This window comes from Artibeus jamaicensis, unplaced genomic scaffold (assembly GCF_021234435.1).
Source record: "Artibeus jamaicensis isolate MK-2021 breed Jamaican fruit bat unplaced genomic scaffold, CSHL_Jam_final scaffold_1964, whole genome shotgun sequence".
Lineage (NCBI taxonomy): Eukaryota > Metazoa > Chordata > Mammalia > Chiroptera > Phyllostomidae > Artibeus > Artibeus jamaicensis.
This window is the reverse complement of record NW_026522030.1, coordinates 71572400-71716578: the sequence shown is the minus strand read 5'-3', so window position 1 is coordinate 71716578 and position 144179 is coordinate 71572400. Positions and strand designations below refer to the sequence as shown.

At 40.1% G+C, this 144179-nt stretch overlaps 1 protein-coding gene and 1 pseudogene across 8 annotated transcripts; one reads left to right on the top strand and one right to left on the bottom strand.

Moving 5' to 3' along the window:
- Positions 1-41922: 41922 nt before the first annotated feature.
- On the top strand, positions 41923-42976 carry LOC119050221 (eukaryotic translation initiation factor 6-like; annotated as a pseudogene).
- Positions 42977-43944: 968 nt separating this feature from the next.
- On the bottom strand, positions 43945-142467 carry PTPDC1 (protein tyrosine phosphatase domain containing 1). 8 transcript variants are annotated; one of them, XR_008389939.1, is made up of 11 exons: positions 71700-71913; positions 71056-71227; positions 68937-69017; positions 68584-68702; positions 67414-67551; positions 61896-63124; positions 51271-51456; positions 49194-49304; positions 46955-47139; positions 45522-45596; positions 43945-45429 (listed from the first exon to the last, which is right to left on the bottom strand). XR_008389939.1 is itself a non-coding variant. In XM_037146387.2 (10 exons), the coding sequence occupies exons 2-10, from the start codon at positions 93283-93285 to the stop codon at positions 47023-47025; spliced, it is 2232 nt and encodes a 743-aa protein (XP_037002282.2). In that variant the 5' UTR covers positions 93286-93291; positions 142200-142467; the 3' UTR covers positions 43945-47022. The 8 variants fall into 8 exon arrangements, 5 of the variants coding, with proteins under 5 accessions (XP_037002282.2, XP_053512436.1, XP_053512435.1 ...); XR_008389938.1 differs by having other exon boundaries at positions 45522-47139; XR_008389937.1 differs by having other exon boundaries at positions 43945-45596.
- Positions 142468-144179: the final 1712 nt, after the last annotated feature.

Genomic DNA, 144179 nt, shown 5'->3' with positions numbered 1-144179 from the left:
CCAGCCCTTGGCTCCTAGAGACTGAGGCATACCAACCTAGGCCCTGGTGCAGCCTGGGCCCTGGCACGGCCCAGCAGAGGGCCTGTGGCCTCTGTGCCATTCCCTGGGACCTTATTGACCTGCCCCAAGTCTCTCCTCACCTTCTGGTCATTCAGAGTCTGCTCCAATTTCTGGAGTCTTGCCTTCCTATATGCTGGGTCCCTGTTGGCTGTCTGCTGCGCTCCTCCACAGATCAGCCCAGTTTTTCTCCGGTGCTTGGGGGGAAGCAAAATCCTTTGTCCTACTCCACTGCCATCTTCCTCTCTCCTTTAGTAATTAATATTTTTCATTGTCTGAACTCCACTGTCTTGCAAACCATTGTTTCCTATATTTTTCTGTTTATTTTGTTGTTACTGGTTCAGGCAGAAGAGTAAATTCAGACCCTGTTATTCCATCTTTTCAGGTTTGCATTTAGTTCTTTTAAAAATTTTAATATATTTTATTGATTATGCTATTACAGTTGCCCCATTTTTTCCCTTTATTCACCGTTCAGTCTGTTCCTACAAACAAATTGGGCCCTTCTGGTGCTAATTCCTGAGCGGGTGGGTTTGTGTACATTCTGGGACCCTTTGGGTCTTTCCAATGAACTCTCCTGTGAGTCTGGGAGTTTCTTCTGCTGCCACACCCCCACAGGTTTTTCTTAGTCAAAAGTTTGGAGGCTTTATTTCCCCACACTGGAACCCTCAGTTGCGTGGTCTCTCACTCCCTAGTTGTTCCTCCCGGTTAATCTGAACACAAATCTGGGACTGCCCACTCCACTAGCCACCACCTTTCCCTGTCCACCAGCTGTCACCTTGTGCACCCTGGTCCTCCAGCTGCCTAGCTGTGAGTCCTCTCCGCCCAGCTGCCCGTCTGGATGAATGTTTCTTCTTTAACTCCTTGGTTGTTGGACTTCCATACAGTTTGATTTTCTGTCAGTTATGGTCATACTTTGTGTTTAAATTTGTTGTTTTCCTTCTTTTGGATATGTGAGGAGGCAAAGTGTATCTACCTCTGCCTCCATGTTGGTCAGAAGTCCCTGTTATTCCATCTCGGCCAGATGAAGAATTAATAAACCCAATTTTAACAAATATTTTTAGGTTTCAAGAATATCTGTAAAAGTCAGCTGTAGTGGACACAGATATTTTTCCAAGGTCCATCTTTCCAGGGAGGACTTGTTTCCTCCATGGTATGACCATGCCCCAGTTGTCAGATCCTTCCATTTGCCTTCCCAGAGCAGTGGCTGAACAAGAAGACTTGCACTAGCCTGGCCATTTTGGCACAACATGGCATGCTGATGGGTGATGCTGCTTCCAGAGTCTCTGCCTGAACAGGTGCTGCTGGTACAGCCTGCCTTCCCCTCTGCTTCATCTCTTTCTCCTCCCTTCTTTTACAAGGATTGATCTTGGATATCTTGTACCCCAAACTCTGTCTTGTACCCCAAACTCTGTACCCCAGATTCTGTTTTCAGAGAACCCAACCAGTTGCACCAACTCTTAGGTGGCTAGTATGGCCAAAATTAGATCCCAGGGGCCTCTTCCCTGGCCATCTATAGATGTCTCTTTTCTATAAGAACTGAAAGCTCACCACTAGAATTTGTTTTTTAAAGATTATCTAGTCCCTGGAGTATCACACATGGGTATGTGTATATGACTTAGAAAATTTTGTTCTCTTGACAAAGTGTATCCAGAGATTAATTCCTAAAACCTTTATTGTGGGGAGGAAGTATGAAATAAAGAAAGCAGGCCATCAAAGCTAGGGCACACTTCATTCATTCATCTTTTAAGAGGGTAAATGATATGGCCATTAACCTACTATTTTTGGAAGCCCTTGAAGCAGTCAGAATTCACTCATTTCTCAAGGTGCACATTTTGAAGCTTGACCTGTTTCAGGACACACCTAAAGAGAGTCAGTCACTAGAGAATGCCACATGTAATTTCTCCTCTGCATGTAAGCACTACCTCAGTCCGCTTAGTGACTTGAGTAGAAAAACATTTGAACTGAAATCCAGCATCACCCAGCTGGGTACGTGTGGAGATGCCACAAGTTGTGAGAGCTATACTTGCATTGCCTGTGCTGTACTCCTAGATTTCTGCAGGAATAGCTGAATATCTTTGGCAAAGCTCACTTTTCCCTCTGCATAAGCATCAGAAGTCTTTTTTTAAATATGTATTTTATTGATTATCCAATTACAGTTGTCCCATCCCCCCTTCATTCCCCTCCACCCTGCACACCCCTCCCCCATCATTCCCCCCTTTAGTTTATGTCCACGTGTTTCAAGTTCTTTAGATTCTATATCTCCCCTACTATTCTTGCCCTCCCTCTATTTTCTCCCCACTATCTATGCTACTTATTCTCTGTACCTTTTCCCACCTTCTCCTCCTCCTACTCCCCTGTTGCTAACCTTCCATGTGATCTCCATTTCTGTGGCTCCACTTCTGTTTTAGGTGTCCTCTTAGTTTGCTTTTGTTTTAGGTGTGGTGCTTAATAACTGTGAGTTTGCTGTCCATTCACTGTTCACATTTTTTATCTTCTTTTTCTTAGATAAGTCCCTTTAACATTTCATATAATAAGGGCTTGGTGATGATGAACTCCTTGAACTTGACCTTATCTGAGAAGCACTTTATCTGCCCTTCTATTTTAAATGAAAGCTTTGCTGGATAAAGCAATCTTGCATGTAGGTCCTTGCCTTTCATGACTTGGAATACTTCTTTCCAGCCCCTTCTTGCCTGTAAGGTCTCCTTTGAGAAATCAGCTGACAGTCTTATGGGAACTCCTTTGTAGGTAACTGTCCCCTTATCTCTTGCTGCTTCTAAAATTCTCTCCTTCATTTTAATCTTGGCTAATATAATTATGATGTGCCTTGATGTGTTCCTCTTTGAGTCCACCTTCTTTGGGACTCTCTGAGCTTCCTGAACTTCCTGGAAGTCTATTTCCTTTGCCAGATTGGGGAAGTTCTCCTTTATTATTTGTTCAAATAAGTTTTCCACTTGCTCTTTCTCTTTCCTTTCTAGTACCCCTATAATTCATATGTTGGAATGTTTAAAGATGGCCTGGAGGTTCCTAAGCCTCCCCTCATTTTTTTGAATTCTTGTTTCTTCAATCTTTTCTGTTTGGTTGTTTCTTTCTTCCTTCTGGTCCACTCCATTGATTTGAGTCCCAGTTTTCTTTCCATCACTATTGGTTCCCTGTGCATTTTCCTTCATTTCACGTAGGGTAGCCTTCATTTTTTTTATCTAATTGGCGACCAAAATCAACCAGTTCTGTGAGCATGATCACAGTGTTTGATCACCAGTGTTTCAAACTCTGCATCTGACAGGTTGGCTATCTCTTGGTCGCTTAAAAGTATTGGCTCTGGGGCTTTGATTTGTTCTTCTGATTGAGCCATTTTTGTCAGGTCGTGCCTGTTACATAGGAGTAGTGGAGCCCTTACGTAACCTCCTTTATGGACAGCCCTTAGGTGTTCACCAGGGTGGGGCAATCCACATTGATAGGTTGTGATGCTGTATGTGGGGACGGGGTCAGAGAGGAAGCAATGCACTTGTTCCTGGCTCTCTCAGATTTCAGGCCCCTCTGCTGCTTCCCACAAACTGGCACCTTTTCAATTGGTGCTTTTAGGCTTTATTTCCCATCACTGGGTCCCTGGGTTGTGCGGTCTATCTTGCTGCCCATTTTTGCCTAGTTCATCTGCGCATGAATGTGTGACCACGGTCTACCCCGTGCTGCCTGCACTCCTGGGTATGGCTGCCACTGCCTTTTCCTGCTGTGATCCCTGTCAGCAGGCTGCCAACTCCGCCCCTCTTACCAGTCTGGTTAAATGGCTGTCAGACTTCCATACAGTTCAATTTTCTGTGTGTCCTGGTTGTGTTTTTGTTTCTAAATATTTGTTGTCCTTAATTTTGGTTGTGCAAGGAGGCACAGTATTTCCATCTATGCCTCCATCTTGGCCAGAAGTTACTCGGCATCAGAAATCTTGGCCACCTGGTGATACTTGTGGTTCCCAAAGAGCTTGCACATTTTACATATTGGTTCTTCATCACTTAGGCACATCTGATTGACAAAAGAAAAGTCAGTGACACTTGTCCCCTTCCTGTTCCAGTCCTGTGCACTCAGGACAGCCATGACAGTCCAAATGTATTCTTAAGCAGGTTTCAAAAGTCACTTGCACAGGAAGCCCTGGCATGTGGAGGACAAAGGTGATGGTAACACTAGGATGCTCAAATGGTGATCTAGCAAGCACATCTCACATTTGGTCTTTCATAGAATTCTCACAACCATTTTTATTTAGATAGTTTTGTTCAAGAAAGCTGAGATGGCTCCAAGATGTATTTGCCCAAGAACACATTGCCAGATATGGACAGCACTGGGATTAAAAGATGGGGGCTTTCTGACTCCAAGATCAGAGCCTATTCCACTTTACCAAGCCACCACCTGTCAGGACTGAACACTGCAATGGGTATAACATGCCTAGTGACTACCTGATCCTAATAGATTTTGTGACATAGTAGCTATTGATAATATCATAAAGACCTTGAGTCCATTACAGTTTGAAGATGCCCTGGGCACATTTTAGGTAGAAGGGATTGTGGAGGAGTCTCACTGCCCTGATCATCTCTCATACCTTCCCCACTCAGCTAACAGGGAGTCTCGCAATGAACTCTCAAGTCATGGAAAGGGAAGTAACTGCCAAGGATCAGACAGAACCATTATGAATTTGTGGCAAATGAAACCAAAACTTAGAGGCAGGGTCCAAATAGGAATACCAAATCATATCCCATTCTTTTAAATCCTCTTAGTAGTTTAAGATGTGGTGCCCCCAGCAGGGCACTGTGTTCTGGCAGGAAGAGGCAGGCAGAAGGAAGAGAGCAGAGGCTGGTGAAGCTCAGAACAATCTGAGACTGCCTGAGGGGGAGAATTGCAGAGAAGCCCTGCCCCACAAGCACAGATCTCTGATTCTCTTCCCTGACTCTCTTCAGAAGAAACATCTGTGCATCAGGAGTCAGCTGCAGTGTTTCAAGTCAGTGCCAAATTATGAGGATTCAGGAACACTTCTGACTCCCTGCAAAGAAATCTCCACCTCAGTGTTTCCCTGTCAGAAAACAGCAACCTGAACCTGGTGATTGGTGCTACCTAATTTGTGAAACATGGAAACTCTGCCTCCCCAGCCTCCTCCAGGATTGCTGGAGGATCAAATTGGCTCAAGACTGAGAATGTGCTTTATCAATAGTAAAGGATTAGAGCTGCAGTGGCAGAACTCCTGATGCTATATCTAATTCATATCTGATTTATATTTGACTCAGGGAGTGTCCTAAAGTCAGTACCAAAGGGAAGGCCACATATGTCATATTACCCTTCATGGTCCCTTACCTGGGGAATGTGATATGCAGAGAGCACATGGCTTTGTATAAATCAAACTGCAGGCATACACATATAGGTGTCCAGTACATAGAGCATAATATAGCATAAATAAAGAGCTGATAGGATATACTGTATAAAAAACTCTTGCTGAAGATTAAACATCACAATCATACTCAGCTCTCCAAATTCTTCACTCCTAATAGGCACACAGGAATAACAATTCACTATTCTGTCTCACCCTTCCCTCCCTCTCTGGGATGATCAAGGATAGCTAACTTCTCATAAATTTAAATATGATGCTACTTCACTATAACAATATGAGTCCCTCTGTTTGGGGTCCCTTGAATACTGCTGTGGGCTGGAAACCAGATGTGCACACAAATGCACACACATCCATCCCTAGGCTCCCTCTCTAAGAATGAAGTCAGCATAGTGTATGCATTTATTTGGAAAGCAATACTCTACTTATCCCTAAGCGAATACCTGGTTTCAACTCTAAGGTCTTGGTAATTTGGCAGACTGGACAACTAAACAAATAAAATAAAAGATAATTAAATAGCAGATTCATGATTTCTCCATGCATTTTATACATTTGAGCAAGGTGGTTTTCCTCCTTGGTCTGAAGTGTCTCAAATTCTTCTTTAAGCTTTTCAAGTATGTTTTCAGGCAGGATGTTCCTCTAAAGCTGCTTTTCTCTCTTTCAATGAAATAAGTGACCTAAAACATAGAGACAGCGTGAGTGGGTGGCAAATTCCCATTGCCAACTATCAAGGTGAAAGGATGAGACTCTTCCCTTCTTGCACACATGAATACCATTGAGGGATCATGGAGAGAACACACCACCCACTGAGGGAGTGCTGACAGGACTTTCAAAAGAAGTGACTGTGAAATTCTCCTCACCCGTACAAGATAACTCCTACTCCGCAGCCCTCCTGCCTGGGGTAGTGTGTACATGTTTTCCCCATTTGGAGAGACAGCTGCAGTGCACTCCATCAGAAGAAACAGGAACCTGTCATCTTCCCCAGTGATTCTGGGTTAGTTCTCTGTCTTCCATAGAAACCCAGCCCAGTGGGAAAGCAGATGCTCACAGATGGCTATGATGTTGGATAAGCAGAGGAGTGCAGAGAAGGAAGAACTCTGTCTCCGTGGAGTGACAGAGGAGATCAGGGCTGGTGTCACTAGAAAAATACCTGATTTAAACATTGAAGAGCAAGGTTATTTGGTCTTCAGTGTTATTCACTATGTTGTGATGCTGTGATATCTGAGGCCTTGCAAACCTAGAGGAATGGCCTCTTTCAGGCTAGCCAACTCCTAGAGAGAGTGAGGGTCTTATCTGAGAGGAAGTGTCTCTCATATGCAAACCAATACTTTCAGAGCCCACAACCTCACCACCTCCTTTATATTTTCTATTCCTTTATCCACCCACCCTGGTCATCCCAGGGCCAGGTACCACATAGCTAGGCGGATCCCCTATGCCCCTGAGGCAGCTGATATTATTTCAACTGGCTAATGCTGAACTTGCTTACTGTGCCTCACCTATTTCTTCATGCAGAAACCACAGTAAAGGTTCTGGCCCATATTTCCCCTTCCTCTCTGCCTCCTAGCCTACCCCAGTACTCCTCCACATCTCTTCTCCACCCCCACTTTGATGTGGTATGTCCCCTCCTCTTGGAAACTGTGAGCTACAAACTATCTTTCAATGGCAGCTGTCTTTTGGCCTTGCCATATCTGAATAATAATAAGACCTACAAGTGAAAAGACAAGACCCGATGCCACCCTGAGTGACCATCATGGTCTACCTATTTGGTAACAACTTTCCAATCTATTCGTTTAACAAACTTTTATGAAACACCTACTATGTTGGAAATGAGATAGTGAACAGGACAGACACACCTGGCCCCTCCCTCAGGGGCTGACATGCTACTGAGGGAAATAGATGTGCCAAATAAACAATATGCTAGCTGCATCTGAGATCTCCAGCCAGACAATGAATTTAAACCCTCTTGAACCTGCTTGTCTTTTCCTCCAGTGCCACCTTGGGGCCAGGGTGAGTAAGCAACTGTTTATATTCACCGCTACTACATGGATAAAACATATGGTAATTGAGCCCGGGAGTCTGAATGGAAAGATCTAAGTTCCAAGTTCCAATTTCCAGCTTTGTGAACAAGAAATTATACAAAATATCATTTAAGAGAGGAAGAGAAACTTGAAGGCAAGATGGAAGCATAGGTAGATACACTTTACCTTCTTGAACAACCAAAAGAAAGACAACAAAGTTAAAAACAAAAAAATAACCAGAACTGCCAGAAAATTCAACTGTACAGAAGTCTGACAAACAAGGAGGTAAAGAAGAAACATTCATCCAGACTGGTAGGAGGGGCAAAGATGGGCACCTGGAGCAGAGGAATTGCAGCAAAGTGGTAGCTGATAGACCAAGTGAGGCAGTGGCTGTCAGACCAGGCGGTCCCACGTCTGTGTGTGGATAAACCAGGAGAACAAACTGGGGAGCAAAACAGACCCTGCGCCCAGGGTTCCACTGTGGGGAAATAAAAGCCTCAAAACTTCTCACTATAAAAACCTGTAGTGGTCGCCGCAATGAGAGAATCTCCCAGCCTCACAGGAGAGCTTGTGGGGGAGACCCACAAAGTCATAGAACATACACAAACCCACCAACCCAGGAATCAGCACCAGAGGGCCCAATTTGATTGTGGGTAGTGGGGGAAGTGACTAAAATCCAGCTGAGAGCTGAGCAAGGGGCACTGTTCCCTTTCAGACCCCTTCTCCACAGACAGCACCACAATGCAGGGATGTGGGTTGCCCCACGCTGGTGAATAGCTTGTGCTCCAATCCTTACTACATAACATATGCGCCAAGACAAAAGAAATGGCCCAAATGAAAGAACAGATCAAAGCTCTAGAAAAAATACAACTAAGCAATAAAGAGATTGCCAACCTATTAGATGCACAGTTTAAAACACTGGTAATCAGGATGTTCAGAGAAATGGTTGGGTATAGTCATGTAATAGAGGAAGAAATGAAGGCTACACAAAGTGAAATAAAGGAAAATGTACAGGGAACCAAGAATGACAGGAAGAAAACTGAGACTCAAATCAATGGTTTGGAGCAGAGGGAATAAATAAACATTCAACCAGAACAGAATGAAGAAATAAAAAGGCAAAACAATGAGGAGAGTCTTAGGAACTTCCAGGACAACTTTAAATATTCCAACACGCAAATAACAGGAGTGCCAGAAGATGAAGAGGAAGAGCAAGAAATTGAAAACTTATTTGAAAAAAATAATGAAAAAGAACTTCCCTAATCTGGTGAAGGAAATAGACTTCCAAGAAGTCCAGGAAGCTCAGAGAGTCCCAAAGAAGTTGGACCCAAGGAAGCACACACCAAGACACATCATCATTACATTACCCAAGATTCAAGATAAGGAGAGAATCTTATAAGCAGCAAGAGAAAAGGAGAGTTGCCTATAGAGGAGTTCGCATCAGACTGTCAGCTGATTTCTCAAAAGAAACCTTGTAGGCAAGAAGGGGCTAGAAAGAAGTATTCAGAGTCATGAAGAGCAAAGACCTATGTCCAGCAAGATTACCCTATTCAGCAAAGCTATCATTTGGAATGGCAGATAAAGTGCTTCCCAGATAAGGTCAAGTTAAAGGAGTTCATCATCACTAAGCCCTTATTATATGAAATGTTGTAGGGTAAATGGAGGCAGTCTGGCTTCCTCACCCAGGTGTCTGAGTAGCTAGTGGAAGCAGTGTTCCCATAGCCTTGGAGGGGCCTGATAACTAGTGTTCTCATAGCCTTGAGCTTGGGTCTGATGGGTCCGATAAACTGTTCCTCTAACATGAGGTTGGCTCACATGTGCAGAATTATGTTATGTTATGTAATGTTCTGGCATCTTGCTGGTTTTGTTTCCCTCTAGTACTTGAACAGGTAGGGACTCCCTGCTGAGGGTGATGATGATGAGAGACACATAAGGGGACAGGTGCCACAATAGGTGCCACACAGGGGAACAGGGGCCACGACATGAGAAATGCAGATAGACAACTTGCAGCGTGAGTGGCTTGCCTACTCATGAATAAAGGCATGCCAGACATCCCAACAGCTCTGTGAATATATTTCTGTGCACACGAATACCATTATCCTGCCTGGCCTTGAAGGGTGGCAACACATTGGCATAGTTGGCAGGATTCATGGAAGAATGCTATGGAGCCGGCACCCCTGGAGGGGTGCTTGGTTGGCCAAATACCAACAGGTCTTACTTGGTGGCTGGGCTCCTGGAAGCTTAGCCTTGATCCCATGACTCTCCCTATGTCGATAGCACATTGGATCTCCAGTGGCACATCCAATGGCACATTGGATGTAGAGATCCACATTATGGGATCCACATTATTAGAGATCCATAATGTGGATCTCTACATAGCATACAGTGGAGAAAGCCCTGTGGGTGATGGGAAAGACCCTAGAAAATCCCAGCGCCCTGTGGCCATGGGGGTCATGGGCTGGGTGTTTCTTTCAGCTTCGCGAAATGAGATGGAGACTGTGCTTTGAGACAAAGTGCAGTTCCAAGAGCCCCAAGAGCAAGCAGAAGCCCTGAAGGCTGAAGAAGAGGAGACTGCACTTCCCTACATGGCAAAGTTAGTCAAACACGGAGGCAGAAAAAATAAAAAGCCTTCAAGGTTTGAGTCTGCGTCCTGGTAAATAGCCTCAGAGCAGCTGAGCTGCTGCAGTCCCCCTCCCTCCTCATAGTGTGTGATTCAGAGGAAAAGGGTAGGGGGAAAAGGAACCAAGTTCCTTTAGGGCAGCAGCCTATGGTTCCTGGGAAAGTTTGGGTCTGGGAATTCCCTTCCCTCCCCTGCCCAACACAGGTGTGGGACAAAGTTGCTGAGAGTGACCAGCCAGAGAGCTGCCCTGGGCTGGGTGCTCTGGCAGCAGTGGTGCCAGCACCAGGAAAGCTCTGCTCCCAGCACTCTGATCAGAAGAGGCAGGGACCCTTGGGGGTGAATAGTATGGGCTGCTGTGCCTGTAGGTCAAGGACTAGTGCTAGGAGCTGGGCTTTGGAGCAGTGTTCCAGGAGTAGGGGTGAGCTTGGGAGTTGTTAGAGTTGGTGATGTGACCCAGGAGGCTGGGAGAGAGCAGGCTGGAGCTGGCACAAGACAGGGAGGCAGGCAGCTGCACCCAGAAAGCTCACTGACAAGGAGCAGCCAGAGTGCCGAAGTGGTTGCAGCTGCAGGTAAAGGCAGTGCCTGTCAGAGAGGCCCCAGAGAATGACAGGGGCACCTGAAGCCAAAAAGACAGGAGTCACTGGAGTCTCAGAATTAGTGGCCCAGTGACCTGAGGGGATGCAGTGGTGGTGCCAGCAACTGGCACCCACCCAGACGGTGTGCACTGGTGCTGCACAAGTGCAGCTCCTGGTGCCTGCACATCGGCATCTGTCCAGTGTAGGCCTAAATTATTTGTCCAACGCGTTGGGGTATGACCCAAAAAGCCTCGTCCAGTGCATCTAAAGGGTCATTTGGCTGTGTCAACCTCCCAAGAAGAGAGAGGAAATACCCTGCTAGACCCCATGAGCTAGATGTGCATGTGACACAGCAAGGCTTTGGATGGGGTTTGTGGCAGTGACTGGAATGGCTTCGTCAACCCTTGGGTCTCTGGTCCCAACTATGGAAGGGAGCAAAGGTTCAGTACTCCATGACTGAAAATCAGTCAGCTGCTGTATATGCTGCCCTGTTGGCCACAGAGGCTATAGCAGGAACTGCCCCTGTGACAGTGAGGACCACGTATCCCATTACAGTGTGGGTCCGGGACTGGATGGCCAAATCTCGTAGTGGGACATCTCAGAAGCTCACATTAGCTAAGTGGGCGGCCTATCTGCAACAAAGGAGTATTCTGTCCACTAACCCTTTGCAGGCTGAGCTATAGGAAGTGTTAGGTCCAGTGATTCATGTAGATGAGAAATCTAATGTTTCTGTCTCTATAGAAGAGACAGAAGCTAGCCCCTTCCAGGAGGGGCAGGTACCTATTCCCTCAGATGCCTGGTACACTGATGGGTCCAGCAGGGGCCATCCTGCCAGGTGGATGGCTGTGTCAGTCCAACCAGAGACCGACACAATCCGGTTTGACACTGGCATGGAACAGAGCAGTTAATGGGCAGAGCTCTGAGCTATGTGGCTTGTGGTAGTCAATGAAGCCCCACCCCTATCTATTTGCACAGATAGTTGGGCAGTGTACCAGAGGCTAACATCATGGATCTCTGCATAGCATACAAGTAAATAGATAGTTATGCATAGACCATTGTGGGGACAGGCTTTGGGGCAAGACTTAATGGGAGTTAGGCCACCAGGAACAAATCTCTGTATATCATGTTACTGAACATACACCTCTTGCTTCCCCTGGGAATGATGAGGCTGATATTCTAGCCAAGATGTGGTAGGTAGAAATTGTACTTGCCAGACCCTCAGGAAGGGAAGTAGCTCAGTGGCTACACTGTCACCTCTTACATGCTAGGCAGAAGACAATGTGGCTCACTCTCAAATCTTGGGGGTCACCTGTTACATTGGTAGAAGCACAAGAAGCTTGTGAGACCTGTGTTTTCTGCTCATGAGAGCATTCCCAAAGGTCTGTGGGAACTTTTGGACAGGTAGTGCAGGGATGGGTACCACTGACCCTGTGCCAGGTGGATGTAATTGGGTTCCTACCTAGTTTAGAGGGATATAAGTATGCTATTACAGGTGTGGACATGGCCACAGGACTTCTAGTTGCTTATTCTGCATGGCACCCAGATCAGAAAGCAGTAATTGCTGTGCTGGAGTGGTTATGTGCTGCTTATAGATTATTCTTAATCATTGAAAGTGATCAGGGGATGCATTTCACTGACGCCTTGGTACAACAGTGGGCTTGGGACTTGCAGATTGACTGGAAACTTCATGTAGCCTATCATCCCCAAGCTGCTGGAATGATTGAATGGTACAATGGTCTCTTAAAGCAGGGCCTGTGAGCTGCCCCTGCCACCCCTATGCTGAGGGGTTGGATGAAACACTTATGGGCTGTTGTCCAGACTCTAAATGAAAGGAGTCAGAATCAGGGCCCAGCCTCAGTGGAAGCATTACTCCACCACACTGCAGCGCTAATTTAGCTGCAGGTACAGACTAAGAATGCCTTGCTGGAACCAGGCACAGGAAAACGGGAATATTCTCTTGCCTGCTCTGGAGTAAACAGCCATTTGGATGTGGCCTTCGGAAATCGAAGCCCACCACATGAGTTGGGTGGCTCTTGTTGCCCCTTGGGGTCAAGGGGTAGAAAGAAACTTACAAATACTGCCCTGGGTGGGTGATTGGGACATGGACCCCAGTTTTAAAGGTGATATATCCACAAAGACCACAAGAAGACCCAAGATCCAAGAAGATCCAAGAAGACCACAAAATGCTTCTTTGTGGCACCTTCATAATTTCCCTATGGCCCATTTTGAGTTCTCTCCTGTTATTGGAAATAGATGCTGAGCCCCCAGTTGAGGCATGAAAGGTCTGGTATTCACACCCAGGAAGACCCCCTCTGCCAGCCATTGTCTTATCAGCTGACCAGAAGCTTGCTTGTATATTGCCAGAGGGTCCTAACTTGCCTTTACTGGTGCCTTTAACTGCTCTGTCTTTTCGCCCTTAGAGTGCAAGATAACACCTTAGTGGACTGGGCTCATACCTATGCCTTAGTGGCTGACCAATTAGCATGCTGGGTCTGCACTGAACTCCCCCAGAGCATGTTGGCCGGCCTCCCATGGTGCATTTCTCCTGCTCTTGTCTCAAATTGGACTTGGCTTCAGAACCAGTGGAACAGTGAGCATCCCTTGTGGAATGCTGCCTGGACTGACATCTATGCTTAGGCAAAGCTGCAGTATGAATGGACCCTGCCGTTAAGCAGCTACTCTGTACGGAATGGCTCAGGGTGGCTCACAGCTGAGGCTGTGGAGCTGGCTGGACTAATGCCCTTTTGCATTGAGAACTCCAAAGCACAAGCCCAGGTGGGCTGGACTCTGATAGGTCAGTGTCACACCCATATCCTTGGACATGCTGGGAGGCACAGAGCAGTGTGTGGGCTGCTATTCCCACTGGGACCTTCTGGGTGGGTGGTCCACATGAGTGGCCTTACTTGTATGGGAATTGGACTGGCCATCGTACCTAGGGGTGGCCAGATTGCCTGTGTTTGGCTGTGTGCTGTTGAAGCTTGTATGGCGGCTGTGGCAGTGCTTGTGTTTTGCTTGCTTGTTGCTGTAACCTGTATGTACTGCTGTTGTGGGTTATGGGTGTGGGGCTCTGGCCTCCTCATTGAGGGAACTTCATGGAAGACATCCTCGCATAGATTGTAAGGTGAGGAACCCAGAAGGGGTGGGTTGTAGGGTAAGTGGAGGCAGTCTAGCTTTCTCACCCAAGTGTCAGGGTAGCTAAGGGAAGCAGCATTCCCATAGCCTTGGAGGGGCCTGATAAGTAGTGTTCTCATAGCCTTGAGACTGGGTTTGATAAAGTCTTCCCATAACATGAGATGGGCTTCCATGTGCAGAATTATGTTATGTTGTATAGTTTCTGGCATCTTGCCGGCTCTGTTCCCCTCTAGGTTTAAACAGGTAGGGATTCTCTGCCAAAGGCAATAATGGTAAGAGACACACAAAGGAACAGGTACCATGTTAGGTGCCATATTCAGGAGCTGGGGGGGGGCATGATATGAGACATGCAGTTAGACAAGCAGCTTGCAGTGTACGTGCCTTATGCCCACCCATAAATAAAGGCATGCCAGACTTCCTAATGGCTCTGAATATTTTTCTGTCTACACGAATAACATGAACCTGCCTGGCCTTGAAAGGTGGCAATGCAAATATCAAAGGGACTTGTCTAAGAAAAAGAAGAGGATTAAGGATATGGAATAAGAAGTATAAATGGTTGGTACAAAATATGCAGGGGAAGGTTAAGAGTAGTATAGGAAATGGAGAAGCCAAAGAACTTATATGTACAACCCATGGACATGAACTAATTGGGGGGAGTGCTATTGGGAGGGGGAGTGCAGAGCAGAGGGGAATAAAGGGGAGAATAAATGGGACAAATGTAATAGCATAAACATAAAATATAGTTAAAATGTTTTTCCATAACATTAATTTCCTAGTGAGGAACCTCAACACTTAAAAAAGAAGTAAGTAGGTATGTATGTGTGCATGCATATGTATGTGTGCATGTTTATTTGTGTATTCTCATATGTGTGTATGTCTGTGTGTGCAGCAAAATACCACAACAATAATAAAAATAAACTATTGGTACACACAACAGCATAAATGAATCACAAAGAAATTATAATAGTAGAAGAAACTAGTCATAAATAATATATACAACATGATTTATATAATTTAGGCAAAACTAAACCATGGTGAAAGAAGTCAAAATTGTCTCTTGTGTTTGTGGGAGGAGTCACTGACTGGGAAGTGCAGAGGGTGTAGGAAATGTCCCAGATCTCGGTCTTGGTGAGTTTTTGTGGAGATATGCACATGTAATTTGTTGAGATTAAGTGTACCTCACAGTATGTATTCTATGCTCTGAGGAAAAAAACACTGTTGAACCTGAACATGGCGGCTTTAGTTTGAACTCTTTGTTTCCTGGAGGATGGAGACCCCAGAGCCTTGTCTGTAACTCCTTAGACTGCTGTGTGGGAATCTCCTCAACAACAACAACAACAACAACAACAACAAATGCTTTACAGATTTAAAAGGGTTACTGTCATTATTATTCTTAAAGTGAATTTGCTTTACTTTTTTTAAAAATAGTACCTACTTAAACTATCCGGAAGGTCCCCTAATGCGAGCAGGTTGAGATTTAAAGATTATCTTGCTTATGATCCCCATAGCAAATGTTAGCATATCTTTCTAGATTGTCCCTCTCTCTGGACTGAGGAGCTGGGCAGCATGCCATTTCAGTAGAGGCTGCCTCCACACAGAATTTCCCAGGTTCCTCCCAGATGAGAACAAACACTCCTGGGAGGGAGTGGACCTAGATTTGAACAGCAGCCTAGCATTCACTACAAAATGCCATATTCCTCCCTTCAGAATTCAGAAGCATGACTGTTCCATGGAAAATGAATTGGCCAGAACCCCAGTACCAGTGCCTGGGTTCTGGCCTTCTTTTTTTTCATTTCAAACAAGATTGGAAGCCCCTGTGATGGTCCTGGGAGACAGAGGAGTCAGGAACCGGAGCGGGGACACCCTTGTGCCGATGCCATAGCTACTGGCCTGGGCAACGGAAGGGTCAGTTGCAGGAGCTGGGACACCAAAGGCCCCTGTGACGCCGCCATAGAGACAGGCCTGGACCCTGAGGAGCCAGCTACGGGAGCTGGGAAGCTCTCAAATCCTGTGTCGCTGCCATAGCGACGAGACTAGACGCCGGGGAGCCAGGTACGGAAGCCGGGACACTCCAAACCCCTGTGACGCAGCAGAGGAGCCAGGTACGGGAGCCGGGAAGCTCTCAAATCCTGTGCCGCTGCCATAGCGACAGGACTGGACGCCGGGGAGTCAGGTACGGAAGCCGGGACTCTCCAAACCCCTGTGACACAGCTGAGGAGCCAGCTACGGGAGCCGGGAAGCTCTCAAACCCTGTGCCGCTGCCATAGCCACAGGACTGGATGCTAGGGAGTCAGGTATGGAAGCCTGGACTCTCCAAACCCCTGTGACGCAGCAGAGGAGCCAGCTACGGAAGCCGGGAAGCTCTCAAAGCCTGTGCCTCTGCTATAGCGACGGGACTGGACGCAGGGGAGTCAGGTACGGAAGCCGGGACACTCCAAATCCCTGAGACAGCCCGGGGTGGCAGAGGATCCCTCTACGGGAACTGGGAGGGTCACAGCCCCTGTGCTGCTGCCATAGTGAGGGGATTGGACACTGGGGAATCAGGTACGGGAGTTGGGACTTTCTAAGCCTCTGTGCCACTGCCATAGAGACAGGACTAGACGCCGGGGGAGTCAGGTACGGAAACCGGGACACTCCAAGCCCCTGTGACGGCCCTGGATGGCAGAGAGAGCCAGATACGGGAGCCAGGACATTCCCAGCCTCTGTGCCACTGCCCTAGTAATGGGCCTGGGTGCTTGAGGAGGCGGCTACTAGAGCCGGGACATTCAGCAGTGGTAGGCGACCAACGCAGAGACCAGTGCGAGGACCAGCGTGAGTGTAGGTGGAGACGAAGAACATCAAGAAACTTCAAGGAGTCTGTACCACTGAACTTCACAAGGAACATACCACAGAAGTTTACACCATAACACCAGTGTTTCAGAACAGATCAATTTTGGAAGCAGAGACTAAAAAGAAGAGTCTCAAACAATGGGAAGACAAAGAAACAATCCCCAAATGAAAGAAAAAGCAGAAACTTCAGAAAGAATGTTAGATGAAATAGACGCTGATCAACTATCAGACAGTGAATTCAAAGCACTGGTTATTACGAAGTTCAAAGAGCTCACATTGAGCTACCAGAAACTACAGGGGAATTATAATGATCTCTCTGAAAACTACAGCAACATCAAAAAGGAAATGGAAACCATCAGCAAGAGACAAGTGGAAATGAAGAATACAATTTCCGAATTGAAGTACACAGTAGAAAGTTTCCAAAGTAGGATAGATGAAGCGGAGGATAGGATTAGTGAGTTGGAGGACAGGGTAGAAAGCATCTCACAGAAAGAGCAAGAAAATGAAAAGAGGCTCAGAAAGAATGAAGAGGGATTAAGAGAAATGCAAGACAATATGAAACGTAATAATATACGAATAATAGGAATACCAGAAGGAGAAGAAGAAGAACAAGGGATAGAAAACGTATTTGAACGAGTAATGAGAGAAAATTTCCCTAATTTGATAAGAGAAAAAGTCTCACAAATCCAGGAATCACAGAGAGTACCAACCAAGAGGAACCCAAGGAGGCCCACCTCAAGACATATCATCATCAAAATGGCAAAATTCCAAGACAAAGAGAGAATCTTAAAGGCAGCAAGGGAGAAAAAAGAAATAACATACAAGGGAGCCCCAATAAGGTTAGCTACCGACTTCTCAATGGAAACACTTCAAGCAAGAAGAGAATGGCAAGAAATATTTCAAGTAATGAGAACCAGAGGCCTACAACCAAGGCTACTTTACCCAGCAAGGCTCTCAATCAAGATAGAAGGCCAAATAAAGAGCTTCCAAGACAAAAGAAGTCTAAAAGAATATGCCTCCACCAAACCAGCTCTACAAGAAATACTAAAAGGACTGCTTTGAGGGAAGGAAGGATAAGAGGGAGACAGAGAGGAACACAGGTACAAAAATGGCAATGAATAAGTACCTATCAATAATAACCTTAAAAGTAAATGGATTAAATTCTCCAATCAAAAGACACAGAATAGCTCAATGGATAAGAAAGCATGACCCACACATATGCTGCCTACAAGAGACTCACCTCAGGACAAAAGACCATCACAGACTAAAAGTGAAAGGCTGGAAACAAGTTTTCCAAGCAAACGGACAAGAAAAAAAGCTGGGGTAGCAATTCTCATATCAGACAAAATAGACTTCAAAAAAAAGGCTGTAAAGAGAGACCCAGAAGGTCATTTCATTATACTCAAGGGAAGAATCCACCAAGAAGACATTAACATTGTAAACATATATGCACCAAACATAGGGGCACCCAAATATATCAAGAAAATCTTAGAGGACTTCAAGAAAGATATTGACAGCAACACAATCATAGTAGGGGATTTGAACACCCCACTATCAAAAATGGACAGATCTTCCAAACAAATTATCAACAAAGATATTGTGGCATTAAACAACACCCTAGATGAAATGGACTTAACTGATATATATAGAGCCCTTCATCCCAAAGAAGCTAAATACACATTCTTTTCAAATGTACATGGAACATTTTCAAAGATAGACCACATGATAGGACACAAAAGGAGCCTCAACAAATTCAAGAAAATTGAAATCATACCAAGCATCTTCTCTGACCACAAGGCACTGAAATTAGAAACCAAGCCCAAAGAAAAAAACCCAAAGCACCCAAAAACATGGAGACTGAATGGTATGCTATTAAACAACGAATGGGTCAAGAATGAAATTAGGGAAGAAATCAAAACATTTCTGGAAACAAATGAAAATGATCGCACAACAACCCAAAACTTATGGGACACAGCGAAGGCAGTCCTGAGAGGGAAGTTTATAGCAATACAGGCCTACCTAAAGAATATAGAAACATTTCAAACAAACAACCAAACCCTACGCCTGCAAGAACTTGAGGAACAACAACAAAGACAGCCCAGAGCAAGCAGAAGGAAGGAAATAACCAAGATTAGAGCAGAATTAAATGACATAGAAACTAAAAGCACAATTTTAAGGATCAATGAATCCAGGAGTTGGTTCTTTGAGAAGATAAACAAAATAGACAAGCCTTTAAGTAGGCTCATCAAGAAAAGAAGAGAGAGGACACAAATAAACACAATCAGAAATGAAAAAGGAGAGATTACAACTGATACCACAGAAATAGAAGAGATTGTAAGAAATTACTATGAAGAACTGTATGCCAAGAAATTTGAAAACCTAGGGGAAATGGACACATTTCTAGAAAAATACAATCTTCCAAAACTCAGTGAAAAAGAAGCAGAAAATCTAAATACACCAATAACAGCAAAAGAAATTGAAGCAGTAATCAAAAAACTCCCATCACACAAAAGCCCCGGACCAGATGGTTTCACAGGAGAATTCTACAAAGCATTTAAGGAAGAGCTAACCCCTATTCTCCACAGACTATTTCAAAAAATTCAGAAGGATGGAAAACTCCCAAATTCTTTTTATGAAGCCAGCATCATCCTAATTCCAAAACCAGATAGAGACACAACAAAGAAAGAAAACTTCAGGCCAATATCGCTGATGAACATAGATGCTAAAATCCTCAACAAAATATTGGCAAATCGCATCCAACAATATATCAAAAAGATCATACACCATGATCAAGTAGGATTCATCCCAGGAATGCAAGGATGGTTCAATATTCGCAAATCAGTAAATGTAATACATCACATAAACAAAAGCAAAGACAAAAATCACATGATCATATCAATAGATGCAGAAAAAGCTTTCGATAAGGTACAACACCCATTTATGATAAAAACACTCAGCAAAGTGGGAATACAAGGAGCATTTCTCAAAATAATAAAGGAATTGATGAGTTTGGCAAAACAGCTGGTTATAAAGTCAATATCCAGAAATCAAAGGCATTTTTGTATACCAACAGTGAATCAGCAGAAGCAGAAATAAAGAGAAAAATCCCATTTGATATAGCAAAAAGAAAAATAAAATATCTGGGAATAAACCTAACCAAGGAGGTAAAAAACCTGTATGCAGAAAACTACACAGCCCTGAAGAACGAAATCAAGGAAGACACAAACAAATTGAAACATATACCTTGTTCATGGATTGGAAGAATTAACATCATCAAAATGTCCATACTACCCAAAGCAATATACAGATTCAATGCAATACCTATTAAAGTACCAATGGCATATTTCACAGACATAGAACAAACACTTCGAAAATTTATATGGAACCATAAACGAGCTCGAATAGCAGCTTCTATTTTGAGAAAGAAGAACAAAGTAGGGGGGATCACAATACCTGATATCAAACTGTATTACAAGGCCACTGTAATCAAAACAGCCTGGTACTGGCATAAAAACAGGCACATAGACCAATGGAACAGAACAGAGAGCCCAGAAATCAACCCAACTCTCTACAGTCAATTAATATTCGACAAAGGGGGCAGTAACATAAAATGGAGTAAAGATAGCCTCTTCAACAAATGGTGTTGGGAGAACTGGACAGCTACATGCAAAAAAATGAAACTTGAGCACCAGACTTACACCATACACCAAAATAAATTCAAGGTGGATAAAAGACTTAAATGTAAGTCATAACACCATTAAAGTCCTAGAGGAGAACATTGGCAAGAAAATCTCAGATATTTCACGCAGCAACTTCTTTACTGATATGTCCCCTAGAGCAAGGAATGTAAAGGAAAGAATAAACAAATGGGATCTCATCAAAATAAAAAGCTTCTGCATGGCTAAAGAAAACAGTATTAAATTAGCAAGACAACCAACTGTATGGGAAAACATATTTGCCAATGATACCTCAGACAAAGGTTTAATCTCTAAAATATACAAAGAACTTACACAACTCCACTCTAAGAAGACACCCAACCCAATTAGAAAATGGGAAAAGGACTTGAACAAACAATTCTCCAAGGAGGACATACAGAACATTCAGAGACACATGAAGAGATGCTCAATATCATTAGCTATCAGAGAGATGCAAATTAAAACCACAATGAGATACCACTTTACACCAGTCAGGATGGCTATCATAAACAAAGCAACAAACAACAAATGTTGGAGAGGTTGTGGGGCAAAGGGAACCTTAGTTCACTGTTGGTGGGAGTGCAGACTGGTACAACCATTATGGAAAACAGTATGGATTTTTCTCAGAAAAATAAAAATTGACCTGCCTTTTGACCCAGCAATTCCACTGCTGGGATTATATCCTAAGAATCCTAAAACATCAATATCAAAGAACCTATGTACCACAATGTTCAGAGCAGCACAATTTACAATAGCCAAGAGTTGGAAGCAACCTAGGTGCCCATCAGTAAATGAATGGATCCAAAAATTGTGGTACATATACACAATGGAATTCTATGCAGCAGAGAGAAAGAAGGAGCTACTACCCTTTGCAACAACATGGATGGAACTGGAAAGCATTATGCTGAGTGAAATAGGCCAGGTGCTGAAAGACAAATACCATAGGATCTCACCTTTAACAGGAAGCTAAACAACAAAACAAACAAGCAAGCAGAAAAAAAAAAACCCAAAAAACAAAGACATTGAAATAGAGAACAAGGGGACAGTGACCAGAGGGGAGAAGGAAGGGAAGTTAAGGGGAAAAAGGGGGAGGGATTTGGAGGAACAAATAGGAAGGACACAGGGACGAGAACTAAGGGGGGGGTGGAAATGGGAGGGAGGTGGGGAGCAAGGGGCGGGGGAGGCTGGGATGGGAAAAATAGACAAAAAACTGTACTTGAAAAATAACTAAATAAAATTTTAAAAAAAGAATAATTGTGTACCAGTATAGAAAATATACTAAATAAAACAAATTCTGAACCTAAAAAAAAAAAACAAAAACAAGATTGAAGAGTATTGAAATGTTGTGGGTGTTCAATCCTCTTCCACCTGCTTTCCCAGCTCCCTGCCTCTGCTCCATCATTCTGAAGCTCTTTCCCTTCCTTCTCCCACTACACAGGGCTGATGGGAATACTTTCCCCTCTGGCTGTGTGTCCTTCTCAATGCCAGCCTTCTCTGGGGACTGCACCTGCACAACCCACCCCACACAAATCCAAGTTCAATAAAGTTTCTAGTGCACTCCCTGTACCCTGAGCATTTTTCCATGGGCCCTCAGAGTCTACAGGGCTCTGTGTCTGCCTTTGGGAGGAGGAAAGCCAGAGAAGGGAAGGCGAGAGGCAGCTCATTCCACAGACTGGGTAGTCAGAGGGTTCTGTTGTCTCTAGCTGCTGGAACAAGAAGCAGAAGCTTAAGTGTATTACATAAAATCAGCCTAACAAGACTAAAGGTAGTGAAGAGTCCACCTATGGGTAGGGGGTGGGGAAAAAGGCCTTTGAGAGCAATGCTCACGTATCAGAGGAGTGAAGTATCAGTGGTCAGTATCAGTGGTCAGTAATGCCCACAAAAGAAATGTGGAATGAGAACATTATTTTGAACTGTGGAGGTAAATGCAGGAAGAACTATCTAGAGAAAATTAAAGAGGATGCCTCTGAGAAGTGGGACTGGGAGGAGATGGAGTAAAGTGCAGAGCTTCTCTCTATAAACTCTTTTCTAGGGTTTACCATTTAACCTGTGTGTGTTACTTTGATATATATTTTTCGAAATGCACAAGTAAGTGAAAGTTTCAAGTTGAAAAATGATAAGCATAAATAATTCCAAGCACCTGGTGGTTTTGAATTCCTGACCTTCCACTCCCATATTCAACTGACACAGATCCTGAGATGGTATCCTTCTTCTGCAATCCATTCATTCTCTATTTACTTCCATCTGTCCTTCACAGGTACCCAAGTGACCTGGAGAAACACTGGTCATGGTTTGTACATCCAGCTGTTGGGAGAGATGCTACACAAGTAACTAAACAAAAAGGTTCCATGAGAATACGTAATGTACATAATGGTGCACTTTCAAAGCCAATGCTATCATGACCTTTCCAGGTTAATATTTCTCTGGCTCCCCGTTGCTTATAGGACAAAATGAAAAACCTTTACATGATATGTAATGTTGGGAACCACTCTACCTGGTTTCAGAAGCTGTAACCCCACACATGCATGGCTAAAGCTGAGTAAAAAGGCCTTAGGGACATAAGCTGATAAAGAGACAAAAACTTACCTCCTCTTTCATATCCCCCTGCTTGGCCCAAGGGGAATAACTGGTTAGCCAATGATGGGTAAGATTCCTCAGGGGAGGAGGGACAACCTTAGACAGGAACAGTCATGAAGGGACCATCAGGGAAGGACTTAGGGGACTATAGAAAAGGGGTGATGGAACCTCACCCCTTGGCTTTGTCGTAGCCTGAGTACTCATTCTGTCTGTAAGAAGTCTCCTAATCTCTTGGCTATCTGCACCCTACACCTGATTCAGGCCTGAAACAATGCTGAAGGGGGAGGCAGCCCTGTGCTAGAAAGGGTGTTTCCCCAGGGCAATCAGGCCTAAGAAAGAATGCACAAAATACTGTGAAAAATGCTTTACTAAGAATGCCCTCAATATAAATGGTAAGGGTCCAAACACAAAAGTTATTTTCCCAAAGTTTTATGGCCCTTTAGCATCACTCTATCTATCGGTCTCTGACTCAGAATAAGCGCTTATGGTTCTTTTAATGTTATCTATTCCTTGATCATTATTGCCTGACAATGATTGATGAGCTTTACATATATGCCCTGTATTCCTATGCAAACTAAACTCAATAAAAGCTGATTCAGAAAGAGGCTCAAGATCTTTCTCCTCTGAGAGACTGGTCAGCCTTTCCTCCCCAAGCAGATCATGCCTTGGTAGACTTATTCTCATCTGTGGTGGCTGGGGGAGGTATGCTGGACAAAGCTCCCACAATGTAACACTTCCTTCCATATGTCTTAACCTGACTCCTGGTGGCTCACTTGGAGCCCTGGCATCTCACATAGCCCTGCACTGAAGCCTCCTTATCCACTGATCAGTCCTAAGTGTCTCCAGTTGCAGGCCCCTTTCCTGAGCATTGGCATTACTGTTCACTCTTCCCAGAATGCCCTCTCCACCCACAGCTTCCCTGCTCTGCACCCTGTCACCTCCTCGGTAGTTTTCCAGCTGGTGCCGTCTCTGTATTCTTCTGTATGTGCACTGTGGGACCTCTCACTGTATTCAGGGCCACCCTCTCCTATGAGGACAAGTTCTTACTCTTCTCTGCATCTCTGGGGTCCTGACACAGGAACAAGGCTAATAAATTAACAACTAACCCTTAGCAAGGGATAGTAAATGCTCCCCTGCCCCAGCACAGAACCTTCTTTCTCACATTAAGCCACAAGCATGTCCTTTGTAGCTCCTACCCTTGGTCCCACCGTGCCTTCAAAGCCTACTTCCCACCTGCCCAACAGCCCTTCAGAGATGGTCAGCCTGCCTTCCTTTTTCAGGCCAACCATCTCCACTTCTTTCATGGAACAGAGTCCCAGAAGTGCTGACCAGAAAGAAGTCTGCAGCCTCAGGAGTACAAGGGTCCAAAACTCCTCTTACTTTCCTACACACTGGACAGCAGAACTGCCCATCAATGTGGGTGTAGTACTGGCACAGCAAGATTAGTTCCAGGCTCTGTTTGCAGAAGTTGTGGGAGCAGGAGAGGAGCAGAACAGAGGGTGCAAACAACTCCACGCACAGAGGGCAGAACAGTGAAGCGTTCAGTGTCTCCATGGTGGCTGTAGGCCCCCCTGTCCCCATCTACCACCCAAGGCACAGAACACAGCTGTGAGATACAGGTCACAGTAGACACAGAAAGTCTTTAATTAGAGGACAGCAGAAACAAGGGAGCTCCACTGATGCCCAAGACACTAGGACATATCAGGAGAGGTGACTGATATGCCGGCTGGACATATCAAGCCTACAGCTGCTTTTGAACAGCTTACAAGCTACAAATGTGGGTTTTTTTTCACATTTTAAGGGGTTGTAAAAAACAAAACCAAACAAACATCAAAAAAAAGGGAAGATAGACCATACTTGGCCTGCAAATCCTAAAATATTTACTTTCCAGGTCTTAAAGAGTTTGCTGTCTTAACGGAGAAATGTAACTGAAATCCAGCCCACCTCTCATATGCACATTCCACTCATTTCAACTACAGGAGTTGGTGGAGAGTGAGTGAGGAGCAGAGGCCTTGGCCCCAGCCTCCAACCCACAGTCCTGTGCAATTGTAGGGCAGTGACTGCCAGCTTCTCTCCTCCTGTTTCTCCATCCACAATCTGTTGAAATGGGCTATTCTGAATACCTGTAGTCTCTGGCATGTCACTTAGCATTCCCTAACCTCCACCTCTTTCATAAAGAGGATGAATGCAGAGATTGGCTTAGCCCTTGGGTTCCTTGGCAGATCAAGTAGTCTCAACAAGGAGCACTGATATGCATCTAGGCCAAGCAGTTGTCACATTATCTCTCATTTAACCTCCACAGCCCTAAGAGGCTCAAGTGATTAGTTTTTACCTGAGTCAGGGAAACAGAGGTATGGAGAGGTGAAATGACTTGCCCATGACCACAGTTCATGAAAACATGTCACATCCCATTTGATTCTTCCTTTGCTTCTAACAGGCTATGTTGCCTCACAGATGAGGTCCTCTGTTGATGTGAAAATGTGTGGTTTCATTATGCTCCTAGATGTGCTCACAAGACTGTGATAGCAGGGAGAAATGATTAAAAAACCACCCACACTCAGTCTCCATTCTACAAACATGGATTGAGCAGTCAGCTGAGACACATGATGGGCTGCGATATGTCAGGGCTGAAGTGTTCTTATTATTCATGACAGTGACAGTCACTCTGTGGCTCAGCACATACCATTGCATTTACTCACCACATCTCTCCTGTGTGATACATATTAATTCATGGATACAGAAAAGGCCAGTGCCTGCTCACAAAAAGCTGTTGGTCCAAAGGAGAAGCAAGTCAGAGGGAAAGGTACAGATGTCCAGCCAGTGCACCAGCCATTCCTCTTCTGGCTATCTTCCAGGATGGAACCACAAATGCCAACTTTCCTTGTCAGACTATCTGACACTGGGGGCAGTCCTGTTGTGTGATCTTGGCCAATGAGAGTTACATTAAAGTGTGCTGAGAGGTTTGGGGAAATTTTCTTGCTCTCATGATGAGAGACAAATGTGCATTTCACCACACTTCTATTCATCTTTTGCCTTATATGAAGATTTAAAACTGGTGTTGTGGCAACCACTTTGCAACCATGAAGATCACAGACATGGAGCCCAATGTCCATGAACTGCTGTACTGACACCAGCACTTACCCCGCTCAGCTCACTGTGAGAAACCAAGTCATCAGGACTGCGTCTATAATTCTAACTGATAAAACAAGTCCAGAAGTATTATAAACCATGAGAGACAAGAAGCTGGAAACATTTAGATATTACAAGATTACTCACAAATGGGAACAGAAAGAATTGTGGAAGGTATGGCAGCTGCTCTTGCTGCTCACTCCGTGTAGAGCTTGGTAGTAACATTCCAGAGACACTCAGGATTCCTAAGTGTCTCATGTTGAGATGAGCCCTGCCTGCAACAACATCATAACAACAATGTCATCCTCCCAACCATATAGTAACTATCCCAGTCACCTGGATATTTAGGACTAGCTTGGCTACCTGGCCCAATTCTTTCCAATGAGACATCAGGGAAACTTTGCTGGAAAGTTACCAAGAAAATTTCCCTCCATAATAAAAGGGAAATAAATCTCCCTCTCCCTTTCTTGCTGCCTTGAGTTCAGTTGTGCGAAGACATAACCTTGGGGCTACAGTAGCAGCTTTATGATCAAGAAGTAAAGTTCTGAATATCAGTGGCAATGCCAACCCAGACCATTCATCAGTGAGCTGCTAAAGAACCCTGGAACTACCTCGCTCGAAACTTCTTGTAAGTAGAATAGACATCTTCACTGTTTGTGCCATCAGTTGGACATGCTGTATCTCATTCTTGGCTGGAGTGCAGAACTCCTGGAGGACAGGGCATTTAGGTCATGTTTGGATGTGTAGACATAAAAAGGAGAGGAGGCTGTTATGCAAAAGGACCCACTGGGAGTCAATGTGTGGAGCTGGGAATATGATGGAGACAGTGACTAGCTTGGCTTAAGTAGGGCTGTTTTTTTATTATTATTACACATGCCCATGAATCTATAGACAAATTGAATGGTGAGCATGGTGGGGGAGGAGGAAGGCAGAAGTGATGAGAGGGGAGCAGGGCCTAAGCTGTTCTGCGGAGGTTGCCTATGGCCTCACCCAGCCAGTCCTCTCCTAGGCTTATAACCAAAAGAATCAACACTGAGTTCACAGCAAAACCTGCCAAGCTTGCAAATCATGTCTTTCCTCACAATTGACTGAAACTAGAGCAGCCCAAGTATCCTTGGGTGAACGCTGTGATCTGTCTACACATGGAAATGTCCTCAGCCACAGAAATGAGCAAATGGCTGATACACATGACAGCATGGATGAATTGCAAAGTGAGAGAAGCCAGACTTCAAGGGCTGCATAGAGAGTCACAATCTGGAAAATTTTAAACCAGAGGGACAGAAAACAGATGGGTGGGTGTAGGGCCACGGTAGGGGCTGCCAAGGGATACTGGGGGCCATCTGTGTGGATGGAGGGATTCTGAATATTTACTGTGGTGGTGGTCACAATGTTTGTCAATACCAAGCACAAACAGCAGAGGATTTGGCTATGGATTAAGTATATTTCAATATGCCTAACTTTAAAAATAAGTGGCCACTGGGGTGACAGCCTTCCTGAGGGCGGTGGCTGAGCCCTGGTGACTAATGCTGCTGTGGTTCCTGAGAAGGGGCTGAAATGTGGGACCAGGCATTGAGGGGAGGATGTGGGAAGAAGCCACTCTAGGTAAGTCTGATCCCTGGAGCTGGGGGAGGGAGAGATCCTGGAGGTCCCCATTTCTTTCTGGTCTCCTTGAGAAAGCCTCAGTCAAGAAGCCCCCTCTGTCACACAGCCAGTGCACTGTGGGCATGCTGGAGCTGAGCTCGTTCCTTCATCACCTTCTCTAAGAGCTTTAAGAGCTCCTGCAAGAGTGATTTCCTTAGCCAACCCAGGACTAAGGGACAGGAAAGAGTGATTTCTCCAGGGTCAAGAGAAGACCCCAAATTAGAAGATGGGTCTCTGAGTTCCTGTAGCCCTGTTTATCAGCACTTCTATGGGGATGAACAGTACACACAGCACACTCTTTGTCATGGAATGGGACCCCTCCTGGCTCTCTGGAGAGGCTAGTTTCCAGGAGACAATTCTAAATTTTCAGGGGAAAATGTGTACATGTTCTAGCCTTGCTGAAGGTCTTTGGGCCTCAGGCCCAGTGTAGCAGCTGGGAAGAGGAGCAGAAGACCCAGGCCCAAGGGGCTTATCCACATTTCAGGGCCACAAGAGGTCCCTGAACCTCAGCACAACAATGGGGGCTCACAATCACTGAGATCAGATATTTCACCAACAAGGGAAGAGAGGGTGATGAAGCGAATGGGAACTAGGAGTGAACACTGAGTTGATTTGAAGAAAGAAATGTGGTATTTCTTGCCCACCTGTGTTTGTGGATTCAAAAACTTAGGGGGAGGGCTCTTCGAAATTTGGCACTAGAATGCCTCTTGACTTTCTCCCCCAACTTTCTTCTCTCCAGTAGTCCAAGGACAAAACATGACTTGGTCTGCCCAGAACGAAGGACTAGAAATCCCTCCAGACATTGCTTTTTTTCTCCAGAATTCCCATCCCTATATTTCCTAACATGAAACTGTAGGCCAAGTCCAAGTGAGTGCCCCTCTCCTACTGTGGAGGCTCCTCCACCTTCCCACAGGAATGTGGCTTCAAGGACCTGCTCCATGGGAGAGACTGCCCTGCCTGGGGATGCTACGTGTTCCCAAGGCCACCTGTCTCTTTAGTGGTGAGCCAGCCATATGTCTTGTGTCCCAAGACCAGGGACTCTGGAGATACCTGAGTGAGGACTGAGTAAATGACACCAGAGGAAAAGGTTTTAGATGGTCCCGTATTTAATTTAGTTTTCTATTCTGTGATTTGGAAGCAGTACTTTCTGAAGTACTATTTCTCATTTGCCTGAGGTTTATTTTACACACAGGGTTTCTTGATGACTCAGAGTCCTGAGTGGTGGCCAGGAAGTGCTCTGTCAGAATTCCCTAGGTGATGACTTCAGGGCATACCAATAGCGCCACATGGGGAGGTGACAGGCAGAAACCTTTCTGAGGCTCTTTAATTAAATTGAGATTTCTGTGCCTTCTAATTCGTTTGTGAACACTGGTTGTCAAAATTTTTAATTATTGAAAAAAAATTAAAATGTGGCTGTAATGGCTGCATCGCCTCTGAAATCTTTAACTACAGGAAGCAGGGAGACTAACATCTGGTAACAGAGGTGTGCTCTGAATGGGCAGTGGCCCCCAAATTCATGCATTGGTCAGAATCTAGAAAAAAAGTATTTTACTTTTACATGTTTATAGACAGAACTGGGGAGGAACATAAAATACATGTTAAAAAGCAGATTTAAAAAAATCTTAGTCCTCCAGAAATTCTCAAGGAAAGCTTTTTAAATAAGAAATAAATTGCAGAAAGTCCATACTGTTTTCCACAGTGGCTGCACCAATCTGCATTCCCACCAATGGTGCACTAGGGTTCCCTTTTCTCCACATCTTCTCCAAAATTAGTCTGTCAATTTGTTTATGATGGCCATAACAGTATGGACTTTGCTCAGAAAACTGAAAATGGAACTACCTTTTGACCTGGCAATCCTATTGCTGGGATTATATCCTAAGAACCCTGAAACACCACTCCATAAGAACCTATGCACCCCAATGTTCATAGCAACACAATTCACAATAGCCAAGTGCTGGAAGCAACTTAAGTGCCCATCAGTAAATAAATGGATCAAAAACCTCTGGTACATTTACTCACTGGAATACTATGCAGCAGAAAGAAAGAAGGAGTCTCTACCCTTTGTGACAGCATGGATGGAACTGAAGAGCATTATGCTAAGTGAAATAAGCCAGTCGGTGAAAGACAAATGCCATATAATCTCACATTTAAGTGGAACCTAATCAACAAAACAAACAAGCAAGTAAAATATAACTAGAGACACTGAAATTAAGAACAATCTGACACTAACCAGAGGGGAGCTGGGAGGAGATAATGGGGGGAAAAGGGGGAAGAGTTTTCAGGAACAACTAAAATGGACACACAGACAAAATCAAGCGCGGGTGGAATCAGGGGAGGGATGTGGGAATGGCTGGGGTCGGGGGATGTGGTAGGTGGTAAATATAGAAAACTGTTCTTGGACAACAATAAAATAACAACAAAAAAGAAAGAAATTGCATTTCATTGAAAGATATTTTAGATTATAAAAACAAAGCTCCTACTGTAAAAATATTGCCACTCAGAGGTTCTCTGAAGAATCAGAGTCAACAAACACCAGATCCCTTTTGGAAGCTAGCCATTTATTTTTAACTTAAAAATAACACAATTGATTTGTGGGTACATTTGTGTTATAAAAATCTAAGTAGTAAGTCAGAGTTCCAGTCCTCTTTGAATATAATGGCCCATTTCAATCCCCTCCACAGAGAAAATGATAACCAGTTTAACAATCCTTCCAAAACACTTTTTCTTCATTTGCAAATATAGTTTATTTTCTTTCTTTCTTTATTTTTAGAGAGAGGGGAAGGGAGGGAAACATTGACATGTGCAAGGCATACATTAGTCAGTTCCCTCTTGCACTCCCCCAACTGGGGACCTGGCCTGCAACCCAGACATGTGCCTTGACTAGGGATAGGACTGGCAACATTTCAGTTCGCAGGCTGACACTCAATCCACTGACCAGCCAGGGCTAGTTTATTCTCTTTAACAGTTTTATTGAGGTAAAATTAACATACAATCAAATTGATAAGTTCTGATGTGTATACACCCATGAAACCAAAACCACGATCAATACAGTGAGTGTATCCATCTCCCTAAGTATCCTTGAGGCCCTTTGTGATTCCTCCGCTGCCAGGCTACAAGTCTGCTTTCTGTCACTACAGGTTACTTTTCTTTTTCTAGAGTTTTATGTAAATGGAATCATATAGTCTGTGTGTGCTTAATTTTTGGACTGGCTTGTTCCACTCAGCATAATTAAGCTGCAATTCATTCCTGTTGCTGTTGTCTGTATCAACAGTTCATCGCTTTATTCCTTCACAGCTTTCTGCATCTGCATATGCCATGATTTAGATATCTGTTTTCCTGTTTCCGGACACTCGTGTTTCCAGTTTTTGGCTATTCCAAATAGAGCTGCTTTGAAACTTGTGTGTAAGCCTTTGTAGGGCCATATATCTTTTTTCTCTTGGGTAAATGCCTAGGAGTGGAATGGCTGCATCATGTGGTAGGTGTATATTTAACTTTCTAAGTTATGGCCAACTCTTTTCCATTGGTACCATTTTACATCCCCACCAGCAGAGTATGAGAGCTCCTATTTCTTTGCATCCTCAATAACTCTTGGTACAGTCGTTTTATTTTACCATTTTAAAAGGTGCACAGTGGTATCTCATGTTTTTCATTGCATTTCTCTAATGACTAATAATGCTTAGCATATTTTCATGTGCTTATTGGCCAACTTTGTATCTTTGGTGGTGTGTCAAATATTTTGCATTTTTTAAATGTAGGCTACTTTTTCTTTTTCTTATTGTTACACATTGAGAGTTTTTTTAAAAGATTTTATTTATTTACTCTTAGAGAGATGGGAATGGAGGGAGAAAGAAAGGGAGAGAAACATCAATGAAAGATACAGTGATTCGTTGCTTCTCATAATGCACCCAACTGGGGACCAGGCATGTGCCTTCACTGAGAATCAAACCAGTGGCCTTTCGGCTCACAGGCCACACTGCTCAATCCACTGAGCCACATGAGCCAGGGCTGAGAGGTTTTTTATAGTCTGTATTTTATTTTTTATAAGGATTTTATTCATTTATTTTTAGAGGGGAAGGGAAGGAGAGAGGGAGAGAAATATCAATGTATGGTTTCCTCTCCTGTGTCCCCTGCTGGGAACTGGCCTGCAACCCAGGCATATGCCCTGACTGGGAATCGAACCACGGTTGTTTGGTTAGCAGGCCCATGCTCAATCCACTGAGCTGCACCAGCCAGGGCCTATAATCCACTTTAGTTTGTAGATAATGCAAGATATGAATCCAAGGTTTTTTTCTTTGTACGTAAACATTCAATTGTTCTAACACTGTTTGTTGAAAGACTATCCTCTCTCCACTGCATTACTTTTACTCCTTTGCCAAAAATCAGATGCCAAGTATGTGCGGGTCTATTTCTAGACTCCTTATTTTGTTGATCTAATTGTCTATCTTTCCATCAATTTTGATTATTATGGCTTTATAATAATTCTTAAAACCAGGCAGCATTAGCCCCATAACTTTTTTTTATCAAAGTTGTGTTGGTTGTTTTTGCTCCTTTGCCTTTCCATATGAATTTTAGAATTAGTTTATCTATTTATGTGAGAAAACCCTAATGGATTTTGATTAGGATTGTATGGAATCTATAGGTCAATTTGGAGGGAATTGACATCTTAACAATCTTGAGTCCTTTGACTCATGGACATTTATTTAGGCCTGTTTAATATTTTGTAGTTTTCATTGCACAGGTGTAATGAGTTAAACCATGCCCCTCCCAAAGATGTCTATAACATTTCCCCAGAGTCTGAGAACATGGCTTAATTAGAAAAAAGTTGTTGCAGATGTAATTAGGGGTCTTGAGATGAGAAGCTCATCTTGGATTATCCAGATAGCCCCTAAATCCAATTATAAGTATACTTATAAGAGACACACAGAAGACAAACAGGAGGAGAAGAGGAGAAGGTGATGTGAAAAGGCAGTCAGAGATTGAAGTGATGTGGCTACAAGCTAAGACAGACATTAAGGAACTTCTGGGACCACTAGTCTTGGAAGAGACAGGAAGGAGCCTTCCCAACAGCCTTTGGAGGGAGTGGAGCCTGCTGACACAATTTCAGAGATCTGGCCTCCAGAACCGGGAGAAAATAAATTTCCGTTTTTATAAGCTACCAAGTGCGTGGTAATTTGTCTTGGTGGCCCTGGGAAACTAATACAATAGGTAATTTACATTTTCTGTCAGATTTATTCTTTAGTATTTCATCTCTTTGATGCTATGATAAACGATATTGTTTTTCAATGTCAATTTCAGGTTGTTCATTGCTAGTATTTAGACACACAACTAATTTTTGTATATTGATATTTTATCCCTCTACTTTGCTAAAGTCACGTATTAGTTCTCATACCTTCTTCTGTAGATTACACCGGATTTTCTATAGCAATAGATGATCATATCTAAGAATAAAAATGGTTTTCCTTTCTACCCTTGATGTTTTTTTTTCTTGCATGATTGCAGTAGCTAGAACCTCCAGTACAATGTTGAATTGGTGTGGCTGGTGCAACCTCCCCTGATTTTTCTCCTGACAGTGCTCATTACATATGATGTCAGCTGCAGGCTTTTTGAAGATGCCCTTTACCAGGTTGAGAAAGTTCCTTCCTATTATTTGTTTGCTGAGAGTTTTAAAATCAGGAATGGATGTTGAATTTTGTCAAGTGCTTTTAATGTGTCTTTGAAGATGATTGTATGTTTTTTTCTTTTCTAAGTGTTATATGGTAATTTCCTCATCCATGTAATGAGCCCCACTCAGCTAGGCACATGAGGGGTCCTTACAGAGCTCTGCACTGCTGTGCCTGCAGCTCCCTCCTCAGTGGCCCCCTGGAAGCTCTAGCTGCGTGATTTCCAGACTCTGGTCTCCTTCTCCTCAATCAGGAAACTGCCAGTCTGGAAACTATTTCGAGGCAGTAAGCTATGGCAATTTTGCAGCTCACAGCCTTTGTTTCCCACCTGTCAAAAATCAGTCTTTCATCGCCCGAGGTTCAGTTTTTTAAATACTGGTGGTGGTTGTGGTGGTATCTGTCTGGTTGTTTCAGGAGGAAGGCAAATATGGACCCTATTACTCCATCTTGGCTGCAAGAGGAGGTCATATATAAAGTGTTATGTACATTTAAAAAATAGGCTGTACATATTGCTTTTCTTTTTTAAACTTTTTATTATGGAAAATTTCAAAAGTATACAAACTTAGAGAAAGTAGAATAATAAATTTCCATGTAGCCAACTAAGCCAGCTTTAACAAAATTAATTTATGGGCCAATTTTGTTTCACCTATTACTTCCTGATCTTATGAGGATTCCTTTCCTCTATAAGGTAATTTTGAAACTAATTGCACACATTACATCATTTTATTTGTTAATAGTTCAGTTTGTGTCTCTATATATGTGAATTTTTTATTTTTATTTTAAAGTATTTTTTATTGATTATGCTATTACAGTTTTCTCAATTTTCCCCCATTTATCCTCCCTCCACCCTGCCCTTAACCCTCCAGCATTCCCCCAGCCCCCCTTAGTTCATGCCCATGGGTTGTACATATGTTTTTTGAGTCCTCTGTTTCCTATAACATTTTTTTCTTTTTTAAAAAAACATATTTTATTGATTATGCCATTACAGTTCTATTTCCCCCCTTCATTCCCCTCCACCCTGCACACCTCTCCTCCACCATTCCTCCCCTTTAGTTTATGACGTGTCTCAAGTTCTTTAGATTCTATGTCTCCCCTACTATTCTTGCCCTCCCCCCTATCTATTTTCTACCTACCATCTATGCTACTTATTCTCTGTACCTTTTCCCCACTTCTCCTCCCACTCCCTGTTGCTAACCCTCCATGTGATCTTCATTTCTATGGTTCACTCCTGATCTAGCTGTCCTCTTAGTTTGTTTTTGTTTTAGTTGTGGTTCTTAGTAACTGTGAGTTTGCTGTCCTTTCACTGTTCATCTTTTTAATCTTCTTTTTCTTAGGTAAGTCCCTTTAACATTTCATATAATAAGGGCTTGATGATGATGAACTCCTTGAATTTAGTCTTATCTGAGAAGCACTTTATCCGTCCTTCCATTCTAAATGAAAACTTTGCTGGATAGATCAATCTTGGATGTAGGTCTTTGGATTTCATGACTTGGAATATTTCTTTCCAGCCCCTTCTTGCCTGTAAGGTCTCTTTTGAGAAATCTGCTGACAGTCTGATGGGAACTCCTTTGTAGACTGTCCCCTTAGCTCTTGCTGCTTCTAGAATTCTCTCTTTCATTTTAATCTTGGCTAATGTAATGACGATGTGCCTTGGTGTGTTCCTTCTTGGGTCCAACTTCTTTGGGACTCTCTGAGCTTCCTGGATTTTCTGGAAGTCTATTTCCTTTGCCAGATTGGGGAAATTCTCCTTTATTATTTGTTCAAATAAGTGTTCCACTGGTGGCTGTTCCTCTTCCCCTTCTGGCACCCCTATAATTCTGATGTTGGAATATTTAAAGATGTCCGGAGGTTCCTAAGCCTGTCCTCATTTTTTTGAATTCTTGTTTCTTCATCCTTTTCTGTTTGGTCATTTTTTTCCTCTTTCTGGTCCACTCCTTTGATTTGAGTCCCAGTTTCCTCTCCATTACTATTGGTTTCCTGTGCATTTCCATTCATTTCAATTAGTTTAGCCTTCATATGTTCCTATAATTTGTGATTAAAATCAACCAGTTCTGTGAGCATCCTGATCACCAGTGTTTTGAACTGTGCATCTGAAAGTTTGGCTATTTCTTCATTGCTTAGATTTATCGGCTCTGGGGCTCTGAGTTCTTCTTGAGCCATGTTTTTATCTGTTTGTGCCTGTTACATATGAGGAGCAGAGCCTTAGTTGTTCACCAGGGCGAGGCCACCCAGGTTGCTGGTTTGTGAAGCTGTAGGTGGGGGCGGGTCAGAGAGAGGCCACCCAGGTCGCTGGTTTGTGACGCTCAATGTGGGGGCGGGGTCAGAGAGGGACAATGGCAGTCCCCTCTACCTCTTTCTGCCACTGGGGCCTGCATGGTCTGTCTCACTGCTTCGCTCCTTCACCGGTTTATCTGCGCACAAATGTGTGACAGGGATCAGCCCTCAGTGGGTCCACTGCCTTGAGCCCTCAGTGGGTCCTCCCGCTTCTGCACACCTGGGATCCACCCATGGCTGCCGGTGCGCCTGGGTTGCGTGCCCGGGTTGGTCCGGTGGATCTTTCCTGCCCAACCCTGCTCTGCTGCTGGCTCTGCTCCTCTTACCGGTTTGGCTGAAGGGTTCGTTGTTGTCAGACTTCCATGTAGTTCAATTTTCTGTGGTTTGGCTGTGTTTTTGCTGCTAAAACTTTGTGGTTTTTAAACTTGGTTGTGTGAGAAGGTGCAGTGCTTCAACCTACGCCTCCATCTTGGCGGAAGTCTTCCTATAACATTTTAATCTCTCCTCATCTATTTCATGCCTACTAGTTACGCTTCTTCTTCCCGGCACCTTTTCCTCCCTATTCCTCCCTATTCCTCCCTTTCCCCTCCCCACTGAACTCCCTCTGTGTGATTTCCATTTCTCTGATTCTGTTCCTGTTTGGGTTGTTTGGTTAGTTTTTTTGTTTTTCTTTTAGGTTCATTTGTTGATGGTTGTGAGTTTGTTGTCATTTTTCCTGTTTCTAAATTCTAATATATTTTAAAATTTATTTTATTTTTGTTCAATTACAGTTGTATTTTCTCCCCACCTCCTCCAAACACACCTCCTTCCCTTACTTCTACCCTCCCCCTTGGTTTTGTCCATGTGTCCTTTATAGTTGTTTCTGAAAACCCTTCTCCCCTCTCTCCCCTCCCCACTCCCCTTTGGCTATTGTTAGATTGTTCTTAATTTCAATGTCTCTGGTGATTTTTTTTTTTTTTTGCTTTTTTTCTTTTGTTGATTATGTTCCAGTTAAAGGTGAGATCATATGGTATTTGTCCTTCACCACCTGGCTTATTTCACTTAAATGCTCTCCAGTTCCATCCGTGCTGTTGCAAAGGGTTTATACCCTTATGCTCCTTTTGCTTATGCTCCTTTTTTGATCCACTCTTTTGCTGATGGGCACTTAGGTTGCTTTCAGCACTTGGCTATTGTAAATTATGCTGCTATGAACACTGAGGTGCATAGGTTCTTGTAGATTGGTGTTTCAGGGCTCTTAGGGTATAAGCCCAGCAGTGAAATAGCCAGGTCAAAAGGCAAATTCCATTTTTAGTTTTCTGAGAAAATTTCATACTGCAAAGCACTTTATATATTCATTTTTCATATCTGGGAAGCACTTTATCTTCCCTTCCATTCTAAATGAAAGCTTTGCTGGATGGAGTAATCCTGGATGTAAGTCCTTGCCTTTTGTGACTTGGAATACTTCAGACCCTTCTTGTCTGTAAGGTTTCTTTAGAGAAATCATGTGATAATCTAATGGGAACTTCTTTGTAGGTAACTGCCTCTTATCTCCTGCTGCTTTTAGGATTTGCTCTTTGTCTTTAATCTTGGGTAACTTAATGATGGTGTGGCTTGGTGTGTTCCTCTTTGGGTCCAACTTCTTTGGGACTCTGGATTTCCTGGACTTCATGGAAGTCTATTTCCTTCACCAAATTATTTTATTTTTATTAGAGAAGGGGGAGTTCTCTAATAAAAATAGACTTTTTTCTAATAGAAAAAAAACAGAAATTTATTTTCTCACAGATCTAGAGGCTGGAAATCTGAGACCAAGGCCTGGCAGTGTTGGTTCATTGGTGAAAGTTATTTGTTCAAATAAGTTTTCAATTTCTAGCTGCTGTTCTTCTCCTTCTGGCACCCCTATAATTTGGATATTGGAATGTTTCAGGTTGTCCCAGAGAATTCTCAGCCTTCCTTCATTTTTTTTTTGATTCTTGTTTCTTTGTTCTGATTCAGTTGGATATTTATTTTTCCTTTTGTTCCAAATCATTGCTTTGAATTCTTGGTTTCCTTCTTGTCACTGTTGGTTCCCTGAATATTTTGCTTTATTTCATTTTGGGTGTCTTTCATCTGTTCTTTCATTTTTCAACCAAGTTCAATCAGTTCTGTGAGCATTTTGATTACCAGGGGTTTAAATTCTCCATCAGATAGGTTGGCAATCTCCTTATCACTTACTTCTCTTTCTGAGGTTTTGCTGTGTTCTTTAATTTGGGCCATTAAGGGCCTATGAGCTGTCTTGGCACAGCTCATAGGTTGTAAAGGGGTGGGGCCTTAGGTATTTACCCAGGCTGGGCAACCCTCTTTGCTGCACTGCCTGTGTGGGAGGGGCCAGAAAAGGAACAATGCAGCTTGCCTGCTTGTCTCTAGCGCACTTTCCAACACTGGTATCAGACTGGAAGTATCTCTTGCTGCAGCAACCCCAGCCACAGTCAGCCGTGAGACTCAGTTTTCCCCTTAAGTCAGTCCTTCCTGCGCAGCTCTGCCAAGCTTGGCAGTCAACCCCATCCTCCAGCCAGCTTGCCGCGTTTTTTCCGAGTCAGCCAGCGCCGTCTGCCTTACCGGTCTGGTTGTTCTGGTTGATTTTTTCTTTACTTCCTTGGTTGTCAGAGTTCCATGCAGTTAGATTTTCTGGTGATTTTGGTTGTTTATTGATTTTAGATTGGTTGTTATCCTCCTTTTGGTTGTGCAAGGAAGTGAAGGGTTTATGCCTACACCTCCATCTTGGCTGGAACTCTAGATATGTGACTTTTAAAAAACAAATGACAGAAACTCCTTAATATCCCCAACTGTCTAATTGTCATCACTGTTTTCTAAATAGTTTGTTCATATCAGAATCCTAACCAGGTCCACACTTGGCAGATAGGCTTTTTTTTAATCTACGGAATTTGTGCCTAAGTTTCCTTTCTGACCTACTTCTTATGAAGAAACCAGGTCATTTGTCCTGTACGGTTTCCCAAAGACAATATTCTGGCTGCAGTCCTATGTTGTGTTCAGCATGATTCTCTGTCTCTTAATAAGCTTATAGTTAGGTGTGATTCAATTTCTCTTTTTTTTGGTAAATATTTCACAAGTTGTGCTGTAGAGTAGTATGGGGCATTCATAGTCTGAATTCCTCTTTTGTAGTGTTCTAGTAGCATCCTGTGTACACCCCTACCATAGTACAATCATACATCTTAGATTAGTCTGCTGAGGCTGCCTTAACAGTTGAAGTATCATACACTGAGTGACTTAAACAACAGAAATTTATTTTCTCACCATTCTAGAGGCTGGAAATCTGAGACCAAGATCTGGCACTGTTGGTTCATTGGTGAAAGTCCTCTTCCTAGCTTGTAGACAGCTGCCTTCTTGTTGCGTCCTTACATAGAGGAAAGAATGAATCTGGTGTCTCTTCCTCTTCATATAAGGGGACCAGCCCCCTCGGATTTGGGATCCACCACTGTGATCTTATTTAACCTTTATGACCTCACCAGCCCCATCTCCATATAGTCACATTGGAGTTTGGGCTTCAACATATGAATTTTGGGGGGACACAAACATTTAGTCTATAACACATCTTAAAATTATATTTTTAAAACAGTATTTTTAAAAAGATAAGTTTCAGGTTAACAGGAAAGTTTCAAAGATAGTAGAGAAAATTCTTGCATACTCCTGACTCAATTCCTTATTGATAACATTCTATATCACCATGGTATATTTGCTGCAATTAAGAAACCAACACTAGGCCCTGACTGGGTGGCTCAGTGGGTTTGGGCATCATACTGCAAAGCAAAAGGTTGCCTGAGTTGCAGGTTCAGTCTCTGGTCAGGGCATGTATAAGAGGCAACCAACTGATGGTTCTCACATCACATTTCTCTCTTTCTCCTTCCCCTCCCCTCTCTCTAAAATAAATAAGAAAGAAACAAATAAACATTGGTACAGTGCTATTCACTAAACCCACTTTGTCTTCATTAATTTTCTAATGTCCTTTTTTGTTTTCTCACAGGATTCAAACCACAAAATAAAAAAAAAATTCCATCCAGAGTTATCCTGGTTTTTGAGTATGTCACTTTCATTTTTTTTAAAGATTTTATTTATTCATTTTTAGAGGGGGGAAGAGAAGGAGACAGAGGGAGAGAAATATCAATGTATGGTTGCCTCTCATGTGTCCCCCTCTGGGAACTGGCCTGCAACCCAGGCATGTGCCCTGACTGGTAATTGAACTGTGGTTGTTTGGTTCGAAGGTCCACGCTCAATCCACTGAATTACACCAGCAAGGGCTCATGTTTTTTTTTTTTTTTTAATTGCTTCCTTAGGTATTACGTGTGTGACTTGGCACAATTTGTTGGCAATATTTTATTATTTTGAAGTGCAGAACCATCACTGCCATTATGTCACTATTCACTGCACTCCCTCATTTTATTTATTTTTTTAAAAGATTTCATTTGGCCCTGGCTGGTTTAGCTCAGTGGATTGAGCATGGGCCTGTGAACCAGACAATCGCGCTTCGATTCCCAGTCAGGGCACATGCCTGGGTTGCAGGCCGGTTCCCTGCAGGCCACTTCCCAGCAGGGGATGCACAAAAGGCAACCATACACTGATGTTTCTCTCGCACTCTCCTTCCCTTCCCCTCTACAGATAAATAAAATCTTTTAAAAAAATAAAAAAAATGAGAGATTTCATTTGTTTATTTTTAGAGAGAGGGGAAAGAAGGGAGAAAGAGCAGGAGAGAAACATGGATAGAAAAGGATACATGAGAGAAACATCAATTGGCTGCCTCTCGCACACACCCCAACAGGAGACAAGGCTGCAACCCAGGAATGTACCCTGACCAGGAACTGAACCTTTCACTTTGTGTGACAATGACCAACTGAGCCATGCTGGTCAGAGAACACTCCCTCATTTTAAATGTAATTGCCCCAGGTACTTCCCCTATGTATGCTGAACACTACACCAAATGGTATTATCATTTTTGTTGCACCCATGAAGTAGGAATTAATAAACTTATGAGATAGTCCATTATGTTGACTCATTCCAATGTTGTCTTTTCCTTCCTGAAATTTCAAGCCCCTTCTTTCCATAGCAGTTGCTTTCTTCAGAGGATATCCTTTGGCCATCTTTGATCAGGCAGTCACTTGGGGTGTAGATTTAGGCTGGGTGGGTGTGTCAGTAGGCCTGCTCCCACCCCAGCAGTGCTGATTCACACTGCCTCCTTGATAATGGGTGGGGGTAGTGCAGCTCTCCCCCCCTCCCCGGCCTGTAACACCTCCTATACCCCTTTTCTTTCAGGTGGTATAAGCTCATTGTCCTAGAGGAGAGGAGGGTAAGAAGGCAGCAAGTCAGCTACTAAATGAGCCTCATCACCATGCTCTGCTCCTTTGGTGCTGGTGGGAATGCTAATCAGCCCTTCATGCCACTTTTAGTTTCATTGGTGCTGGGTGGAAAGTAGTTCTGTAGGAGTGTGATCAGTCACCTCCCCTGCTCAACTCATTGAGGAGCCCCTCTGACCCCCCCATTAGAGTGGGGGAATTGTGTCCTAATCTCCTTTTCTTATAAGGACACCAATCATGTTGGATTAGGGTTGACTATAATGACCTAATTTTAACTTAATTTTCTTTTAAAGGCTATATTTCCGAATTTAGTCACATTCTAAGATATCAGGGGTTAGGACTTCAACACAGAAATTTTAGGAGGGCATAATTCAGGTCACAGTACCTCCCCACCTTCCTGGGCTATGAGGTAATTAGGTAGTTGAATGTAATTACATTTAACAAGGAGTTAATTAGTACATATTCTATTCCAAAGAATCAGGGCCAAGTTTTGAGGGACATTCTGGATTAATGGAATGATTAAGTGATGAGAATGAACCTTCCAGCACTGTATAGGAAGACTGGAAGTGGGGACTGAAGGACATAGCTATGTGGCAGACATTGCAGAATTCAATTAGAGTGCTGACAGAGGGAGAAGACAGCATGAACAAGTGGTGTGGTAGATGTGGACACGTACTAGATGTGGCTCTGGATGGAGGTATGACTGAATAAATGACCCTGTGTGTTCCCAGCATCAGCAGAGGGCCAAGCACAGTAGGTACAAACCTGTTGCTGAAAGAATATGAGTCTCATTGGTCTCTTCTATTTGTATTGGGACTCTACTGTCAGCATACAGGATATTCTTAGAAAATAATCATCTATTCTAATTAACTTTGCTATAATCATCCAGGAAATGTCACCTAGTGGTCCCAGAAATACTGCATTTAATATTTGGTTGAATCAAACAGAAACCTACTTGGGATGGAGAAGGGCCTGTTGTGTCTTGTGGAGTTTGAGGTTACCTGGAGAGTCCATGTAGAGGGCAATCACAAAGCCCTCATGGTGGTCTGAGTGTCGTTCGAGAACAACTGTGAGATCGGCTGCTTCGACAGACTTACCAGTACTTAGTGCTTGGTGGCCATCAGAGGGTCAGGGAACTTTTACCCTGTGTTCCAGGGCAAGCCTGCCAAGACCATCCCAGTGTCCATCACTAGCTGCTGCATCATTGGGTGCACGTGTGTGGGGAACAGACATGATCTGCTTGTACCCAGCAACACTACCAACCAGGAGCTGCAGTATATTCAAAACTCTCTCCCAGACTCAGTGCAGATCTGGCAGGTAGATGAGAGGCTCTCAGCTCTGGGCAATGCCACTACCTGCAATGACTATGTGGCCTTTGTCCAGAAAGACCTGGACAGGGAGACAGAAGAAATCCTGGCTGATATACTCAAGGTGGAAGTCTTCAGGCAGACAGTGGCTGAGCAGTTGTTAGTAGGAAGCTACTGTGTCTTCAGCAATCAGGGAGGGCTGGTACATCCCAAGACTTCAATTGAAGACCAACCAGGATAAGCTGTTTTCTCTCCTTCAGGCCCACCTTGTGATGGGCACTGTGAATCAAAGCAGTGAAATAATTGCTGCTGGGATGGTGGTGAAAGACTGGTGCGCCTTCTGTGGCCAGGAGACAACCAGAACAGAGCTTTCAGTGGTGGAGAGGGTCCTCAAGCTGAATGAATCTCAGCCTAGCATGACTGCTACCCACATGTGGGATTCCCTCATTGACAGCCTAACAGGACAGCCTTCCTTGCTGTTTTGCAGGCTCCTGGATCTGAACTTTGGCTCTCTCTCACCATCCCACCCAATCCTGGATGCTGCCAGAAGCGTGCCAGAGAGCTCACTGGTATCGAGTAGCTGGATGCCCAACCCTATTTCATCTGTGCCCATCTCCCGAATCTATAGTTACTGTAAAAGTCTGCCACGTGCTGGCCGTCAGGCCCTATGGCTCTTGGCAGAGAGCTGTGCTGTCCTGTCCCACCCAATTAAAGGCAACTTCTTCTGCCCATTAAAAAAATATTTGGTTGAATCATATGAAATGGCTAATATTTGGTCATTTTGACCTAAAGAAATGGCCATTCCATGTGGTTCAACCTAATTCAATGTTTGAGTCATTTGTTTACATTTTTTACTTTTAAAAGGAAGAAGAAAATGATCAAGCAATCCACTAAATCAAAACCAAGGAGTATTTGAAGTCTGTGATCAAATGGTCACATAAGTAGGAATCTTTTCCAAAAACACATCTACTTCTCCAAATAGACAATCTTAAGAGATTATCATATTTTTTTATTATAATCAAGAAAGCTGGGCAGCAAGGGCCTAATAAACTTCTGTTGTGATATTAGTTGCAGTGGATACATGAAACTTGTATTTTCTGTGCAAAAGGGAGTATGATATGAAAGTCTTGTTGTGACATTATTTTCAGTGACTACAGGTTTTATTGGCTGGCTTGGAATGAAGGTTTACCACAGCTCCAGTAATGAATGTCCGCATTGTGACTGCTTATAAATCAGTTTTATTGTCAGTGTTGGGCTAATCAACATCAGCTCCTGCCTAAAAGCATGACTAAAAAAATAATACACTACTGCATAAGAGGATTTATGGCACTTTTCTCCTGCCATTTTATTTGTACACAATGTTCAACCATCTAAAATTGAGAACTCCTTGACATAAGGTCCTAATCCTGGGCCACATTTACTAAAAAGCATCAAAGGGAATGTTGTTCTTGATTTACTTGTGTTGAAAACACATGCAGAAGGAAAGAAGGAGCTCCTACCCTTTTCAACAGCATGGACAGAATTATGCTAAGTGAAATAAGCCAGGCAGTGAAAGACAAATACCATATGATCTCAACTTTAACAGGAATCTAAACAACAAAACAAACAAACAAAATATAACCAAACACACCGAAATTGAGAACAGGCTGACAGTGACCAGATGGGAGAGGGGAGGCAATTTCAGGGGAAAAGGGTAAGGGTCTACAGGAACAAACAGAAAGGACACATTCACAAAAACTGGGGGGGGGTGGAAAGGGGAGGGAGGTGGGGAAGGCTCGGGAGGTAGGCTAGGATGGGAATAAAGAAAGAAAACTGTGGTTGAACAACAATTAAAATAATAATAATAATAATGACAATTATTAATTGTTAGTTTGGGACAACAATGAAGATCTTATAAGTAAACTGTCACTTTTAATAAAGGCCCAAAATAATTTGGAGGACTTAAAAAATCAAGAACTCAAGGCATACATTTTGTCTATAATATACTACACTATACATGAAAAAATTTTTTCAGACATCTAAAGAATAGCCTGAAACAGCACCCAAGTGTATGAGTAAGCATTCTCCATTTAAGAGCAAATAGAAAAACTTTATTATGACATATGGCTATTTAATGGAACCAAAGTATGAAAGCACATACTCTTTCTCAGATAATAGTGGGAAGCTGGTTGAAGATATGACTAAATCCATCAGCACAGTACTTCTGAGTTATGCAAATACTCAAAGCAATCTGTGAACCAGCAGTACCTTATCTCAAAGAACATCAGAAAATGTTAAGACAGAAAAAAAAAACAGGGCAAGAAATCATGCACTTCCTCTGTGTGATATGCTAGAAATCTTATGAGTAACACAGCCAGTTCAGCCTTTTCCAGAGGAACCCAAAACATGGTCTATTTTCATAGCACTTATAGACAAAATGATGCTCTGTAACACTATCATGGAGTCTAATGTAAGAGAGCCTCAAGGTTCCTGGTGGGGCGCTCCATGCTGGGCAGCTCTACCTGGTTAGGAGCTCCATAGGCAGGTGATTTCAGGTGAGAGGAGAGCATGGTTCAGAATTAGTCAGACTAGGATTCCACCCTCAGTCAATTATGAATAATACTTCTCTCTCAGTCTGGTAAGACAAGCCTCTCTGAGGTGGTTTATGTGTGTGCTCTTAGCCCTTCCTACTTTTGTTGAACTGAGTTTTGCAAACCTGTAACTTCTTCCTATAGGTAGATTTCTATTCTTTGAGCAGGAAAGACCTACTAATCCACTCAAACATAGGAAGTTTGGAATCCTGTCAGCCTTGAGTTTTCCTTCACCCATTCCTCTTAGAATTCTTCAATGCTAGTTCTCCAGTTCACTTGGTCATTCTGAACCAAAGGTCTTGGGACTGACCAGAGCTTGGCCACTTGACTATTCAGCCTACAACTCAGCCTGCCCATCAGGATAATCTAACTACAAACAGCATCTTTATCATCAGGATGTGCACGACGACCCTCCAGCTAAAGAAGTACAAGATGAGGGTTTAGGTTGTCCTTTTCACTTTTATTCAAATAAATACAACAATTATAGACAGCTTGATTAATTCTCCCACCAACTCTCCTTTCAGGTTGGTGCACTTAAAATTTTAGGTGTGCACTGCCATGGTCACATTGTGGCTGGTAGGATCTGTCCTTTACTTTGAAATGATTCCTCCAGAATCAGGCCAATAGCTCTCATCAAATGAGTTATGGTGCTACTTGCCCACATGAGACTGAATGAGAAGAGAACAGACATCTTTTTGGGTAAAACACATTTTTATAAGGTACCTTTGAATACAATGTAATTGATTTCTCCCCTACTTACCCAGATCAGGCACTTGAAAATGAGAAATATCAGCAATGGGCAACCCAGTTCATTAAAAACATTGGATTTGATATCCTAAGAAAATTCAAACAGTGTGAAAGAAAATGGCATTTAGTGTTTTCCACCAGAGTTAGTAAGACTAATAATAAAATATTTTTAATGTGCTAGAGCTTGATTCACAAATGCAGAGATTAGAGAAACTTCATTTGTTATAAATTAGTTTTCCCTGATATGCTGTCTTTATGATTAAGTAGTAACTTCTTCAGTTTGAAATTGGTTTAACATCACCTTTATAGGGAAAAACTTCAGTCCTCTCTCGCTTGGTCTATGGTACCCCAGGTGTTTATCTGAATAATAGTTATGGCTTCAATAGCTGACTGACAGTTTGGTTCTACAAGGAACTAGTTTAGGAAGTTACTTTTTCTTATCTAAAGCCAGTAGGGTGAATGTAACCTAAGTGGGTTAAATTCATTTAAAAAATCTTACTTGTCCTAGTCAAAGGCAGTCAAAGGCAACTGGGTCTATGGAATGGCAGACTGGGAGGCATGGGCCATATCTCACACTATCACACTATCAGCATGAACAGACATGGCTCTGGGGAACAGAAAGGGCACCTGGAGAGAGCAGGGCTGAGGTGCCCACGCCATGTGACAGGCCTTCCCAAGGAGTTTTGAGAGTGTCCCACAGTGACCACAGCGCCCACAGCTGATCCCAATTCTTCTGTAAAGATACGATTTGGCCCAGCAGCCAACCAGGGGAGTGAGAATAAGGCCTAATGTGTGAGTACCACTCTTGCCTCCTGTGACATTAGAGATTGGCAAAGTCATCTAAAAGCCTGAGCAAATCCACTTTCTAGAAGTAAAAAATCCTGACCATCTCACAGTCATTTCTTTAATGTAAAACTAAACCACCCCGGAAAATAATATACTTTGAAACCCTCTGCCACATTTATAAAAAACATTCAAACAATTTAAAAAAATCCTTTAAAAATGTTGTATCAACAGCCTTCTTATTAATAAATATAAAACACTTGGTTTAAGACACTTGGTGACTTCCTTAGGTCATGCATCGGGGATGGATAAACAGTGAGGTTTTATCACTGACATCTATTTGGTAAAAACTCGAGAAAGAGTTCTGTCAATAAGATAATTGTTTTGGAAAGAAGAGTTATGACTTTTTTCCAAAATGTCAAAAAGAATAAGGATGTAAACACTACATACTTAAAATATTAATACAACAATATGAATTCAGTTAAGTAAATAAAAGAAAGTGGCACCAACTTTATGGGGATTTTTTAAACACAAAAACGTAGCTCATTGACATTTTAAAAGAAATAATTGCTCCAAAGAGAAATGGTTATTCTTAGCACAAACCAAGAGCATCTGAAATAAAGTGCTAGGAGTCAACATAGCACCACACTTTAACTTGTTCACCTATGAACAGAAATGCCATCTGGATCTTCTGGTACGAAACATGCGCCATGAGGGGAAGGTCACCTTCACTAAACACAAGGTTTAGGGCTGTCTTTTGTCCTTTTTCTTTTTTCTTCCAGTGTGTGCTTAAATATTTTCTTTAGGGTATTGTAAACAATTGGTCCATTTTCAGAATCAAAATTAACCTGGTGACAAAGAATATTTATTTTCAGGACACTGTAACAAGAATTTTAACCAATCTATTTTGTGAGAAAAGACATATGGTGGAAAAACAAAACTAATAATTATATACAAAATTATATATGAATTTAAAAGTATACACATTTCACACATTAATTTTAATTGAAAGACACTATTAGAATTGCCAATTATATAAATGCCAATCATGTCAATGAAAAAACAAAGAATTAAATTGAGTGCCTGGATATGTAGTATACTCACACCCTACCAGGAAACAAGTCAATAGTGAGTATGAAGTGAGTTTCAAATCCAGAGACTGATCACTGATGATACAAGGAAAAGGTCTCTTCACGAAAACAATGTGCACTAGCTGTCAGTGTTGTACTGGGGCAACCTGAACAGGAGCCTGCCTCTCCACCTGCTATCCATGCAACCTCGGGGCATACCTGACCTCTCTGTAAAAAGGACAGCACAATTCCCATCTCCTTAGGGCTCTGTGAGTACTAAATAGGAGAGCCTGACATGTGTGTGACACATATAAAAACCTACATAGTTTCCCATCCCCTCTGTGGGAAGGCACCATGCACACACATGTGGGCTGTCTGCTCAAGTTCATCACACCACAAGGTTAGGAGTGATGCAGGAAAGAGAACCAGAGCATGACTTCACTCCAACCCTAAAGAAACGTGACTCCTCAGGACAGGGTCAGATCTTGGCCAGTGACTCCCTCCTCCTGCAAGTGGAGGCCAGGGCTATCCCCTTGTGAAGGGGTGGGAAGGACATGGGATTTCACTCTGTTCACAAGCCAACAAGCTCACTTGCCAGCTTGAGGTCACTGGCAGGAGACACTAGACTGCTAGGTCAGAGACAACCCACCTTCTAACTTGAACAACATAATCACGGGTGCAGGCTGCACAAGCAGGGTGCTTGCATCATGGCTGATGATCTCAAGGTAGGGGCAGCAGCAAGCCTGCTAAGCTCTGGCCTGAAGGGAGACATTCTCTTTACTAAACAGGAAGCAGATGCCACACAGGATTCCTTGAAGAGCCCAGGATTTTTAGACACCACTATTAAGGATTTTTTTTTCAGTTAATTCAGACATTTTTATCTTAACCATTATATTTTCTATCTTATTTGCAGAAACTTCTTACTAACATTAACAAGTTTTGTCTATTTACTTTGTTAAACACCAAACCACAACCCTCTCCACAAAGCAAGTAGCCTATTTTCATAAACCTTGAAAGAGGTTTATGAAATAAAGACTGAAAGGACCACATGATTGGGTTTTGCACTGCTGACTCTGGAAACTTAGTGCCATAAAGCTCCAGATGAGGAAAAAGAAAGCCTGTCAGAATAATATCACTTTGGAAGGAATGGAGAGGGAGAAGACTGATGAATGAGTACAGACAACTGCTATCATCATTAATGTTTACTACAGACATCATCATTGAAAAGCTGGGTTTTTTGTTAAATGACATTTTCATAAGTGAGAGAGGTACCAACAAATTAGCCGAGTGGGTGAGAGGAACCGCTTCACCTGGCAGGGACCTGGTTCTTTTCTTCAGCCAGGCAAACTTGCTGTAAGCCAAAAGGATGTGCAGAGAGAGGAGATTTTTTTTTTGCAGTCTTTGTTAGGGATTTGCTAACCAGGACATACTACCAAATTATCAATGCTGGGTGCTGAATTCTCACTAGATGATTTCTTGTGTAGACCCAAGGTAGAAATGGCTCAACAACAAAATTCTCTGACTCCTACTAGCACATCATTTAAAAATACTTTCTCAATGCCCAATTGTTTCTCTTCATAAATGTTCTTTGTTCAAATGTTTTCCTTCCAATAGAATCCCATAGGTCAGCTTTTTTCTAATACCACTGTTAGAAAACTGGTATTTTTTTTTGCCAAAGCCTGCAACTACTTTTAAGAAATGTTAAACACATTTCCATTAAGAGAAAACATAGCTAAATATTTTATTTTAGAGGCAGCTGGTGACCTCTGGATTCTGTTTTGCAAAGATCATGCTGCTTGTGGTCTGAAGGGGGAAGGGACAGTGCTACTCACCTTAGTGAAAGCTTTAATGGCCCGAGCAAGAACAGCTTCTTCCACATCCACAGGAATTGTCTGCAGGCTCACTATGCAATGCAACACGCAAAGAATAGTCTGGTGCTGGCCCTGTTTTTGCAGAAATCAAAACAAAACAAGTTTTTTTTCCTTGAAATATGCCTCAAGAAATAAACTCAAAGCAAATGCAAAGCCTGGGACTGGTTTATAACCAAATACTCAAAACTTCTAATACCACAGTATCTACCAAGGCTCTACCAGTGTTTACTGTTATGTGTTTGAATGCTTTCAAGGAGAAAATCAAAGTTGACTAGTTATTACATGAAGCACAATTTCAAATGAAATATCTTCCTTGAGGTGAACTGAAGGGATGATCCATTCTTGTTTCTGGACACAATCGTTTCAACTGGGCTGGTGTATGCTGACGAGTCACAACAACTATGGATTTGTGTGCCCTGCACACTGCAGATGCTATGGAGGGAGATGCTATGGAGGGAGAAGAGGCTGCTCACATTGGAGAAATAAAGAAGGAACCCCACCATTCGGACCACATTGCCCCTTAAGCGTCACTGACTTCACCCTGGACATCTACTCAAAGGGCATAATCTGAAACACAGAAACACCTGATCATATCAGTGATGCTCACAAAAGTAAAAACCTGGAAATAACATCAGTGCACTACACATGGGGTTGGAGCGAGTGATGATGGAACCACATGATGTGACAAAAGGTGCAGAGCTTTGTGCCAGAGCTTTTGGAGTTTGAATTCCTCTCCAACACAGGCTATGCACCTTGGGTGGGTTACTTCACCTTCCCTTTTCAGTAAAACAGGTCCTCTATCTTTCTAGGCTATGGGGATGGAAGAAAGTGGAAATGGAAATTACATCCTAGCAAGGGCCCAGCCCACCATCATCCAAGAAGGGCAACTGCCTCTCATCCCCTCTCTAGATACATCTCTGTAATTTAATTGCTGAGAAACAGCCTCAGAGAACAAGTCCCAATACAGAAAAAAATCTTGTCTTTAAAGATGTGCATCACGCTGGTATCTGTCTGCTTATCTGTGTGTGCAAAGGAGGAGGCACTGCAACACAGTATGTAATTCAAGGCTCCTTAGAAGATAACACTGCTTCCTAAAACAAAGTGTATTTTTAAATGAAAATTTAATACCTCAATATAGATAAAATATTAAATTGTATAAAAGGAGCTATTAGTATCTGCCCCTCTTTTGCTAGAACCATTGTCTCCTAGTGTGTTCCTTAAGGCAACCACCATTACTATCAGTTTCTTGTTTTTCCTTCTATAGTCTTCTATATTTTATACAGGTACTACATAACTATGTATGTGACACACTGCTCTTTCAAAGAAAATACAAATGAGTGCATATTCCAACCTACTGCACAGCTCTTCAAATTATATGCTGCTCATGGTAAATAAGTACAAATATATACTTGAAAGTGAAAGTGGTTAATTATGACATATCCCCTCATGTTAGAGTATTTACCTGTCCATCAAAGTTAATATTTATGAAAAACTTACATTAAACATGGTAATCACCTATAATTTTGATAAAAAATGAAGAATATCATTGTATGTGAAATGATTTTACCAAGAACTATATGCAATGTTAAGACTGAAAGACTTGAAAATGTTTCAAAGTGGCTCTCCTGGGATTATGGGCATTTATTTCCCTTTTCATTTACTATTTATTTTTTTAAAATACATTTATTTATTTTTAGAGAGAGGGGAAGGGAGGGAGAAAGAGGGAAACATCAATGTGTGGTTGTCTTTCATAGGCCCCCAACAGGGGACCTAGGCCTGCAACCCAGGCATGTGCCCTGACTAGGAATTGAACCAGTCACCTTTTGGTTTACATCCTGGCACTCAATCTGTTGAGCCACACCAATCAGGGCTCCCTTTTTCTTTTCTAAATGTTTATACTGAGAATTCCTTTTTTTATCATGAAAAACTTAAATTAGACCCAGATATGGGATTCCATATGAATTCCCTTTTTTGTAACTTTTTTAGTTTGTGAAACATATACAGTAAATGTCATAATGTGGTCTAACAGCTAATTTACCTTCTCTAATAAAAACAGAGCTTCTTCAGTATCTGCATGCCTGTTAACCAACATGTTCATGTCCTCTTGGGTTATGACAGGCTCCTTCAGCTGCTCCACCCACGACCACATCAAACTGCACAGGATGAAAGGATCCTTTTCAGCACATATTCTTTCCCAAGCTCCGTTTCGGGAATTCAGTTCTTTCTAAAAAGAAAGGAACAAAGAGAAAGAGGGAAGAAAAGAGAAAGATGAAGGGAGCAGAGAGGAAGAGGGAGAGGGAGCAAGGCACCATTTGGTATCTGAAGATCCTCAGGCTGTCCAGGAGAAAAGTCTTAGGTTCTGGGTGTGGACTGGGACCTTTCCCAGGAACCCCACTTCCAGGAGGCACAGTTGGTTGAGATACTGAACTTTTCTAAGCCTGATTCCTCCGACTAAATGTACCCATACCCCACAGGTGCTGATGACTGAGGTCTGCTAAAGCCCCTAGTGCAAAGAAGGGCTTAGTTAACCTAGTTATCCACTTCACAGTTCGGGAAGGGAGTCTGCTTTTTCAGGGTCCTGGTAAGCAAAACAGAAATATTTGCTGCAATGAAGTAGAATAATAGATTGAAAATCATAAGTAAGAGAACATTTGCAAATTAACCTGAAATAAGGGAAAACTTCTGACTGAAACTTCAAAGTGCACACCCCAAAACTGCCTAAAATTGGCAAATGAAGTATATGTGCTACTTTCAATTTCCTTTTTAGAATACTATGTAGAATTTAACAAATAACAAAACCTGTACCTGGAAATTTGATAAGATTGAAAACAACTAGGAACTCTTGTCACTACTCCAAGTGCCTGGAGATAATTTAGACAGGTGATTTTAAAAACTTTACCTCACAGATTAGGAGAAAGTGAGGTAAGAATTTTAATTTCTGACAGGGCATTTAATTTTAGATTTATATTTTAGTAAGTAAAATGTTTGCAATAATAATAAGCACAGTAATTACTACCATTCATTCCTTTGCCCATTCCAATATCCGTAGAAGTTACCATAGGACAGAAATTATGATACATAACTTACCTCTGATTCTACAACAACCCATCAACAAGGCCCTTCCACAGGCAAATGTATTGGGTAGCTGAGGAAAGATGAAATAACTTGCCCAGTAACCCAAACAGAGAAACAGGCATTCGCACCCAGGTCTACTCCACCTCAGTCTGTGATATTCCTGCCATGACACTCTGGTGCTAGGGTTCTCTTTATCATCTCATAAATAAGCCAATACTTTGAGACAAGTTGGATAGGAATGACAAACTCAAAGACCCTCTTAGTAAATGACTGTTATATGCATGTTTTCCAAACTCTTCAGTAGAGTTAGGAAAAGACATTAAAATGATTAAAAATATTAAACACATGAGCTGTGTCCTGGCTCTGCTGCATTTGGACCACACGACTGTAAGCATGTCACTTGACACCTGTGGCCCTTAGTTTCCCCATCTGTGATACTTCACTTGTAAGGACTGTACAGATTAACAAAGGACCTGTAAATACTATCATCTGCCTCAAAGGTTTACAGTGAAAATCACATGAGATAAAAGACAAGAAAGGGCCTAGTACAGGCACAGGTGGCGATATGCTATGTAAATCATGTTCATTTTACTTTTTTAAAAATAATTGTTCAGTTTTTCAATTCTAGTTCCACAGTATTATATTAGTTTCAGGTGTACAATCCATTGGTTAGACATTTGTATAACTTACAAAGTGATCACCCTCATAAGTCTAGTACCCATTTGACACTGTACACAGTTATTACAATATTATGTTCCCTGTGCTGTATTTTACATCCCCATGACTATTCTGTAATTACATTTTACTTAATCCCTTCACCTTTCACCCAGTCCCCCCAATTCTCCTTCCCTCTGGCAACCATCAACATGTTCCTGTCTCTACCAGGGGGACCCCCACGAAAAACACCCAGAATTATTTTCTGGAGGGCAGACACCTTGGAGTACAGGCTTTCCCCACTAGGTGAGTGTTCTTGGAACCCATCTATATCAGTGTGCCAGAGGCTGTATTCAGCTTCACTGAATTTTTTTGTAGTCTCTTTGTTAGCCCATTTCATGATGGGTGATTTGCAAGCACACCTGCCCACACTGCACTGAATGTTCAGGAATTCTTGACCACATGTGGCATGACCTCTGTGCTCCACCATCCATATTCACATGATCTTGCCCTGAGTGACTATTTGTTTCCCCTGTGAAACAGTTCTCAAAGAAAAACATTTTGCCAATGTGGAAAAGGTGAAACAAAAAGCAGCAGGAGCACTTAAAGATATCAAAACTGAAGGGTTCCACAACTGTTCTGAGTGGTAGGAAAAAAGTCTTCATAGATGTATTACATCAAATGGACAGTACATTGAAGGTGACTAAAGTTTAGCCACACAAGAATAAATACACAATTTTATAAATAAATTCCATTTTGGGGGGGTTCCCCCTTGTATGAGTCTGTTTCTGTTCTGCTTATTTGTTTTTTAGAGATTTATTTACTTATAGAAAGTGTGGAAGAAAGGGAGGGAAGAGACACACTGATTGGTTGCCTCTCGCACACCCCAAGTGGGAACTGGGCCTGGAACCCAGGCATGTGCCCTGCCTGAGAATTGAACCAGCAACCTTTTACTCACTGGGACGATGTCCAACCAATTAGCAACACCAGTGATTTTGTTTAGCAACGCCATTTATTTTGTTTTTTGATTCCACATGTAAGTGAAATCATCTGACATCTGTCTTTGAGTTATTTCACTCAGCACAACCACCTCTACATCCATCCATGTTTTTGTAGATGGTAAGATTTCATTCTTTTTTATGCCTGAGTCATAATCCATTGTATAGCTGCACCACTTCTTTATGCATTCATTAATGGGGGACACTTCGCTTGTTTCCATATCTTGGCTACTATAAATAATGCTGCAATGAATATAAGAATGTATGCCTTTTCAATTTAGTGTTTTGGGTTTCTTTGGATAAAATACTTGTAAGTAGAGTTGCTGGGTCCTTCCTTGTCTCTTCTTATAGCCTTTATTTTAAAGTCTATTTTTCTGGTGTAAGTATTGCTTCCCCAACTTTTATTTTTTCATTTCCATTTTCATGAAATATTTTTCTCCATTCCTTTACTTTCAGTATGTGTCTGGCTTTCAATCTGAAGTGAGTCTCCCATGGACAGCATGTGGGTCTTGTTTTATCATCCATTCAGCCTCCTGATGTCTTTTCACTGAAGCATTTAAATCATTTACATTTAAAGTAATTGGTAGACACATATTTATTGCCATTTTATTATTCATATTTATTATATTTTTCTCCTTCTTAAAAAAAGACCCTTTAACATCTTATAATACTGGTTTGGCGGTGATGAACTCCTTCAGCTTTTTCTTCTCTGGGAAACTTTTTATCTGCCCTTCAATTCTGAATGACAGCTTTGCTGAGTACAGTAATCTTGGTTGTAGGTCCTTGCTTTTCATCACTTTGAATATTTCCTGCCAATTGCTTTTTGCCTCCAATGTTTCTGTTGAGAAATTAGCTGACAGTCTAATAGGAATGCCCTTGTAGGTAACTAACTGACTTTCTCTTGCTGCTTTTAAGATTCTCTTTGTATTTAACCTTTAGCATTTTATTTATTTTGTCTTACAGTAGTTTTTGTTCATAATTGCAAAAACTTGGAAGCAACCAAGATGTATTTCAGTAGGTGAATGGATAAACTGTGGTATTGGTTTGGCCAAAATCCATGTGTTTTTTCATAAAATAACAGACATTTTTCATTTTCACCAATAACTTTATTGATTTAGATATTTTGAGTATTTCAGCTATCTCCTATGTATTATAACATTGACTATTCTCAATTATTTTTCTTGACTTGATCACTAACCACTATCAACTTCAACTGGTCTACTTGACTGTGGAGCATCATCCAGTGAGAAATCTCCAGCATGAAACTTTGCAAGCCACTTTGGACACATTCAATCAGTCACAGCACTTTCTCCATACACTGCACAAATCTTTGTGGTTCAGTTGCATTTTTAACTTTCTTGAAATATCAAAGCATAACATGCCAAAAATGTGTATTTTCTTTCATCTTCAATATTAAAATGGCTACACAAAAATTCTCCAATTTTGATAGTTTAAAAAAAAAACTGCATGTTGATATGACAGCTGCCACAGTACGGTCTAACAAAATTGTTTTGAATGAAGTTAAAGACAACTCAGTGCTAGTAGAGCCATCTTATAGAAAAAAAACTTTTTGGACAACCTGATATATTCAGACAATGGCATATTATTCAGCACTTAAAAACTCATGAAAAGACATGGAAGAACCTTACATACATCTTGCTAAATGAAAGAAGCCAATCTAAAATGCCAACATACTGTATTATCCCAACTATATGACATTCTCAAAAAGGCAAAACTATGGAGACAATAAAAAATAATCAATGCTTGCCAGAAGTTGGGAACACAGAAGATTTTTAGGGCAGCGAAGACCTTCTATATAATACAAAATGATGGGTACCTTTCATTATGCATCTGCCCAATGTACAATAAACAAGTGAATCATTTGTAACTATGAACCTTGATTAACATGTCAATGTACCAAAGTTCACAGTTTACACCACAATTCATCGATTTTAACCAATATACCATTATGGGGGATGCTGATTATGAGAAAACTATATTTGTATGGGGGCAGTGGTAAATGGGAACTCTATGCTGTGCTCAGTTTTGCTATGAACCAAAAACTGCTGTAAAAAATTAAGTCTATTTTTAAAATGTCTAATTTTAGTACTCTAAAGTTGTTTTTTAAAAATCAGTTATAAAATAACCAGTAAGAGTTAATGATAGTCTTTCTGATTATCCAATAATGTTGGATAATGAATGTTGAAACAATGAATATATTGAAAACAAAAATGATCCAGCACTTTGGTGATGCCCATCAGAATAAATTTGACTGGCTAGATAAAGTGGTTGCTTTTTCATCCTCATTTTCAAATGCTTTTACACCACAATATTATTGGCAGAGGTGAGAGCAGCAAAGAGATATAGACAAAAATAAACCGGTGTGATGGAAGAAACGTCACAGGAACATGAAGCAAAAGTAAAGAAAAAAAGGCACACATGATATAGAGGACGTGAATGGGATATGTTAACAAGTCAGAATGAATGCAGAATAACTTGACAACATAATGAACAAAGCATTCACATTTTCCCAATTAGTAAATGTTCTATTAACTTTCTCTGATGACACACTGACACACACACACACACACACACACACACACACACACACACACACACATTTTACCCTCATGTGAAGGTATATTTACTGACTTTTACAGAGTGTGGAAGGGAGAGAAAGTTAAAGGAAGAGAAATATTGGTTGGTTGCCTCACATACATACCCTGACCAGGGACCAAACCTGTAACCTGGGCATGTGCACTGACCAGGAATCAAACCTTCCACCTTTTGGTTTATGGGACAATGCTCTAAGCCACACAGGCCAGGGAAGATGATACATATTTTTAAGAATAAAAAATGTAATGAAAAAAAGCTGGACACAATAACTGAGAAAATGCTAGGTAATTTATTTCACATAAATATGGCAGCTTAATAAACAATGTTCAAAAATGCTTTTTAAGAATTAAAAACAAATAAAATAAATCTTAGCTAAAAAACAATTAAAAATTATGTTCAGTCCTCAGACAGTCACTGGGGACACCTTGTCTTTCAAGTACAATTCTAAAAAGCATAGGTAAGCCACAGGTACAAATACATCAGCTGGATGTATGACTACTTCTGATGAATCTACAATTATTTTCTTTTTAAGGATTTCCGCCAAGATGGAGGTGTAGGTGGAAGCACTGTACCTCCTCCCACAACCAAGTTTAAAAACAACAAAGTTTTAGCAACAAAAACGCAGCCAAAACCACAGAAAATTGAACTTCACGGAAGTCTGACAACAACAAACCCTTTAGCCAAACCAATAAACTGGAGGGAGGGAGCAGTGAGACAGACCATGCAGGCCCCAGTGGCAGGAAGTGGCAGAGGGGACTGCCATTGTCCCTCACTGACCCCACCCCCACCTACAGCTTCACAAACCAGCAACCTTGGTGGCCTCGCCCTGGTGAACAATCAAGGCTCTGCTCCTCATATGTAACAGGCACAAACAGATAAAAACATGGCTCAAGAAGAACTCAGAGCCCCAGAGCCGATAAATCTAAGCGATGAAGAAATAGCCAAACTTTCAGATGCACAGTTCAAAACACTGGTGATCAGGATGCTCACAGAACTGGTTGATTTTAGTCACAAATTATAGGAACATATGAAGGCTAAACTAATTGAAATGAATGGAAATGCACAGGAAACCAATAGTAATGGAGAGGAAACTGGGACTCAAATCAAAGGAGTGGACCAGAAAGAGGAAAAAAATGACCAAACAGAAAAGGATGAAGAAACAAGAATTCAAAAAAATGAGGACAGGCTTAGGAACCTCTGGACATCTTTAAACATTCCAACATCAGAATTATAGGGGTGCCAGAAGGGGAAGAGGAACAGCCACGAGTGGAACACTTATTTGAACAAATAATAAAGGAGAATTTCCCCAATCTGGCAAAGGAAATAGACTTCCAGGAAATCCAGGAAGCTCAGAGAGTCCCAAAGAAGTTGGGCCCAAGAAGGAACACACCAAGGCACATCGTCATTACATTAGCCAAGATTAAAATGAAGGAGAGAATTCTAGAAGCAGCAAGAGATAAGGGGACAGTCACCTACCAAGTAGTTCCCATCAGACTGTCAGCAGATTTCTCAAAAGACACCTTAGCTGCACAGTAGAACTTACAGGCAAGAAGGGGCTGGAAAAGACCTTACAGGCAAGAAGGGGCTGGGAAGGAAGTATTCTAAGTCATGAAATCCAAAGGCCTATGTCCAAGATTGCTCTATCCAGCAAAGTTTTCATTTAGAATGGAAGGGCAGATAAAGTGCTTCTCAGATAAGATCAAATTCAAGGAGTTCATCATCACCAAGCCTTTATTATATGAAATGTTAAAGGGACTTACCTAAGAAAAAGAAGATAAAAAAGATGAACAGTGAAAGGACAGCAAACTCACAGTTATTAACAACCACACCTAAAATAAAAGCAAACTAAGAGGATAGCTAGATCAGGAGCAGAACCATAGAAATAAAGATCACGTGGAGGGTTAGCAACAGGGGAATGGGAGAAGGAGAAGGGGGGAGAAGGTACAGAAAATAAGTAGAATAGATGGTAGGTAGAAAATAGATAGGGGGGAGGGCAAGAATAGTAGGGGAGACATAGAATCTAAAGAACTTGAGACACGTGGTCATAAACTAAAGGGGGGGAATGGTGGGGGGGTGTGCAGGGTGGAGGGGAATGAAGGGGGGAATTGAACAACTGTAATGGCATAATCAATAAAATATATTAAAAAAATAAAAAATTATTGTCTTTTTAAATAGAGAACAGTCCAAAGTGAATGTTTCATACTCTTTGCCATCTCCACAAACATGAACTCTGTATTTCTGAGATAGCTCTAAGAGATAAAGCTCCATTTGATCCAGGGTTTTTCCAACACACTTATCTGGCTTCAAACTCAAAGCTGCTACTTTGATGATGACTGCCTGAATGTTATCATCTCTTGGAGCAAATCTTGGTCTCTTTGCCAAAGGTAAGCTAAAAGCGGAAGATTAAGCCTTCTACACACATTTTCAACTCTAACACACTGATATTCCTTCCACTTTTTCTTTTTCTTTTTTTTTAATATTTTATTTATTTATCTTTACAGGGGAAGGGAAGGAGAGAGGGAGAGAAGCATCAATGTATGGTTGCCTTTCGTGCATCCCCTGCTGGGAACTGGCCTGCAGGGAACCGGCCTGCAACCCCGGTATGTGCCCTGACTAGGAATCGAACTGCGATTGTCTGGTTCGCAGGCCCGCGCTCAATCCACTGAGCTATACCAGCCAGGGCTCTTTTTTTTAAACAAGTTTCACAAGGTCAGAGATCTTTAACCTTATCACCTTCACATTTGTCCTGTATCCACACACCTTCCTCTTATGGTAAAGCAACAGAGGGGAAGAGCCATTGCTTCTGCATACAAATCAACGGCATGATGACCTACTGTCTGATACATGTAGCTATCCAGTTCATTTGACTGCATTTGGTTTTCAGCTGGTCTTAGATTTGCTAAACCAACGATCTGATGCCTGGCAGGAATGCACTGCATCATATTGTAACAGCTGTCCTTCCCACCACTGATCAGAGCTGCAACTCTCATGCTGGGCACGGTATACATGTGCAGCAGACCTAGCATTAGAATTTTAATAATGATGTATCTTGGTGTGGGCTTCTTTAGGTTCATTATGGTTGGGACTTTGTACTTCCTGGACATGTATTTCCTCTACCAAGTCAGGGAAGGTATGAGATGAGGCATGCCAAGACCAAGGCACGCTGCTTGTTTGAGATTTTAGGAAAGTCTGCAGCATGAACCAAAACAGACCATTAATATGGAAAAGACCCTGGGAATGGTTGTGTGAACCTGGAAGTTGGGTGGAACAGGGTCTCAGGAAATAACCAGGGAAGGGCAAACTGTGTTAGCCAGGTTGATGGAGACTCAGATATGGTGCCCACCTGCAGGCTCTGTAGGGCAAAGTCTCAACAAAGAAAATATGGCCTCTGCTAGTACTTCTGTCTGGGAGAAAACTGCCCCACCTTTGCTGGACAATTTAGTTCTTCTCTGTATGTCCCTAATGCACTTTGAGCTACTGTGAGTCTGAGTAAGCCTGTACATGGGCTCTTTCAGAGGAATACCTGGGACTCCAGAAGCCCTCCATCTCACTTAGCCACCACCCCCACTAGTTTTCACAGCCAGAAGTTATGGGGACTTTTCTGGATTGAAAGCTTTGGCTGGGGGAACCTGCTGTGGAGCTGGGACCCCTCACTTCTCAAGGGGCCCTCTGCAGTGGAGATATCCCTCCTTATTTTTAACCACTACACTGTAGGTATGTGACCAGCCTGTTCTAAGTTCTGCCTGTACTACTGGTCTCTACATGGCTTCTTCTTTATATCCTTAGTTCTAGGACTTTTGTTCAGTGAGGTTTCAGGCAGCTTTGAATGATGGTTATTATTTAGTTTAGTTGTAATTTTGATGTAATTATGGGAGGAGGTGATTACCTTCCGCCATCTTAACCTGAAGCCTCATTTTACTCTTTCCAGAATTCAACTAATTTGTTTTTACTACTGAAAGGCTCATAATAAAATCTAGAAAAGAAAAAAAGGGAAAACCTCTCCAAACAAAAGGTTGTATGTTATGTTCACCCCTAGAAATGCTTTCATATGTTATATGTTGAATCTATCTGGCTCATGTACTACACTGAGCAGTGTGGGCAAAAATGGGGCTGACCCATGAGAGGGCATGAGCTGTCACACATGAAGCCACAGAATCCACAGCAAGCCATCGTGACACACAGTGATGCAGCAGAAAGATCTGCTATCTGACTAGAAGGCTTGTTAATTTACGAGAAGGAAATGAACATGCTCCATGTTGAAAAGAATAATACATTTAACTATTTGTTAAGCAAAACACAATTCTGATGGAGAAAGTGTGTGAAGTGCTCCCCTCCCCAGTTGTAAGTGGGTGCGAGGCTCCACGCCTGTTTTACCACCCCTGCATCTGGAAGGCCCTGGCCCCCTTTAAAAGTACACCTGCCTTGCTTAATTAATGGCAGAAGACATAAGAGCAGCTATACAAATAACTTGTGGTAGATTATGGACTAACAAGTAAAGATTGCACCACCCCACATTTGGGCAGTTTACCTGTTTTTGATAACTAATTTTATAAGCCTGCCTTTCTCTAGTTCAGCTGCTTGTTCAGGGCAGAGTTTGGCTGATTTAAGACTGTATAACACTCTTTTGTGTTGGAAGTTCAACACAAAAAAAGGATTAACATTTTAAATATCACATTCTAATTTAAGTAAAACCCCAAAATGGACCCCAAAGACCTACTCTCAGCACTCAGACACTCTGTAGTCACTGCCGTTTGATTTCCAGATATGGCAGCTGCCTCACTGGGGCAGGGCTGGGGAATCTGCAAGAGGGAATGCTGAGCAGACAGCATTTGTCATGCTTCTTCCCGACCTCACTCAATACTTTTGCAGATGATCTCTGGAAAAGAATTTGCTCTGATTTCATGTATGTGTCAGTGTTTCTCAAAATGTGGCTCCCTGCTAGGCCTTGGGTTGACCTTGAGATCCTTCAGGTCAGGTTTAAGTTGTTTGCTATGGCCTATCCATCTGTCAGTGTATCCTACAAACCCAGCAAGAACAAAGGATGCTACTGATATCCATCACATCCATGCTTTTCTTATTCAAGTGCCCTGCAAAGTGCTAAGAGCTTTCTTTCAGAGGAGACTGAAGCAAGCCTGCACAACAGCCTATGTCTGTCATTTCTATGACATTGAGCTCCTGTTATAGCTGAGAAACCTGAAGTTCAAAAGTATACCAACATGTCTTCAAATTCCTACAACAAATAAATTTGGGGAAATGCATGATGTTTTTGCACTGATATAAGTATTTCCCAAGCATATGTAATTAAATGAAATTCAAATACCTGCCACATTTCTACCTTCCTTTTCACTTCCTCCTTTTCTGCAAACTCACTTAAGTTTGCCAGGGCTTTGGCTGCCAGTATTCTCCTTTGTTCAACACTTAATTCAGAATGCAGAGCAGTGTGTGGAGCAACTTCAGGCACATCTTTGCTCTCTTGGATTTTAGGTCCAATTGATGACTGTGAGGATTGTGTTTTGGGGCCGGAGCCACAGTCCACAGGGCTGCTGCAGCTACCATGAACTTCACACAGACATGGGGTGCCTTGCTGGGGAGAACAGTGTGGTTCCTTTGGGATATTTGCAACACTGGATGTAACTGGTTCCCCAGGGTTGTATGAACCAGAAACACCTGAAGAGAAGGTTTTACTCCGTTGTACTTCCTTTGAAATATTCTTCTTTTGGAAAATTGGTGACCCATCATCTTTGTATTCTTCTAAGTCTCTAAATTTAGCCTGATTCCAGAAAGAAAATGTATTGCAGATCAGCATTTCCTTACTGAAATCCAGCTGTGGAGTCTGTGAAGCATCATGGTGGCTAATGGGTGTCTGCTGCCTGGGGCTGGGGCAAAACAAGACTTGAGCGGGCACCGTCCATGGAGTCCCTGACTGCTCCAGAAGTGACTCGGCCCTCTGTAAATCTGAGTCACTGTAGCTGAGCTGCCTTTTCAGGTGAGTCAGGGGCTGAAAGCATTCTATATTCCGTCTTTTCCAAAGAGGGTCAAATTCTTGTTCACTGGAAAGAATCACATCTTGATTCTTCAAATCTGCCGCCATTGCAGTGGGGGTGAAAGAGTCCAAAGCACCACTGTCGTGCCTCAGTAACTCTTTATCCAGCTGCATCGTGACCATCTCAGAAACAGTTTTTTCAATTTCAGCAGAGAGGCCAGGTACCTCTACCACTTTTGTCACTATGGGCCTGTTCTCAGCTAAGTCCAGCAACAATTTGCATATGAAGTGGATAATTTTTGGCACATGTTTCAGAAGTCGTGCCTCGTATCCATGAAGTAGATGCCGCTGGCGAATCAGATACTGTGTTAAGGTGACAGCATGTGCTTTGGGGTCACAGCAAGAGAATATGTTGCGAAGAGGAATCAGAAACTGAGTAAATTCCCTCACACACAGTAGCTGTCCTCGAGTTTGAATGGAATTGGGTCGCTTTGCCCGAACAAATATAATGGCTTGATCAGCAGTCATTCTTGTTGAGAAAACTAAGTAGCAAGCTATTAAAACACCTAAGTGGAGAAGAAGAAAGAACTGGATTAAGAAAAAAACATGAAAAGTGAAAGGACAGCAAACTCACAGTTATTAACAACCACACCTAAAACAAAAGCAAACTAAAAGGACAGCTAGATCAGGAGTGAACCATAGAAATGAAGATCTCAAGGAGGGTTAGCAACAGGGGAGTGGGAGGAGGAGAAGGGGGGAGAAGGTACAGAAAATAATTAGCATAGATGTAGATAGAAAATAGATGGGGGGGGCAAGAATAGCATGGGAAATATAGACTCTAAAGAACTTGAGATACATGGTCATAAACTAAAGGGGGGGTAGTGGTGGGGACGGGGGATAAGGTGGAGGGGAATGAACGGGGGAATAGAACAACTGTAATGGCATAATCAATAAAAAAATCCATTTAAAAAAAAGAAAAGCTCACATATATATGTATATATATATATAATATATGAATCTTTGATGATTTAAATTTGATATTTGTTAGAAAACCATATAGAGAAACATTTTAAGGCTAATATACTTCATAAATTTTTGTAAAGGTGTTTATATATTTACCTGTCTATATGGTACCACTCACATTGACTGAGAACACTCAGTGCTCCTTATACCAAGGGGTGAACAGAGAAACTGTCCCAGTGAAGCTAAGTGTGGATGTAGGGAGGATGACTGAATAAGATGGAGTAAGGGGGGAGGACTGAGTAGCTGTGGAATGAATACTCAGGAGTAACTGAGTAACCGTGGCATGGGGGGGAGGATGACTGAGTAAGTGCAGAGTAAGTGAGGGATGATGGAGCAAATGTGGAGTAAGGGGGAGTGACTAAGTGTAGCATGAGGGGGGATGGTTAAGTGTGAAGTGCACGAGAATGACTAGTGTGGAGAGTGTGAGGAATGACTGAGTAAATATAGAGTAGGTGAGAAATAACTGAGTTAAGTGTGGAGTGAAGTGATAGGGGATGACTGTGAAGTGAAGGGGCTGACTCAGTAAGTGTGGAGTGAGGGGGATGTGTGAATAGGTATGGAATAAAGGGGGATCACTGCATCAGTGTGGACTGAGGGGTAACAACTGAATAGTAAATATGCAGTAAGCCGGGATGTCTAAGTGTGAAGGAGAATGGCTGAGTAATTGTGGAGTAAAAGAGGGATGACCTGGCATATTTATCTTCCTTATGTCCAACTCTAAGATGGGAGAAGTGAAATCCTGCTTCTATTTCCCATTTAACAATTTCTGAAAATTTCTATGTGGTGGATCCATACACTGCACTTAGAACTTCCCACTTCTGCCTTTGCTATCAATTGTTGATACTTTCCTGCCTGGCATTCTACCAACTCCAACATTAAAAATTTTTATTTATTTATTTATCTTTAGAATGGAAGGGAAAGAGAGAACTATCAATGTATGGTTGCTTCTGGTGCATCCCCTGCTGGGAACTGGCCCCTGCTGGGAACTGGCCTGCAACCCAGGCATGTGCCCTGATGGGGAATCAAGCCACGATCTTTTGGTTCGCAGGCCCGTGCTCAATCCACCGAGCTACACCAGCCAGGGCAATTTTTAGATTTGGGAATTATTCATATTCACAAACTTTTTTCCCTGAAAATTCTTCTTGCAGATTTGTTTTTACACTAATATATGTTTTTCTCCATACCATGATACAATTATATATTGCTGTAAGCAGTTAATATTAAGGAAAACAGCCTTAATAGTATAAACATTAGGCATTCTTATTTATTTCAAGTTAAAATGAATATTGAAAAAGTGATAATTAACCAATTAGTAAAATAGTTAATTACTATCAAAGTCAAAGGCAATCAAAAGACACTTGTGTGATTCACCAAAGCTGTGAATCTCACTACATACATCAGAACCTCTGAACACTGCATGTTCTTTCAGTATGTGGTAGGTAGAGTCTGACATATCATTTTCACTAGGACAGGGAAAGTCTTTAGTGCAAGAATGAGATCTGCAGACCTATTATTACATGGAATCCAGGAAGAGCAAAATTTTGGTTTGACCATGAGAGCTGACGATATTGAGGAGAACTGTATCCACATCCTGACAAAGCACCTGAGCAGATGGGAAACTCTTTATGGCAGATATACAGAGTCAAGCTCAGGTGTCTGGTTGAACCAAATGGCAGCTAAGACTCCAGTGCAACAGTCTTTATTCCAGCCCTCATATCAGCATGGCACAGAGATTTTCCTGCCTTTTTAAGTAAAATCATTGATTTTTATATAGAATTCTAGACACGGATAGACTCTCTTTCACAAACATGAATTCTGACAGCTGTGAATGTAAATCCTGGATCTGCCACTTCCTGGAGGTAGCAAATTACGTTTGTGTCTTCAAAACTCACATTCTTACTAAAGACTTACTAAGAGACTTCCGCCAAGATGGCGGCATAGGTGGATGTGCGGTGCCTTCTCACACAACCAAGTTTAGAGACAACTAAATATTAGCAACAGAAAACACAGCCAGAACACAGAAAATTGAACTTTTCGGAAGTCCGTTAACAACAAATTCTTCAGCCTGACTGGTAAGGGGCAAAACCAGCGGCTGGTGAGGGGTTGCACAGGAGGATTCGGTCAGACAGACTCAGGCGCGGAATCCAGACATGCGGAATCCAGGCGCAGGGTTGGACCTAGTGAGCTACGGAGCGAGCCACTGCGGAGGAGACAGCAGGGAAGCGGTGCTGCATGTTGACTGTGGTCGCCCATTTGTGCGCAAGCGGACAGGCGAGGGAGTGGGTGGTTGGACCTGGCCCAGCGGGTCCCCTGCGGCAAGCGGCATTAGAGGGCGCCGCCATTTCCCCGCTCTGACCACGCCCCCACATACAGCGTCACAACCCAGCGACCTGGGAGTCTAAGGCACCACTTCTCACACTTAAAGGGCCAGAACAGACCAAAAATGTCGCAAGAATATCTCAAAGCCCCAGAGCCCATAGATCTAAGCGATGAAGAAATAGCAAAACTCTCAGACACATACCTTAAAACACTGGTCATCAGGATCCTCACAGAACTGGTTGATTATAGCCACAAATTAGACAAATATATGAAGGCAAAACTAATTGAAATGAATGGAATTGCACAGGACACCAATAGCAATGAAAAGGAAACTGGGACTGAAATCAATGGAGTGGACCAGAAGAAAGCAAATAATGGCCAAACAGAAAAGAGTCAGGAAGCAAGAATTCAAAGAAATGAGGAGAGTCTTAGGAACCTCCAGGACATCTTTAAACGCTCCAACATCCGAATTATAGGGGTACCAGAAGGGGGAAAGGCACAGCCACCAGTGGAAAACTTATTTGAACAAATAATAAAGGAGAATTTCCCCAATCTGGCAAAGGAAATAGACTTCCAGGAAATCCAGGAAGCTCAGAGAGTCCCAAAGAACTTGGACCCAAGAAGGAACACACCAAGGCACATCATAATTACATTAGCCAAAATTAAAATGAAGGAGAGAATCCTAGAAGCAGCAAGAGCTAAGGGGACAGTCACCTACAAAGGAGTCCCCATCAGACTGTCAGCAGATTTCTCAAAAGAGACCTTACAGGCCAGAAGGGGCTGGAAAGAGGTATTCCAAGTCATGAAAACCAAAGGCCTACGTCCAAGATTGCTCTATCCAGCAAAGTTTTCATTTAGAATGGAAGGACAGATAAGGTGCTTCTCAGATAAGATCAAATTCAAGGAGTTCATCATCACCAAGCCCTTATTATATGAAATGTTAAAGGGACTTATCTAAGAAAAAGAAGTTAAAGAAACATGAACAGTGAAAGGACAGCAAACTCACAGTTATTAACAACCACACCTAAAACGAAAGCAAACTAAAAGGACAGCTAGATCAGGAGTGGAAACATAGAAATGAAGATCTCCAGGAGGGTTAGCAACAGGGGAGTGGGAGGAGGAGAAGGGGGGAGAAAGTACAGAAAATAAGTAGCAGAGACAGTAGATAGAAAATAGATGGGGGGGCAAGAATAGTATGGGAAATATAGAATCTAAAGAACTTGAGACACATGGTCATAAACTAAAGGGAGGGTAATGGTGGGGATGGGGGGTAGGGTGGAGGGGAATGAAGGGGGGAATAGAACAACTGTAACGGCATAATCAATAAAAAAATTAAAAAAAAAAAAGACTAAGAGAGCAAGTGTAAATAGAACAGTAGTTGAAACAATGCTTGTTATTTTCTTTATTATTTGGTTATGGAAAATTCCATTTTTAAAGACCCTGGGTATTAAAAATGTTATTCCTTATATGTTTAAATATGCTCCAGACAATAAAACTATCTCCTAGAATTTACCTGTTCGACCAAGCCCTGCGTGACAATGGATGGCCACTTTTCCTTCTTGTAAGGCAAATGTCATCACCTTCACCATATCTAATATAGTGGTAAGTGATGCTACACCATAATCCTTCCATCCGAAATTGTAGAAATAAACTGGGCAATGGAAAAGAGAACAGGAAAGAAAGTCAACATACAAGAAAAATACTTGCAAGAATATTTGAGAAAAGTGAGTGAATTCATCAAGAATAGAAAGCTGTAAGGCATGCAGATCTCAGTAGGCTCACAGAATAATAGGCTTTTTACATTTCCATGAAATTTATTGTTAACATTTCTTACAAATGAAAAGCACATTTCATATTATTTAAGGCATTTCCTACTGAAACTCAGCCAGAAAGAATTATGGAAAAGCGGGACTGCAAATTAATAAAGTCAATAATCTATGCCAAAATGTCTTAGCTACAGGGAGAAGGCATATGGTCCTGAACCTTAGAAATGAGTCTAAAATGACTGATAAATGGCAGAAGATGGTACATATACATTTTTTATCTGGTGGAGAAAAAAAAACTAGATGCAGCTTCTTGAAAAAAACATTCTAAAATTGCACAGGTTGATTCTTTCCAACTTGGTGTAATTTCACCCCAAAGCTCCCATGACTAAGAAGCTTCTGGAACTGCCACATAAGGAATCCCGGCACCCTACCCAGGGGCAGAACTGATGTGTCACAGCAAAAGCTGCAGAGTCCTGGGTCCCAGTCCTTTAACATGGCTAAGCTGTGTGACCCTGAGCAAATCAGAATTTGCTAAGTGTGTATAGTCTCACGTGAAGCAGAAACAACTACTTTACTTAACTGTTTTAAAGGATAAAAATGAGATGATAGATCTGACATACTGTTAATATTAATCAATGTAGGCACTAATCAAATGGTACCCTTATTTCTACATGTTGTGTTCCCAAGGTTCCTGTCAGAGAGAAAGAAAGCCTGCATTTTCCACAGCAATACCACACATACACACACAAGGCAGTATTCTTTAAAGTCAGAGTTAGCTCATCTTCATGTTTTAGGAAATAAATGCTTCATGCAGTGAGCATTTATTTCCACCACCTTTTAAACCTAAGAGCTGAGCAGACAAAAGGCTCCAAGTGCTGTCCTCGATAACTCATGGAGAGGAGTATGTAAGGACTTACTTCCAGCTTCCATGAAAGCTTCAGGAAGGTACGTGAAACCACTTTCTTGTTCCAGAGGGTTCCCACAGCTGGCATGCTCACCAGGCCGCTGTAGATTAATGATTGTTTTTAAGCCATGACTCAAAGGAAAAAGAAAAAAATTAGTCATATTGGCAGCTAGCTAGCACTGTTAAAAAAATTATCACTTTTGGCATTAATAAACAATTATTAATTATTCTCAAATTTCCTATTTAAAATAAGCTATGTATACCTATTGTTAAAATGAAAATACGTTTTCATTGAAGCCAAAAGCAATGGAGGAGTAAACTTACAAGCTGGCTTATGAAACTGTGTGTGAACAATGTGGCATTTACCTCTGAAACTGCTCAATGATGCGGTACTTCTCAAGGAGCTCAGTGGATGGGCGAGCCATTGCCAGGATGTTATCGGTGACCCTACAGAGGGGAAGAGGGACTGGTAAAATGCACAAAATCTAGAACATTCCAGCTCCAAGGACTGAGAGAGCAGTACACTAGTTTTCCTATAATTTCAATAACTCTGTAAAATAAGAATTCCTATACAAATCTGGCTTCAATTTTGCATTATGATTAGGATTCTAAAAAACCCTAGCTGCTTAAATCTCTGGGAAAAGTACTTACAGACTGCAACAAAGCATTTTTAAGGACCCTCAAGAGGTTTTACTGGACATGATAAAAAAGAGTTCAACTGGCAGCAAAGGTGACAGTCTAGGTAGGTTATCCAAAGGCTGTAAGTCATTTGAGGACCGATTAGAAGGCATTTCTAGTTCTTGAGCTATCTGCAGTTTAGTATGTGTTAATTGGAATAAAAATACCTGCCTCGTAGGGTTGGTGTTCAAATTTAACATGATGTGGATGCAAAGTCTTTAGCAAAAATCCACACATGTGGTTATAAATAAATGCTGAATTATTGCAATTTAGCAAAAAATAAAAGCTTTGGACTCAGCTGGGCTTAGTTTCAAATGCTGGCCTTTCTACTTTCTAGCTGTGTAGCACATGACTTAGTTTCTCTGGACCTCAATTCCTATATCAATAAAATGACACTACCAATGCCTACTTTACAAGAGTTTTATGAAGATGAGATAATAATTTGAAAGTGCCTAGCACAGTCCCTGGCCTGTAGCCAAATGCATGTTTACTGAGTGTACAAATAGACAGAGACCCAACAAGTGGCTGTCTCTCATTAGGGCTCTGGCTTCATCCCATTTTGGTAGAATTTCTCATCAGTATTCTGGTAAAAGGTACATCAGGCAGTCTATTAAAAGTTGTAGGTCACAACTTGAGAGAAGTAACATTAAATGAAGAGAGCAGGATCCAAAAAGATAACAACTCTCTCCCCAGGATAATGCCTGAAATTCAACAGGGACCCCAAAAGTTTTAGAACCCCAAATTTAATAGCACTTAGTATGAGAAAAGATGTAACATGAAATCAAACAGGTAAAAAAGACTCAGATGGTTTAGTCAACAATAAATCAAAAACATGTATGTGGCCTTATGCTCCACTATTAGAAACTTACTTGTCAGACCACACCTCAGGAACAGTGTTTGCCTTTTCATAACATTCTCAGAGAAAGACAGTGAAAGACTAGAATATGATCTGTGGGGAACAGTGACAGTGGTTCTCCCACTACATCACTACCCATGTAACCAGAAAAGCCAACATGAAAAAGCATGGGTTGCAAGTTGGAGGTCCTGGTCGACAAATATCTAAAACGTAAATGAATTCTTGCTATATAAAATGACTCACCACTAGAATTCTTTAAACAGTGATTTCCTCTAAGTGTGTTTCAAATGGGATTTGGTCTGATTATCAAAACTCTTCAGATATCACCACACTGAAAAGATACACTCGACAGTTTACTAGTAACAATAAAAAGCAGTATGATTCATTGGCACCTACACAGCATAAAAAATGCAAGCATCTGACATTGTCCACCGAACCAACAACTTATTCCACTCCTGGTGAGACAGACTAGAAGAGTATGTGTGTGGAAATGGGTCCTTTCATGCAGAGTACAGGACCAAAATTAAAACAAGGCTATAGCTCACCTTTATGAAACTGAAAACTACATATGTACCTCATAATTTTTCAAATTTATAGCTAAACATTTTTAACATTTCTAGCAATTTCTGAAATTTAAGAGCTATTTATCTTGTTATCATTTCCTTAAGATATTTACATACATTATTTCACTTAATTAAAAAAGACCCTATGGAATTGTTTTTATTATTTCCATTTCACAGAGGAGAAAACCGAGGTTCAGAAAACCTGCTCACAGGCCTGTGTGAGTAGGCCACAGCTTGTCAGGCAGCAACGCCAGGGATTGGAGGCAAGGTTCCAACTTCCCATACTCTCTCTTCCACAGCATCCAGCCACCAGGCACCACAGACATCTTCAGTCCCTTTTCCTACACAGCTGCAGGTGAGAACTACCACAGATGACAGAATCACTCACCAGGACGAGTAGACACCCCTGATGGCCTGCTCCTGCTCACTCCAGCGGGCTGGATTTTCGTACTTGCATGATCTGCCCCCACATGCCATGGAGCAGGCCACGTGTCCGGGGATGACATGTCGTAAACGCTCTCCCACTTTTGTATACTTCGGTGCTGGACGTCCTGAATTGCCTAGAATGTGCAAGGAAGGGATTTAAAATTCCACTCTCCAAACAGAATAGTGATCTGGGAAGCAGTTTCCATTTGTTCTCAGGTTTGTAGGTAAGGAGCTGGAGCTAACTCCCCTTTACTTTGTCAAGATGAAAACCATTAAAACCAAGTGTATTATCTCTTAATATAGCAAACACTTTAAGACACAATTTCCACATGCCAGAGGGGTCACACAGAGGAAGCAACTCTAAAGCAGATCTTTCATAAGGGAACAAGGTTTGTTCAAAAACTACATTTTTAATATAAAAACACAAACATTCAATCACTTTATCTCCTATTACATATTCACTAAAACTCTTAGCATAACAGATGGTAAAACATATAATATAGAATTGTCAACATTTAAAAAGGTATGAACACAGCACAGCCTCTTAAAATGCCTTAAAGTTAAACTCAAAGGTGTGGCAATCTTTAAGAAGAAAAGGAGTTTTACTTTTTCTCTTGGGGCAAGCTGGGTTTCTCTTGGCACAGCTGACAGAGGACGCAGCTAGCATCACCTGCAGAGAAGAAGAGGAGAGCATCTTGGCGACAGAGCTGGGCTGCCCCTGTGGCAGTCGTAGTCCAGTGCCTGAGGCTGAGTGTCGGTGGCCCTGTAAGAAGGAGCCAAGGGTGGGCAGGGCTGAGAGCCGCTGGGGCGGGTCCTGCATGGTGCGGTTGGCCAGGAGAGCTGGAGGCCAGGAGATGACAGCACCAGCCTGCTCCGTGATGAACTTACACTGAGATATGAGCATCACTCTGCATGATCTAACAGCCATTCAGGATAGGCTGACTTGTTTCCATAGTGATGAACAAAGAAACTACTGATTCCCACTCAGAGTTGTATAGGCAAAGTCCCACAGGAATGAACTGTGGTTTGGACAGATTGTTCAACTATGTGGAGGATTAAAATATATTTTAAATAAATTACTCCTAAACTGTGACTATTCTATTTTGTTTTTCAAGCACATTTAAAAGATCTGACTGCTCAAAAAATTACATCTAAAACACTATAATGAATTTAGAAAAATGCCTTTATGATGTAAACACTGTCTTTTACACGTATACTAAAAGGTTTAAATTCTTTTATTTCATATCTAGTCTCTAAACATGTTGAAAAAAGTTCTTTTCACTACTCTTGAGAACGGGGCAGAAAGAAAGTTAATTGTAATGAAATGGGACATGCTGGACATCTGATAACATTATTAAAACACCATTCCATTTTCCAAAACCAAAAAATTTTCTGTTTTCTTTACAGAACTATTAAATACTTGGATAAAACAAATAAAGATATCTTTAGGGCTGATAAATTAATCAGAAAATGGTTTTGTATTTTTATCATCAGAATGTGAAAACCCAATTCTTGGTAATACCTTTATTGGATAGTTAATAATAGCCACGCTTCTCAAAAACTCAAAATACAATTATATGAATTTTGTCAGTGACTGGGGAAAAAGAAACTTGGATAATGCCTTGGCAGAAGCATACATCCCCCCCCCCCCCCCCCCAAAAAAAAAACCCAAAAAGCCTCACTAAGGATCACATTTTTTAAAGGAACCAACTGGGTGCGGGGGAGGTTGCAACTTGAGGATAAAGAGAACAGAAACTCTAACAACCACCAATTGTCTGTGCCTCCTTCCTGGTTAATGTCAAGCTGTACTGCCCCCTCCTCCCACCCCAGCCTTCCTCTTTCTGTCTGCCAGTCTCCAAACTTCTATTTCAGCTGTGTGCAGACAGAAACAATCTACTGCCACAGATAGGGCTTTTAAAAATTTTGTCCTGTTTTATTTTAATTAATTAATAATGCCTTAAGCAAGCACTTTTTAAAATGCACCTCCCACCCCCAGCAATCTCCGCAGCAGGATGCACTCTGTCAAATAAGATAGACGATCTGGTGCTCAAATGCCTACTCACGGTGTAGCACTATGCTGTGGTTATTTTGTATACAGCAACAGAGTAATTTTTTCAGGCTTCCAGAGCTCTACAGGAGAGAAAAGAGTAGGTGCAGCACAGAAAGCAAGTTGGAACCCGATGGCGGATGGCTCTAAGTGCTCAAACTAAGGACTCTGCGCCTGCTACCTGGGGAACAGGGAGTTAGATTCAAGTTGCTGAACAAGTACTCATGCAGTGGTTAATGCTGCCCTGCAGAGACAGCTGGAAGTCCAAGACTAGAGACCTACTGGGACAGTGACTATAAATGGAGCCAAACCCAGGTATGAGACAGTACAGAGGCTAGTAAGTGGCAGCTGGAAGACAGAGGCAGAGACAGTGCCAGGACTTCCTGCCTAAGTGAGCAACAGAGACAGTGAAGCTGGTTAACAAGGGAGCTAGTAGGGAGCAGGTGTGTGACAGCCAGGCAGGTCAGCTCCATTTGAAATACAAGGCCTGTGACGTGGCAACCAGGGGGTCTCAGCAGTGGATGGAAGATCCTGATGTCTGCAACTCTAAGGACATCTACAGAGTAGAGTATTAAGTGACTAGGGGTATTTAGGGAAGTGGAACTGAAGCAGCCCTCTTTCTTAGAATGCCCCTGACATCACCTGGGAATCCCGTGGGTGCTGGGATGTGCCTGAAACTAGACTGGTGCTGAAGCGGAGCACTGCCCACCTATGGGTAGGTGAAGGCAGAGGCTTGTGTTTCCCATAGACACAAAAGGACTGTCACCTCACCATCTCATGCTTCAAACTATTTTTTGGCAAAATGCCCAATACACAGCCAAATCCATTTTTGAAAACTAGTTTTAATTTATGGCATATGGCTTACAATAGGGAAGCCTGTCATCAGTCCCACCCATAACACTCTAGACACGTATCCCTCCAGTATTTGCTCTTGTGGATTTTCTGCATATTTATAATCATATTGCAAATACACTTTTTGCTTTAGTCTCATTAATGGAAGTACAATAACTATATACATCAAGCTAATCATTCCTTAGCTGTTAGATATTAATGTTATAAATTATTTTATTTAAAAAGAGGACAAACATTTTCAGGACTAGAACCTTTTTTGATTCTATGTTTCTCATTTAGTAAATTTCTGGGGATGATATGACTGGTGAGCAAAATTAATTTTGAAAGCTTGTATTTTTATTTACATATTTCAAAAACCAGCCCTGGCTGGTGTAGCCCAGTGGACTGAGCGCAGGCCTGCGAACCAGACAATCGAGGTTCGATTCCCAGTCAGGGCACATTCCTGGGTTGCAGGCCGGTTCCCTGCAGGCCAGTTCCCAGCAGGGGACGCACGGAAGGCAACCATACATTGATGTTTCTCTCTCTCTCCCCTTCTCTTTCCCTCTAAATATAAATAAATAAAATATTTTTTAAAAAACCAACTATGAGGGTGCTGAAAGAGGTAATATTTTTAGCAATTTAACACAGGTCTTTTTCTGAGGTCAGAGAGAAACACAGCACTAAAATGTGGATCAAGAGATACTGTCTCTGGTGAGGTTTTGTGCTGACCTTCTTGACCCCAGATAATTCTCATTATTAATTTTGTGCATCAATTCAGTTATGTATGCCCACATTTTTTTACAAATCTGTAAGAAAGTATATTTGTACTACAACCTAAAAATCAATTAAAAAATTTAAATTGGGATCAATTGTAGATTGCTAATGATACACTGTTTACACTCTTAGAAATAATGAGATACTGATCATTGCAAATGTTAAATTATCTACACTTGTAATAAGCACAATAATCAGCAAAATTAAAGAGGAACCTCAAGAACTGGTAATTTCCTATTATACTCAAGATTTCAGAAAGGGCTAAGAATTCCTACTTAAACACTAATGCAACAATGAGTCTGAAAATGTGGTAGGAGCAGGTTCATCTATACTCTCAGTCCTAAATCAATAAAGGAGTCACATGCAGGAACTGGACTGGAACACCTACTCTCTAGCCTCTCGTTTTCCACTTTTTGTGACAGGAGGCTCACTTCTCACACAGCAGCTAAGTATTCAATTGCTGGGCAGCTCAACCCGTTTTCTAATGTTGAGTCAAAATCAATTTCTCTGTAAACAGTGGTTCTACCCTCTACAAATAAAAAACAAAGTATCTCTTTGGCAAGATTTTCAAATACTGGAAGACAGAACTTCTCCAAGACCTCCCTTATTTAGGACAGCTCTTAATTTTCCAAACATACTAATATACATCATTGTCTCCAGATTCTTCACTATGATTTCCCTTCTTCTGAGGGCCCCTCTGCCCCCTCGAATTTAAACTAAAAAAGCTGACCACATCTTCCATTTCCTTTTGTCACAGGTCTCATCCTCCACTGCCCAGTGAACTGGCTCTTGATAAGGTCTCGAATGGCCTCTGTTTCAAAGTGGACCGTCTTCTCTGTCTGCACAGCAGCGTGCAACACAGTCGAACAACTTGGTTTCAATTTTTTAAACTTTTTGGAGAGGATTTTATGTTATTTTTTATTTTGAATCAATCTCAAACTTACAAAAAAGTTTTAACATTAAAAATATTTTCTCTTGAACCATTTGAGAGTAAGCTGCAGTCAGGCTGCCCCATTACTCTAAATAATTTAGCATTTATTTTCCATAAACAAAGACATTCCCTACAATTCCCAAGTCAGAACATTACAATTAATCCATTACTAGTTGCCCTTTATTCCACAGATTTCACTCAAGCTTCACTGATTATCTCAATATTCTTTATAGTAAAATCAGTCCATACAATGTTCATACAACGCCATATTTAAGTTGTTCTGTCTCCTTCTTTTATTTCACTCTAGAACAAGTTCCTCAGTCTTCCCTTGACTTTTGAGTACAGGCCAGTTATTCTGTAGAATGCCTCTCATTTTGGGTGTGTCTGTTTCCTCAGGATAATAATATTCAAGGAGCCTTGCTGTTTGTTGGTGAAGGCCAGTATTTAGAAATCAAATCTGGGTGCTAGTCGTGCTCAGTGCTGTTAGAGTCTTGTCACCAACAGACCTTCTCAGTGGACAGAACTAAGGAATATGTGCACTACATACATGCGAACACATCACACATTTACATGCATACTTATTTATGTATGAATGTATATTTAAAGCAGAGGTCACCCTGATATTACTAATTCTAATCCAACAACGGACTTCCTCCTACTCTCCCCTCCTTTCTGTAACTATAACTCTCTTCTCACATGGTGAGAACCCTGCTACCACTACCCTTAACATATTCACTTACCTGACCAGGCTCACTCATCGCTTCTGCCCTCTCTTCTATGTGGATGCCTCCCTCTCCCCATTTGGACTCTAATACCCCAAGCCAGGCTGCTGTTGTCACCCACCTGTGGGGACACCTCCTCACCCTGTGTTCTGATACTCATGCAGAGCCATCCTGCCATGCAGGAGACCTCTAACCATACCCAAGCTCTGACACCTTTAGTGTTCTTACACACTGAATCAAGACGGGCTCTCTCTCAGACATTATTCTGCTCAGATATCATGAGTGTTGGGCTGCCCCTGTATGGATCCCCCTCACTCCGCTTGGCCCACAGCACTGCAGCCTGACACACCCTCTGGTGTACATGCTGCTTTTCACGGCCTTGCCCAGAGGTTTTTTGGACTGAATTGTTCAGGAAGGGAATGGAAAAGAAGAGAAAGAGAAAGCTCCTTACATTTTTTGTTAATTGTGGTAAAATATATATATAACATAAACTTTACCATTTAACCATTTTTAAGTATACAGCTTTGTGGCATTAAGTACATTCACATTGTTTTGTAACTATCATCACCATCCACCATCTATCTCCAGAATATCTTCCCAGACTGAATGGGAAACCTGTGCCCATTAAACACCAACTCCTCACTTCTCACCCAGCTCCTGGCAACCACCATTCGACTTTCTGTCTCTGTCAATATGACTATTCTAGGTACCTCATATAAATGGAATCATACAATTACTTTTGTCTTTTTAATACTGGCTTATTTCGCCTATGTTATAGCATGTGTCATAATTTCTTTCCTTTTTTCTAAGACTGAATGATATCCCATTGTATGTATATATGATATTTTGTTTACCCATCCACCTGCTGATGAAGGTTCAGTTGTTTCTAACTCTTGGTATGAGAAATGCTGCTATGCCTGTGGGTGTAAAACGCCCCTGCTCAAATCATGTTTTCAATTCTTTTGGTGTAAGAATTTTGGTATTCAATTTCCACCCAGAAGTGGAATTGCTGAATCATATGGTAATTCTATTTTTAATTTTTGAGAGACTGCCATTGCGTTTTCTCTAGCAGCTGTACCACTTACATGCCAGCACCAGCAATACATTAGGGTTCCAATTTCCCCATATCATCACCAATACTTGTTATTTCTGTTTTTTAATTTTTTAATTTTACTTTTTAAAAAGCATTTATTTATTTTTAGAAAAAGGGGAAGGGAAGGAGAAAGAGAGGGAGAGAAACATCAATGTGCGTGTGCCTCTTGCACACCCCCAATTAGGGACCTGGCCCACAACCCAGGCATGCACCCTGACTGGGAATCGAACCTACGATCTTTTGGTTCACATGCCAGCTCTCAATCCACTGAGCCACACAAACCAGGGCTCTGTTTGTTTTCTTTTTAAAATAGCTATCCAAATGCATAAGCAGTGGTATTTCCCTATAGTTTTGATTTGCATTTCCAAAGTGGTTAATAATGTAAAGCATCTCTTCATGTAAAACATCTATCTCTGTATCTTTTCTACAGAAATGTCTATTCAAGGAGGTAGAAGTGGGTAAACTGGGGATAAATGATGATAGAAAGAGACTTCCAGGCAACATGGAGGTGTAGATAGACACACTGTACCTCCTAGTACAACCAAAGAAGGATAACAACAAATTCAAAAACAAAAAACACCCAGAACTGACAGAAAATTGAACTGTATGGAAGTCCAACAGCCAAGGAGGTAAAGAAGAAACATTCATCCAGACCAGTAGAAGGGGTGGAGACAGGCAGCCGGGCGGAGAGGACTCTGGGCAAGGCAGCAGCTGGATTACCTGGGCAGGCAAGGTGGTGGATTGTGGACTAGATGGTCCCATGTTCGCATGCAGATAAACTGGGAGGAACAACGGGGGAGCAAGACAGACTGCACAACCCAGAGTTCCAGCGTGGGGAAATGAAGCCTCCAAGCCTCTGATTGGAAACACCTGTGGGGGTTTGAAGCAGTAGCAGGAGAAACTCCCAGCCTCACTAGGAGAGTTTACTGGAGAGGCCAATAGGGTCCTAGAATATACACAAACCCACCCACCTGGGAATCAGCACTAGAAAGGCCCAATTTGATTGTGAGTAGCAGGGGAAGTGACTGAAAGCTGGCAGAAAGAAGAGCAAGTGGCATTGTTCCCTCTTGGACCCCTCCCCCACACACAGTGCCACAACGCAGTGACATGGGTTGCCCCGCCCTGGTGAACACCTAAGGCTCCATCCCTTACTATGAAATAGGCACACCCAGACAAAAAATGGCCCAAATGAAATAACAGATCAAAGCTCCACAAAAATTATAACTAAGTGATCAAGAAATAGCTAACCTATCAAATGCACAGTTCAAAACCCTGGTAATCAGGATGTTCACACAACTGGTTGAACATGGTTGCAAATTAGAGGAAGAAATGAAGGCTATGCTAAGTGAAATAAAGGAAAATGTACAAAGAACCAACAGTGATGGGAAGGAAACTGGGAATCAAACCAACAATTTGGAGCAGAAGGAAGAATAAACATTCAACCAGGACAAAATGAAGAAACAAGAATTCCAAAAAAATGAGGAGAGGTTTAGGAACCTCCAGGACAGCTTTAAATGTTCCAACATCTGAATCATAGGGGTGCCAGAATGAAAAGAAGAAGAGCAAGAAATTGAAAACTTATTTGAAAAAATAATGGAGAATTTCCCCAATCTGGCAAAGGAAATAGATTTTCAGGAAGTCCAGGAAGCTCAGAGAGTCCCAAAGATGTTGGACCCAAGGAGGAACACACCAAGGCACACCATAATTATATTACCCAAGATTAAAGATAAGGGCAGAATCTTAAAAGCAGTAAGAGAAAAGGAGACAGTTACCTACAAAGGAGTGCCCATAAGACTGTCAGCTGATTTCAGAAAAGAAACCTTGCAGGCAAGAAAGGGCTGGAAAGAAGCATTTGAAGTCATGAAAAGCAAGGACCTATATCTAAGATTACTCTATCCAGGAAAGCTATCATTTAGAATGGAAGGGAAGATAAAGTGCTTCCTAGATAAGGTCAAGTCCAAGAAGTTCATCATCACTAACTCCTTATTATATGAAATGTTAAAGGGACTTATCTAAGAAAAAGAAGATAAAAAATATGAACAGTAAAATGATAACAAACTCAGTTATTAACAACTGAACCTAAAACAAAAACAAAATCAAAAATAAACTAAGCAAACAACTAGAACAGAAACAGAATCACAGAAATGCAGATCACTTGGAGGGTTATCAGAGAGGGAGTGGGTAGGGAGAGAGGGACAAAAGGTACAGAGAATAAGTAGCATAAATGGTAGGTAGAAGACAGACAGGGGGAGGTTAAGAATAGTGTAGGAAATTTGGAAGCCAAAGAACTTATAAGTATGACACATGGACATGAACTAAAGAGGGTGAATGTGGGTGGGAGGCAGTGTGCAGGGCAGAGGAGAATAAAGGGTGGAAAATGGGACAACTGGAATATCATAATCCATAAAATATATTTTAAAATGTTGATGAGCAGAAAGTTAACTTGGGGTGGTAAACACACAATATAATATACAGATGATATATTTTAGAATTGCATACCTGAAACCCATATAATTTTATTCACCAATGTCACACAATAAATTTAATAAAAAAGAAATATTTATTTAAGGTATTCCATCCATTTTTGAATTGGATTATTTGCTTTTAGTTGTTGAGTTTTAGAAGTGCTATGTATATTTTGGGTATTAGTCCTGTATTAGGTATATGATTTGCAAGTAATTTCTCCTATTCTGTAGGCCAACTTTCCATTCTTTTGATAGTGTCTTTTGACGTACAAAAAAATTCAAGTTCAATGAAGTTTAACTTTTTTCTTTTGTTGCTTGTGCTTTTGGTATCATAACCAAGAAATCAATGTTATGACCAATGTTATGAAGCTTTTCCCATATGTTTTCTTCTAAGAGTATTACGTGTTTAGCCCTTATGTTTATTTAGGTTTTTGATCCTGGGTTAATTTTGTTTATGGCAAAAGGTAAAGGTCTGACATCATTCTTTTGCATTTGTATCCTACTATTCTTCCCATAAACTGAGAAAAAGACTGCCTTTTCCCCACTGAATAGTCTTGCACCCTGGTTGAAAATCATTTAACCAAATATGTAATTTTTTTTATGGGATCTCTATGCTATTCCATTGGTTTATACACCTATCTTCATGCCAGTAGCACTCTGTTTTGATTACTGCAGCTTTGTATTAAGTTTTGAAATCAGGCAAGTTCTCTAACTTTGTTCTTCTTTTTTCAAGATTATTTTGAATTCTGGGGGGCCCTTCAAGATCCCGTGTGAATTTTGGGGTAGATTTTTCTACTTCTGCAAAAACCAGATTGGGATTCTGATAGGAATTGTACTGAATCTGTAGATTCTGTTGAGTTGTACTGATATCTTAATGACATTAAGTCTTTCAATCCATTAACAGAGGATATCTTTCTATTTATTTAGAAATTCTTTCATTTCTTTCAGCAATGTATTACAGTTTTCAATAAGGCAAGTTGAGAATACTGGGGCCCTGAGTGCCTTCACCCCACCTTGTTTGTAGGTCAGAGGTTCCATGCTGAGAAAGGCAAGCCCAAAAGATCAGCAACTACTACCCCCACTCAGCTAGCAAAGCAGGGATACCACTTAAAGAAAAGAGCCAATGTCCTCACCCCAAGTTCCAGAGTCATGCCCAGAACGTTTTACCCAGAGGGAAAGGCAGACATTAAAAACAGAGAACTCTGAAGCTCTGTTTTCAAAGAAACTGTCTTTACTTGAAACATAGTCCAAGAAAATTCAAGCCTAACGATGTTCACAAAAACAACAGAAGCTTTGGTGTCAAGCAATTAAGAGGAAGCTGATTGATTCATGACAGCAACAAGCAAATCTAGGAATCAGCTGATTTACTAGAAAGAATAAAATAAAGAGATAATTTAGGTATTAACAAAGGTAAGAACAAACCTCAAAGACTGGTGAAACATCACCACTGCCTGGACTTAATTGGATCATACTGTAGAGCAACATATGCCTCAAGGCTTTGTCAAAAATAATAGGGTGACAGCAGACAATTAGTGAATCCTAACAGCTGCTGTTGGGATTCACTATTTGTCTGCTGTCACTCTCAATCCAAACAATTGAGAGAGATAGCATGTAACAGAAAAATTAGTGAAAGAGAGCACAGCCAAAATACTGTCCTGTTGGGGTAACTGTGTTTGTATGCCTAAGGCTGTCCTCTCCTTCCTAGAAGTCACATTAAAGGCTTTGCAATATGGAGAAAACAGGCATCACTAAAATGGTCTAGTCAAGTCTCTAAACAAACAGACAAGCAAAACAAAACAAAACAAAACAAGCCTGGTAAGGAAGAGAGGATCTAGAGGTATCCATAAAAAGTACCTGTGAGAGGGCCCAAACATCACATTTGCAGACAAAGATTTTTAAGTGATCACTATAAATACTGGGTTGGCCAAATAGTCCATATGTTTTCTTCTGCAAAATAAAGGATGTATTTTTCATTTTCTCCAATATCTTTATTGATTTGGATATGTTGAGTATGTCAGTGATCTCCCACGTGGTATTACTTTGACTGTTCTCAATGCCTGTCTTGATTTGATTGATATTGATTTCAACAGGTCTATCCAATCGTGGAACATTCTCCAGTGAGAAATCTCCAACACAAACCTTCACAAACCACTTTGACACATTTGATCAGTCACAGCACCTTCTCCATACACTGCACAAATCTTTTGCAATTCAGCTGTGCTTTTATCTCTTGAAATAATAAAGAATAATACGCTGAAAAAGTTGCATATTTTCTTCCATCTTCAATGTTAAAATAGCTACACAAAATTCACCAATTTTGATGTTTTTTTAAATGCATGCTGATATGGCAGCTGTCACAATACAATCTAACAAAACCCTTTCAAATAAAATTAAAGACAACTAAGCATTACTACACCCATCTTATGGGAAAAACCAAATGAACTTTTGGGCAAACTCAGTATGTTCAAAGAACTAAAGGAAAGCATGCTTAAAGAAGTATCATCAAATAAAGAGCCAAAAATTATTTTAAAAAATAAACAAATGAAAATTCAAAAATTGAAAAGTATAATAATTTTAAAAATCACTATAGGGCTCACTAGCAGATTTGATGAGGCAAAAGGAAGAAAGAGATTACTGAAAGATATATTTGTAGATATCATGCACTCTGAAGAAAAAAGTTAATAAAGAAAAGTGAACAGAGATTCAAGAATATGTTGTATGCTACTAAATGTACCAACATACATGTAATAGATTTACCAAGAGAGGTGCAAAAAAGGCAGAAAAATATTAGAAGAAATAATGCCTCAAAAACTTCTTTTTTTTAAAAGATTTTATTTATTTATTTTTTAGAGAGGAACCTCAATGTGTGATTGCCTCTCATGTGCCCCCTACTGGGGAGCTGGCCTGCAACCCAGGCATGTGCCCTGACTGGGAATCAAACCAGTGACCCTTTGGTTCACAGGCCAGCACTCAACCACTGAGCCACACCAGCCAGGGCAGAAACTTCTTACTTAATTAAAAACATTAATCTACATATCCAATAAGTTAAAAAAACTCCAAGCAGGAAAATCAGAAAGGGATCCACACCCAGATAGGTCACAATAAAAATGCTAAAAGCCAAACACAAAGAGAAAAATGATTCCCCATATGAAAGAGAACCTCAGTTAGATTTAAACTTATTTTTCATCAAAAACAAATAGAGACCAAAAAGCAAAGGGATGATATATTCAAAGTACTGAAAATCAAACACTGTCAGGCAAAAAATTTTATATCCAGCAATATTATGTTTCAAAACTGAAGGGGGAATAAAGACATTCCTACATAAGCAAAAAACAGGGACTTTCTTGCTAGCACACCCAGCTTCCAATAAATATTAAAGAAAGTTCTTCAGGTTGAAAGCAAGTGACCCAAGACATTAATGTATATCCACAGAAAAAGAGAAAGGATACTGGTAAATTGTAAGACAATATAATTACATAAGGATATAAGAAAGTAAAAATATTTTTCTTCCTTCTATTAAGTGATTTGAAAATGACTATAAAACAATAAGTACATAATTATATTGCTGGGTATATATTTAGAAGTATAATACATGTGACAGTAACAGCACAAATGAGTAGGTGGGAGTAGAGTTGTATTAAAGTAAGGACATGACAGAAGATGAAAATTCACATCCACAAGAACGAATGAAGAAAAACAAAAAGAGCAAATAACAAGGTTAATATAACAAACAGTATGCACAGGATATAAAGAACTCTTAGAACTCAACAACAGAAAGATCTATAACCCAATTAAAATATGGGCAAAGGATTTAAACAGACATTTCCCCTGAGAAAATATACAGATGGCCAATAAGCATAAAACGATGTTCAATATCATTAGTCAGTAGGGAAATGCAAATTAAAAACCAGTTTGACAGTTCTTCAAGATGTCAAACATAGGGTCACCATGCAACCCAGCAATTTCACTCTTGGGTACATTCTCAAGGGTAATTAAAAATACATCCACATAAAAATATGTATACAAAAATTCATAAGAACATTATTTATAGCAGCCAAAAGCAGAAATAATCCAACTGTCTATCAATTCAAATGTATATATAAATGTGGTATATCCATACAATGGAATATTATTCAGCAATAAAAAGGATATAGTATTGGTACATGTCACAGTGTGGATGAACCTTGAAAACATAACATGCTAAATGAAAGAAGGCAGACACAAAACATTACATGTATTATTCTATTTATATGAAGTGTCCTGAATAGGCAAATCTCTACAGACAAAAGTAGATTAACAGTTGCCAGGGATTAGGGAGAAGGAAGAATAGGAGATGCTAATTGGTACAAAATTTCTTTATGATCTGATGATAATGTTCTGGATTTACATGACAGTGATAATTTCACAGCCTTGTATACATACTAAAACCACTAAATATTTTAAATGTGAATTTTATGGTATATAAATTTTACCTCAATAATAAAAAAGTATAGACAACAGATCTGAATGGGCATTTCTCCAAAAATGATATAAATATGGCCAATAAGCACATGAAAAGATGTTTAACATCATTAGTCAGTAGAGAAATGCAAACTGAAACTACAATGCAATACCATTCCATACTCACAAAAGTCACATAACTGTTGGTAAGGATGTGAAAAGGTGACAGCCTTCACAAACTGCTGGTAGGAATGTAAAATTTTTGCTGTTTTTATTTTATTAATAGCAAAAAAAATCCCACTGTAGATATACACAAAAATGTAGATGAAAGTCAAAGGAATTAGGCCCGGTAAAAAAGGCCAAACTTAAAAGGTTACATGTTGTACGATTTCATTTATATAACATTCTTAAAATAATAAAATGATAGAAATGAGGAACTGATTAATGGTGGGTCATCAGGGGCCAGAGTCATGGATGTAAGGGGGTTTGGCTATACAAGGAAATAAGAGGGGTTCCTGTAGTGATGGCACTGACTGGTATCTTGACTGTAACAATGTTGATATCCTGGGTGTGATTTTGTACATAGTTTTAGTATAGTGTAAGATGGTACTATTGGTGGAAACTAAGTAAAGGGTAAATGGAATCTTTCTGTATTCTCACAATTGTATGTGACTATACCATTATTTCAATATTTTAATTAAAAGTATATATATATATATATATATATAATCCAAGAAAAAAAAACAGCCACAAGGAAAGTCTAAGTGAAGGTTATTTAGCAGAGGTCAGAGACAAGGTAGGGAAAGCAAACAATACAGTATATGCCACACAACCCGGCATGGCATGAGCCCTGTGTGGGGAAAAAGACCTGAGTGGAGTGATGGCCAAAAAGAGCTCAATGACCACTTACGAAAAGAATGATTGAATAAATATGTACACACTTTGGGGATAGTAAGAGCCAGGTATATCATTCTTGGAGACAAGAATTATAAATATAAAAATGAGAAAAACTAGAATAATGGTATAGTGTTTGATTAGAGCAGGAAGTACCAACACAAACTCATGGTTTTCAATACCTACAAATAAAAACAGAAATAAATATGTATGTAAAAGTGGTTAGAGCCCTGGCTGATGTGGCTCAATAGAATGAGCATGGGCCTGTGAACCAGAGGTTTGCTGGTTCGATTCCCAGTCAGGGCACATGGCTGGGTTGTGGGCCAAGTCCCCAGTAGGGGGTACAGGAGAGGTAACCACACACTGATGTTTCTCTTGCTCTCTTTCTCCCTCCCTTCCCCTCTCTCTGAAAATAAATAAATAAATTTTAAGTGGGTAGATACATATATGTGTATACATGAACATATATTTCCTAGCTTTGTCTTCTAGGGAGCTTGGGAATGATGACATTCCAGTAGTAGTGAGCACATCTAATAGTGGGGCCATCTAAACACCACTTCCCACTAAAAGGACTCAAGGGAAAATGGCTAATTTTAGAGCTGGGACAGGGAAAGTACAAGATGAGACTGAAAGACCTTGATGTGCCAGGAAGCAAGGAATGAAAGAATGGTGGGGACGTATCAAAAAGATATAGCTAGCAGCTTGAGGAGGCTTCTACTGGCCAAATATGGAACAATTTGAGCATCAAAACAAAGAATTATATTCCACTGAACAAAACAGGAAATCTACAGTGAAATAAAGAAACTGAACAATCTGAGGTGACATGAGATGGCTACAGTGACCTCATCATTCCAAAACTGGATAACAGAAAATAAACCTGCATAGGAAGTTCCAGCCAAGATGGAGGTGTACCTAGATTTGTTTTGCTTCCTTGCACAATCAAAAGAAGGATAACTACCAATTTAAAAACAAAAAAACAGAACTGCCAGAAAAATTGAACTGTATAGAAGTCTGACAGCCAAGGAGTTAAAAGAAGAAACACTCATCCAGACTGGTAGGAGGGGTGGAGGTGGGCAGCTGGGGCAGAGGACGTGCGGCAAGGTGGCGCTGGCAGACCGGGCAGTCCGACATTCACGTGCAGAAAAACCAGGAGGAACAATTCGGGAGCAAGATAGACTACACAACCCAGAGTATCAGCAAGGAAAAGAAAGCCTCAAAACCTCTGGCTATAAAAACCTGTGGGGACAGCAGCAGCAAGAGAAACTCCTGGTCTCACAGACAAGAGTCTGATACAGGGGCCCACAGGGTCCTAGACCACATGGAAGCCCACCCACTCAGGATTCAGCACCAGAAGGGTAAGATTCACTTGTGGGTAGCAGGGGAAGTGACTGGAAGCTGGCCAAGGGCCAAGCAAGCAACACTGTTCCCTCTCAGACTGCTCCCCCACATACAGAACTACAGTGCAGAGAAGTGGGTTGCCCTGCCCCGTGAATAACTAAGGCTCTGTTCCTTATAATGTAGCAGGTGCACTGAGACAAAGGAATATGGCCCAAATGAAAGAACACATCAAAACTCCAGAAGAAGAACTAATCAATGAGCCCTGGATGGTGTACCTCAGTGGAATGAGCACGGGCCTGTGAAGCAATGGGTTGCTGGTTCGATTCCCAGTAAGGGCACATGCCTCGGTTGCAGGCAAGGTCCCCACAGGGGACACATGAGAGGCAACCACACATTGATGTTTCTCTCCCACTCTCTCCTTCCCTTCCCCTCTCTCTAAAAATAAATAAATAAAATATTTAAAAAAAAGAACTAAGCAACGAGAAAATAGCCAACCTATCATGTTATAACACTGGTAATCAGGATGCTCAAAAGAAATGGTTGAGTACAGACATAAAATAAAGAAATTAAAGCCATACAAACAGAAATGAAAAAAAGAAAAGGACAGGGAAACACCAGTGAAGGAAAAAACTGGGACTAAAATCAATGATTTGGAGGAGAAGGAAGAAATAAATATTCAGCAGGAACAGAATGAAGAAACAAGAATTCAAAAAAAACTAGGAGAGGCTTAGAAACCTCTGGGATAATTTTAAACATTCCAATATCCAAATCATAGAAGTGCCAGAAGGAGAAGAGGAAGGGCAAGAAATTGTAAGCTTATTTGAAAAAATAATGAAGGAAAATGTCCTTAATCTGGAAAAGGAAATAGACATGCAAGTCCAGGAAGCTCAGAGACCCAAAGAATTGGGCCCAAGGAGAAACACACCAAGACATGTAATTACATTATCCAAGATTAAAGATAAGGAGACAATCTTAAATGCAGCAAGAGAAAAGGAAACAGTTACCTACAAAGGAGTGCCCGTAAGAATATCAGCTGATTTCTCAAAAGAAACCTCGCAGGCAAGAAGGGACTGGAAAGAAGCATTTGAAGTCATGAAAAGCAAGGACCTACATCCAAGATTACTCTATCCAGGAAAGCTATCATTTAGAATGGGAAGGAAGATAAAGTGCTTCCTAGATAAGGTCAAGTCCAAGAAGTTCATCATCACTAACTCCTTATTATATGAAATGTTAAAGGGACTTATCGAAGAAAAACATGATAATCAAAATTATGAACAGTAAAATGACAACAAGTTCACAATTATCAACAACTGAACTTAAAAAAAACAAAGATAACAAAAAACAAACTAAGCAAACAACTAGAACAGGAACAGAATCACAGAAATGGAGATCGCATGGAGGGTTATTGGTGGGGAGAGGGGGGGAAGAATGGGGGAAAAGTACAGAGAATAAGTAGCATAAATGGGAGGTACAAAATACACAGGGGGAGGTTAAGAATAGTATAGGAAATGGGGAATCCAAAGAACTTATATGTATGACTCACAGACATGAACTAAGGGAGGGGGAATGCTAGAGGGAATGGGGTACCTTTTAGATGGGGATAAAGCAGACAAAAAAGGGACAACTGTAATAGCATAATCAATAAAATATACTTAAAAATTTTTTTAAAGAAACTGAACAATACATGGGAAGAGAAAGGTCTTCTGTACATTAGAATCCTAGTTAAGAAATACAGAATGAATGATGGAATTAGAAAACTTACATTTAGCCTTCCAAAACAGTAATAATTAATTCAGGCAAGAAACATCGATGGATGATAAAACTACTGAGTAAAAGTTGGATGAGAAACAGGATATTTACATAGTCTCAAGGAATCACAGCATACATGTTAATTATGAAAGGGTAAAGAATAATTTATAATGGGTTAATCTTGGCAGACACCACTTTACTGACATGACCAAACTGACCATTTCCAGTGATGAAGCAAAATGACATCTTGTGTCTCGTAATGGGATACAGTGAGAAAAGCACACAATCACTTCTACGATATTTCTGCTTAAAATGCATAACCTCAATCCTATCATCACAAAATAGCAGACAAACATGAATTGAGGAACATGTTGAAAATTAATGGCTTGTAACCTTCATAAACGACAAGACAGAACAAACTGCGGTCATTGAAAAAAACCTAAAAACACCATGACAAGTATTCCTTTGCTGTTAAAGGATACTATAGGGATGGCTGATGAAACTTGAATGGGGTCGGGGTCTCTCGGTGAACAATATATAAAAATTTTTGTGCGCTTTTTTTTAAAGTCTGAAACTATTTCAAAATAAAATAACTAACATCACATCAACAAAAACGACTAGACATAATGGGCATCCTGAAAGAAGAGAACAGCACCATCCATGAAATACTGTTGCCCCCCAAAAAATCCCACTGACTAGACTCTACATCCTTGAACAAACTGTTTATAGAATATATCACGTGGATATAATCAGCAAAATACAAACTGTGGCAAACTCTATAGGGCAAAAACCTGGTTTCATCAACAAATAAACTGTAAAAAAAAAATAAGGGGAATAGGGAGAAACCCCAAGTTTAAAGAGGTGTAAGATATATATGAAACAATTGTAATATATTGACCTTTGTTGAACCCCAATTCACACATACACACATCTATGAAAATATTAGAGATTTAAGCAGTGTCTAGATATTTGATAATATAAACAGTTATTAATATATTGAGTTATGGTAATGATGGCATGTTTAATGAATGAAATGAAATAAATGAAAGCACAGAAAAGAATGGAGGAAGAGAGTAAGCTGAAATTATTAATGCTAGGTGATGTTATGTACCATGGGGGTGTGGTACCTCCACAATGATCTTTATTGTGTTCTATATATGTTGGTAAATGTTTGAAACTTCCCAAAATAAGAGTTTTTCCCCCCAAAAGTAGCAGAACCAATATTTAAATCTATGCCTGTCTTGTTCCAAAGCTAGTTCTTTTTTTAAAGTATATTTTAATGATTATGCTATTACAGTTGTCCCATTTTTCCCCCTTTATTCCTCTCTGCTCTACACCAGCCCCCCACCCACCAGCATTCCCCAACCTTACTTCATGTTTATGGGTGGTACATAAAAGTTCTTTGGCTTCTTCATTTCCTATACTATTCTTAACCTCCCTGTCTATTTTGTACCTACCAATTATGCTTCTTATTCCTTGTACCTTTTCCCCCATTTGTCTTCTCCCCCTCCCCTCTGATAACCCCACCCACCTGTGATCTCCATTTCTGTGATTCTGTTCTATTTGTTTGCTTAGTTTATTTTTGGTTTTTTAGGTTTGGTTTTTGATAGTTGTAAGTTTGTTGTCATTTTACTATGTTCATAGTTTTGATTATTTTCTTTTTCTTAGATAAGTCCCTTTAACTTTTCATACAATAAGGGCTTGGTGATGAGATGAACTCTTTGAACTTTACTGTATCTGGGAAGCACTTTATCTGCCCTTCCATTCTAAATGATAATTTTTTTTTGAATAGAGTAATGTTGGAGTTAGATTCTTGCCTTTCATGACTTTGAATACCTCTTTCCAGCCCCTTCTTAACTACAAGATTTCTTTTGAGAAATCAGCTGACAAGTCTTATGGGAATTCCTTTGTAGGTAACTATCTCCTTTTCTCTTGCTGCTTTTAAGATTCTCTCCTTATCTTTTACCTTGGGTAATGTCATTATGATGTGCCTTGGTGTGTGCTTCCTAGGGTCCTACTTTTGGGGGACTCTCTGAGCTTCCTGGACTTCCTGAAAGTCTATTTCCTTTACCAGATTGGGGAAGTTCTCCTTCATTGTTTTTTCAAGTGAGTTTTCAATTTCTTGGTTTTCCTCCTCCTCTTCTGGCACCCCTAAGATTAGGATGTTGGAACGCTTAAAGCTGTCCTGGAGGTTCCTAAGCCTCTCCTCATTTTTTTTTTTTTTTGAATTCTAGTTTCTTCATTCTGTTCTGGTTGAATGTTTATTTCTCCCTTCTGCTCCAAATTGTTGACTTGAGTCTCAGTTTCCTTCCATTCGTTCTTGATCCCCTGTACATTTATCTTTATTTCACTTTGTATAGCCTTCACTTCATCCTCTATTTTGTAGCCATACTCAACCGTTTCTCTGAGCATCCAGATTATCAGTGTTTTGAACCATGCATCTGATACGTTGGCTATATTCTCACTGCTTAATTCTTTTTCTGGAGTTTTGATCTGTTTTCATTAGGGTCAGATTTCTTTCTCTTGACACACCTGTTATGTTGTAAGGGACAGAGCCTTAGGTGTTCTCCAAAGTGGGGCAACCCAAGTCACTGCATTGTGGCACTGTATATGGAGGAGGTGTCCAAGAGGGAACAGTGCTGCTTGCTCAGCTCTGGCTGGCTTTCAGTCACTTTCCCCATTACCCACATGCAAATTGGGCCCTTCTGGTGCTGATTCCCAGTGGGTAAGTTTGTGTACATTCTACGACTCTGTGGGTCTCTCCAATTAACTCTCCTGTTAGGCTGGAAGGTTCTCCTGCCGTTGCCACCCCCAAAGGTTTTTATGGTCAGAGGGTTTGAGTCTTTTTTTTCTGGTGGTGGAACCTTGGCTGCATCGTCTGGCTCACTCCCCAGTTGTTCCTCCTGGTGTACCAGCTGCTGCCTTCACTTCCCCTATCTGGTAGTCACTGCCTTGCCTGCCCAGTCCCCCAGCTGCAGCCTTGCTGTGTGTCCTCTCTGCTCCTGCTGCCCATCTGCTCCTCCAGCAGTCTGAATGAATGTTTCTTCTTTAACTCTTTGGTTGTTGGACTTCCATACAGTTCGATTTTCTGGCACTTGTGGTTATTTTTTGCTTTTAAATTTGTTGTTGTTCTTTTGGTTGTGGGAGGAGGCAAAGTATATCTACCTATACCTCCATCTTGGCCAGAAGTCCCAAAAGTAGTTCTTGATAAGTTTTCTATTTCCTTTTAAACACAGTTTAAACACTTTATTGATGTATCTTAATGAAGTCATATTTCCCATGAGTCATTAGTGAACATTTAAAAATATTTCCCATCCCAATATTAACCCAATAAAAAAATAACTACCTGTATACATGAGATACACTTTGAAAAATTAGATATAAATTAATTTTTTTATTTTCCATATTTTTCCAAATTAAAAATTAGCTATATTTATATAATAAGCACAATTTCAATGAAAAGATGGTTTTGGAAAAGGTAATAATCAGCTTAAGTAGAGGATCACAAAAGAGGTGTTAGAACCTTCATGGAGGTGTTTGGAGATGTGGAGGGTTTTTTTTTATTATTCCTATAATTTGGGGACATGACCGGATTCAGTTTGTGGGAGAGGCAGGGATACTGAATGTCTTCATAACTGGGGCTCTTCTGCACAGTGTAGGAGCGCCTCACCTCTAAAGCCAAATCCCCCACGAGAAACACCAACTAAGAGGTAACATTCTAACAGAAGAATGGGAAAGGGAAAAGGTTCGTCTTTTATATTTGTGAGCTAGAAAGTTACTTAGGGAAAAAAAAACTATTATTCTATAATGAAAACAGCAATTATTACTGCATTTAGAAAGCACTTCTTTCTAAACCAGGGAAACTAACATACAGTAAGTCTGGCACATATGTACTGCCCCCAAGTGGTAGTGACCATTAGTATTGCCCCTTAAAGTCAGCACAGACCAAGGAGTCCTAACAAGGTCAGAAGAGGTAAACAATTTTCTTCGTGAATGAGAGCTCCCCCTGGTGTACTGGTTGGGTTCCAACAAGCATACAATCAACTCTTGAGAACCAATTATTCTCAGCAAGTGTTAAACTCTAGTACCTTTAGAGCCACATTCCTTTACTTTTTCTTCTATCATTTAATCCACAATTAGAAGGGAAAATCAAGAACTTTACTTTTCCTGTAAAGTTCTTTATACAGGAAAACTAAAGTGAACTTGAGCAAAACTCAAGAGTGGGCAGCAAGAAAATTATGCAAGGGATACTATAAAAAAATTACTCAACAACTCTTGGTTGACTACAGCACTAAAGTGGCAAAAAATCAAAGCGTGCTTTCAGCTTAGAGCTTGTATGAAGGGCAAACGACAGTGAGAGTCCAAGTCACAGCACCCTTCCTTCTAGGGCACCATGTGAAAAATCAGAACTGTGGGAAGGCAACTGAGGAGAGACAAAAACTGGGAGCAGCTGAGAGACGGCTAGTGTACTTTTGAATGTGCTTTACAAGTGACACTGCAAGTCAGAAAAGAAAGAAATGGAAGTTTGGTTCACAAGCAGGCATTTGAGGAGAGGAAGAAATGGATAATTTCAGTAAAAAATAATGAAGGAGACAAACTGTGTTTTCAACACTTCCTTCTTAACAGGCCAAGGTCATTATTCAAGATTTTGAAAAGAAATGTTAATAGGTCAAAATAGGCAGGCAGAAATAAACTCAAGGCCACAAACAGTACCTGCAACTTGACATTCCAATATGAAGAATCATGTCTTTTCTTTCATGTCCATTCATATAGTTTTTTAAACTCTAGTTTGCACAAACAGACAAAAATGTCTATTAAAGAATGATTACCTTTCATGTTTGCAGCATGCCCACTATTATTCACAGTGGAATAGGGCTGTTCATTCTGAGGCAAGACTCCTGCAGCCATGGTAGTCTGTTGGGAAAAAAAATATTTTTTGATATTTTGCCTATGGGACATGCACTTAGTAATCATCTGTAATGTATTAAACCTCTGCTGTCTAACACTCTAGTCATTAGCTAAGTGGCTACTAAGTACTTGAAATGTGACTAGTACAGATTTGAGAGCTGCAGGTGTAAAGTACAAGATTTTGAAGGCTTAGTACAAAAACAAAGAATGTACAATATCTCATGAACAAATTATTTTACTTTCATTCTACACTGAAATATTTTTCATATACTGGGTTAAATAAATGTTTTAAATTATTTTCTCCAATTCTCTTAATTTTAACATTGCTAGTAGAAAATTCCATCTAAAATCGAATACATGGGTCACATGATAGTCTACTGAGCTGTGCTAGAAAGTAAAGGATACTATAGAGGAAGTTAAGACATACTCTCCCTTATACATTTAGTTTGTCAGGAAGACAAAAAGTAGACAGAAATAATGCTAATATGTGCTTGGTGTCACAAGACAGGCTTGGACAAGGTGGGAAAGCTGTCCAACTTCAGTGTGGCTGCAAGGCCTCAAGGAGAAACTCTATTTTGAACTGGGCTCAGTAAGTAACACTTATTGTGGACTTGACAGTGGACTGGGCAATTAAACAGAACCCTTCCTTCTTTACTAATTCAGTTAAATGAGGATTTACAAAGTTTATAAGACTTTCATCTATAGTTAAAGTGTATAATTAAGTGAATTTTGTGTCACTGTGGTTTCCACTGAGGAAAGTTAAGTAAACCATTTTATATGTCAAAAAAGCAAAAATCATTCAGCTTTCTTAAGCTCTTTACTAAGTATCAGACTGTGAAATGACAAACTTATACACTGGTCCCTGCCTCAGATTCCTGACACAGAGTAACTAAACTCTTATAAATTCCTCAGTCATAAGAGTACTAGGAGAATCTTTTGTTCTAATGAGGAAATCCTGGTTGGGCTCTTACATGAAGGCTGGTTGCCAGAAAGATGAAGCCGTGATCAGAAGGTCTCTGGGGCGGTGGCGGAACATGTCCTCTAGCAGAATCCTACCCAACATGAGCAGGATCACCACAACAATTTTGCTTGAATAGTTAACAGTGATATCATCACACAGCTCTGGTAGTTAGAAAACTCTTCATAATGTGGGTGCTCTTTAATTTCTGCCCATTGGTCCTATTTTTGCCCTTTGAGCCCACACAGAACAAAAAACCCTTTCTTCCATGTGATCATGTTCCTCTTACTCTTGAATTACATCTTCCCAGGCTACACACCAATAATTCTTGTCATCACTCTTCAAGTGTAAAATGGTCTAGACCTCACCACCCTGGATACCCCAACCCTTTCTACTTACATTCTATAGTTACTCATATACTAGTGCCTAGAGCTGAAGTCTACCCTCCAGAGGTGGTATGATCACTGAAAATTAGAACAAAAACAGCTCCCTTGTCTGGACAGTATATGTGGCTTATCAACACATTAGCACTCTCAGCAGCCTCAATACATATCAGGACACATAAACAGTCAAAGAAAAAAACTGGCTAGAAATTATATGCAATACATGCTAAGGTTAAAATATAACCTTACATACATTTACATACATAAAATGTAACTATCCATACACTCAGTGTGGATAGTTAAACATATATCAAACTTTAAAGTGAAATAAATGGTGGAGAATGAAAAGTAAAGTCTCCACACCTATCTCCTAGCCCAGGTTTTACTCCTCAGAGGTAACAATGTAATCATTGGCTTTACTTCTGAGGGGGGGCGGGATAGGCAGCCACTATATTTACACCTTGGTTATGATTTCATCATCTTTAAACCATATTATGAATTCCTGCCATAAAAGATGAGGAAATCAGCTCAGTATTTAATATACACATAACCTGTATACATACAACTTTTTAGAAAATAACTTACCAAGTACTGTAGTTGGACCCACATGAAAGAATTATAATCTTACCACACCTGTGCTGCTCAAAGTTAAACATTCCAAGCAGCAGAGTCCAATGGACTTTCTCTTTTTTCATAAGTTGCTTAAAACAAGGGCAAACTAGGTTTTGCTATAAATTTGGACCATGGGTTTCTTATCGACTTCCCCATTTTTTTTAGTAAGTTTGTTTGTTTAGAGGGGGAGGAAGGGAAATAAAAAGGGAGAGAAACATTGATGTGAGAGGGAAATATCGATCAGCTGTTGCCTCTTATATGCGCCCCAACCCAGGACTTAACCCACGACCCAGGTATGTGTCCTATTTAAAAATAGAACTGTCAACCTTTTGCTTTTCAGGACAACACCAAACCAATTGAACCACATCAGCCAAGCCTCCCTGGTTTTTAATTGCCTTTTTCTTATTGACCAAAGAAATGTAAGTCTTCATCATATCCCTAAGATCTTTTCAATGTCTTAATCATGCTATGGCTATATCTACCATCTATCTGCTTTTTGAAAATACTTTCCTGAGCCCTCTGAACTCCTATTCTAGTATGGACAAGAAGCATGTCCTAGACCCACCACCTACCTGTCAACCCAGGATGTATTTATTACATCCTTGAGTTGAGTCCTCTGGTCCTTAGATTCTGCTTGTCAAATATCTTTTTAATAGTTTATCATCAGAATTAAAGATAGTTCATCTTCAAAGAATATCTTATGTATCCTAATGTGACTATACTTATAAAGAGTAATAAAATCTCTTTATTTGTGAATTATCTGCATTTTTAAAGCTTAAACATTGTACTATGGTTTTATCAAACAACATGAACACATGCTTTCTAAGAAAAATTAATTCTTCTAATCTAGCAAAAACAGTGGAAGAATGGAAAGTTTTAAAGGTGCAATTTCCAAGAGTTATTATATAGGGTTACAGTTAAACTACCAATTTCCAAAGACCTAAGATAAATACAATATGCACTAGCTTGAGAAACTAAATATTTCAAGACCTATCAAAGTCTGAAAATTAAACAAAAAATTAGCCCTACTTATATTTGTAGGGCTCTCAGAGGCATTCAGTAGCGGTCCTTCCTCATTCTTCTTGCAGTTGCTCATCACTTGCCTTCATCCACAAGTCTAGTAGCCTCAGCTCCACTGCTCTACAAATTAAATAGCTTTCGTCTTTGCCCAAGCACTTGGCACACTTTCATTCTGTTTTACATTTAATCCTTCTGCTTCCTCTGAGAAATCCCTATTACTCATTCAACAGGTCTCATTATTGACTTCCTTCCTTGTTCTTTGAAATCAGCATGGCAGCTCCAGAGCTGCCTTCATTTGAAGGCTAACAGCCATACTGCCAAGGCGACACCTTTCTGAGGCTTTCACCTGATGCTCTGGGTATTGTGAGGTCTTTCTTCACTGACTGGTGCAAACATGAACTATTTCCAGCCCTCTGAGAATCCTGAAAATTGTTCTGTCTGCTCCTACCTGTGTCTCCCCCCCAGCCTCAGTACTCAGGCAGAAATGAACGTATCAGTACTAATGCAAAAATGCTTAGTCCAACAAAGACCTGGAGGTCCTCTGCATGTTTCCAGAGATCATTCTTTCTGTTGCTCCCTTTTCTCCAGTATCCTGCACTGCAAATTCCAGCCACCTTTGCTCTCTTGCTCATTTCTTGGGCAGGCTCTGTTTAGGTCCCCCCGCCCCCATATTACATCCTGGAAACTGCTTCCAGGGAGGCAACTTGTGTAACTCTAAGCTCACCATGTTTGCTTCTCTTGAGGCCACAATCCTGAGCTGCTTGCTCTCCAATGTCCAAAACCCATTTTTTATATATTTTGTCTGGTTGTTTTAAGGCAGAAGGGTATTCTAGTCTGTTATTTCATATAGGTTAGAAGCAGAAATTCCCCTGGGTCCGCTTCAGATGACTCAAATCCAAGACAACTCTGCAAGAATGCTCACTGTGCATCACCTTTGCATAAAAACATGAATTTATAGTCTAAGTGTGTATAATTTCTGGTCAATTATATACAGCTCAATTAGGCTAGTAGTCAGAAGTTATGCATTCAAATCTTGACTCTGTTCATTGCCAGTTATGTGAACCACTTTGAGCTTCAATTTTCTCTTCTTGTGAAACAAGATTACATCTACTTTCTTCGACTGTTCTGAAGATGGAGATTGTGTGTATGTGTTGCTAGCATAATGTCTAGCATATAGATGTTCAATAAATGCTTGTTATTTTACTTGCGAACCAGTATCTGTAACATCTTTTTGTTTCTTTTCCTTCTTAGCCTGCGTTCACTTCATTTCCCTCTTATTGTAGTAAGAATTTATATTCAGCCCTGGCTGGTCTGGCTCAGTGGATTGAGTGACGGCCTGCAAACCAAAGGATCACTGGTTCATTTTCCACAGGGCACATGCCTGGGTGGTGGGCCAGGTCTCCAATAGGGGGCACATGGGAGGCAACCACAGACTGATGTTTCCCTGCCTTTCTCCCTTTCTTTCCCTCTCTCTATAAATAAAGTCTTTTTAAAAAAAGAATTTACATTCACTTCATTACCAGTAAAATAGTCCTGCCAGTAGTTAGTAATGATTGAGCTTCTCAAGAAGATTCATGAAAATACTAACTCTATTCAAAACTGAACTCACTTCATGGGCCTGGTTGTAGAGTCAGGAGAAAAGGGGTTTGATTAGAAATCCTATCATTTCAATGCACAATAAAAATTATTTAATTTCATTTCCTGTTGCTAATGACGCATATTTTGCTCACTCTATCATACATTTTGCTTTTATCCTGAAAAGTCCCCCCAAATGACTCAACTGTTTAGGATTAAGCACACGCTCACTAATTAATACCATATACTTAAAACTTAGAAAAATGAACTCACGCTGTTAAGAAGAATCATCACAAAATGAGAATTTGACATAAAAAATGTTCTACTCCACAAAAACGTTCCACACAGAGACTGGGTTCTGAGGTGGACTGGTTCTTAGGTCACTACATTCCCTTCCATCTTTCAGACAAGTGTTCTGCCCCAAACCTACATGTGCACTTTTTGGAGCAAATTTGTGGAGACTAAATTAAGTGCCTGGGAGGTCAGAAGTGTGATGGACTTTCCTTGTAGACTTGCATAGCACTAGCATCCGAACTGCATCGAAATCACCTTGGGTGCTTATAGAAAATATATGAGGTCTATCTGGGAAAAGTCCAACCATTGTTAATACAACAAGAAGGGTTTGCATGATATTGGTGTAACCTGGCAGCCAAGTAGAGTGGCAATAGAATGCACATGTGTGAACAATAACAACTTCACTGTACTAGTCATTGGGGGTGGCAGAAATCACTGAGTGAGCATGTGTACTGTGTGGCTGTTGCATTCAAAATGACTGAGTGAGTAGAGCAACAAATCTGCATCAAATTTTCCATTAAGTTTGAACATTCCTCCATGGAAATTATTCGGATGATTCAGAAGGCTGCAGCTATGGACAACTGGTGATTGGCAGCTTCATCTCAACAGTGCACTGCTCATGCATCATGTCTCATGCAGAGTTTTTTAATGAAACATCGAATCACCCAGGTGACTCAGCCCCCTACAGCCCAGATTTGGTGCCCTGTGACTTCTGAATTTTCTCAAAACTAAATTCCTGACTATGACTTTATTTCTGTTGCTCTCTCCCTTTATGTCCATCAAGGTTTGCTTTACATATTTAGGTGGTCCTATGTTGGGTTCATTAATGTTTACTAGGATTGTACCCTCTTGTTGGAGTTTTCCCTTTATTATTATGTACTGTTCTTCTTTGTCTCTTACTAGAGCCTAGGATTTAAGGTCTGTTTTGTCAGTTATTAAGTATTACTACCCCAGCTTTTTTTTCCATTTTCCATTTGCATTAAATATCCTTTTCATCCTTTTACTTTTAGTCTGTGTGTATATTTTATTCTGAGGTGGGTCTCTTAGAGACAGCAAATACGTGGATTTTGTTTTTTTATCCATTCATCTACCCTATGTCTTTTGATTAGAGCATTTAAGACATTTTCATTTAAAGTGATTATTTTTAAAAAGATTTTATTTATTTATTTTTAGAGAGGAAGGGAAGGAGAGAAGGAGAGAAATATCATGTATGGTTGCCTCTCGCGTGTCCCCTGCTGGGAACTGGCCTGCAACCCAAGCATGTGTCCTGACTGGGAATCGAACCACGATCATGTGGTTCGCAGGCCCGCACTCAATCCACTGAGCTACACCAGCCAGGGTAAAGTGATTATTAACAGATATATATTTATTGCCATTTTTTAAAACTGTGTTGCTGGGGTTTTTTGTTGTTGTTTTCTTACTCTTCTCTGAGCAAACCCTTTAACATTTGTTGTAATAGTGGTCTAGTGGTAACAAACTCCTTTAGCTTTTTCTTTTCTGGGAAGCTTGCTTTTCTCTTTCAATTTTAAATTATAGCCTTGCTGGGTAAAGCAGCCTTGGTTGTAGTTCCTTGCTTTTCATCACTTTGACTATTTCATGCCCATCTCTTCTGGCCTGAAATGTTTCTGTTGAGGAACATCCATGAGAGCTCCCTTGTAGGTAACTAGCTGCTTTTCTCTTGTTGCTTTAAAATTTTTTGCCTGTCTTTCACCTTTGACATTTTACTTATAATGTGTCTTTGTGGTGTCCTCTGTGGGTCCATCTTGTTTGGGATTCTCTGTGCTTCTTGGACTTGTGTGTCTTTTTCCTTCACAAGTTCAGGGAAGTTTTCACTCATTATTTCTTCAAATAGGCTCTCGATCCCTTGTTCTCTCTTAATCTGGTACCCTTATGATGTGGATGTTGTTATGCTTCATGTTGTTCCAAAGGTCCCTTAGACTATCCTCATTTTTAAAGCTTTTTTTTCCTGTTCCGATTGGGTGTGTTTTCCCCCCTAACTTGTCTTCTAAATCACTGATTCAGTCTACTTCATCTAACCCTCTTAATTCCCTCCAGTGTATTATTTATTTCAGATATTGCATTCTTTCTTGCTTTCTGACTGATCCTTTTCTATGGTTTCTGTCTTTTTTCATGCTGTTGAACTTCGTTATCATTACTTTGAACTGTATATCTTAAATTGCTTGTCTCCATTTTCATTTAGCTATTCTTCTGGAGGATTCTCTTGTTCTTTCATTTGGGGCCTGCTTCCTTGTCTTCCCATTTTCGCTGTGTCTTTGTGTTTGTTTCTATGGACAAAGTAGATCTGTAAAGACTGGTGCAAACCTATGTCAGACGCTGCTTGTGACTGGCCCTGGGCGACTTGTTTTGACACATCAGTGATCCACTATTTGTGGCTCCCTCTACTTGGCCTCGGTACATGAAAAAAGAATCAAACTGCACACCAAAGCTAGCTTTTACCAGTACTGGGCACTGTGGAGGATCAGCTAAAGTCTCAAAGCACCCAGTGATCTGTCTCTACCTGCAGGCTGCCTTTTAGGCTTAGACCCTTAGTCTCTAGCTGTACTCTTCAGCAGGACTTAAGCTCTATGAGGCAGGGTGAGACAGGTTCCTGTGGGTGATTGCTTCCTCCTAGGCTGATGCCACATGGGGGGAGTGCTCTGCTTGAGAAAAATGGCTTCTGCATTATGGGGAATGACTTAGCACAGGGATCCTGATGGCTGACCCTTCAGCCCTCTCCCCAGAGCCACCAACCCTTCATGGGGCTCTAGTCTGAGAGGCCCACCCTCCACCAGAGCCAAGGCTATGAACAAAATTGTGTGTCTTGACCCTTTAAGAAGTTTTCTAGGTCTCTGATAGTCTCATTCTGAAGGACACAAATCTGGTTGCTTTTTAGAACTGGTTGTCACGTGGGTGCCTTCCCTAGTCTAGTGCTTTAGGCTGGGGAGGCCAGCTTGAGGTTTAGACACCACACACACTTCTCAGGGAGGGCTGCTCCCCCTTTCCCCAGCTGCTGAAATATCCCTTGGAAACATTCAACTACTGCCTGTTGGAGCCCAGTCAGCCCTCTTCGGTCTCTGCACTTCCTACCAGTCTCATTGTGGTGGTGGTGTTTCTTCTCTAAGTCCCTGGTTACAAGCTTCTCTCCAGTTAGTGTTCAGTTGGTTATTCAGGATGATTTTTCAATTGATTACAGCTAATTGATTTAGCTGTAATTCCAGTTTGTTCCTGGGATGTTAGTGGAGCTTCTACCTGCTCTGCTGCCTACTTGGATCCTCTCATTAAACTCTGATTTTTTAAAAATGGGAGTAATAGTAGTGTTCACTTAATAGCATTGTGATGAGGATTACATGAGTTAAATTATATAAAGCACCAGGAACACTGTCCGATATGGAGTAAGTGTAGGGGACCGGTTTGTCTTGGCCTGGCAAATGTGACTCAGCTCTGCATGGAAAACCTACAGATACGAAGTGGTGGGCGGAACCCAGACTTGCAAACAGAGTTTTCCCATGGGAATCAGACCTAGACAATGCATACAGATTGTTATGGCTTGTTCTTGCTAACACTCCCTCACCCTGGTCTAAAGCAACAAATGTGTATTGTCTATCTTCAAGGTAATTTCCAAAGCCTGTGTGAGCTCTCCCAAAGACAGAGCTAATCAGCTCATCGTCATTCCCTTCTGCATGTTATTTTTATTTTCTTGATTGTACCTAGAATGTAGACAATAATATTCTATATGATAGATAATAAATCTTTCTTTGATATAAGACCCCAGGAAAACAATAAAAACCTGTCTAGGCAAGGGTCAGGACCCTTGCGCTCCCCTCTTGAAGGAGTGGCCGAGGCACTACAGGCTCTCTCCCCTTGAGAGGAGTCGTGCCTGTTCCCTTTTTCTCCACAGGACTGTTGTCCCCTGTGCATTGATTCTTGTTGTAAGCCACAACAGGTGGACTCTGCTGGACAGGGTCTGCCACAAGTAAGCTTATGTGTTTTAGTTATTATTATTATTATATTATTTGTGAACATAAAATGTTTATATTGCTTTCAAAGGTTTACTCATATACCTGGGCTTCCATCTCTATTTTTCCCCAAACATACTTAAGTTTTTCATCCTCAGATTCTTCTACCATGATTGTTGTGTAGAATCTAATCATATTGACAGCATTTCTTTAAGTGTAGGCAGAGAACCTCCTACATCAGAATGAGCTGGAGTGTCTTCATAATGCAAATTGTTAAACTTCTCATCAGACTTACTAACTCAGATGTTTTAAGGGTGGGGCCAAGGAATTCATGAGTATATCAAGAACACAGCCCCTTACACATTTTCACCTCCTCACTCCTAACAGAAATGCAAATGCAGCTGGTTTGAACATAAGGGTATAAAATCCAAACACATTTTCAATACAGTTGTTGGCACTTACTAGCTGTGTGATCTTGGGCACATTTATTAACATCTTTGAGACTCATCAACTGTCCAGTGGTTGTTGAAAGATGACCTGAGAACTTGTACACACTTAATTTGTGCCTGATCCATAATTCAGTTTGGTCTCAACAAGCAGTCAAAGTGATCTTGTTAACTTTGGCTGGGTTGTGTCATTCCTCTTTTCAAAACCCTTCTAGCTACTCTGTTTGCAATTTAAATCAGCTCCCTTCCCTGCTTCACCCTTTTCCTCAGAACTTCAGAAGAAAACACATCTAATACATTATATAGGGTCCAGCAAAAGTAAGGTCTGCTTGAATGTGGTTGGTAGAGAAATAATATGGCTGTAATAATTTAGTTTTTTTAATTTTTATTTATTTTTATTTTTAAAATTTTATTTAGTTATTTTTCAAGTACGGTTTTTTGTCTATTTCTCCCATCCCAGCCTCCCGCGCCGCGTGCTCCCCACCTCCCTCCATTTCCACCCCCCTTAGTTCTCGTCCCTGTGTCCTTCCTATTTGTTCCTCCAAATCCCTCCCCTTTTTTCCCCATAAATTCCTTTCCCTCTTCCCTCTGGTCACTGTCCCCTTGTTCTCTATTTCAGTGTCTTTGTTTTTTTTCTGCTTGCTTGTTTGTTTTGTTGTTTAGCTTCCTGTTAAAGGTGAGATCATATGGTATTTGTCTTTCAACATCTGGCCTATTTCACTCAGCATAATGCTTTCCAGTTCCATCCATGTTGTTGCAAAGGGTAGTAGCTCCTTCTTTCTCTCTGCTGCATAGAATTCCATTGTGTATATGTACCACAATTTTTGGATCCTGATGGGCACCTAGGTTGCTTCATTTACTGATGGGCACCTAGGTTACTTCCAACTCTTGGCTATTGTAAATTGTGCTGCTATGAACTTTGTGGTGCATAGGTTCTTTGAAACTGATGTTTTAGGATTTTTAGGATATAATCCCAGCAGTGGAATTGCTGGGTCAAAAGGCAGGTCAATTTTTACTTTTCTGAGAAAATTCCATACTGTTTTCCATAATGGTTGTACCAGTCTGCAATCCCACCAACAGTGAACTAAGGTCCCCTTTTCCCCACAACCTCTCCAACATTTATTGTTTGTTGCTTTGTTTATGATAGCCATCCTGACTGGTGTAAAGTGGTATCTCATTGTGGTTTTAATTTGCATCTCTCTCATAGCTAGCGATATTGAGCATCTTTTCATCTATCTCTGGATTCTCTGTATGTCCTCCTTGGAGAACTGTCCAAGTCCTCTGCCCATTTTTTAATTGGGTTGCCTGTCTTCTTAGAGTGGAGTCGTGTAAGTTCTTTGTATATTTTGGAGATTAAACCTTTGTCTGAGGTATCATTGGCAAATATGTTTTCCCATACAGTTGGTTGTCTTTTTAATTTAATACTGTTTTCTTTAGCCACGCAGAAGCTTTTTATTTTGATGAGATCCCATTTGTTTATTCTTTCCTTTATATTCCTTGCTCTAGGGGACATATCAGTAAAAATGTTGCTGCGTGAAAATTTACAGTTTTAATCTGAATATTTCACCTAAAATGTCACATGGTATGCTTAAGTGTGATATTTTTATGTTACAGAATTACATGCTTACAGTTTTTTAATAAAAAAGAGGCATCATTTGTGCTGGACCCTGTATAATTTACTAACTTATTCCACGTATTCTCTGCTTTGCCCTACTAGAATGTAAGCTCCATGAAGGCACAGATTTCTGTCTTCTTTGTCAACTGTTCCATCTCCAAAGCCCACAGCCAGGTCTGGCACCACATAACAGGTACTAAATAAAGATCTGTTGAATAAACACCTGAATAAAAATAAACATTCAATAAAAATAGCTGCCACTACTACGATTTAATTGCTCTGAACCTCGCTTTTTTATCTATAAAGGAGAAGTGGCAATCATGCCTTACTGAACTCCAGGTTATTGCTAAGAGCACATCAATACATGACAGCACCACTATGCAAATACAAGACATAGTATTTTCCTTAACTTATTGTTCATCTTCAACCTGACAGATTTATGTTCCTTCTAATTCCCTGAAGGGTAAATCTGTTTTCTTTTCCAACAACTATGTATGGTCACATTAATTTCAACCCTCTGCCCAAATTTTCTCTCCTTTAGGATGCCTTCCCTGACATCGATTACATATTTCCTCCTCCTGAAGGGCTGACTGAAGATTTATCCAGTAGCTCAAATGCTATAAAACATAGTTTCCTAATATTATAGTATTTTTTCCTTAAAGAATTAAAGCACTCCTTATGATTCTTTATGTAGTAATACAAAACAGATTTCTTTAAACTGAAATGTCCTCATCTCTTAATCTGCAACCTCAAATAAATTACAGAACTATATATAATCTCTTTTCCTTTTTTTGATCCTCACCCAAGGATTTTTTTTATTATTGATTTCTAGAGAGGGCATGGGGGGAGTGGGAGGGAGGGGGAGTCATTGATGTGAGAAAGAAACACTGATCAGCTGCCTCCCATATGTGCCCTGACCAGGGATTGAACCTGCGGCCTAGGTATGTGCCCTAACTACGGATTGAACCCACAACCTTTTGTTGCACAGGACAACACTCCAACCAACTGAGCCACCCAACCAGAGCATAAGAGCCATTTTCTCTTCAAATCATTCCTGGGGTAGTCAGGCAACATTAAAAAAAAAAGCCTTTTCTTTTTTTTAGTCCCCACCACCACCACCAATTCCCACAGCCTTCTAACAAGTCCTCAGGGAAACTATTAAGGGCTGCCTTGAATATACATGTCTGGCAGTTCACTACAGACTTCACTGGCTTCTATGATCTCACATCTCAAATACACTTTAGGGAGGGTCCCCACTCTCAGGAGACTTGTCACACATTAGGGAAAAACAACACTATAGCAAGAGCCTCAGGATTTCATCATTTCAAGAAAACATGCTGTTTGGTTCAGATTCTACGGGACACACACTATGGCAAAACAGATGAGTAAAATGTTAATGAGATAAAGCTGGTTTTCACAACTTAGATGTCCATACTCTCTTGCCTTTTCTCACAAACAGCCATACTTGGCTAGTTATTCCTACAGGTTTAAATCAACCTCATGTCAATGTCTCTACCACAGATACTTCTAAACTCATCAAGAGGTCAATAATTCCTAGTTCAACAGAATCACCTGGAGGACTTTCTTTAAAACCCAGACTATATTAGGCCCCACTCCAGATTTTTCACTCAAGAAGTCTGGGTGGGGCTGAAAATATGCATTTCTAATTAGATTCTAGTGATGTTGATGTTCTGAGAACCACTACATCAGGTAAGCAGTTTGCATTCACCTAACAGCTGGTATGCATACAGGTTACTGTGAAGGTGTGTCTCCTGAGTTCTGTTTAGCTGTCAAACCACAAAGCCTATTTACAGTTCCTGAGCTAGTCTTCACAAAATCTTTAAATACATTAAGAAGCTCCACATTTATCAAGCAGATCTAGATAGAACCTCATATTCCTGGATAAGGCCTGGGTACTAATGCTCCTACCAAAATTCTATTTTAAACCAAACACAACACCTGGAATCAGGGCATGCTCTGCAGGTGATATCAGGAAGAAGAAAGACTCCCCACACCAGCCACTTTTTGGTCAAGCACCAGATAAATACCATTTTGGACATCATAATTTTATTCCTAACCAACAAATGTTAATTATCTGAATATTCATTTTCATAAATATATAAATATTGTAGATATGTGATTATGTTAATATTTTAATACATATTTTATAACATACTGTTTAGAATTAAGTTCAACATGAAAAGCTTAAAGTACTGGGTAGAATGGGTATTCACCCTACTATTCCCATTTATTTATAGACTAGGAAGGACAAGATTTCCTACCCCTTCATTTTATGAACTATTTCTCTAAGAAAAAACCATTCCACAAAACATATCTTAAGTACTTAGATGGCAAATCTGGGTGACTTAAAACAAAGGCAGGTATGTGGCTCCTGGGACTTCACAGGCTTAGATTGGACCTCCCATAAAAGATACAGAGAATGTCTGGTTTAAGTAGTGATTTCAGCTCACACACTAGTTTCCCTTTCCTCCTCAGACCCTGGTGAAAGAAATTTTAAAGAGAATAAGCCTATAGGGCAAGGAGTAGGAGGAAGTTATCAATGGACTAGTTACCTCAGTAAGCTTTTGGAAGAAACCAAGCAGTAAATAAAAAAAGGAAATAAAGTCCAGAGAAACTAAATTGGGTTGAGGAAGTCGTAGCCCAGAATACAACCATGAACAGGGTACAGGAGGGCAGGTACCTCATCAGAAAAGATAAAGACACTGAGATGACCACCTTCTAAATGTTGAAAGAAACAGGTGTTCAACCAAGAATTCTGCATCCAGCTGTACCCACCTTGAAAAATAAAGGAGAAATTAAGACACCTCCAGATTAAAAAGAAATAAAAACAACAAATAATAACTACAATACAAAAACTGAGAGCATATGTTACCAGCACCTACCCTACAGGACACATGAAAGGGTTGTTTCCTTCAAATTGAAATAAAAAACACTAAAAGATAACACAAATCCACATAAAGAAAGGGCACCAAAAACCTAATAGGTATTATGAAAATACATTGAATATAACTATTTTCTTCAACTGTTTTAAAAGACAACTGCATAAAACAATTACAAAAATGAGCTGATGAGCTTATAACGTATAAAGATGTAATTTATTTTATTTTTTAGATTTTTTAACTTTTTGAGGATTTTTTTCTTTTTTTTTATTGATTATGCCATTACAGTTGTTCTATTCTCCCCTTCATTCCCCTTCACCCTACCCCCCGTCCCCACCATTACCCCCCTTTAGTTTATGACCATGTGTCTCAAGTTCTTTAGATCTGTATTTCCCATACTATTCTTGCCCCCCATCTGTTTTCTAACTACTGTCTATGCTACTTATTTTCTGTACCTTCTCCCCCCTTCTCCTCCTCCCACTCCCCTGTTGCTAACCCTCCTTGAGATCTTCATTTCTATGTTTCCACCCCTGATCTAGCTGTCCTTTTAGTTTGCTTTTGTTTTAGGTGTGGTTGTTAATAACTGTGAGTTTGCTGTCCTTTCACTGTTCATGCTTTTTTAACTTCTTTTTCTTAGGTAAGTCCCTTTAACATTTCATATAATAAGGGCTTGGTGATGATGAACTCCTTGAATTTGACCTTATCTGAGAAGCACTTTATCTGTCCTTCCATTCTGAATGAAAGTTTTGCTGGATAGGGCAATCTTGGTTGTAGGTCTTTAGATTTCATGACTTGGAATACCTCTTTCCAGCCCCTTCTTGCCTGTAAGATCTCTTTTGAGAAATCAGCTGACAGCCTGATGGGAACTCCTTTGTAGGTGACTGTCCCCTTAGCTCTTGCTGCTTCTAGGATTCTCTCCTTCATTTTAATCTTGGCTAATGTAATGATGATGTGCCTCGGTGTGTTTCTTCTTGGGTCCAACTTCTTTGGGACTCTCTGAGCTTCCTGAATTTCCTGGAAGTCTATTTCCTTTGCCAGATTGGGGAAATTCTCCTTTATGATTTGTTCAAATAAGTTTTCCACTGGTGGCTGTGCCTTTCCCTCTTCTGATACCCCTATAATTCGGATGTTGGAATGTTTAAAGATGTCCTGGAGGTTCCTAAGACTCTCCTCATTTTTCTGAATTCTTGCTCCTTCACTCTTTTCTGTTTGGCCATTATTTACTTTCTTCTGGTCCACTCCATTGATTTGAGTCCCAGTTTCCTTTTCATCGCTCTTGGTTTCCTGTGCAATTCCATTCATTTCGATTAGTTTTGCCTTCATATGTTTGTCTAATTTGTGGCTATAATCAACCAGTTCTGTGAGGATCCTGATCACCAGTGTTTTAAACTGTGCGCCTGAGAGTTTTGCTATTTCTTCATCGCTTAGATTTATAGGCTCTGGGGCTTTGAGTTCTTCTTGAGCCATTTTTGGTCTGTTCACTCCCGTTAAGTGTGAGGAGCGGAGCCTTGGACTCCCAGGTCGCTGGGTTATGATGCTGTATGTGGGGGCGTGGTCAGAGCAGGGAAATGGCGGTGCCCTCCACTGCTGCTTGCCACGGGACCCGCTGGGACCCAGTCCAATCGCCGGCACCCTCGCTTGTCTGTCTATCCGAGCACGAATGCGCGACCACAGTCAACCCTCAGCCCAGGTCCCTCGCTGTTTTGCTGCGGTCGCTCACTAGGTCCAACCCTGCGCCTGGATTCCACGCGTCTGAGTCTGTCTGACCGAGTTTTCCTGTGCTACCCTGCTCCACCAGCTGCTGGTTTTGCCCCTTCCCGGTCAGGCTGAGGAATTTATTGTTAACAGACTTCCAAAAAGTTCAATTTTCTGTGTTCTGGCTGTGTTTTCTGTTGCTAATATTTAGTTGTCTCTAAACTTGGTTGTGTGAGAAGGCACGGCGTCTCCATCTATGCCTCCATGTTGGCAGAAATCCTTTTTGAGGATTTTTTAAGTCATTTTTTATTGTTGTTTGAATACAGTTGCCTCCATTTTCCCACTACCACTTTCCCTCGCCCCATCCCCCACCTCCCACCCTCAATCCTACCCCTCTTTGGCTTTACTCATGACTCCTTTATACGTATTTCTTGATGACTCTTTTCTCTTCTTTCCCCTATTATCTCCCTCCCCCTTCCCTTTGGTTATTGTCAGTCTGTTATTTCAATGTCTCTGGTTCTATTTTGCTTGCTTGTTTGTTTTGTTGATTAGGTTCCTCTTATAGGTGACATCACATGGCATTTGTCTTTCACCACTTGGCTTACTTGACTTAGCATAATGCTCTCCAGTTGCCTCCATACTGTCTCAAAGGGTACAACCTCCTTCTTTCTTTATGCTTTGTAGTATTCCATTGTGTAAATGTACCATAGTTTTTTGATCCATTCATTTACGGATGGGTAACTATGTTGCTTCTAGCAGTTGGCTACTGTAAATTGTGCTGCTATAACAAACATTGGGGTGCATAGGTTCTTTAGAATTAGTGTTTCAAGATTCTTAGGGTATAATCCCAGCAGTGGAATTGCTGGGTCAAAAGGCAGTTCTGACAGTGACCAGAGGGGAGAGGAGAGGGAATTTCAGGGGTAAAAGGGGAAGGGTTTGCAGGAAAGGACACATGGACAATAACAAAGGAGGTGGGTAGAAATAGGAGGGAGGTGGGGGGGGCTAAGGGGGGTTTGCTGGGATGGGGGTAAAAGGCAGAAAACTGTACTTGAACAACAATTAAAAGAAAACAAGAAAGAAAAAAGCAGTTCCATTTTTAGTTTTGTGAGGAAATTTAATACTGTTTTCCACAGTGGCTCTACCAGTCTGCATTCCCACTGACAATGTATTAGGGTTCCCTTTTCTCCACAACCTCACCAGAACTTATTATTTGTTTATGATGGCCATTCTGATCAGTGTGAAGGGATATCTCATTGTGATTTTAATTTGCATCTCTGATGGCTAATGATGCTGAGCATTCTTTTCATATGTCCCTGGGCCCTGTGTATGTCCTTTTTGGAGAACTGTCTGTTCAGGTACTTTGCCCATTTTTTAATTGGATCGTTTGCCTTCCTAGTGTGTAATCATGTGGGTTTTTAAATATTTTTGAAATCAAACCCTTGTTCAAGATATCATTAGCAAATATATTTTCCCATGATGTTGGTTCCATTTCATTTTGCTAATGTTCTCTAGCTGTGCAGAAGCTTTTTATTTTATTTTATTATTTCCTTTATGCAGCCTGCTCTAGGGAACATATTGATGAAAATATTGCTGCATGGTTTATTCAAGACTTTCCTGTCTATGTTCTCCTACAGGACTTTTATGGTACCATGATTTAAATACTTAAGTCTTATCCATCTTGAGTTTATTTTTATGTATGGAGTAAGTTGGTTGTCGAGGTTCACTTTTTGCATGTAGCTATCCAGATCTCCAAACATCATTTGTTGAATAAGCTTATTTGTTGAATAAGCTTGGGATTATTTCTGGTCTCTCTATTCTGTTCCATCAGTCTATGTCTATTCTTATGCCAGTACCAGAATGTTTTGATTACCATGGCCTTGTAACATAGTTTGATATCAGGTACTGTGATCCCTCCTACTTTGTTCTTCTTTCTCAAAATTAATGTAGCTCTTCAGGGTGGTTTTTGGTTCCATATAAATTTTTGAAGTGTTTGTTCTATATCTGTGAAATATGTCATTTGTATGGTAATAGGGGTTGCACTGAATCTGTAAATTGCTATGGGTAGTATGGACATTTTGATGATGTTAATTCTTCCAATCCATGAACACCATATGTTTCCATTTGTTTGTGTCTTCCTTGATTTCTTTCTTCAGTGTTGTGTAGTTTTCTGCATACAGGTCTTTTACCTCCTTGGTTAGGTTTATTTCCTCAGTACTTTATTTTTCTTGTTGCTGTATCAAATGGCTTTTTCTTTTCCTTATTTGTTTCTGATATTTTGTTGTTAGTGTACAAAAATGCTTTCCATTACTAAATATTGCCTTTGTATTCCATTGTTTTGCCAAATTCACTTATTAGGCCAAGTAGTTTTTTGGTGGAGACTGCAGGATTTTCCATGTACACTATCACATCATCTGCAAACAATTACAGTTGCTTCCTCCTTTCCAATGTGGATGCCTTTTATTTCTTTATCTTGTTTGATGGCTGAAGTTAGGACTTCCAATACTATGTTGAATATAAATGGTGAAAGTGGACACACTTGTCATGCTCCTGATATCAGTGGGAAAGCTTTTAGTTTTTGCCCATTGAGTATGACGTTGGCTGTAGGTTTCCTGTACATGGCCTTCATTAAGTTGGAAGTATGCTTCCTCTACTCCCACTTTGCTGTGTGTTTTTATCATGAATGGGTGTTGTACGTTATGAAATGCTTTTTTCACATCTATTGATATGATCATGTGATTTTTGTCTTTCATTTTGTTTACGTGATGAATTGCATTTATTGATTTGTGAATATTGTACCATCCTTTCTTCCCTGGGATGAGTCCCACTTGATCATGATGTATGATCTTTTTGATGTATTGCTGGATGCGGTTTGCCAATATTTTGTTGGGGATTTTAGTGTCTACATTAATCAGCGATATTGGCCTGTAGTTTTCTTTTTATGTTGTGTCTTTGTCTGGTTTTGAGATTAGGATCAGTAGCCTTCCCTCTTCTTTGATTTTTTGTAATAGCCTGTGAAGGATAGGGGGTAGCTCTTCCTTAAATGTTTTGTAAAATTTTCCTGTGAAACAGTCCAATCCAGGGCTTTTGTGTGATGGGATTTTTATGATTATTCCTTCAATTTCACTAGCTGTTATTGGTCTGTTTAGGTTTTCTACTTGTTCTTGATTCAGTTTAGGAAGATTACATATTTCTAGAAATTTGTCCATTTCACCTAGCTTTTCAAATTTCTTGGCTTTAGTTGTTTGTAGTAATTTGTTACAATCCTTTGTATTTCTGTGGTATAGCTGTAACCTCTTTCATTTCTGATTGTGTTTATTTGGGTCCTCTCTTTTTCTTGATAAATCTGGTTAAACTCTTCTCAATTTTATCTTTTCAAAGACAAGCTCTTGGATTTATTTATCCTTTGAATTGTTCTTTTAGTCTCTATGCCACTTAATTCTGCTCTGACCTTGATTACTTCCTTCCTTCTGCTCACTCTGCTTTGTTTGTTGTTGTTCCTCTACTTCTTGTAGATATAAGGTTAGCATGTTTTATTTAAAATGTTTCTGTCTTTTTTTTAGGTAGGCCAGTATTGCTGCAAACTTCCCTCTCAAGACTATCCTGCTGTTTCCCATAAGTTTTGGACTATTGTGTGTTCACTTTCATTTGTTTACAGAAACTTTTTGAGATCTTCCTTGATTTCATTATTAACCCATTCATTGTTTAATAGCATGCTATTCAGTCCCCATTTTTGAATTTTCTCCTTGAGGTTGGTTTCTAGTTTCAAGCCCTTGTGTTCTGAAAAAAAGCTTGACATGATTTCAATTTTCTTCAATTTGTTGAGGCTTGTTTTGTATCCTATCATGTGGTCTATCTTTGAAAATGTTCCATGTATATTTGAATAGAATGTGTATTTTGCTTCTTTGGGATGAAAGGTTCTACATATACCAGTGAAAACCCTTTGACTAATGTGTAGTCAGTTCCACAATATCCTTGTTGATATTCTGTTTTGAAGATCTATCTATTGTTGACAGTGGGGTGTTGAACTTCCCCATTAGGGTTGTTTTGCTGTGTATAACTTTCTTGAAATCCTCCAAAAATTTCCTTATATATTTGGGTGCTCCTATGTTGTGTGCATATATGTTTATAATATTTATGTCTTCTTGATGTATTGTTTGCTTGAGTACTATGAAGTATCCTTCAGTGTCTCTTTTTATAGCCTTAGTTTTGAAGTCTATTTTGTTAGATATAAGAATGGCTATTTCAGCTATTTTTTTCCTGTCCATTTGCTTGGAACATTTTTTTCCAACTCTTCACTTTCAGTCTATGTAGATCTTTTGTTTTAAGGTGGATCTCTTGTAGGCGGCCTATGGGAGGGTCATGTTTTCGTATCCCTTCGTCTACCCTATGTCACTTGATTGGAGAATTTAATCAATTTACATTTAAGGTTACTATTGATAGGTACTTATTCATTTCCATTTTACTCCCTTTGTAACTGTGTTCTGCTCTCTCTCTCTCTCTCTCTCTCTCTCACTGTTTTTCTTCATCTTCTTAAAGCAGTCCCTTTAGCATATCCTGCAGTGCTGGTTTGGTAGAGGTGTGTTTTTTTAGTCTTTTTTCTTTAAAACTCCTTATTTTGCCTTCCATTTTAATTGAAAGCCATGCTGGATAGAGTAGTATTGGTTGCAGGCCTTTGCTTTTCATTATTTGGAATATGCCTCGCCATTCTCTTCTGGCTTGTAATGTTTCTGTTGAGAACTCAGGTACTAGCCTCATCAGGGTTCCCTTGTATGTTACTTCCTGTTTCTCTTTTGCTGCCTTTAAAATTCTCTGTCTTGGAATTTCGCTATTTTAATTATGTGTCTTGAAGTGGGCTTCTTCGAGTTCCTCTTGAGTGGGACTGTCTGTCCTTCCTGGACTTTCATGGCTTTTTCTCTCATTAAATTAGGAAAGTTTTCCATCATTACTTCTGAAACAGATTTTCTATCCCTTGTTCTTTGTCTTCTCCTTCTGGTATCCCTACCATACAGATATTATTATATTTCATATTATCACACAGTTCACTTAACCCCTCTTCTTTTTGAGTCTTTTTCACTTTTCTTGCTCTTTCTGGGAATTTTTTTCCATCTTGTCATCCAGCTTGCTGACCTTATCCCCTGTTTTATCTAGCCTGCTTTTGATTCCTACTACTGTGATTTTCAGTCCACACACTGTATTCTTCATCTCCTCCTGGCTATTGTTGATTGTTTCTACGTCCTTTTTTATGCTGATATACTTTGTAGTAAATTCCTTATAGTTTGCCTGTAGTTTTTGGTAATTCTCAGTGAGCTCATTGAGCTTCCTTACAACCATTGTTTTGAACTCAATATCTGATAGTTGACTTGCCTCTATTTCACTTAGCACTCATTCTGAGGATTCCTTCTTCCCCTTGATTGGTGGTTTGTGTTCCCATTATTTGTAAAACTCTTGTTTGCTTCTGTTTCTTTAATTGATGGGTTTTGACTTCCTGGCTTCATGGTATGAACTTCTATGGTAGGAGCATTGTGAGATTTAGTGGTGCAGTCTTCTTGATCTCATGAACTAGTTGATCTTGGGATATCCTTTATGCCATTTATGTTGGTTCTCTGGATGTAATCAGGTTTTGATTGTTGTTGGTTCTTTCTCTGGTGTGTACTTTCCTCCAGCTAGTTGACTGAGGGTCACTCCGCCAATCATGTCTCATGATCGTTATGTAGGTGCTGCCAGAACAAAACCACAAATTCCAGAAAATAACTCCCTTCCATAATCCAAGTATCAATAGCAAATGAACCAGTATTAACAAGGGTGTAAAAAGATTAAGACTTTTTCCATCTTGAATTTATTTTGGTGTATGGTGTAAGTTGGTGCGCAAATTTCATTTTTTTTTGTACACAGCTGTCCAGTTCTCACAACACCAATTGTTGAAGAGGCTATTTTTACTCCATTTTATGTTACTGCCCCCTTTGTCGCATATTAATTGCCTGTAGAGACTTGGGTTTATTTCTGGGCTCTCTGTTCTGTTCCATTGGTCTATGTGCCTGTTTTTATGCCAATACCAGGCTATTTTGATTACAGTGGCCTTGTAATATAGTTTGGTATCAGGTATTGTGATCCCTCCTACCTTGTTCTTCTTTCTCAAAATTGCAGCTGCTATTTGGGGTCTTTTATAGTTCCATATAAATTTCTGAAATGTTTGTTCTATGTCCGTGAAATATGCCATTGGTAATTTAATAGGGATTGCATGGAATCTGTAAATTGCTTTGGGTAGTATGGACATTTTGATGATGTTAATTCTTCCAATCTATGAACATGGTACATTTGGCAGGAAAATCTCAGATATTTCACGCAGCAACATTTTTACTGATATGTCCCCTAGAGCAAGGGACATAAAGGAAAGAATAAACAAATGGGATCTCATCAAAATTAAAAGCTTCTGCATGCCTAAAGAAAACAGTATTAAAAGAAAAAAAGAACTAACTGTATGAGAACACATATTTGCCAATGATACCTCAGACAAAGGTTTAATCTCCAAAATATACAAAGAACTTACACGACTCCACTCTAAGAAGACAGGCAACCCAATTAAAAAATGGGCAGAGGACTTGGACAGTTCTCCAAGGAGGACATACAGAGAATCCAGAGATAGATGAAAAGATGCTCAATATCGCTAGCTATCAGAGAGATGCAAATTAAAACCACAATGAGATACCACTTCACAATGGTCAGAATGGCCATCATAAACAAAGCAACAAACAACAAATGTTAGAGAGGTTGTGGAGAAAAGGGGTCCTTAGTTCACTGTTGGTGGGATTGCAGACTGGTACAACCATTATGGAAAACAGTATGGAATTTCCTATGAAATCTAAAAATGGATCTACCTTTTGACCCAGCAATTCCACTGCTAGGATTATATTCTAAGAACACTGAAACGCCAATCCAAAACAACCTATGCACCCCAATGTGCATAGCAGCACAATTTACAATAGCCAAGTGGTGGAAGCAACCTAGGTGTCCATCAGTAAATGAACAGATCAATAAACTATGGTACATTTACAGAATGAAATTCTATCCAGCAGAAAAAAAAGAAGGAGCTCCTACCCTTTGTGACAGCATGGGTACAACTGAAAACCATTATGCTAAGCGAAATAAGCCAGGTGGTGAAAGACAAATACCACACGATCTCACCATTAACAGGAACCTAAACAGCAAAACAATTAAACAAGCAAAATATAACCAAAGATGAAATAGAGAACAGGCTGACAGGGACCAGAGGGGGGAGATGAGGGAATTTTAGGGGAAAAGGGGAAGGATTCACAAGAACAAGTATAAAGGACACATGGATAAAAACTAACAGGGGTAGAAATGGGAGGGAGGTGGGGAACACTGGGGGGCTGGGATGGGAGTAAAAGACAGAAAACTGTACTTGAACAATAATTAAATTTATAAAAAGATATGAAGAAAATATAAAAATAAATATTTAATTTAAAAAAGAGATTAAGACTATTATAAGGAGAGTGGGTAGGAGATGACCTACTGAAAGAAAAATGATTTTATAGGGCTTAGGGAGGAGCACTAATAGTTGGGAATTGGAGCAATGTGAAGAAAGTAAAATTTACATCATGAATATAAAAGGAATGAAGACTATGGAATGCTGTATAATAAGAGAAATATATAGTATAGGTTTAGACAGAAATTAAAATAACAAAATAAAACAATGTGAGAGAGAAAAAGGAAGGAAAAATAGTAAATAATTAATAAAAATATAGGAGCCAAATTGGAGAGAAAGATTTACCACAGAAGTGTCAATAACAAATGAGCTAAAATTAATATAGATGATATGAGAATAAAAAGAAAAAAGAAACAAAGAAGAGTTTGAGAGATATCTAAAGAAATGACAAGTGATTTTGAATAGAGGGGGAGGTAATACTACACCTGAGGAACAAAAACCAGGCTAAGATGAAAAAATCAGAATTGGGGATGTAAGGAAAAGAAAAATAACAGGAGAATAAAGAAAAACAAAAGAGCAGGACAAAAGAGAAGAAGAAGATGAAAAGGAAAAAAGGCTAAAATGGCAAAATTAAAAATTTGAGACAAAAAAATAGAAAGGGATCAGTAAAATTTTATATTTAAAATACAAAATTAGTGAAGCTATAGAGATGAAACTGAAAAAAAAAGACAACTACCCTACCCACAACCAACTAGCAAAGATTTCTAAGGGTAGAGAAGAGAAAAAGTAAGAGTGGGAAAAAAGGATGTGAGATAACCACTGTCAAGAAAATTGGTTTTGTGTGTCTGGGTGGGGGGAGAAATAGATTGCAGAATGGAAACAAGTTGTATCAAGTGAGAAACCAAAATCTGAAATGAAAATAATGCCAGTAAAGGGAAAGGTAACAAGGGGTAAGAAAAGGGAGGGACAAAATATGTGAATATATATAGTGAATATACTATAGTATAAAGTCTAGTAACTTAATATGTACAAACTTGATGGACAAGAAATGAATGTTAAAAAGCTATGCAGGAAAGAAGATATCACAAATAATAAAAGACCACAGTGGATTTCATCTTGGAAGCCTCTTGTATTTACCACTGTTTTTTTCTTTCTGGATCTGCCTCCTCTGATGTCAGATGTTAACTCTGCGTTGACCTCAGGCAGTCTGTTCCAGACTTCCATGGATGTACTGTCCCTGGCTATCTCCTTTAGTTGTTAATCAAGTTACTGTGCACTAAGCAGTCAGGTTTAAGCACCATAGGGCTGGGCAGAATCTGTCCTGGGGCGCAGGTTATTGTTTCCCCTCAGGCTGCTGCTTCTCAGAGGGGAGTGGTCTGCCTAAGCAGGATGGTTGCTGTCTTACCAGGGTTGGCTCAGCTCCAGGATCCTGGTGGCTACTCTCTCAGTTCTCTTCCCAAAGCCCCCACCTCCAGTCTCTCCTCAAGTCTCTCTAGTACACACTGCCTGACCTTTGCCAGAGTTCAGGACCAGTGGCTGCAAATAAAAATTTGTGTTGGCTCTTTAAATGGCTCTTGTGTCTCCAACTGTCTGTCTCTGCAATTTTGTGATTGGTTATTACGGGTGTACTTTTTGGCTCCAGTACTCTAGGCTGGCAATCCTAGCTTAGGGTTTAGACCCCATTCTTCTCAAGGGGATTCAACCAGCTGCTTAATTATCCCTCTAACATTGTTGCTTGTGGATGCCCAGCCAGTCCTCTCAAGTCTCTACTGCACTCCTTACCACTCAGGTTGTGCAGAATCTGATTCTTCTATCTGCCTGAAGTTATATGGCTAGGTTATTCTACTTTTTAAACGTATTTTATTTATTATGCTATTACAGTTGTCTCATTTTTGTTATTCCCCCTTATTCCCCTCCACTCAGCAACCCCCTCCTGCCAGCATTCCCCAACATTAGTTCATGTCCATGGGTTGTACATATCAGTTATTTGGCTTCTCCAGTTCCCATAGTATTCTTAACCTCCCCTGTCTATTTTGTACCTACCATTTATGCTTTTTATTCCCCTTCTCCTGCATTCTCCCCCTCCTCCTCCCTGCTGATAACCCTCCACATGATCTCCACTTCTGTGATTCTGTTCCTATTCTAGTTGTTTGCATATTTTTTTTCCAGGTTCAGTTGTTGATAGTTGTGAGTTTGTTGTCATATTACTGTTCATAGTTTTATCTTCTTTTTTTTAGATAAGTCCCTTTAACATTTCATGTAATAAGGTCTTGGTGATGATGAACTCCTTGAACCTGACCTTATTTGGGAAGCACTTTATCTGCCCTTCCATTCTAAATGATAGTTTTCCTGGATTGAGTAATCTTGTATGTAGGTAATCTTTCATGACTTGAAGTGCTTTTTTCCAGCTCCTTCTTGCCTGCAAGATTTCTTTTGAGAAATCAGCTGATAGTCTTATGGGAACTCCTTTGTAGGTAACTGTCTCATTTTCTCCTGTTGCTTTTAAGATTCTCTCCTTATCTTTAATCTTGGGTAATGCAATTATGATATACCTTGGTGTGTGCTTCCTTGGGTCCAACTTCTTTTGGACTCTGAGCTTCCAGGACTTCCTGGAAGTCTATTTCCTTTGCTGGATTGAAGATGTTTTCCTTCATTATGTTTTCAAATAATTTTGCAATTTCTTGCTATTCCTGTTCTCCTTCTGGCATCCATATGATTCAGATGTTGGAACATTTAAGGTTGTCCTGGAGGTTCCTAAAACTCTCCTCATTGTTTTGAATATTTCTTCATTCTGTTCTGGTTGAATGTTTATTTCTTCCCTGTGTTCCAAATTGTTGATTTGAGTCCTGGTTTCCTTCCCATCACTGTTGGTTCACTGTACATTTTCCTTTAATTTCACTTTGTGTAGCCTTCACTTTTTCCTCTTTTTTGACCACATTCAATAATTTCTGTGAGCATTGTGATTACCAGTGTTTCGAACTGTACATGTGATAGGTTAGCTATCTCTTTATCACTTAGTTCTATTTTTGATCTGTTCTGAGCTTTGATCTATTCTTTAATTTGGGCCATATTTTTTGTCCTGGAAGGCCTGTTATGTAGTAAGGGGTAGAGACTTAGATATTAGCCAGGGCGGGGCAATCTACATCACGGCATTGTGGCACTGTATGTGGGACAGTGTTGGGTACCACTCTGTGTGGTTTTGGAGACTGTAGCCCCACAAGAGGAAGCCCTGAAAGGGGCCAGCAAGTCTCCCTAAAAAACCAGGTAACACAGGTGGCAGGCATGACCAGACTCTAACAATGAGGATTCCCATAGAAATCAGGCCTGAAATTTTGGTTACATCCTTTGAAGCTTGCTCTGCCTAGCATAGCCTTGCTGATATAAACCAGATGTTTAAGTTAAAGGCATAAGGAGTAAACTCCTCTCATGAAACATGTCTTAAAGACCATCTGGCATCAGCGTGTCTAACAGACCCTGACCTATGACAAATCTCTGTGTTCCTTCAATTGTTATCTATCAGGTATAGATAATACCTGTTTTTGTAGGAATATAACCTCTTGACATTGATTGATGAGCTATGCATGTATGCTGCACACACCTACACATACTATTCCCAGGAAAAGCCATTTGGGAAAAGGGTTCCCCACAAGAGGGACTCACCACCCCCTTTCCCACTGGAACAACAAGATTGTGTCCGGGATGCTTTTTTCTCATCCATGGTGGCTGGGACAAATCTACTGGATGGGGCATCTCCCACAGGAGAGCTGTCTGAGAAAGAACAATGCCCGTAGCTGGGCTCTCAGCTGGCTTTCAGTCACTTCCCCCGGCTACCCACAAGCAAATTGGACCCTTGTGGTATTGATTCCCATGTGGGTGGTTTTGTGTATGTTCCAGCACCCTGTGGGTCTCTCCAACAAACTGTCCTATGAGGTTGGGAGTTTCTCCCATCATCACACCCCCCACAGGTTTTTATAATCAGAGGTTTTGAGGCTTTCTTTTCCCTAGCTAGGACCCTGAGTTGTGCAGTCTGTCTTGCTCCCCAGTTGTTTCTCCTAGTTTATCTACATGCAAATGTGGGACTGCCTGGTCCTCCAGCTGCCTCCTCACCTTGTCTGTCAACCACCACCTTGTCTACTCCAGTCCTCCAGCCTCCGCCTTGCCTCAAGCCCTCTCTGCCCTTGCTTCCCATCTCTGCACCTCCTACCAGGCTGTATGAATGCTTCTTATTTGACTCCTTGGTTGTCAGGCTTCCATACAGTTCAATTTTCTGGCAGTTCTGGTTATTTTTTGTTTCTAATTTTGTTGTCTTTCTTTTGGTTGTGTGAGGAGACAAAGTATATCACCTATGCCTCCCTCTTGGCCAGAAGTCACAATGCTCTAAACATGTAATTTAGAGTTCCGGCCAAGAGGGAGGCATAGGTAGAAACCCTTCGCTTCCTTGCACAACCAAAAGGAGGATAACAACCAATCTAAACACAATAAACAACCAGAAGAGCCAGAAAATCAAACTGCATGGAACTCCAGCAACAAATTGCATGGAACTCTGACAAAATTAAAGAAACAGTCAAACAGACCAACCAGACCAGTAGTAGGGTAACAAGCACACTGCTGGACAGAGAGAACCTGCGGCAAGGAAACTGAGACTCAGAGCTGATTGTGGACTATAGCAGAGGTTGCCACAGTGGGAGAAACCCCCAGTCTCATGCAAGAGTTTGTTGGAAAGTGGGGCCAGAGCTGAGTAAGCAAGCTATATTGTTCCCTCTCTGACCCCTCTCCCACACAGTGCCACTACACAGCAAAGAGGGTTGCCCTGCCCTGGTGAATAGCTAAGGCCCCACTCCCTTACAACTTAACACATGCACCAAGGCAACAAAATATGGCCCAAATGAAAGAACAGAGCAAAACTGCAGAGAAAGAGCTAAGCAATGAGGAGATAGCCAACCCATCTGATGTGGAATTCAAAAAACTGGTAATCAAGATACTCACAGAATGGATTGAGCTTGGTCGAAAAAATGAAAGAACAAATGAAGACTATCCAAAGTGAAATAAAGCAAAATATTCAGGGAACCAACAGTGACAGGAAGGAAACCAGGACTCAAAGCAATGATTTGTAACAAAGAGAAGAAAACATCCACTGGAACAGAATGAAGAAACAAAAATTCAAAAAAATGAAGAGAGACTTAGGAAATTCTGGGACAACCTTAAACATTCCAATATCCAAATTATAGGGGTGCCAGAAGGAGAACAACAGCAAAAAATTGAAAACTTATTTCAACAAATAATGATGGAAAACTTCCCCAGTCTGGCAAAGAAAATAGATTTCCAGGAAGCCCAGACAGTCCCAAAGAAATTGGACCCAAAGAGGGACACACCAAAGCACATCATCATTAAGTTACCCAATATTAAAGATAAGGAAAGAATCTTAAGAACAGCAAGAAGAAAGAAGAGAGTTACCTACAAAGGAATTCTCATAAGACTATCAGCCGATTTCTCAAAAGAAACCTTGGAGGCAACATGGGCTGGAAAGAAGTATTTGAAGCCACGAAAGGCAAGGACCTACATCCAAGAATATTCTATCCAGCAACACTATCATTTAGAAAGGAAGGGCTATAAAGTGCTTCTCAGATAAGGTCAAGTTCAAAGAGTTCATCATCACCAAGCCCTTATGATATGAAATGTTAAAAGGACTTATCTAAGAAATAGAAACTCAAAATAAGAACAGTAAAATGACAACAAAGTCACAAATATCAACAATAGAACCTAAAAAAAATGAAAAGAAATACTAAGCAAACAACCAGAACAGGAACAGAATCAGAGCAATGGATGTCACATTGAGTGTTTTCAGTGGGGAGTGGGAGGGGAAGAATAGGGGGGAAAGATACAGGGAATAAGAAGTAGAATTAGTAGGCATAAAATAGATGGGGAGAGGTTAAGAGTGGTATAGGAAACAGATAAGTGAAAGAACTTATAAGTGCAACCCATGAACATGAACTACGGGAGGGAGGGACTGCTGGAAGGCTGGGGAGTGCAGGGCAGAGGGGAGAAAAGGGGGAAACCTGGAAAACCTGTAATAGCATAATTGATAAAATATACTTAAAAACTTTTGTATAGCCATTTTTCCCTTCACCATTTATTTTTCATTGGGATTCATTTTTTTCCATGCAAATTTTAGAGCAAGGAAATGGTTCACCAAGGAATATTTTTCTCAAATCAGATTTTAATTCTCTCATTAAATATTTTCTTTTGTGATCATTATTTCCCCATATCAAGTTTTCCTAGAGGATAAATTTGGCAAATTATATATCACCAAGAAACTTAGTTCTTAATTTTTTGTTAATATTCACTTTTTCGCCTTACACTCTGTGTAGGTTTTTTATTCACTCAGTTTTAGTTGGAGCTGATTATTTTAATGATATTATTCATTATACAATAGGTAAAAGGCAACTCATTTGTAATCTGGTTTGTGTAGAGTGAACATTAAAGTCAAGTATGCAATAGAGAAAAATATGTAATTAAAATTATAAGACAATAACAGTACAAAAGCAAGGATGGTAATGGAAGTTATGTTGGAGGAAAATAAATTTTTTGTATAGTATTGAAATTAAATGAGTAGTAATCCAAACTAGGCTGTTTAAATTAAGATGCTAATTGTAATCCCAGGGGTAATAAGCATTAAGAAAATAACTCAAAATATAAAGGAAAAAAACAAAAAGAAATTGAAAAGGGATGATCAAAAATATCTAACCAAAAGAAAAGTAAGATCAAAGAATAAAGAAATACTAAAGACAGCCCTGGCTGGTATAGCTCAGTGTATTGAGCGAGGGCCTGCAAATCAAAGGATCTCGATTCAATTCCCAGCCGGGGCACATGCTTGGGTTGCAGGCCAGTTCCCAGCAGGGGACTCATGAGAGGCAACCATACACTGATATTTCTCTCCCTCTCTCCTTCCCTTCCCCTCTAAAGATAAATAAATAAAATCTTTAAAAAAGAGAAATACTAAAGACATAAAACAATAAAAAAGGAGAACGGTAGGTGCAAATCCTAACTTGCAGGAATTATATTAAATGTAAAAGGATTACATACCCAACCAAAAGTCATACACTGGCAGAATGAATTTAAAAAAATGATCCACCTAACTATATATATATGAATATATGAAGAAACTACAAAATTCTGATGAATAAAATCAAAGAGCTAAATAAATAGTGAGACATTCCATGTTCATGGATAGAAAGATTCAATACTGTCAAGATATCAGTTTTTCCCAACTTGATCTACAGATTCAATGAAATCCCAGCAAGTGATTTCATTGACATCAAAAAACTGATTCTAAAGTTTATATGTAGAGTCAAAAAACCTAGAATAGCCCACACAATATTAAAGAAGGATAAAGGTGGATGAGTGACACTGATCTCAAGACTTACTATAAAGCTACAGTAATCAAGATAATATGATATTGGTAAAAGAACAGACATATAGATTGATGAGAGACAACAGAGAACCCAGAAACAAACTCATATTAATATAGTCAACTGGCGTTTGACAAGGGAGTAAAGATAATAAAATGGAACAAAGACAGTCTCTTCAACAAATGGTGCTGGAACAACTGGACATCTCCTATGCAAAAAAAAAAAAAAATCTAGACACAGACCTTATGCTCTTCACCAAAATTAATTCAAATAATAGACCTACATGTAAAAGTATAAAATTATAATGTAATACTCTAAAAGATAATATAAGAAAAAACCTAGATGACAATGGTAGGCTGATGCCTTTTTAGATACAATGCCCAAAGATACAATGAATAGAAGAAATCATAAATTAAAATTAAATTCTTCTAATTTGCTAAAGACAAGGTCAAGAGAATGAGAAGACAAGTTGCAGACTAGGAAAAAATTTGCAAAACACATGACTGTTATGCCAAATTTACAAAAAACACTTAAAATTCAACAAGAGAACCAGCAACTTGATTAAGAAATGAGTGAAACACTTTAACAGATACCTCCCTAAAGAAGATATACTGATGCAAATAAGCATATGAAAAGATACTTCAAGTTATGTGCCATCAGGGAAATGCAATTAAAACAACTAGATACTAATATGCATCTGTTGGAATGGCAAAAATTTGGAACACTGATAACACCAAATTCTGGTCAGGATGTGGAGAAACAGGAACTCTCATACTTTGATGACAGAAGTGCAAAATAGCACAGACAGTTTGGTGCACTCTTATAAAACTAAATATACTTTACCTTATGATCCAGCAATTGTACTCCTTGGTATTTTCCCAAAGGAACTGAAAACTATGTCCATGTAAAAACTTGCACACAGATTTTATAGCAGTTTTATATAAAAGTTGGAGGCAACTAAGATACCACTTAATAGGTGAGTGTATAAATAAGCTAGGATACATCCAGGTAATGGAATATTATTTAATATTAAAAAGTAATGAGCTATCAAGCCATGAAAAGACATAGAGGAATCTTAAATGCCTATCACTAAGTAAAAGAAGTTAATCTAAAGAGGCTACATACTGCATGATTTCTACTATGTGACACTCTGGATAAGGCAAAACTACAGCGGCACAAAAAGGTCAGTGGTTTCTGGGTGTTTCTGGGGTAAGGGAAGCAGGGAGGGTGAAAAGGCAGAGCAGAGAGGATTTTCAGGGTAATGAAAATAGTCTGTAAGATATTATAATGATAGATACATGTCATTGTACATTTGTCCAATTCAACAGAATATACAACACCAAGAGTAAAGCCTAAGGTAAACTATACACTTTAAGTGATTATGATTTGTTAATGTAAGTTCATCCTTGGTAACAAAGGTACAATTCTGGGGAGTGATGCTGATAATAGGGGAAGAGGGCTATGCATTTGTGGGGTTAGGGGGTATATGGGAAATCTCTGTACCTTCCTATTGTGCTGTGAACTTAAAAACACTCTTAAAAAACAAAGTCTTTAAATAAAATGGATCCAAAAAGCATAAATTGGATTCTATTAAAATATAAAAAGTCCAACTGTATGCTGTCAACAAATGATACACTTTATATTCAAAAACAAAAAATGGCTGAAAGAAAAAGAATGGAAAAATATGTATCATAGTAGCAGTAACCAAAATAGAGCTGAGGTGGTCACACTAATAACACAAAATAGTATTAGACAAAAAATGTCACTACAGACAAAAGGAAGACATTTTACAATGATAAGAGGATCAGTTCATCAGGAAGATATAATGGCTATAGCCATACATGTACCTAAGAACAGAACACCAGAATACATGAAGTAAAACTGAAAGGAGAAATAGACAGTTCAACAAAAATAGTTGGATATTTTAATATTCCACTTTAATGAACACAAAATGAAGCAAAAGATCAACAAAGAAACAGTGGTCTTGAAGAATACCATAAACTACCTTGTAGTAGACATCTACAGACCACTCCAGACTCAACAAGAGCATAATACACATTCTCCTCAAGTGCACATGCAATATTCTCCACAGTAGATTATATGCTAGGTCATAAAACTAACTTCTAAATTAAAATAGAATTAAATAATAAAAGTACAGCAGGTCTTCTAACAATGTTGTTTCCTTTAACACTGTATCACTGTAACATTAATTGAGATGCTGTTGGAACTTAACCCTTGTTTACATCCATTAGCCACTGGTTTTGTTACACATCTTTTCACTTAAAGTAGCAGAACCTATCAATGATGTTCAGTGAGGGCTTACTGTATGGTCTATGATCACAATGAAATTAAATTAGAAATGAACAACAGAAGAAAATTTGGGAAAAATCACAAAATATATTAGACATATTCCTAATAGGTCAAAGACAATACAATAAAAAAATACAATGCTTTAAGATAAATGAAAACAAACATATAAAATATCAAAAGTCATGGGATACAGTTTTACTAGCACTTAAAGGGAAACTTAGAGCTATAAATGCATATATTAACAATGGACAAAGAAATCTAATCAACAACCTAAACTTTTACCTTAATAACTAGAAAAATAAGAGTGAAATGAACCCAAAGCAACCAGGAAGTAGAGAATAAATGAGATAGAAGAGAGAAAAATCAGTGAAAAGTTGGTTCTTTTAAAGATCAACAAAGTTGAGAAACTTTTAGCTAGACTGACCAAGAAAAAGAGAAGACTCAAATTACTATCTTGGGAATAAAAGAGGAGACATCATAATAACCACCCTTCTAGAAATAAAAATGATTGTAAGAAAATATTATGAAGAAAAGTATGCCAAGAAAAGTATGCCAACAAATAGGTAACAGAGATGATATATATATGCTTGTATTCCTAGAAAGTTACACACTACTGAGAATACCTTTAAAAAAATAGAAAATCTGAACAGACCTATGAAAAGTAAAGAAATTATTTTAAAAACTTCCCTCCCACACACACAAACAGCCAGGCCCAGATGGTTTTACTGTTGAGTTCTATCAAACATTTAAATAATAACTAATGCCAATCATTTTCAATCTGTTTCAAAAATTAGAAAAGAACATGTCACAATTCATTTTATTACAGTATTACACTGATACTAAAACGAGAAAGATATTCCAAGAAAGCCATGGACCAATTATATCTTATGACTACAAAGGCAAAAATCCTCCAAAAATGTTAGCAACCTGAATCCAACAACATATAGACAAGTATGTACACCATGACCAAGTGGAATTTATCTCAAGAATGTAAGGTTGGTTTAACATGAAAAAATCAATTAATGTAATATATCAATAGAATAAAAGACAAAAACCACATGATCTCAATAGACACAGAAAAAAATATCTGACAAAATCTAATACACTCTCAAGTATAAAAACACTCCAACAACATAAGGGAATTTCCTTGACTTGAATTTGGGTATCTAAGAAAAATCCATAACTAACATAATGAATAACACTAAAAGAGAGGTGTTTCCTGTAAGATCAGGAAAAACAAAAGGGTATGGACTCTCATCACTTCCATTCAACATTGTAATGAAGATTCCAGCCAGTACAATAATGAAGGGAAAAAAACCAAAAGCCTTCCTTCCATGTAGGAAAGAAATATGGAAAACCATCCAATTTGCAGATGATATAATGTTGAAGTTAGAAAATTCTAAAGAATCCACAACAAAAAATAAAAAACTATTTGAGTTAATGAGTTCAACAACTTGGCAGACTACAAGACTGATATACAAAACAACTGTATTTCTATAAGTTTAAATTAAAATTTAATTTTATTTCTGTAAGTATGGTAAGAAAAAGATACTCTTTTTCAAGTTAAGGCAGTTTCCTTCTATTCCTAATTTTTGAGAGCTTTTTAAAATAATGAATCTTTACTCAATTATGTCAAGTACTTTTTCTGCATCAATTGATATAACTGTGTATTTTTTGTTTCTTTAACCTGTTAGTATGGTGAATAACACTGACTCATTATCAAATATTGAATGAGTCTTGCACCCTCTTTCAGCACTGCTTAAGTGTGGTCCACAAATATTTACTGTTACAATTTCATTCAATTCAATGTAATTCCTCTGACCCCGGAGACAAACATGTCCTTTCTCACTACTTTTATTCAACATAGCATGGAGGTTTAACCAGAGTAGTAATGCAAGAAAAAGAAGTAAAAGGCTTCCATATTGGAAGTAAAAGGCTTCCATATCGGTTAAATTGTGTTTTCATCTATACAGAACATCTGATGCAATCTACAAAAATCTACGGGAAATAATAAGCTGATTTAGAAATGTTGTGACATATGTGATCAATATAAAAAACCCAGTATTTTCGATAATAAGGAAAATAATGAAATTAAAATATGAAAACATTTACAATAGCATCAAAAGTATGAAACATTTAGAGATACATTTGACAAAAGATGTGAAACGGTTGTATACCAAAAACTATAAAATGCTGAAAAAAATTAAAGAGTACCTGTAAAAATCACAATTTCTACAGTGTTTACACTCATAGCTCAAAAGACTAGTTACAATATCAGTTCTCCCCCTTAATGACCTATAGATCCATGAGAATCTCATCCAAAATCCCATGAGGCGTTTTTTGTAGAAATTGATAAGCCAATTACAATAATTTGGTGGAAATGCAGAAGATCAAAACAACTTTGAAAAAGAAAAATTAGCAGTCCTAACACTATTTGATTTCAAGCAACAGTATACAAACAGTGAGGTAGTAGCTTAAAGCCAGATAAATGGAGCAACAGAACAAAAAAGAATGTCCAGAAATATACCCACCCTACTGGACAATTAACTTTTGACAGAGATTCAAAGGCAGAAGTAGAAAAAGTATATTCTTTTCAACAAAGTATGCTGGAACAACTTAATATTCATACACAAAAATCCCATGAACCTCAAATGATCTGTCATACCACACACAAAAATTAACTCAATTGTACACCAAAATACAAAAACTATAAACATAAACTTTATAAACATGAAGCAAAAACCGATAGGACTGGAAGGAGAAATAGACAAACAGACTATAGCTAGAGGCTTCAACATCCTCTATGTGACTGATAGATCAAGCAGGCAAAAAATCAGTAAGAATACAGAAGACCTGAACAGCACTTCAATCAACTTGGTCTAAGTGAAATTTAGAGAACATTCCATCTAACAACATAATGCACAGGGACATTTGCAACAATATACCACATTCTGGTATACAAAACACATCTTAACAAATGTAAAAGAATAGATAGGAACTACACAAAGTATGTTTTCAGAGCATAAAAGAATAAAACTGGAAGTTAAAAACAGAAAGATAAGTCAATAACGGAAAGACAATTTAAAATGTTTGGAAATTAAACAACATATTTCTATATTAATGGGTTAAGAAGTCTCAAGAGAAACTTAAATATTTTCAACTAAATAAAAATGCAAGTTACCCTGCACAACAAAGTGAATATATTTAATACCACTGGACTATACTCAAACATAATGAAGATGGTACATTTTCTGTTATGTGTATTTTACTACAATTAAAAGTATTTTTCAAATACAGCATCAAAATTTATAGGAGAGAGCTAAAATAGTGCTTCCAGAAAAATTTATAGTATTAAGTGCATATTTTGGGACAAAAGAAAGATCTAAAACCAATAACCTAAGCTTCCAACTTAGGAAACTAGATAAAGAAAAACAAATTAAACCTAAAGAAAGTAGAAGGATGGAAATGACAAGTTTGTAGCCAAATTAACCAAGAAAAAAAAGAGAACACACAAATTACCAATATTGGAAATAAAATAGGGCTCATCACTACTAATCCCACAGATATCAAAAAGATAATAAGGGAATACTACAAACAGATCTGTGACCATAAATTTGATCATTTAAATAGACCAATCCTTGAAGGCTACAAACTACCAAAACTCACTCAAGAATATACAGGTGATATAAACAGACCTATATCTAACAAAAAATTAAATTAGTAGAAAACCTTCCCCCCAAAAGAAACCACCAGGCTCAGATGGTTTCACTAGTGAATTTCACTACACCGTTTAAGGGAGAATAATACCATTTTTACAATCTCTCCCATAAAACAGAAGAGAGACCACTTCCCAACTCATTTTCTAAGGCCAGCATTTACCTATTCCAAAACTAGATAAATATATTACGAAAAAGAAAACTATAAACCAATACCTTTCATTAATTTAGATGTTAATACTAGCAAACTGAGTCCAGCAACATATAAAAAGGGTAATATATCATGATCATATGGGGTTCATCCCAACAATGCAAGGCTGATTCAACTTTTGTAAATCAATTAATGTAATTTATCATATTAATAGATTGAACAAGAAAAATCATACGATCATGTTAATACATCCAGCAGAAACAAAATCGGACATCTATTCATGACAAAAACTTTTGACAATAACAGGTTGACTTGGGCACAATGGCTGGTACAAAATTAGTGATTAATATATGTTAAGATCTCTTCCCCTAATGCCCAATGCAGCAGGATTCTCTCTGCTGAAACCAATAAACACCACCAATTAGGTGACAAAAATGATACTACTTCCACCCCATGTTGTTAAATCACCTAGAAAAATTAGTTTTTAAAAAAGTATAAAACTTAAAAGTCTAAAATTTAATATAAGGAAAAATATTTCAGTTTTATTTCATTTTCACAAATGTCAAGAATTTTAAAGTTTGATTGTCTATCAAGGTCTACTACTGATCTTCACAATCTCTTTAGAGCAATTTAGACCATTAAGGGCATTCACACTTTAAAGATCAACATTTCCCTGCTGAAATATCAAATTGTTTGCATTAGGTGGAAGAGAAAAATTATCTAAATGAGAATACTTTTCCCATGTGCACCAGGAAACACACACGACTAATCAAAGAGAAGAAAACCTCCTCCGGGGTCATGCTTATCATCTGTTTTCCATGGGCTTTTTGCTCAGAGGAAAGAAAACACTGATTAGAGTCAGCTAACTTTGTAAAGCCTTTTACCGACAAAATTAGGCAGGCTAAGTTAGATGTATATATACTAGGACCTTTGCAAAACGGCCAAGTAGAGGAAATGTGGAGATTAGTCAGCACTGGGGCTGAGAAAATTAACTCAGCTGTGAGGAAAAGGGTTAGCAGTCCAGTAACAGGGCTCACTAGGACATGGTGAAGATAAGCTTGTTCAGCTAAGCTGCTAACATAAAGTACAGAAATATAAGACAAGTTAAAGAAATAAGAGCAATAATGGCAGTGAATATTTTAAAGTATCCATCTCAGGATGGTCAGCGTCTAGGAGGAACCTGGCCTGCAAGAGAAATCAGGTGGAGGAGCTGGGAAAAACAGACACTGGAATTAGCTGCAATACATTATTTCAGCAACATACTGAAATGTTACAAATTGATTTAAAATGGTAAAACATTTCTTTTTAATTAAAAAAAAACTGTATTTATTTTAAGAGGGAGAGGAATAGAGGAAGAAAGAGAGAGAAACATTAATGAGAGAAATATCATTGGTTGCATCTAGCATGTCTCCAATTGGGTTCCTGGCCCAGAACACAGGCATGTGCTCTGACCAGGAATACAATTGGTGACCTTTAAGTTTGCAGGACCACACCCAATCCACTGAGCCACACCAGTCAGAGCTAAAATGGTAAAATTATTTCTATTAAAAAATTGTACACATAGTTTATAAAACAAATACGCAGAGAAAAAAAATCTCATAGCCTTGAAATAGATTAATGTAAATGCTGATAATGGGAGTATGGATGACTTTCATTCCTTTATAATTTTTTTCAATTTTTAAAAGATTTTTTATTTATCTTTTTTTTTAGAAAGGAAGGGAAGGAGAGGAGAGAAATATGGAAATATCAATAAATGTATGGTTGTCTCTTGCGGGTCCCCTGAATGGGAACTGCTCTGCAACCCAGGCATGTACCCTGACTGGGAATCAAACCAAGATCCTTTGGTTCACAGGCTACACCAGTCAGGGCTAAATTCTTTTTATTATTTTAATTGTTGTTCAAGTAATTTTCTGCCTTTTACCTCCATCCCAGCCTAGCCCACCAGCCCTCCCCACCTCCCTCCCGTTTCCACCCCACCTTGTTATTGTCCATGTGTCCTCTATACTTTTTCCTGAAAACCCTTCCCTTTTCCAGTGAAATTCCCTCCCCCCTCCCCTCTGGTCACTCTCAGCCTGTTCTCTATTTCAGTTTCTTTGGTTATATTTTGCTTGTTTATTTGTTTTGTTGATTAGACTCTTGTTAAAGGTGGGATCATATGGAATTGGTCTTTTACCACCTGGCTTATTTCACTTAGTATAATGCTTTCCAGTTCCATCTATGCTGTCACAAAGGGTAGGAAGTCCTTTTTTTTTCTTTTTGCTACATAGAATTCCACTATGTAGATGTACCATAGTTTTTTGATCCCTTCACTCACTGATGGGCACCTAGGCTGCTCCAGGCACTTGGCTATTGTAAATTGTGCTGCTATGAACATTGGGGTGCATAGATTCTTTTGGATTGGTGTTTCAGGGTTCTTAGGATATAATCCTAGCAGTGGAATTTCTGGGTCAAAAGGCAGATCCATTTTTAGTTTTCTGAGAAAATCCCATAGTGTTTTCCATAGTGGTTGTACCAGTCTGCAATCCCACCAACAGTGAACTAAAGTAATCTTTTCTCCACAACCTCTCCAACACTTGTTGTTTGTTGCTTTGTTTATGATGGCCATTATGACTGGTGTGAATTAGTATTTCATTGTGGTTTTAATTTGCAACTCTCTGATAGCTACCAACACTGAGAATCTTTTCATGTGCCTCTGGATCCTCTGTATGTCCTCCTTGGAAACGTGTCTGTTCAAGTTCTTTACCCATTTTTTAATTGGTTTGCTTGTCTTCTTAGAGTGGAGTCATGTAAGTTCTTTATATATTTGGAATATTAAACCCTTGTCTGAGATATCTTTGGCAAATGTGTTTTTGTATGCACTTGGTTCCCTTTTTATTTTAATGCTGTTTTTTTTAGCCATGCAGAAGCTTTTTATTTTGATGAGATCCCATTTGTTTATTCTTTCCTTTATGTCCCTTCTAGGGGACATATCAGTGAAAATGTTGCTGTGTGAAATATCTGAGATTTTCCTGCCTATGTTCTCCTCCAGGACGTTAATGGTGTCACGACTTATATTTAAGTCTTTTATCCACCTTGAACTTATTTTTGTGTATGGTGGAAGTTGGTGCTCGAGTTTCATTTTTTTACATGTAGCTGTCCAGCTCTTCCAACACCATTTATTGAAGAGGATATTTTTACTCCATTTTATGCTTCTTCCCCTTTTGTTGAACATTAATTGACCATAGAAACTTTGGTTTATTTCTGGACTCTCTATTCTGTTCCATTGGTCTATGTGCCTGTTTTTATGCCAGTACTAGGTTGTTTTGATTACAGTGGCCCTGTAATACAGTTTATTATCAAATTGTGATCCCTCCTACTTTGCTCTTCTTTTTCAAAATTGCAGCAGGTGTTCGGGGTTGTTTATGGTTCCATATATATTTCTCAAATGTTTGTTCTATGTCTGTGAAATATGTCATTGGTACTTTAATAAATATTGCATTGAATCTGTAAGTTGCTTCTGGTAGTATGGACATTTTGACGATATTAATTCTTCCAATCCATGAACACGGTATATGTTTCCATTTGTTTGTCTTCCTTAATTTCTTTCCTCAGTGTTGTGCAGTTTTCTGAGTACAGATCTTTTACCTTCTTGGTTAGGTTTATTCATAGGTACTTCATTTTTTATTGCCATATCAAATGGGACTTTTTCTCTTGATTTCTGCTTCTGCTGTTTCATTGTTGGTATACAAAAATGCCTTTGATTTCTGGATATTGACTTTGTATTCCACTGTTTTGCCAAATTCATTTATTGGGTCAAGCAGTTTTTTGGAAGAGTCTATAGAATTTTCTATGTACATTATCAAGTTATCTGGAAACAACGACAGTTTTGTTTCCTCCTTTCTGATTTGGATGCCTTTTATTTCTTTTTCCTGTCTTATTGCTGTGGCTAAAACTTCCAATACTATGTTGAATACAAGTGGTGAAACTAGACAACCTTGTATTGTTCCTGATCTTGGTAGAAAAGCTTTTAGTTTTTACCCATTGAGTAGGATGTTGGCTGTATAGCCTTTATTATGTTGAGGAATGCTCCCTCTATTCCCACTTTGCTGAGTGTTTTTATCATAAATGGGTGCTGTACCTTATCAAACACTTTTTCCACATGTATTGACATGATCATGTGGTTTTTGTCTTTGCTTTTGTTTATGTGATGTATTGCATTTATTGATTTGCAAATATTGTACCATTCTTGCATCCCTGGGATGAATCCCACTTGATCATGGTGTATGATCTTTTCAATGTATTGTTGGATGTGGTCTGCCACTATTTTGTTGAGGAGTTTAGTATCTATGTTCATCAGCCATATTGGCCTAAAATTGTCTTTCTTTGTTGTGTTTTTGTCTAGTTTTGGGATTAGGATGATGCTAGCTTCATAAAAAGAGTTTTGGAGTCTTCCGTCATTTTGGATTTTTTGGAATAGTCTGTGAAGGATAGGGGTTAGCTCTTCCATAAATGCTTTGTAGAATTCTCCTGTGAAACCATCAGACTCAGGGCTTTCGTGTGTCAGAAATTTTTTGATTACTACGTCAATTTCATCAGCTGTTATTGGTCTGTTAAGGCTTTCTGCTTCTTCTTCATTGAGTTTTGGAAGATTATATTTTTCTAGAAATTTGTCCATTTCCCCTAGGTTTTCAAATTTCTTGGCAAACAGTTATTCATAGCAATTTCTTACAATCCTTTGTATTTCTGTGGTGACAGTTGTAATCTCTCCTCTTTCAATTCTGACTATGTTTATTTTGGTTCTCTTTTTTCTTGATGAGCCTACTTAAAGGCTTGTCAATTTTGTTTATCTTTTCAAAGAATGAGCTCCTGATTTATTGATCCTTAAAATTGTGCTTTTAGGCTCTATGTCATTTAATTCTGGTCTGATCTTGATTATTTCTTTCCTTCTACTTGCTCTGGTCTGCCTTCATTGTTGTCCCTTGAGTTCTTTTAGGCATAGGGTTAGGCTGTTTGTTTAAAATGTTTTTACCTTTTTTAGGTAGGCTTGTATCGCTATAAACTTCCCTCTCAGGACTGCCTTCACTGCGCCCCATAAGTTTTGGATTGTTGTGAGTTCATTTTCGTTTGTTTCCAGAAACTTTTTGATTTCTTCCCTAATTTCATTCTTGACCCATGCATAGTTTAGTAGCATGATATTCGATTTCCATAATTTTGAGTGTTTTGGGTGTTTTTCCTTGGGGTTGGTTTCTAGTTTCAGTCCCTTGGGGCCAGAGAAAATGTTTGATATGATTTCAATATTCTTGAATTTGTTGAGGCTTGTTTTGTGTCCTCTCATGTGGTCTATTTTTGAAAATGTTCCATATGCATTTGAAAAGAATGTGTATCTAGCTTCTTTGGGATGAAAGGCTCTATGTATATATCAGTTAATTCCATTTCATCTAGAGCATTGTTCAATGCCACAATAGCTTTGTTGGTATTTTGTTTGGAAGATCTGTCCATTTTTGACAGTGGGGCGTTAAAATCCCCTACTATAATTGTGTTGCTGTCTATATCTTTCTTGAAGTCCTCTAAGATTTTCTTTATATATTTGAGTGCTCCTATGTTCAGTGCATATATATTTACAATATTTATGTCTTCTTGATGGATTCTTCCCTTGAGTATTATGAGATGACCTTCTGGGTCTGTCTTTATGCCCCTTTTTTTGAAGTCTATTTTGTCTGATATTAGTATTGCTACTCCGGCTCTTTTTTTTCCTCGTCCATTTGCTTGGAAAGTTTGTTTCCAGCTCTTCACTTTCAGTCTGTGTAGTTCTTTTGTCCTGAGGTAGGTCTTTGTAGGCAGCATATGTGTGGGTCATGCTTTCTTATCCATTCAGCTATTCTATGTTTTTTTTTTTTTTAAGATTTTATTCATCCATCTTTAGAGGGGAAGGGAAGGAGAGAGGGAGAGAAACATCAATGTATGGTTGCCTCTCGTGTGTCCCCTCCTGGAAACTGGCCTGCAACCCAGACATGTGCCCTGACTGGGAATGGAACTGCGACACTCTGGTTCGAAGGCCAGCGCTCAATCCACTGAGCTACACCAGCCAGGGCTCTATTCTATGTCTTTTGATTGGAACCTTTAATCCATTTATGTTTAAGGTTATTACTGATAGGTACTTATTCATTGCCCTTTTTGTACCTGTGTTCCTCTCTGTCTCTCTCTTTCCTTCCTTTCCTTAAAGCAGTCCCTTTAGCATCTCTTGCAGAGCTGGTTTGGTGCAGGTTTATTCTTTTAGACTTCTTTTGTCTTGGAAGCTCTTTATTCAGCCTTCTATCTTGATTGAGAGCCTTGCTGGGTAAATTAGCCTTGGTTGTAGACCTCTGGTTCTCATTACTTAGAATATTTCTTGCCATTCTCTTCTTGTTTGGAGCATTTCCTTTGAGAAGTAAGCATCTAACCTTATTGGGGCTCCCTTATATGTTACTTCCTGTTTCTCCCTTGCTGCCTTTAAGATTCTCTCTTTGCCTTGGAATTTTGCCATTTTAATGATGATGTGCCTTGAAGTGGGCCTCTTTAGGTTCCTCTTGATTGGAACTCTCTGTGCTTCCTGGATTTGTGTGACTTTTTCTTTCATCAAATTAGAGAAGTTTCCTATCACTACTTTTTCAAACAGGTTTTCTATCCCTTGCTCTTCTTCTTCTCCTTCTGGTAACCCCATTATGTGGATATTATTACGTTTCATGTTGTCCTGCATTTCCTTTAATGCCTCTTTATTCTTTCTGAGCTTGTTCCTTTTCTTGCTCTTTCTGGGTGTTTTTGTCTACTACATCCTACAGCTTGCTGATCTGATCTTCTGCTTCATCAATCCTGCTTTTGATATTCCTTCTACTGTGTTCTTCCATTCAGAAATTGTATTCTTCATTTCTTCTTGATCCTTGTTGGTAGTTTCTATTTCCTTTTTCATGTTGATATAATCTGCAATGAGTTCATTGTAGTTTTCCTGCAGTTTCTGGTAATTCACTGTGAGCTCAATGAGCTTCCTGATAACCATTGCTTTGAACTCAGTTTCTGTTCATTGAGTTGCCTTTATTTCTTTTGGCATTCTTTCTGAGGATTCCTCCTTTCCTTTTATTTTGGGATTGCTTCTTTGTCTTCTCATTGTTTTTGAGACTCTTCTTGTTAGCCTCAGCTTCTTAAATTAATCTGTTCTGACACCCTGGGTTTATGGTATGAACTTCTCTGGTAGAATACCTGTGAGATTCAGTAGTGTAGTCTTCTTGATCTCCCAGGCTCACTGATCTTGGGCTGTCATTTATGTTGGCTTTGTGTTTGTCTTCAGGTTTTGATTGTTGGGTCTTTCTTTAGTGGGTCCTTCTCACCAGCTGGTTAACTGAGAGTCACTCTGTCCACCACAACTTGTATTTTGTTGTGCTGGTGAGAGCAGGTTGTGTTGAAGCTGGTACAAGGTTTTGAGGATTTGCTCTTGCTCTTGTTCAGTTGTTCTGGGTAATTTCTCCACTATTTAGCTGTATCTTCAGATAGGTCCTGGATTGAGGTTAGTGTGGCTTCTACTCCCTCCCTCACCTTCTTCTGTTGTTATTGTTGGTGGTTCCTTTGTTGTTAGGTTTCCTCTTCTAGCAGTATACTGGTATTCACAGCTTCCACCTACACTTTTTTGTGATCAGTTGGAGGGGTAAGGCAAAATGGTGTAAGACAGCAAGAGTACACTGTATGATATTTACAGTAGCAGGTTGTAATGAAGAGATGGGAGATCCTTTGGCTATGTATAGTGTTAACCATGATATTCCGCCCAACTAGTCATTTTTTAGAAAGGGTGGAAAGAAGATAAAATCCTTCCTGTGGAGAAAAGAATTGTTGAGCTGGATCTAGAAAGCAGTGAGATTGTGAGAAGTCAGATTCTGAGATAAGGTGAGAGTAAAGGATAGTAAATAGGTGTAGTGTGTGAGAATATATATTTAACCACCAGAGTAATAGAGTTCAGGAAACCATGAAGTGGGCTAAGATCTGGGAGGGGTGTTGTGTAGTATTTAACAATTGTATGGAACAGCTATTATTTACAATCATAATGGAGCAATAATCATATGACAGAGTCCATGTGATCTGGATAACAAGAATAGGAAGTGTAGGACCTTGAGTAGTGTGCTAATTGAATACAAGTGAAGTGAATGATAGTAAATTAAAAATACACTATGAAAAAGAGAACAAGGAAAACCAAACAATGCAATTTATCTAGCTGAGCAAAGAAGACTAAACAGAAAGAAGAGGAATACAAAAATACTATTAAAATAAAACATGTAAGAATAATGAAAAAATAACAATACAAATGTGCAATAACTTGCAGTTTCTCTGTAACAGCAAAATGAAAGCTGTCTCACTGTCTCAGCTATTGGGATGACCCCTTTTTGGGTCCAAATTTGGTCTTTTCAGAGTTCCAGGTTATCTGTCTCACTTGTGGGAATTAAAAAAAAAGAAAGAAGATATAAAATGGGAAAGAAAGGAAGAAGGAATAAGACAAGAAAGAAGGAAAGAGAAGAAAAAGGAGTTGAAAGATAAATAAAAAATAAAGACTGGGGACTGCTGGGTCAGGGTTTGTCAAGGCCCAACTCTTAACTCTCCCCAGCCAGCATCCATAGACTGTGAATACTCACAGCCCCTGTGTGTTTGCCACTTAGTCCTTATTGCCCTCTCTGCAACTTCAAGCAACCAGGTCTCTCCCAGTGCTGCTCAAACATTGTTTGGCCGGGGAGGCAGCCATTGATCCAGCTCTCTCCCAAGAACCCTATGGCAGACCTGGTGGGTGCTGGGCCTCTGGTTGCAGCCTTCCTGGTCCCAGGGACCTTACTGTCCTGAAGCCCTCTACTTACCATCTGGTTTTTCAATGTCCTCTACAATTTTTGGTTTCCTACCTTTATATATGCTGGGGTACTGTTGGCTGTTTGCTCTGTTCCTCCATAAATCAGCCAGGTTTTTCTCCCTTGTGTAGGGGGAAGTGGAATCCGCTCCCTCCTACCTTACCACCATCTTCAGTCTCCAAATGTTAGATTTTAAACCATGACAAAAAAGTAATGTTCAAATATTTAACCACATAGCCAGAAAGCATGATTAATAACAAACTGAGAAAATGCTAAAGCAGAATACCTATTACTATTTTAAGTTATTTTTCATGCAAGTAAAGGTAGTTAGGGAGTTTTGAATCTTCATTACTAATAGTCACTTGCAAAATTCAGTTTCTTTAAAAAGCCAATCTATTCACTTTGCTGTGATCAGACAGATCGATGTTTGATCAATGAGAAAAATTAAAAGAGGTAGCTTCTGCATTATGTCTAAGGTTAATGGGCTAGTTTTCTCACACACCTGTTTTAATGGTCAGTCCATACTCATTGTTTGTGTTAAAATTCCCATTGGCTTAAAAATCAATAAATTTTACATAAAAAAGAAAGATTTTTGTACATAATTTTCTACCAAACTAGAGGTCCATATAATTGCTGTCAAAGGGAATGATTTCAAAGAAAAAATAAGATTATAACTTCCTAGAAGTTAAGCCAAAAGACTATCAAAGCAGTGCCATTTTAACGGAACAAATGAAAGCTACATCTCTTGGATCACCTATAAACAGTATTTCAGAACTGGGAAATCTTCAACTGTGATAATTTATTTTCCTTAAATTCCCCATTTTCTGACACAACCTACCTGCACAATCTTAACTGAGAAGACCTAAATTTAAGAGAATTTTCTAACAAATATTTTGTTACAAATGACACTCAGTGTGAAACACATTTCCTCACTAGGTTAACATTCAGAGACTTTACAGTTTTACTGTTCAAGCATTTATCACAATCAGTAATTACCCTGTCTTCTTCACTGGTATACCTTGTCTATCTAACATAGTACCTGACACTAACAAGCATCCATAAGTATTTACTGAATTAACAAATGGATGATTTCAGTAATAGGGAGCAAAATATAACAAAGAGCTAAGTTGTCTATGCTCTTAGATTTCTCACAAATGTTTTTAAAAGCTGGATAATTATTTTTAAGGGTTGTTAAAAATGCTTAAGACATTGTAGGTCCTCAAAAAAGTTGCATCTTTTTTTGGAAATGAAAATGACCCTGAATTATTACAGCAGGGTTGGAACTCACAAATATCCTTTAAAAAGAGTGAAGGAGAATGAGAAACAACAAAAGAAAAATAGTTATGCTTATTACTCTACCAGGGTTTTATACAGTACATGGTATAGTAATAAAACTCTGGAGATATTGTCCCCATTTTAAATATAAGCAAAGTGAGAGAGAGGAAGTCACTGGCGCAAGGTCAGGGAAGTGCTGGAATAGGGATTAGAATACCAGTTCTTCCTTAAACCAAAGCCCACTTTATTTCTTCTACTCCATGTTGTCTCTACAGGGAAAAAATATATATATATAAAACATATATATAAAATGTATATACAACTTTTTCCAGTAACATGCACTGAGTGCATTAAATGATAGTTATTTGCAAAGAAATATTTATTCATTTATATCATTTTTACAATGAGAAATATATAAGTAAATTAAATAACTAAATTACATGTTTGATTTGGTGAGGTTGAAGTGATATGGGAAAGAACAGATAAAGCCACTAGAAAGGAAACATTTCTATGTATACATTTTCAAACCCGCTATACCACTTATTTTATAACTAAAAATCTTCAGACTTGAAGGCATTTTTTAGTTTGGAAAAATGAAGAGATATACCTTTAATAGAATGATTTAAGATTTATCTTCAGGGTAATTTTCAGGTTTCCAACCGGAACTTAAAGTTCAAGCCCATCTCTTGGAAAAATTTTCTAAATTTTGTTAAACTGAACAATCTACACCACAGGTGGCAAACACAAGGCCTGTGGGCAGAATCCAGCCCTCCACCTTGTTTTATCTGGCTGGGTACCTTGTTTCTGCCCAGCAGCAACACCAAACTCCTTGCCCCTGTATAAAAGTAGTTACACTTATACATTCCTAAAATTATATTTGGCCCTTGAAGGCAACCAACAGGCTGATGTGGCTCCTGGTGAAAATGAGTTTGACACCCTGATCTACATGATTAACAACAAGGAGATGGTTAATATTTATAGGACAATATGAGAGAACAGGAAAGTAATTCTGTTAGACTGGTGGCATTTATGGATGAATTGTGGTTTTTAAAGGGTTTTTTTCATAGTGTTTTAAAGCTTGTTTCACATTAACTTTGAAATAAATGCCTTGATCTGTTTTTTTAGAAAGGTCAGAATATCACTGAAAAAAGCTCTACTACCCCCCCCAAAAAACAACAAACAAACAAACAAACAAAAAACCCACAAAGCAAATTGTCAGCACTTTCTCAAACTGAAGAGGTATTCAGCAGTGCAAGGTGCTATCACATAAGGCTCGGCTTCTGATAGTAAAGAATTTCCTGCTGAAGCTTGGTCATTCACCTGTCTGGCAGAGGAGATGGAATCCCTGCTCAGGAAGGGAAATATTGAATCCCTTGGGTACAACTCCACGTAAGCTAAGCCCCATGTGGACTAAGTGGGAAATTAAGACTACAGTAGTTCTCAAAATGTTCCCCGGATCACCAAAATGGAATCACCTAGGAAAGTGGTTAAAATGCAAATTCCCAGGCCCACTTCCAGATACTAAATCCACATTTCTGAAAGGGGGGTGGGTGCTAGTCACAAGGTGGAATTCTTGTGCACAAAGACGTTTGGACACACTGGACTGGAGGCTGAGAGACAACACGATGAGCAGGTGTGTGTGGAGCCCTGCACTCTTGGGTTTAATTTCAGTTTTTCCATTTAATAGTTCTGACTACAGAAAGACACCCAAACCTTTTGAGACTCAATTGTTTTCATACAGAAAGAGAAGACCAAGTAAAATTATGAGTGTGTTCACATAAGTATATGAATGCTAGTTTGCTTTAATCCCTTTATATACAATTATCTAGAAACATCTGCTTCTCTTCCCCAAAAGCAGTGTTTTGCACCTTTTTCTCATTACCTCCCTCCAGGGATCCTTTCTAGACATTTTCTCTCCTACTCCACCAGCTCCCTTGACATTTAAAAGTCACAGTGAGACTTGTACACATGCTTATGCTCTGCAGCCTTTAGGGGAGGGCAAGAGACACTGTATTCTCTAAGCCCTTTTTGCTCCTGAGAATATGAGCACAGAACGCAAGTCCTAGAGAGAGATGACTCGGTCAAGTTACACTGCAAATGAGGGCAGAATCAGATCTCCATCAGTCACAACGGTTTCCTGTGGATCCCCCAGTATTTTAATGATTTACTTTTAACTTGTTGCCAGCATTGGAAAATCGGGAGCTTCCACATGAGAATCCTGACATTCACCTTCTCAAGACCCAGAGCCTCACGGACCCTGCAGCTCCCGAAAGTGCGGCCCGAAACCCCCCTGCCTCCAACAAAGGGGCCGCAGCGCTCACCACTTAGGAGCAGGACATCAGGACGCCGGGGAGCCGTTGGTGCTGCTGCCTCTGCAGTAGGTCGTCAGCTCCGCTGACGCAGCCCCGCCCGACGCGGCTTTCACAAGCCAAGCTTGGAACTCAGGGGCGGCGGGATCCCTGCCCTCCTTCGGCAGGACTGTCAGTACCACCACCCATCACCGTCTCACCCACACGCCCAGCAACAGCGCAGCGTGCAGACCCTTCACCAGGGGCGGTGAAGCCGCTTCTCGGTACCCTCCTCTGCTCTAATTGCAGGGTGCCCCGCTGCACGTGACGCGCACTGGCCAATGATAGCTCGTAGCAGCCAGTGATGCAAAGGGAGACTCTGGGCGTGGTGAGAGGGCACAGTCACTGTGGGGTTGGTGGGCCGGGCGGAGGCGGAGACGAGGGCGGGAGAAAGTGGTAGGCTGGGCTGCAAGTGGTTATAAAGTTCCGCTCGGGCTGCGTTCTGCCTGGCTGCGAGGAGTCCGAGTGTGGCTCTGACTCCCTCTGTGATCATCGACCAATCTCCAAAGTCGGTGAGAGACGGAAGGGAAACAAGAGTCCAAGGTTTGGCTCTTCTTTCTCCCAGGAAGGGGGGCTGCTTCCAGTTTCCTGCCTTTGTATGTCTAATACTATCTCCTACTTACACTGGCCACCCAGCTTCCAGCTGGTGGCATGATGTTTCCAAGGACACTTCCAGGAAGGATGGGAAATACTGGAATCAGAGCATGGCCCAGTAGGCACTTCATACCTGCTACATCAACAGATGAGTTGATGGGATTCACATACCTGTAACAAATACCCCCAAATTTTGATATTCTAAACCCTACGCTTTTTAAAACTCTGTCACAAAAGAATGTGTTAGGTAGCCCAGGGATCCAAACTCTCTGTGTTATATTGTCTTTACAGCATGGCTCCCACCCATGGATTTACCTTATGGGCCAAAATGGTTGGTGAAGTTCCAGCCATCAAATCCTTATTTTCGAATGGGCCTTTATAGAAGCTACAGCCAACAACTCCTACCCGCATCTTATAGGTGTGAACTTAGCCACAAGCCTCACATAGCTGGGAGATGTAGTCTAAGCACATATCTGCTCTCCATAAAATGCATTTGGATAAGATGTCTAACAGATCCTACTACATGTTGTTGCTTTTAAAGCACTTGCAAAGAGCCCTGTACCACACAGCTGAGTAGAAATAAGACCTTCCCCTTGCTAATAAGTTGTTGTTGCACTCAACAACTTATTAGGAAAAACATACTCTGTGAGTCACACTGTGTCAGATGCTTTATATATATGCTTTGCTTCTATTTAATTAACTCTGCAAGGCAGACATTCCTAGCCCCATGATGCAGATGAACCCTGGAAGGCAAAATGGTGACAAACTAGAATGCAGAAGAAGAGCCTTTAGATAGACCAAATGGTCTGATATGAATTGCTGCACAATATTGCAAGCACATGAGCCTAAGGAATGTAATTTTGGGTGCTAGGTAAACAAATGCCACTCTGTCTAAGGCTGATAAGAATCAACAAGATAAAGATAAGGCCACCTACCTGTATCTCTGAAAGCAAGCTTTATATGATATACCAATGTAAAGATATTTTCATGTCAAAATACCAATATGATGGTGTAAAAAAATTGGAACAAATTGAAAATTTTGAACTTGATATTTCCTAATATGGACTAAGGGTGATTAATATGTATTGGAACTCATTTTGTGCATTCAATAAGCTTTAATGCCTATTGCATATTTGCTGCTCCATTAAGCATCAAGGACTAGTGAGCTAAGTTAGACATTGCCTGCCTTCAGGGAGCCCTCACTCTATGAGTAGAAGGAAAGTACACAAGAAAACTTGAACATACCATGATAACTATGGGTGGTATGGGAACATGTGAGAAGGGCATCCCCTGGAGAGGTGGGGAGGAAGAATGAGAGAGTTGTCAGAGAAGAGTTTCTAAAGAGATGATAACTGAGCA

Bases quoted from the DNA above. Each gene is read 5' to 3' on its own strand.
- PTPDC1 (XM_053656459.1), bottom strand. From the start codon at position 71,913: ATGCAGGACCCGCCCCAGCGGCTCTCAGCCCTGCCCACCCTTGGCTCC. The intron at 68,703-68,936 runs GTAAATGCCACA...TTTTCCTTTGAG, and splicing joins ATCATTGAGCAGTTTCAGAG to TCATGGCTTAAAAACAATCA. The intron at 51,457-61,895 runs GTATTTGAATTT...CTTTCTTTTTAG, and splicing joins GGAAGGTAGAAATGTGGCAG to AAAGAACTGAATTCCCGAAA.